We start from the raw sequence: 144,179 nt of genomic DNA on the forward strand, positions 1-144,179 counted from the left end.
ATAAAAAAAATAAAAAAGAAGGGCTCTAGTGAGGATGCATGGATCTCCCTGGGAAGGAGAAATAGAACAGATTTTGTGGGTGGGCTGGCAGCAGGTGGGGATGGGAACGGGGGGAATCAGGTTGGAGAGGGGTGGACAAAGGAAGAGAATATAGGAGAGACTATTAGAATTGGGGGGCACTTGGGGGCAATTTGGAAACCTAGTGCAGTGGAAACTTCCTAGAATCTACAAGGGTGACACCAGTGAGGACTCCTGGTAATGAAAGATACAGAGTCTGAACTGGTCATCTTCTATAACCAGGCAAGGCTTCCAGTGGTAGAACTGCAACCCAGCCACAAATCCTTCAACCTACAACCTGTCATGCCCACAAGATGTGCTGGGCAAGGGTGGCTCAGAACTTGTGGGAGTGGCCGACAACTAACTGGTCTAACTTGAGGCCCAAGCCATGAGAGGGAGACCATGGCTGACACTGTCTGGATGGCCAGAAGCCAGAGGCTGAATAGTCCAGAGACCTAGGATAGAACTTAGAACTAAACACATCTGGCGGAAAAAAAAAAAGTCAATGAAATTATTCCTAATGATATTCTGATATTCTGCTATACTCATAGATTGGTGCCTAGCCCAGTCATCATCAGAGGTATTTCCTCCAGAAGCTGATGGGAACAGATGCAAAGATCCACAGCCAAACATTAGGTAGAGCTCAGGGAACCCCAATGGAGATGAGGGATTGCAGGAGCCAGAGAGGTTGGAGATAACAGAAGAACATGGCCCACAGAATTGACTAAACAGGGTTTATACGTTTATGCCTCACAGAAACTGAGGCAGCAATCACAGAACCTGCATGGGTTTGAGCTAGGCCCTTTGCATATATGCTGTGGTTGTTTAGCTTGGGGTTTCTGTGGGACTCCTAACAGTGAAAGTGGGGGTATCTCTGACTCTTTTGCCTGCTCTTGAGACCCTTTTCCTTCTCCTGGGTTGCCTCATCCAGCCTTGATATGAGGGTTTGTGTCTAGTCTTATTGTATCTTGTTCTGCTGTATTCAGTTGCTATCCCTGGGAGGCCTACTCTTTTTTAAAAGGAAACTGAGGAGGAGTGTATCTGGGGAGAGGGGAGATAGGGAGTAGGGGTACTGGGAGGAGTGGAGGGAGGGAAAACTGTATTGGGATATATTATATGAGAGAAGAATTTAAAAATAAAAAAAAAGAATGTTTGTTGCTCTTCCAGAGGGCCCAAATTCAGTCCCTAGCTCTTATATCAGGCAGCTCACAACTGCTTATAACTCCAGCTCCAGAGGATCCAACACCCTCTTCAGGCATCCAAACATACACATAAAAACAAACCTTAAAAAAATTTCAAAGGGCACACAATATCTCATCAATAAATTTTGTCATGACATGCTCAAAATTCAGGATATAATGACTACAAACACCTGGTGGTCCTCAGTATTTTCAGGGTCTGCTTATGCAAATTCAGTGACCCTCTAAGGAACTTACAGCTCCACTAAAGAGGCAAAGACATTTTCTGGCCACTATCCACTGAACAAGACAGTGGAGCACCTGCTCCCACAGAACTGGCACTTACTGGGTACTGAAAGTGACTTAAAAAGGCCAAGAGGATGTGTAGGTCTCTGAAGATACCATGATATCTTACACAAGAGACCAGAGCACCTAGGGATATAGGTGTGTGCAGGAGGTCTAGTGCTGGTCTGGGTTCAATTCTCCACGGATACTAAAGAGTGGCTGCATTTATGCTCTTAACAGCATGGCAGAAAACAGTTCAGTGGTTCTCAAAAATGCTTGGCAAAAGCTGGCATGGTGGCTTATGCCTGTAATCCCAGCACTTAGAAAATTGAGATAAGAGGATGTTGACTGAGGATCAAGGCCAGCCTGGGCTTCACTGTGATGCTTGATCTCAAGAAGGCAAAAGAGAAAGGTAGGGACATGACTTATTCAGTAAAATGCTTTCTGGGGAAGCAAGAAGATTTGAGTTCAATCTCTAGCATCCAGGTAACAAAGCCAGGCACAGCAATGTGTACCTATAACCCCAACTCTGGGGAGGGGAGGCTAAGACAAACCCAGGGACTTGCTGGCCATCTCGTCTACCTAAATCCATGAACAGCAAGTTCAGCATGAGACCCTATCTCAAAAAATAAGGTGACAATCAATTGAGAAAGATATTTGATGTCAATCTCTAAGGTGCACACACACACACATACGCAGCCAACAAACAGAATTGCTGTATATCCCAGAAATTTCACTCCTATGTATATAATCCAAAGCATTTAAAGCAGGTATTCAAACAAAACTTTGTACACTAACCTACACATGTTGTTCACAATAACCAACAGGCAAACAAACCCCGTTGTCCATCAAGCGATGAACACACAAACAAAACATGATCTAATTGAGTGATGGTTTATCACTCAGTAATGGAAAGGTTCCTGTACATACTACATTGTAGATGGCCCTTTCAAAGGAAATTCTAAGTGACAGAGACAGACACAAGGTCATATTATATATAACCACCCTAAGTAAGACATCGAGAATAGGATCTAACACACAGTTACAGGAAGCAGGTCAGTAGCTGCCTGGGGCTGGAGAGGGGGAGAAATGGAAGAGATGATTATTGGGTGGAGAGTTTCCTTTTGGGGTGCTAAAAATATTCTGAAATTAGACAGAGGTGGAACTTGAACTTCCCTGAAAATGTGATAATTGCTACTGAATTTGTTTACTTTCAAATGGTCAAGACGGTAAATTTATATTACATGTTTTACCCTAATAAAAAATTAAGTAGTTAAGAAGCTAAACTTCACCTGTTTGGGGGATCAATATGATAGCATTTGCCTCCAAGTCTGATGACCTGCGTTTGATTCCTGGGACCCACATGGTAGAAGGAAATTATTCCCATAGGTTGTCTTTTGACTTCCACATATATACAATGGCACATGCACACCCTTGACATACACATACACACACACACACACACAAAATGAATGTGATAAAAACATTAAAAGTTAAATTACACCTGCGACTCACCGTATATGTGTATTGGATGGTTGTGGTTTGGAAGACTCTTCAGGGTTCATCTTCCCAAATTCTTCAACTACTTTTAATGTCGCTTTTTTCCTGTGGCACAGTCACGTCCTTCTTTGTGGTGAGTTGATGGAGTTCTGAGTTCAGTATTGGTTCTGGCTGTGGTTTCTGTGGAAATGAACTTTGATGAATATTCCTTAAGGCAGGCAGCTCAGTCTACCAGTGCAGCCTTGCTTGGTAGTGACTATCTGATAAATGTCATGTCATGGATTGAATTCAAATAGCCATTTTAAAAAACTGAGGTGGGGCACAGAAAAGAGTAATTAGGACCTTGTGGCAAGTTTGTTGAAAGCCTTTGAGACGGTTTTCTGGCTTTGAACCAGATGTTTTTGTCTCTTCAGCCATTGGCTCCTCAGCCCAGGAGGGCAGTGGTTCATTCAAACTGAGGTTATTGATATGGCTGCTGATAGGATGAGGCTAAGCTGAAGGACAAAGACATATTGTGAACACACTACCTTCCTGGAGAATAGCCCACGTTTCTCCTGCCCCTACTCTCCACCCTTAACTTGGAGACTTAAAAGATCAGACTCCCTGGTGGACGCTGGGGAAGAGGCTCCATGTGACTACAACTCCACTATTGAAGGGCATTGAGTCCTAGGGCTAGCTGTGACTCCTTGTCCTATCCCAATCTAGAAATTCCTTACTTCTGAAAGGGCTTAGATGTTTCAAGTCCTTGTAGAGGTTGCTAGAAGACGGGCTGAGAGGCCTGACACCTGTACCTCTCCAGCTTCCCCATACAGGGTCATCTACCAAAGACTCCTCCATCCTGTGGGATGAACTCATGAAAAGAGCTAAATTCCATCAGACAATATTAGCTCTGGGGAAGGAAACTACCAGTTGAGAGTTGCTATTGCCAGTGATTATCGGTGGTGGTACGATTTACAAGCCCAACACAAGAATTGCTTTTCCTTTCACTGTCCTGGGCTCGCCTTTATTCTATTGACCCTGTTCCATCCCTGTATTACCTGAATTTTTCCAGCAACTTAGCTGGTAGCTGTTGTCCCCAGCAAGGACCCAGCTGCCTCACCGTCAGTGTGTCAGAGTACAAACAGCTTCAATGACACAAACACATACAAGAGGAAGTTTGGTAAAAAGGTTTTGGTACTTACAGACCCCAGGGAGACTCCACAAGCCTCCAGCACAGAGGGAAGATATATGGGAAAGAGTGGCAACCAGCAATATATACTGGGGGACTAGGTCGTGGGTTACTTCAAGTTATCAGAGAAATGCCTGGGTGGTGCATTTAAAGGAAACCCAGCCTGTGGAGGGAGAGGAGAGGGGTGCTTTCTAGTTTTTATCTATGTTGCAAGCTGGCACCCTATGGGTGTGGTAAACGACTACCTGGAAACTATCAAAAGGGACCTACCTGGAAATCTTGTTCCTGGTATTAAAGTCGATTATTAAAAACAAGTAGAAGCATAAGCACTCATGCTTGAACTATGTTTTTTTTTTAATGAAGTTTTTATATTCAGTTGCTCAAAGAACATACAGGTTCTCCCACTTCTACCCCTGACTTCTCTGGTTTATCAAAACATTATTGGATTTGTATTCAGGTTTTATTAAAGCTTTCAATTCCCCCACCCAGCTTTTCTGGGACAATAAAAACTTATAAACTTAAGGTGGAAATACGTTATTTTTGTTATAGTTGCCAGCGAAACTGAGATTACACTTTCTATTAATAAACTTTGTTCTTTTAGACATGACAGGGAAACTGCACCCATGAAATCTCGATGAAATGGTTGTCCAAACAAGGCTTGCATAATGAAAACTCTAGTTAACATGTAAATATGGATGGGGGAAATCTCACATGGCCCCATCCCTTGATGAAGTGCTATAGGCAATATTAACAGCTGCTGAGAGAGAGAAGCAGTCTTCTCAAAGGATGCACCAAATAGGTTATCAAACTCCAAGTTGTCAGCCCTAAGCACTTGTATATACAAGCAACATTAAATGGTGTGTGTGTGTGTTTGTGATTTATGTGACAATAATTATTAAAAAAGAGGTCAACCATTTCACAGAAAGATGCAGCAAGAATTAGAGAGAGAAGATGGAGAGGTGGAAATGATGTAAATACATTATTTACATTAAATTCTCATTTTTAAAAAAGTCCCTGATAGGTTGACCATACTCCAGTGGAAGGCTACAAGTCCATGAACATATGAGCAACACAAATGGGACTTGACGTGTGGGTGAAAATTAAAAAGGACACAAAGTTGGGTGGATAGGGAAGGGAGGATGAATCTGGGAGGAGTTGGGGGAAGGGTGAATATGGTCAAAACACACTGTACAAAATTCCCAAACAACAAAGAGGTTTTAAAAAATAAGTTCTGTTTTTTTGACCATTCCATACGTGCATATAATGTGTTCTGGATCCCTCTTCCCCATCCTTTCATTTCCTTCCCACCCATGCCATCTCCCTTCATTCCTTACAAATCTCCTTCCCATCTGTATTAGTTTTTGCTTTTAGTGTCAGCTACAGAGGAGGAAGGGGCTCACCAGGCCCTACCACTACTCCTGATCTCTTGACAACATTCTGGGAGAGAGGGTGTCACAGTACCCATTGCATACACGTTGTTGAGCACACCAGGCTCGGACAGGTCCCAGCTCAGGGCCACATGGACTCTGTGAGACTGTGTCTGATTCGGCCCTTCTGCCCTCTCCTCTCCTCCTCTCTGTTGATGCCCCCACCATTAAACATCACTCATTCCATCTCACTCTCTGGTGCTCTCTCTCCTTCCCCGTCTCTCTCCGTCCTTCCCCTTTTGACCTTGGTAATGCCTTGCTCCTCACAGCCATTCTCTTGGTAGCTCTCTCAGCATCTGCCCTGTTCCTACTTTCTTCCTTCTTTCTCCCATCTCTGTTCCGTATTCAACAGAACCCCGAGAAAAATACAGACCTGAGACCAAATGCTGGCTCCAGTGACCCAGTGATAAACCACAAGTCCCTGCCTCTTACGGTTTCCAGGCGAAATGTCACCACAGGCTCCTGTTTTTCAATATTTGGTTCCCAGCTGATGCCACTGTTTTAAGAGTGTGTGGAACTTATAGGACATGGGACCTAGCTGGAGGATGTAGGACCACCATGGTGGGTCTTCCACACTGCAGGCCAGCATCCCTTCTGGTCTAGCTCTGTGCTTATTGGGAAGATTAACAAGCTGCACAGTGAATTCCAGCCCCCTATGACGAGGTCACAGCATCATGCCTTCCCTACCATGGTGGGTTCATATCCTTAAACAATGGGCCAAAGAAATCCTCTCCTTCTTAATTTGCTTCTGTCACAGCTATGAGAGATACAGTCTTTGAGTTCAGATCCCTCATCTTGACAGTAGGCAAATGACTATGACATTCAAATGACAATGTGGAGCCTGTCCTAGGAGACAGCAGCACGCTAAGAATGGCCCCCACCCCATTGCTCCAATCTCTCCTGTTCACTTACTCTTCTGTTTTATTTCTCTTCCTCTCTCCTCCTTACTCTTGGCCAAACACAGCAACTACAGAGGTGACTTGTAATTGCAGAACAATGTTACTCCCTGTTAATCTCTGCAGAAAATGGTTACTTAACTCACCAGGGTCAGAGGGCCACTGCCTGTAGATAAGGACGTTACTCCATTAATTCTGCAAAAAAAAGGTTACTTAACTTGCCAGGATCTCAAGATCATTGCCTATAGAATGAGGATGTTACTTCATATTAATTTCTCAAAGTCTTGAGGTTATCATCTGTAAATTGCAAACAATGTCATCTGTCTTATGGTGTGTTTACATAAGATATGAGTACAGTCATTTACAACCTACCTTGCATACAATAAGCAACACCTACACGTAAATCATTAATCTTATCAGTTATTACTAGGTGATAGTAAAAGTCAAACATAGAAAATGGATTGTTGTGAAATCTCCCTTCTATTCTCTGCTTACTTGGTTTTTGGGTTTTTGTTTTGTTTTGTTTTGTTTTGTTTTGTTTTGTTTTGTTTTGTTTTGTTTAAGGCAGGGTTTCTCTGTGTAGTCCTAGCTGTTCTAGAACTCCACTCTGTAGACCAGACCAAGCTGGCCTCAAACTCAGAGATCCACCTGCCTCTGCCTCCCAAGTGATGGGATTAAAGGCGTGCGCCACCACTGCCCAGTCTCTCTCTTATTCTTAAGAACCTACATTTTCTTTTCCTACAGGAAATGTATTACTGCTTTTCTCATGTCCTTCCAGAATTAACATGGAAATTAACAAATAGCAAATGTATAACACTATAATATACATACATACACACTATACATACACACTATATGCAAATACACATTACCTATACGCACTATATGCACATGTATTTGCTATGTATACACTATACACATTTACCACACATACTACATATGTATACTATATATACACACATACATACTACACATGTACACATACTATAAATGTAAACTATACATATTATTTACATATATTCTACACATATACATACCATATACACATTTATACACACACATATACAATGATATATACACCTCCTGCATATTTACATCTATATTATATGGACATATACCACATCTACACTATATACTTACATATATACTAAATGTACATACATAGATATACTATACATTTACAGGTATATAACATCCATACACAGCCTCATAGAATATATATCACTACATATTTACAGAAATACACTTATATCTGTATTTATAGTGATATATATACATATATGCAAACATATAAACACAAAACACATACACTATTCATTTACATATATACACTATATATATACATATATATCATATATGTGCATATTGTGTGTCTGGTGGTGTGCTAGTACACATTTAACAACTGTCATTCTATAGCAGGAAGATGTTACCTAACTTGACCTCCTGGGGTAGATTATGACCCCCAGTCTGATAACACAGACACCTCACCTGGCAATTGCAAGATGTCAATAGTCAATAATTGCAGCACCTGGCAATTCCCATGGCGTCAGCAGTCGCACCACAGGTGATTTCAAGCTTCCATCATGAGGACTGTGGAATCAGGAAGAGGGGGCAGTCAGAGAGGAGGAAGGAGACCAGCAGGGGCAGGCAGAGGAATGAGGGAGGGGAGGGGAGGAGAGCAACAAAAATTTTGCATAGAAATGTCACAATGAAACACACTGCTTTGAATGCCAATTTTAAAAACTAATTTTTAAAAACATAAACTGTCCCTGAGGGTCAAAGCGATCAGGCTTCAGCCCAGTACCTATGATAACACACACACATACATACACACACACACACACACACACACACACACACACACACACACACATATGAGGTGGGGTGTGGGGGAGAACATACAGGGAATCCATTAGGGGTTTTAAAGTCCTTTTATCCTTAGGCAAGGGAAAGTACAAGAGCTTAGGTTAGGAAATATGGAGGACTGAAGAACTCTAGACGCTTGTCCAGTGGTCCAGAATAGAGTGTGGGAAAACTTGGTGTCTGGTCATCTACTGATTTGGCACAGTCTCAAAGCCTAAATGGGCCTGACAGCTGCCAGTTACTCTTATTTTGGCACCATCCACCATGAAAGGGAGGAAAGAGATCAAAGGCATCCCAGAAATGCCAGTCTGCATTGATAGTTTCAACCAAGCACTCCTCAAATGATTAACCAGAGCTGCTGGTCAAGGGCGGGGTCAGGATTTCTTAGGAAATATGCTCAGCAGTGTTTCATGGCCAAGATCTGAGACTGACACACCCTGACCTCCAAAACCAGCTTTCTGTATTGTCCATTACATGTAAGGAACAACACAAGTGAAGCAAGGGGCTTGATTCGGGTTCTCCCTCGGTCTCATTAGCACTGACACTCTGTTTTCTCCAGGTAAACTCAAGACGTCAGCAACAATGGGATTCCCACCCTGCATCAATGATAGAATGGGACTAATTCCTCCCTTGTCAATCCCAAGAAGTATGTCTCTAGCTTTACATTAGTTTGACACACCTTTCTACTAAATCATTGGAAATATTTATCACTTTCTATAGCTATGAAACCTGGAATTTCCATTCAAATGATTAATGGTGCATTTCTCCTGCTATTTATATGATTTCTTTAAGCCGATTCCTTTGTGATTTTTTTTTCCCATGGTCTTTGCTAAGACTATTCACCAATGCTGTAAGTCCTATTACAAACTAATTATTCAAGATACAAAGTAGAACTCATTTCATAGGTTTTAATGGTGTCCAGGAGCTAGAGGCAGTGATTCCTATTTCTAGCCCCCTCCTTCCCATCATGTTCCACTGCTGCCAACAAAACCTATTCCAAGTATGGGGCATTGTCCAAAGGCAGTGAATATAGAAAGGGCCCTCCTCCTCGGCTTCTTTGCAATGAAAACCTTGAGGCTACATGTCAGCATAAAAAAATAATCTTTTTTTTTTCTAATGGAGTCTCAGATTTTGACAATTTAAAGAAAATCCTGAACAGGAATTCCCAGACACGTTCATTTTCCTGTGTTCCTGACTGCTACCCCACTACAGTCTGGGTCACCAATGTGTCACCCTGTCCATCTCCTCACCTTAAGTACATTTTTGCATTTACTCATCTAATTCTCAAGACCCTTTGTGGTGACTTTTATAACCACAAAATATGGTGTTTTGTCCCCATTTACAGAGAAAGAAAAGAATCAAAGGGAGTGACTTGTCAATATAGCATATTGCCACCTACTCCACATGATCAACACTGTACACCATTCACCCAACTGAAATTTCATACTCACGTCTACTGCAGGCACAATTATCGACTCATATGTAAGAAAACCAGAGTTTCAGTGAGGTCACAGGATTCACCCAAACCCTCCACAGGCAAGCAGCCAAGCCATGTTTCATGAAAGTCAAGAATTCCTGCTCACCCATCGTAGCAAACAAAAGATGGAACCAGCACAGAACCCCTGCAGTTGCAGACACCTGATTTTTGACAAAGATGCCAAAAATATAGAGAAATGGGCTCTTCAACAAACAGTGCTAGAATAACTGTGCTAGAATCCACATGCAAAATAATGAAGCTAGATCCCTACCTCTCACCTTCTACAAAGGTATGTTCCAAATGGATCAGACATCTTTGTAAGGAAAATGAGGCAGAGAAGAGATAGACTCCATCTCAACAGGTGAGACTGCCTTACTGGAACAGCAAGAGGCCCCAGCTTCTCCTAAGGATGAAGGGTGATTGCCTTCACAGGAGCTGGGGGACATGTAGATATACATAGATGCCCATAGCTCTTTTTGTAGTTTGGGAACAGGGTGAGTTGTTTTCAATACGAAAACTTATTATTTCTGCAGATGGAGCTGAACGGTCAGGCTTGGGCTAAGCAATTCTTTGTGGCTTGGGGCTATTGTCTAATACACCCTGACTCAATTCCTCATAACCTGAGGCTATTATCCAACAATCATAAGACCTGAAACTCATGTTAGAGGGAAAAATTAGGGTAATCATTTCAAGGTACAGGGAATAGGCAAGGACATTCTAAGAATTATTCCAGATACTCAGAAAATAATGCCAAGAATTAAAAAACGGGACTGTAAACTTTTAATGCTGTGCATAGCAAAGAGAGTTGAGTGAAAAGACAGCCTGAAGAATTAGAGGAAATCTTTGCTAACTGCACTTCAGATTGAAGAGAGCATCTAAAATACGTAAAGAACTCAAAGAACAAACACCAAGACATCAAACCCAATCAATAAAATGGGCAAATGATATGAACAGTTTTCAAAAGATTAAGTATAAATAACCAAGTAATTAAAAAAAAAGTTCATCACTTGCTATTGGAAAAATACAAATTAAAACTACATTGAATCTACCTCACTCCAATCAAAACAGCAGTCATTAAAGAAACAAGTTAATGATGAGGACTCAAACCAAAGGGAACGTTATCAAGGTCAATAGGAATGTAAATTTGTCCATTTAAAATAAATCAGTGTGGAATTTGAGGAAATTCAAAAAAATAAAAAAATAAAAAATACAGACAGCTCTACCCTAAGACCCAGCTATAACACTCCTAGGAACTTTACCGAAGGGCTCCACAGACACTTGCACATAGTGTCCACTGTATCACTAGTCATAACAGCTAAGTTATGGAACAAGCCTAGGTATCCATCAACAGAGGAACAGATACAAAAAAAAGTGGTATATGTGCACAAAGAAATTTCATTCAGCCATAAAGAGTATGTCAATTGCAGGAAAATGGCTAAAACTCCAGATTATGAGATAAACTCTCAGGTTCATAAAGGCAGTATCACGTTTGTGCTTCTTAGATTTTATATAGGGGAGGGATAAGGAAAAGAGGGGGGGATGGCAGGGTGGGGTAAGAAGAACAAAGTCAAAGTACATCATATGATAGTATGAAAATGTTTTTATGAGTTTTCAGGACTGTATTCAACGAATATATACCAATTAAATAAAGGGCCAGCAAGATGGCTCTGTTGATAAAGGTGCTTTGTTGCCAAGTCTAATGACCTGGGTTCATCCCCTGGGCCCCAAATGGTAGAAAGAGAGAACTCCCCCAAGTTGTCCTCTGACTTCCCCATGTATGCTATGGCATGCATACAAATAAATGAATATAGTAAAAATAGGTTCTGCTCTCCATGGCGGGGCGGGGCGGGGGAGGGGGGGCACAGAGAGTGAGACTAGACTCAGGCCAGAACATTGAATTATCGTTTTCAAAGAAATGCTTTAAAAGCATTCCCAACTTAAACTAGTGTTGACCCAGCAACTTTCTAAAAGCCAGATAATGGCAGAGTGTAGTGGTGCATTCCTGTCATCCCAGCACTAAGTAAGCAGAAGGGTTATAAGTTAAGAAGCCAGCCTGGGCTACACAGCAAGCCCAACTAAACAAAACAAAACCAGACAATGGGCCACCCTCACTCATGTCAATAAGCACAAACCTGAACGTCTACTAACTCGTCATCCTCCAGGGACCCCGTTTCCACAGCATCCTGTTGATTCCTGAACCTGACTGCCCCTGACCATTGATTCCTAATCTCCTTGCTTCCCTGGACCCAAATGAGGTCAGTGTTTACTAGCCAGCCCGTTCTGTTTTCCTGTGATAGCTCTACAGTCTTCTTTCAGCTTCTGAATGCAAAAGTAAAGCTCCTTCTGTCGTCAGGGAGCTTCTAACTCTGGTGGAAGGAGGGCATAACCTCTGCTATCTTGCTTGGGAGAAAACTGGCCTGAGAACAGTCACCACATACCCCTAACTTGTCACATACTGGGTGTTCCTGGCAGCAACCTGAGCTGTTGCTTTGATTCCATTGCCAAGGTAGCAGGGAACTTGCAGGCAAGCTGTTGGGCAGTATGCCCAGTGCAACCATTTCTTCATGGCAAGCCATGATAAGGGGCAGTGAAGGATAAGCTCCAGATAAAGGAATGGCACTTGGAAACAGATACTGCTCCCAACAACTATCTTTGCTACCCCTTGGACTCTCAGGCAGCTGGCAAGCTCACTTATTTTTTTTTTTATTAAGAGATTTTTCTATTCATTTTACATACCAACCAGATTCCCCTCTCCTCCCTCCTCCCACCCCCCAGCCTTCCCCCTAACCCACCCTCCCAAGGCAAGGTCTCCCATGGGGAGTCAGCAGAGCCTGGTATATTCAGTTGAGGCAGGTCCAGGCCCCTCCTTCCTGCATCAAGGCTGTGTAGTGGTCCAGGAAGCCCATAAAGCATATCTTCAGGTCGGCATTTATATCATAGCACATAGGAAGTCCTCGGGGTTTGAGGGCACCAGCCAAATCTCAATCCACTACTTGCTAACGGAGGTTTATAGCAAGCAACAGTATCCTGATGAGGGTAAGGTTTTCTTTTATTAAAAGACATAGGAAATAATTGTACCAATAGAATAGCTTCATGGGAGGGGGTGGATGAAGTTATGCATGAGACATTTAAGACTAAATCTGACTCATTTCACATCCATATGGAAAAATGTGGTGAGTTCCACTCACAGTTGGGTGATTTAAAAAACTCCTTCCCAGCATAAAACACTTCCTAGCAACCTTAGCAGCAGGTGTAATCACGTGACTGAGATCTGGTCATTCTGAGTCACCTTGAATTAGGAACGCTGCTTCCAGTTCTTCAACCTCCCATGATGCCTTCTGACATAATACCTAAACCACTGTTCTATAATCTTCCCACCTAGATAGGCTGTGACAACTTTTGAGCTGAGCAGGATTTCACTCTCTGGGGAACATTCATGTGCCCACTGCTCACCCAACTCCAGGCTTGTTTCTTCAGTGTCCACATCCTCTAGACATCAGCATGACTCCTTCCTTGTAGACTTGATTGTAGCAGGTTCCATATTCTCATAGGTGCACACAAGGCCCTCCTGGCATACTTACTGTGAATATGTGCCTGAAGCAGATAGCCCAAACAATCCTGTCTCACCCACCCCACCCCCCTGGGCCCCCATCACCCAGACAGTAGAGCCCAGTGCCTCAGAACCTTCACCTGTTAAATGTAGATCATTTACAAACTAGTGGAGCTCACTGGTGAGAATATGCGAGGGAAATCACTAGCAAGGCAGGAAGGCCAAAAGCCCCTTGGTTCAGGCTCAGGCTTGCACAACTGGATCCCACTAGGACTGTGCTGGCCAGGGACCATACTGACACCCGTGCTTCAAGCTCCTCCTTGCCTCACCTAATTCAACTCTTACAACAGCCCAGGCAGGATGTCAACTGCAGCAAACAGAGACCCCCAAAGACATCTGGTTTTGTATGTACGTGCTCCTATCGGTGTATTCACGTGGATGTGCATGTTCACGTGTGTACTTAAGTATGCTCAAAGTGTGTCAGATGTCTTCCTCAATCACTCTCCACATTAGCTTTTGAGGTGGGTCTGGCCTCTCACTTAATCTAGAGCCTGGCAATTCGGCTGGACTGGCTGGCCCAGTGAGCTCCAGGGATCCTGCTGTCTCTATTGCCTCTGTGCTGGGATTACAGGCACTCAGTATGGTGCCTGGCTCTTTTTTTTTTTTCCCTTAATGTGAGTTCTGAGGCAGCCTGGACTAAGGTCGTCATGCTTGCACAGTAAGCCCTTTACTGACTGCGCCATCTCCCTAGGCCAGGACAACCGCTTTTAAAGGGGCTTTGTGAGGGCTCGGTATCGGTGGAAGTATCAAGGCAACTCCATGTAGTTAAAAGGGAGGTTTATTTTGTGGGGTAACTTACAAGTAAAGGGATAGGTTACAGGGTCCGGGAGAGGTGAAGTGCAGTCCAGCGGTGTTCTCTGGAGAACTCTGCTCAGTCTACCTCCAGCGTCCAGGATTCAGGAACCAAGAGAGCTGGTACATCCGGATCTCAGGTCTTAAGGGCTCCTGTCTCAGGCCCGCCTCGTAGGCGTGACAGTTACCGAAGCCTCAATGGGGGTAGTACTTCCAGGTCAAAGCTGGAACAGCTACCCACTACATCTCCCCCTTTTGTCTGAATAAGAAAGTTCTAACCTAATGCAAAACTATATACAATAGGAATGATTATCAAATATTGTCCAGGAGGAATAAGGGATAATGGCCTAGACAAGATGGAACTACAGCCAACACAAATATCAAACAAGAGACACATACAAAATCCAGAGAAGTCTGGAGCATGGGTAAATGGCACATTACAGAGATCATTCCGAAAGGTGTCCTATCCTGAAGAACCTGAATCTAATACTTAATATGTTCTAGCTAAGACAGAAGATTGTAACTTATTTAGATTATAATGGATAATTAAGAAATACAGATTAATAATTAGTCTTCTATGATGGTCAAACTTATAGTGATGTTAAGTTTTCTAGGTATACATAGATATAATTCAATTAGTCAGATAATCTTCAAACACTTTAAAGACCTACAGAATATGGCATTTAAAATGTTTTAAAAATTTAGACTTTCTGGACAGTGAGACATGTCTGCTCCTGGAAGCACGATTTACTTCAAAGAAAAAGATGGGCATCGAAGACACTCCATAAGGAATTTATCATCTTCTTGGCAAAAATAACCATTTGGGCAAGAAACTGTTCTTGCCTGGACTGCTTGACAAAAATGTATCAACTGGACATGCAGGACCCATAGGAAGGTGACCACTGAACTTTACAAGGCAAAATGGTCCTTCAGGCTCCTACTTTACAGAAGAAACTGCCAGACATTCTACAGGACACAGAGAGAAGTGACTGAGAGACTCTAGCTAGGCCTGTGGGCCAAAGACAGATGCCCCAACTTTACAGAGAAACTTTGGATGACTGTCCAGGCAGCCAGCTGTCTGTCATTCTAGATTTTTGAAAGTTGCTTATAATGCACTTCCTGTTTACTTAGGTAATATTATATCCTTCTGAGGTCTTTGATGTAGTTGAAGACTAGATAGTTATAATTTTCTTAGTTATGATAAAAGGTAAGTTAGATATGAAACCTTAGACTCACAAATATAGGATAGGATATCTTCTTTAATTTGCCAAATACAAATAGACTAGATATTATAATGTAATTTTACTATGTCAAAGTTAAAACCTTCCTTTTTGAAAAAAAAGAAAAGGGGAAGTGCTGCGGATATCGCTTGTATGCTGTAAATGTGTTGCTCTAATTGGTTAATAAATAAAGTGCTGATTGGCCAGTAGCCAGGCAGGAAGTATAGGCGAACAAAGCAGAGAAGAGAATTTTGGGAAGTCAGGGGTCACCAGCCAGACACAGAGGAAGCAAGATATGAAGGCAGAACTTCTTGAAAAGGTACCAAGCCATGTGGCTAAACATAAATAAGAATTATGGGTTAATTTACGTGTAAGAGCTAGTCAATAGTTAGCCTGAGCTATTAGGCCATACAGTTTTAATTAATATAAGCCTCTGTGTTTACGTGGGTCCAAGCAGCTGCAGGACTAGTGGGTGAGAGAGATTTATCCTGACCACGGGCCAGGTGGAACACAGGAAAACTTCAGCTACAGCTGGGTTCTGTGTCAACTTGACACAAGGTATGGTCACCTGGGAAGATAGAATCTTGACAAAATGCTTCCACTAAGTTGCCCGTAGGCAAATCTGTAGGGCATTTTCTTGATTGATGATTGATGTGAGAAGATCCTGCTCACTGTGGTCAATGCCACCCTTGGGCTGGTGGTTCTAGGTGCTGTAAGAAAACAGGCCAACCGAGCCAGGGGGAGTGAGCCAGTAAGCAGCACGTCTCTGTGGCCTCTGCATCAGTTCCTGCCTCCAGGTTCCAAACGTGACTTCCCTTGCTGATCATGAAGTGAACCTATAAGCTGAAATAAACCCTTTCCTCCTCTAGCTGCTTTTGGTCACGGTGTTTTACCACAGCAATAGCCAACTAAGATAGGCTTCACTGTGTCCCACAAGAATGGCTCTAGCTGTGCAGACCTGGACTTTGTCTGTTTGTCTACCCTCCTCCTGGTCCATGTCTCCTCCAGCTGGTGGCCAGAAAGCTAGCTGCTACAGGTCCCTAAAACCTGCCAGGGCCCAGTTCTTTCTGGAACCATCTCAGAAAAGCAGGGCTTTCTAGAAGATTCTCCCTCTCATCTTAGGAGCCTTTCTATCACATCTGCCTAAGTTTTGCAACATGTCTGTATCTTCTCCAGCTTCAGGTGACCTTCACGGGACCACAAACTAGCTAGGGCTATCTGCACCTCTGTGAAAACTGCAGTCCCTCCTGAAGCACTGGAGGAAAGGAAAGGGACACTGGGGGAAGACTAACAGTGATGCCTGGTCTCTGGTCATGTGCCAAAGGAGGCTGGCACTCAGCTAGTACTTCTGATCACCTGCCATACACAAGATATTATGTCCAGGGCACAGCCATAAGCAAAGCAGCCACAGTCACTACCTGATCTTGTGGAGTGATGACTGAAATGCTACACTGAGGATTCTGAGGTGATGTCTGGTAATAAGATGGTGGGTGACACAAATGGGAACCACACACCTGGTACTGCACCACTGTCTCCCAAGAGCATGGGCACCTTGTTAGGAAGATGTGGGACTGACTGTCTGTCAGGCCACTGGGTTGGAACCGTAAGTGCTGGTGCTCTTGGCCAGCGCACTTGGTGGCCCCTGGAAGTCTCAGTGTCCTGACCTACATTTGCAAAAGACAGCACAACAGTGTTAACCTGCCAGAGTGCTAGGAGTTCAAAGAAGTTAAAACATGAAGGCTCTCATCTACTGTTATTCAATGACTAGCACTGACCACATGTGGCTATTTAAAGTAAAATAAACTGTTCTAGTCTTAGGACTTAGGTGGCAACGGCTACATGTTGAATGTTCCACAGCACAAATGGCTGGAGGCTGCCAGAATGCGGGGAACATGACACTTGTCCAGCACCTGGCAAGGTCATATACTATACCCTATGTGAGCTCACAGACCAATGCCACCCAGCTCAGTGTGGACCTCCTCACAGAGTAGGCATTTAATAGTCATTTATTGAAGAAAATGAAGCATCCCAGCCCCAGCATCCCACCCCTATGTCCCTACACACACCAGTCAACACCACCAGGTGAACAGTACCCAGGTTCCCTCAACCTCTGCCCCAGGCCCAGGAGGCCAGAGGTTTAATAGCAGTCCTCAAAGTCGGAGTCCATGTCTGAGCTTTGCTGGTTCTGAATTTGACTCTGTTTCCGGTACAAACAGGCCACCTGAGGAGAGGGTGGAGGGTATCAGCAGCTCCTCCCCAGCCACTCCTACCTCTATGGCTCCTGGCCAGAACCAACCCCCTTCCCAGGGCCTCACCTGGTCACTGGTGGTGGCCTGCTCTGGTTGCTTGTCTCCACGGACGCGAACGAACCGAGGGAAACGAAGGGAGATCCCTTTCTCTTTGTCCACCTGTGAGAGAGGACAGTAGTGGGGGCACTCTGCAGGGTTCCAACTGCAGTAAGCTGACAAGTGATTCCCTAGTCTCTTCCTCTTTCCTGACCTGGGCCTTAGCTCAATGGGGCTGAGCAATGGGCTATAAAGGTTAAAGAAGGTGTCAGCATGTTTGAAATCCTGGTACCTGGTGTACTTTAACACTCACGAAATATCAGCTGCTATAGTTATTTATGCAGTTAGCATCCTAATGAGGACGAGTGCTGAAAAGCAGCTGGGGCTTTGATGCCAGCTAGCAGCTCTCAGGAGCCAAGCAGCTATAAGCCAGTTACCTCAGCTCTCTGTGACGCTCATTCTCACCTATGAACACAAGTACACAGACTAACATTTCTATGAGACTTAAATGGGTAATATGCCAGTTACTAACCTATGGCTGCATCATAGTAAATGCAGGACAAAGGCCAGCTACTTGCACTTGGTACCAAGAGCCCTTGCTCTCTTCTGTATAGTAAGGATGAATTTTTTTTTTTTTTAATGAGATAAACTGAGCCTGGAAGAACTTGCTTGCAATCCCAGCTGCTCAGGAAGATGAAGCAGGAGAATTTCAAGTTCAAAGTCTGTGTAGGTTAATGAGAATTTGTCTAAAGTAAACAATAACAAAAACAAAAATACAGGGTAAAAATAGAGAAAAAAGGAAAGGGGTATGATAGAGCATAATACCCCAGTGAGATGCCAGGGATGTGGCTCAGTAGTAAAACACCTGCCTAGAATCCCCCAGTAAGAGCATGATCAGCAGTAGAGAACTTGCCTAGCAAGCACCAGGCTCTGGCTTAAGACCAAAAAACCCTAAAAAACAAAAACCCAGGAGATACACTTTTCAAAATATAAGTCTGTTTATACTCAGAAAGTACATGCCAGCCATGCTTCAGGACAGGAAGAAAGGTGAAAAGAACCTTCAATTTGAGTTGTACTATCTCCTGTGTGCTACCTACTGACTGCTGTAGCCACCGGCTACATCACTGATCTGTAGCATGACAATTAATTCTGGGTGAAGTAGCAACTTCAGTCATGAAGGAAACAATGGGAAGGCAAGCTGAATTTTCACATAAGTCTAGGTTCTCAGGTTACATTGGAAATGAAGGTCAGATGCTCCAAAGGGAGCAATGTCACTGCCTTCTTACTACAGCTGGAATGATACCTGACACCCAAGTATATTCCAGGTTTCTTAATCAATACACAGGAAGAGCACAACCCAAAGTCCCTCCCCAACAGCTCTGTCTTCCCTCCTAGAATCTTTCCCAGACCCCAGCACTCACCAGGCCACGTGCAGCAGGGTAGACAGGGGACAGGGAGAGATCTGCACACTTCACTTCCCACACAACGCTTGGGTCCAGCCAGTGGTCTGGGGCCACTGCCCCATCAATCCTCACATAGGGGCGTGGGGTCGGCAAGACCAGGGCCTGCAATGAGCAGAGGGAAAGGAGATGAGCTTAATTATCAAAGCCTTAGAGGGAGAAGGTTAGAGATGAGAGAAGGGGAAAAGAAAGTGAAGAAGATGCTGTCTAAGCAATCCTTAAGTCAAAAAGCTAGACATGGGGTATCCAAGGGAAATGGTAAAGGGGAGAAAGGAGACACCACTGAGACTGAGAAGGGATACTAAAGATACAGAGAGACATAGACACATACATAGACAACAGTTGAGGGAGGTGAGGGGGAGTTTGAGGTGAGGGACACAAACCTAGGGAACAGCCAAGAGATATCCAAGAATGGGACAGAGATGGGGTCAGACCTGAAGATACCAACACACAGGACAGAGAAAATGCCTGAGACTACTAAGAAAGATCGTCCTTCTCTAGAGGCTCATAGCACTTCTAAGGGACAGCTCCTAGATGTATGCTGTGCTGGGACATGCAGTCCCTTGGCCAGCATTGCCAGGAAGTAGCTGGCAGATCTGGGACTTAAATCTAGATGTTCTCGGAATCCATACTACCAGAGCCCTGGCACAGAGTATGATGAGAGGCGCCGGGCAGTCATGCGGCCCACCTGTAGGCTCTGGTGATGCTCCTCCAGCTCTTCATCGCTGAATCCAGTTCCCAGCTGCAGGAGAATATGGCGAATTAGAATCTCATCTGGCCAGCTGGTCCAGCACCTAATCCTGCTCCCGCCACCTGAGATGAGGTGGAGTGATGCTACTGAGCATTCGGCCAAAGCTCACAGAAGGGGAAAATTTCCTGTCCTGAAAGACTACGCTTGTCATGCACTGCTCTTTGCTTTCTAGAAAAAATTATCTCCTCTGCTGTGTCTCTCCAATGTCCGGGCAAGATCTCTACCACTGAGCCACACCCCCAACCTCTTACTGGGGGATTCTAGGCAGGGGCTCTACCACTGAGCCACACCCCCAACCTCTTACTGGGGGATTCTAGGCAGGGGCTCTACCACTGAGCCACAGCCTCAACCCCTCATTGGGGGATGCTAGGCAACAGCTGTACTGCTGAGCTACACCCCCAGCTTCATATCCAGTATGGCACTGGACTTGTGACTCTCCTACCTCCCAAGGGCTAGGATTACAGGCTTGCACCACCTCTTACCACTCCTACTCTTTTAACACCACCATTAAACTTAGAACCAACATTTAGGAAATGCTAAAAAGTAGTAATACTCTGTGCTGGTAGCTATCTTTAAACTGCTTATGTAAGTTTCTAACTAGACAAGTCCTGTCTGTATTGATAGCCATATTACTGTTTGCCTTCTGTCCTAATAATAGTGCTTTTAAATCCTCATTCTAGATAAATACTGCAAAAATGTAAAAATATTGCAAAAAAAATTTCTGACCACAGACTAGTGCCCAAAAATATGACAAATTACAAGCCACTTGATCACATGGGTAAACACGTGAGACACCACTCATTTATTCAGAGCTGGTGGAGCCTGCACATGCATGATGACACAGGCACATCCCAGAGTATAAATATATCCCTCCCGATTCTGTGACCAGCACCCAGTCCCCAGGACCTTGCATATGGCCTGCAGTTCTTCACTCTCCTCATCATAGGCAGCCAACAGGAAGCCCCCATACCGGCCGGCACGCTTCCCCCGGCCCAGGTAGGCACCAATCACTACAAGGTCCAAAGTGTCGCCCACGCCGTCAAGGTAGTCCTTCTTCAGCTGGAGGAGAGAAGTGAGGGATGAGAGGGGTAGAAGGGCAGGTGGGAACTCACTACTTGAGGCTTGTCCTTGAGTACTTGAGAACTTTGAGGAAGAGAAGCAAGAAAAGCTTGCTGGAGAAGTTGCAGGTAAAAGGGCTTTTCATCTTGAAGCAAAGCAAATGAGTTAGATATATGTGAGGGGAATCACCTTTTATATTTCCAGGCTGAGCTGGAATCTGGATCCTCCTGCCCCAGCCTCCAGAGTGCTAGGGTTACGGTACCAGCTTGGGGGTTACCTTGTTTCTCTTTGCTTCAGTCCCCAAACAGTCACGGTTAACTCACTCAACCCATCCCTTCACACTTACCCATCCATTCAAGAAACACTTATGAAGCACCAGCTGAGTGACAGGCAGGCACTTAAGATTGTGGGTAAAAGAGTGAATTATTGCTAAGGCAGGAAGGTTTGCACACAATGAGCTGCTTCTAGCTAGGAGAAACAGACCAGAGCCAAGAGGAAAAGCACGGCAGGCCTAGCTTGCCCAGTTCCCAAGCGCCTCCATCTGTCATCTTGTGCCAGCAAACACTCTTCCACCCCCTTCTCATTTTTGCCCAATCATACATCACACTGCCTTATTCTCTATAAAGCAGCCAGAGGACATCTGCAAAGTGACAACAGGATCAGACTTTCTCTGAGACTCTGCTTGCTTCCTGAAACCTTTAGAAAAGAACCCAGTTTCATTTCACAGGGCACAAGGTGCTACAGTCTATAGCCTGCTCCCCTGACCTCCCCTGCCCACCCTGTATCCTGTGACACTGAACCTACTCCGCCTCCGGGGCCGATGTACCTGTGGCTCCCCAGCCCAATGCTCTGCCCTCATCTTCACATGGCCCACCCCTCCCTGCTGTCCAGAGCAGTACCAGATGTCGAGCTGGAGGGCTTTTCTGAACTCCCCAAGACCCTCCCTAACCAAGCTGACTCTTTCCTCATGAGCTCATCAGAGGCGGTTTATCTCAGACACAACCCAAGGACTGTCCTTTTAGTGCCTCCTACAACAATGACACCAGCACAGGAGCACAGAGACCTGGCTTGGCTTCCTCACCATGATGGAACCAAGGCGTAGGCTAAGCGGTTCACAGTGAGTTCCTGGAAGAGCCATTAGCCAGGCTTTGCTGAGGCAGGAATCATATAACGGGGACCCGTGCTCAAACAGGGAGTGGCTGGAGACTCCAGTGCATAGTGGGGCAGACATCCACACTGGGAAAGCCAGTCAGAGGCCAGAATCACCTTGAGCCAGTTGTGGGACCTCTTGGCGATCTCATAGGTGGCATCGACATCCAGGGTCTTCACCATCAGCCCTTCACAGGAGTCTGTAGGAAACACGGAAGCCTGATTGGGGAAATAGTGGCTCACAAGGCCTGAGCAGGCAGGATTCCAGGCAAATCTCAGGGGTTGGGAAATGGAAACACGGTCAGCGCAGGCTACAGCAAGGCTTCAGACCCGTAGAGAGAAAGAAGAGTGGTTGCACTCACCCTTCACCGACTGCTCCAAGAACTCAGCGATCTGCTCAATGTCCTTGGTGTCCAGGGAGGTGGCGAAGACAAACTCACCCTCTGTCTCCACAAAGTTTTCCCGGAGCAGCTGCCGGCGTCGAGACAAGGGCTGGCGAGTCAGGGACTGAGGAGAGAAAGTGGACAACACCGAGGAAATAAAAACTGCAGAAGTCTGGACCTTGACAGTGCACACAGCAGGCACACATGTGGTCACAGAAAGCCTTGGGGAAGGAGGAACCAGGGCCAGCAGGACCGTCAGAACTTTAACTATAGATGGAGGGATCAGAGAAAAGCAGACCCCACTAGTGTGCTGAACTCAGGATTACCTAATGGGAAGCCAGCATCCATCATCCACCCGGTGCCAGAATGAACACTTTGTGGAATTATAACTTAGTTTTTATTTATTATTAATTTGTTTATCATAATATGCAGATATGGTGTCCATGGCACACATGTGGAGGTCAGAGGATAATTCTGTGGAGTCAGTTCTCTCATTTCCACATAGGGTTTTGGGGACTGAAGTCATGTTATGAGGCTTGCCAGGCAAGCACTTTTATATGCTGAATGCCATCGCACAGGCCCTACTTCTTGTCATTTTTAATACCACCCAACAAGGGTTAAGACCACAAGGTCAATACACATTTCCAAGGGGATCTTCCCTACACTAACAGAGAACTGAGAATCCCCTCCTAAGTGGGAAAAAGATTAACAATGCAATGGTGCCTCAATATCTATGGAGATGAGTCTGGGAGCCCCCCATCCCAGATACAAAGTTCACACATGCTAAGGTCCTTTATAAACAATAGTGAAGTAAGCTAGGCAGGGGGTGGTACTTGCTAACTAGCTAACTAACTAACAAGCTTAACTGCTTGCTAACTCAGGAGGCTGAGGAAGAATCACACACACACACACACACACACACACACACACACACACACACACACACACACAAGCTTTATACACACAGACAAGACAGATATAACCTGAATAAGATGTCATCTATCCATAAGAAAGCTAGCCTCTGCTCACCTTACTTCCCTAAGACAAACTCATCTATCTGGTGGAAACAATATGTGCTATGTGGCTCAATTAGCCAGAAACGTATAGACCATCAGTTCTCCTGATAGCCCAGTGACAGAATCAGATCTGGACCAGGTACGGAGATTTGACTGGCACTGCCCAGACAGAAGCTATCAAGAGAGAAGCAGTCAGAAGAGGCAAGAAAAGAATGGGAGATCTTGTCACTCGGCCCAACCCCCTAAATACACACGATGAGTTCTCTACTGGCTGGGTGAGAACAATTTCTGTGACAGTAATCATCAGCTTCTTAACTAGTACCCTTAAGTGACCATTTTCAAATTTTCAGTCTTAAAACTTTATAGCCTTTTTTTTTTTAATTTTATGTTTTTAGCAGATACTGGAGACATAACATGAGGTCTCATAAATCCTAGGCAGACACTTTACTTCTGAGCCCCAGCCCTCACTGGGGTATTCTAGGCAGGGGCTCTACCACTGAGCCGTGCCCTCAGCTTGTTAAAAGTACTTGAGGACTCTCTTTAAAGGGCTTCTATTTAGGGGGAGGAGAGAGGTGGCCATACTTCTTGATATTCACAATATCAGAAATTCAAAATTTAAAATATAGTTAATTCATTAAAAAAGGGTGTATCCAATATGGCCAATTAGCATATTTTTTCCTCTTTTTTGTGTTCTGCAAATGGAGCTCAGGGCCTTGAGCAAGCCAGGCAGGTACTCTACTTATAGTACTTATACAAGTCCAAACAGTGTATTTTATAAAACACACATCTATTTAAAAATAAATAGCGAGAAGAGGGGCACTGACTGACTGACAGTGTGCAGACCCTTTTCAACAGAACAGAGGCTGGCTTTTCCACTATTCTGAAATCACAGGGAGAAAAATCTACTTCATACAGATGTAAAACCGCACCAGGAGTCCTCAAAATCACCCTGCACAAAAGGTCTGGGGGCCTCTAGCCTACTGAGCCCACACTCAGTGATGGAGCAGAATCAGAAACAGCAAGCAGAGACAGCCTCCAAGCTCACTCCAACCTGCCACTCTCTGTGTGGCCACCTGTCACAGAGCAGAACTCACCTCTCCGTTGAGGTAGATGAGATCAAAGGCATACAGACACACCTGCACCTGTATCTCCGATGCATCAACTTCCTAGTTGGAACAGAATAAAGACCAGGCATGAGGGGAGGGGAGGTGACCTTCTGTGCCCTATCCCATCATGCTTCGGGCAGACACCTACCATTCCTCACTCCTCCCCCCAGGCAAGGGGATCACACTGCTGAGGAGGCAGCAATGCTGCAGACATAAGCCCTGAATGAGGATGACTCCTGGGAAATCCTGACTTAACCCTCCTTCACTGCAGGGTTTGCTTTCCAGCCTCCCTTGCAGCTAATGATAAAAAAATGCCACAACACCAACAAACTAGATATAAAAGGAAAGGTCCAGCTGAGGTCCAGGGTATGTGACTTCCCCAACAGGCCTTTCATAGTGAAATGATAAAAACAGGAAAAGGACCCTTCAACTCTCCTAACTGAGATCCTGGGGTGAGAATGTGATGGCTGGAACAATGGTAACCACTTTGCCAAAGCTAGATCCACATTCACATTCACTCTGCCCCCTTAGGGGACCAGGCAGGACCCAAAGTCAGCACTGGAAGGAAAGAGACAGAGTGTGCCACTGCAACAGGAAATTGATGGGCTGATGCTACCTTGCGCTTTCGTGTGGTGAGCACTTGGAATGGCTGGATCTGCTTCTTTTCCCGGTCCCAGGCCACAGCCTCAGTGTCCAGGATGAAAGATGTGACTGAGGGAAGTTTAATCTGCAAAGTGAGGGAAGAGGTCAAAGGACAGAAACAAGCCAATGAATTCCTTTTCCCTCCATTGCTCTCATGATCCACAACTGACCTCAGCAAATATAAGAACATAGATCCTCCTGAGTCCTCACCAAGGGGCACTAGTTTTCCTGGTGACTTGCCACTTCGTGCCATGGACCAGACTCAGTGGCTGCACCCAGAGAAACTTCTCTCTTCCTCTCAACCACATTCAACTTTCCCTGAACCCAGTACTTCCCCTCTGAGCTTTCACCTCACCACAGCTTGCCTCAGCCACCCCAATTGCTGCCTACTTGCACTGACCCCTGCAATAGCACCTCTAGCCAACAGCCAAGGTGACTGCCACAAACCCTGATTATTATTGCTGTGCTTGCTGATAAAAATGGTGTGAACTTCCTTGGACTCTGGAGAACTCTTCATCAGGCCCTAGTCTTCTCTTCACTTCAGCACATCAGCTGGTTTGTGTCTCTAAGGGGCAAGCGTCTCACAGCACTGGGCCTTTGCACATGCTGTTCCCTATGCAATGCCTGCCTTCCTCCCTATCGCCTTTCCTGTGGTTTGCCTTCCCTGGGAAGCCTTCTTTTCCCTCACTAAAACACTGGTAGAACATCAGGGGCCGCCTTTCGTGTTGCATCCCAGAGCTAGCTGTATGGTTTAAGACTGCTTTCTTGACAATTCAAGAAAGTCCAATTCAAACCTACTTTTCCCTCACTCAGTGCCAGGAACTGAACAGAGGGCCTTGGGCACTACATGCCAAGCAAGCGTCCTACCACTGAGCCATGCCTTCAGCCCTTCATTGGTGGACTCAAGGCAAGTGCTCTACTGCTAAGCCACACCCCCAGTTTCTCATTAGTAGACTCTAGGCCACTGTTGTAACACTGAGCAATGTTCCAGTCAGTTATGGTTCTTATTCAGGGTCACAGATGCTGGACCTTTCCTTCAGAGTCTACAGTGTCCCCCTCTAATGAAAGCGGCAAGCTCTGGCTGTGCTACCACAGGCTATGGCACACACAGATGCCTAATCCACATTTGCTGAGTGAACGGGTACAGAAAACATGCTGCATAAGGGCACTTCCAGGAAACAGCAAAACCAAGATGTGCTCAGTGCTTAAGAGCACTTGATGTTCTTGCAGAAGACCTGGGTTCAATTCCCAACATCCAGGAAGTGTAGAGAAACCCCTGGCCCAAGGCCCAGCCCTGCTCTGCCTCTGAGCTACTTATAAAGCTCCAGCTGCTCACAGGCCAGTGCCCTTTAGGTCCTCTCTTGGCCTCACTATGGACAGGCTCCAGGCTGATCCAGGATTCTGCTAAGGACGTTCATGGGAACCCGGTTAGACAGTGTCCACAAGTTGGAAGCCAGTGGGGGGACAGGGGAGGGGTCCAGGAAAGCATTAACTTTCCCATGGGCTAGACATAGCCTAGAACCCCCTTTCCCTCTGTTTCTGTCTGGAAGTGTGGCAGCTGCAGGCAGACAAGACTAGGATGACAAGCTAGCCAACCAAGGACAGTGGAATCAGAACAGCCTTGGAGCACCTGCCTCCAGACTGCAGAAATACGCAACATCTGTTCAAACCATACTGAAGCAAGGTTGTTATACACAGCTACACATCTTCCAGTCTCCTAATAAGCCCTGCCCCTACTGCACCAGGTTGGCCAGAAGGGGCTGTAGCACAGCCCAGCAGGCAGCCACTCACCTTGGGGATGCGGCTGATAATGTCAGGGTACTTTCCTGTGTTGTCTTCCTGGTTCCTGCTGAAGATCTTCACCTCTCCACTTTCCAGAACATGGATCTACCATCACAGGGGAAGGGAGAGGAAGTCAGGCAAGCCCTTTCTGTGTGATACTGGCTTCAGACCTCACCTTCACAGGTAAGTTTGGGAAGCTCAACCAGCTGCTACAGAGATCTGAGCAAATCATCTTTAAGTTTCCTGGTACCTGCAACCTGTGTGTACCATACAACATCTTTTTTCCCCTGTTTTTTTTTAACTTTATATAATGTATGTATGTCTACACACACACACACACACACACACACACACACACACACACACACACACACACACACACGATTTATCACACTGTTGAGTGTGGAGGTAAGAGGACAAGCTGAGAAAGTTAGTTCTCTCTCTCCACCACGTGAGTCCTGGGGATCGAATTCAGGTCATCAAGCTTGGCAAAGCATCTTGCCTACTGTCACTTCACCAGCCTGGTGTCTGACTTCATCGCTTCTGTTTCCCATTTCCCTCCCTCCCTGTCTCTCAAAGTTTATCCACCTTGTTGAATGCAACACGGACCACTCTGGAGTCTACTGTTGGCATAGTTGTCTGAATACTGTCTGGTCACAGGGTTTAAGAGGGTTATACATATGCCATCTCATATGTATAGTATCTTTAACACACATATGCACATATGTTTATAATCATGACTACTATTATAAACTGTTTTCTGATTGTCTTCCCAGTATTATTCTGAAGACTCACTGCTGAGGTTGTGCGTGTGGAATCCATGGCTGTGACTGCCTCAAAGCCCCAGGGACCACTCACCTTGTGTGCTATCCCTTCCTCATGTGATAAACACCAAGCTAGTCCCAAATCCCACCAAGACAGAAAAGCCACAGCATACTTCCTCAGCACCAATGCCTTGGTCTCAGGAGGCACACGCCTGTCACTGCACTAAGAGTCACACAAGGGCCTCCCAGAACGGCAACCATAAATCATACTGTATTCACCAAGTACCAGGGGAGTCAGCATCTCCTGGTGACCCTTCTACAGGTCAGAACTTCTAGCAACCCCATTTTGCCATAAGCTGGAGGTGAAGGGTACTGCACTCGCTGAACAGAGGGGAGACTAAAGCCAGAGAGAGGATTGTGCCACTCCGGACCTGTACTGAGTACCCTCCTCATACAGGAAGGGCTGTGCTCGACCCATACCTGTGCCCGCTGCCCATCATATTTGTACTCGCAGGTGAAGTCCACCTCCTCAAAGCGTTTCAGTACCTCACTGACACCCCGAGTGGGATGGGCCAGCATTGGTTTAAGAGGGACCCCTGGGAGGGAAGAAAGCAAATTAGGAGGGCAGAGGAAAGGCAATCCATCAAGAAATTAAGAGGGAGAGACAAAGGCTACCAATGTGCCCAGGACCTACTACTCTCTTCTCCTGCCATAATGTAAAGGAGAGGACCACCCACATTTCAGAAGAGACACGTGGGTCCCCATAACAACCTCCCTGGCCGTTAATAAAAGCCATAAATGGGCTCAGGAGTAACAAGAGTAACAGTATATGGTCACATTTTACAAGCACCATTACCTCCCCTCTTTCCCTAATCGTATAGGCTTTAGAGTGACAGCTTCAAGACAGCAGAGGGACGAGATAAGAGGAATCCAGGTCCTCGGATGACCACTGAAGCACAGCTACATGCTCTATGGCTGCCAGCCGTGCTCTACACATGTAGATACACGACAGACTCTCCTCGGCCACTGCCTTCTGGGGAATCTTTGCTGCTGTAGCCCATGCTCTGTTCAGTTCGTAAGGAGAGCTCAGGGGAAAAGGAAAGGGTCTCAGCAAAGGGAAACAGCACTCAGAAGCCGTCTGGGTGCGACTGCTCACACCAGCTCAATGGAGGGCAGCTGCCCCCACCTCGAGGCCCATGGCGTGGTACCTGGGCTTAGCCTGCAGTGCTCTGGGAGACGTTCCAGGCCATGTTCCAGCAGCACAGGGATGATTCGATCCAGGTCAGGCACCTCACTAGGGAGGGGTTGGAGAGAAGAAAGCAAGATGACAAGGTCTTTTGTTTTCTTCCAAGTGCTGGGAGAAGGGGTAGAACCCAGGATCTTAGGCATATGAAGGCAATGTTCTGCTGCTGGGCCACACCCCAATCCAGATCAGGATGGATCTAGGCAGATACTGCTAGATTCTAGGTGTTAGATTCTAGGCATGTATCACTGAGACACGCTCTTAGCCCCTCATTAGTGGATTCTAGGCAAACACTCAACTGCTAAGCCACATCCCCACTCCATGATTTTACAAGACAGGATCTTCCTACATACCCCAAGTCGGCCTATAACTTGAGATCCCAAGTGTGTACCACCACACCCAGCCCATGGAGGTTCTTTCTAGAACTTGAAAACTCTGTCTATATACAAGTGCAAACACAGAGATCCCTCAGCCCATGCCAGACCTGGGCTCCTGAACACCTCTGCTTAACTCTGTGACCATGTCCTCAACTCCTCATCACTGTGATCTACTGTCAGTCACCACACATCATGTTGATTGTCTCCCTCAGCATGCAACCTCCACCACCCCTCGCTCATGTCCTGAGAGCAATGACTATGTCCCACTCAAGGTCACTGCTAACTTATTCAGCTAGTCTGGGGAAGGGCGGAGTGGGTCAGACAGAACTTGGCAGACAGTGGAGCCTCCAGAGGCTGAACCACGGGGAGATCTGTAAGAAACTCATGACTGCTGTACGCCCAGCACCCAAGGCACTCAGGCCCAGGTCAGGTGCCTTGGGGACATTTATGGAACTGCTCACAGCCCTCTTTCCTCTAGTATGGTCACTCAGTCAAAGGTCTTAGGTCAACTGCTGACCAAAATTCCTCCATATGGCTCACTATAGAGCCCTAATCCTCTCTGTGCCTGTAACATCTATTACAAGTAATCACCAGCCTCTTCTCTGGGTCCCTTAGAGCTTTGGTTGGAACTCGGGGTGTCTTGTGCCTGCTGCCCCACATGCTGTCAGTGTCTGCCTCTCACTGCTCACAACTCAGTATCATCCGTCTTGACTACAGTCCCTTGCTGCTGTTCGACCCATGTCAGTCACTCACGTGTTAGCCATCACTCTGCCCCATCCCTGCGTCTCACCAGAAGGTCTGCTTCAAGATCATGCTTTGTTCTTCCAACCACATCTTTCTGGCCTCTGCTGTCTTGCCCTTCCCAGCATCCACAACAGCTGGGGGAAATTCTATGAAAAGACCCACCAGCAGCTTAGTGATGAACATGACCCTTCAACTATTCAAGGACCCAGGGTCACTGAGGGCAGTGTATGGCATGTGACAGGGAAAGGAATGAGGTGGGCTGCCCAGGAGCATTTTCAGAGGAGAATAGGGCAATAGATGGAGAAGGGAAGCCCTGGGAACACAGTGTTGGCATAAAAATGGGCCAGAGTGACTCACCTTGGCCAGGGGGTGTGAGGCTCACAGCTTGGGCAAGTGCAGCCAAGACTGACTGCTCAGCCAGCCCGAGGCGCAGCCGTCCACTTAGGGACCTGAGGAGAGAGCATCAGGGGTGAGCAAGCTGGCCACTCTCCAGTCTGGCCCTCCACACTTTGCCTGTTCCTGTCTCCCCAATCTCCACCTTTTGTGGAACCTCTTAAATGTCCAGAGAGTCTTCATAGCCTCAAAGGGACCCAAGATATCACATAACCCGTAAATGACAAGGAAACTGAGGCCAGCCAGGAATGGCCATGACCACTGTTTATTCCTGGGAGACAGCAGGACCTTCACAGGTGAGAGGGCAGGGGCTTGTGGAAAGTAAGTCACAGGCAAAAGCTGAATCAGAACAAGAGTCTGCTAGCAGGTGTGACAGTCAAGAACCTGACCCAGCCCAGGCTGTGCTTTAAGCCAGTCACTCACTCTACAGGGAGCTAACCTACCCGCACCTCCACCTCTATCAGCTGCAGTAAGGTGGATAGGCTCTACCTCACAGAGTAGCTGGGAGAACTGATGGCATCAAACAGCAGGAACAGGGCAGAACACCTAAAAAATGGCTTCAAGACACACTTCAAGAGAGGTCAGGGACTTCCCATCCACTGTCATGACAGCTTTATGCTGAACTCAGGCCAAGGCAGACATAAGGAATCAATCACAGAATTTACCCTTGAGCTCCAGAATCCTTCTCTAGGCAGGATCACCAATAGAGGGAAGTTAGCCCATGAAAGGAAGTTATTATGGTTTCATATGAAATATTCCCCACAAGCTCACATTTTAAATGCTTGTCCACAACTAGTGGTACTTTTTGAGAGCCTGTGGAAACTTCAGGAAACAGGGCCTACCCAATGGAAGCAGGTCACTAGGTCACAGGAGATTAATCATGCCTTATTCTAGTCTTACTGTTTTCTTGTCTTCTGTAATATGAGGAGCCTCCTGCACACACTCCTGTTGGCACAAACCCTACCATGCCTTCCCCCCCATAATGGACCCAAACCCTCCAAACCATGAACTAAAATACTCCTTTCCTCCATCAGGTATTCTTGCGGGCCACAAGAATATATTATAGAAATTCAGCTGTGTATTTATTAAAGCTATACTTTGACCGGCCAAGGGTCTATCAAAAGGCAAGTCATTTATTATGAATATTTGGTGTTATCCAGCTTTTAATATTTCAGCTGTCTTCTGCTATGAAATTCTTGCATGCCCAAATATTCCCAGACCACCTGGCAAACAGTTCAGCTCCTCAGACCTGCTGAACTTCTAGGTAACTAACTCCCCCACCCCACCCCACCCCCACACACACACACCCCTCCCCCACCCACCACCCACCCCGTTGAGCCTAGGAAACAAGCTGGCTGGAGATGCATAGCTTTGTTTCTTGTGCAAATGAAGCTCAGACCATCCCCTTCCTCCATGCCTAGGGGCATGGCAGAGAGGTGTTTTACAAAACTAGGTGCAGTAAGGACTGGAGTGGAATTCCAGAGGTGGACACAACTGCATGGCCAGAGAGAGGAGAGGAAGAGTGAAGGGTAAGGCAGGAATAGAGGACAAAGAACCATGTGGCCAGAGAGAAGAGAGAAAGACAGAGGTTCAGTAGAGGATAAAACAGATCCCTTGTAGAGTTTATCAGGGCCAGGGGTAAGGAGTCAGGAAGAATACAGATGGAAGATGAAGGGACAGAGAAGAAAGATCAGGTCAAAAGCATAAGAGCTTAACTAAAACTCTGAGGACAGGATGACTGGGCACAGAGAGGGGCTGAATGTGAGGACTGGGCTGAAACTGTGTAGATAGAATTGGCATAGAAGAATAAAGTGAAAGGACTAAAGAACTCAAGTGTATCTAGATTCATTCCCACGCCGCTGGTAGTGTCCCTTATGGGCCCCCTGGGATAATATAATATTAAAGCTGGTCCTTAATATTATACAAAAAGGTAGTTTTACCACAGTAATGCAAAAGTAACTAACAAGGCTTCCTATGCAAAGTCAGAACTGGGCCATGTTGGTACTTTTCTCATCACGAGGCAGTCAGGTTGTTAACAGGGCTGGAGCTGCCAGGTGCTCACAGCGTAGGCCCATATGCCTCCCCAGTCTCATGAGCCCCATGTTTACCTGGCAATGAACCGGGCTTCCGAGTGGCGGCAGGCGACAAAAAGGCCCTTGATGATGTCCATCTTCTTGGCCATGGACTGAACAAAGTGGAGAACAGAGAAGGCATCATCAGAGGAGGAACTAGACACTTTTCAGCTTTGGAAAAGCTGCCACTGCCACCACCTGTTGTAGCCTCTTGCTCTGAGAGCAACGGATGGCAATGAACTAGCTCTCTTTGCCTTTCTCCCTTTGTCCAACAAGCACTAACAAGGGTTCTGACCCCCAGGAGGCAGAGCATTAGGTGCTAGGGTCGCCAGAGGAGAACAGGATGAGACACTGTGAACATACAAGCAGAAAAGAACACTCAGCCCCCACAGTCAAAGCACACAGTCCCCTCCACATGCTTTGCTTTAGGTCCTGGGACATCTGGGTGTTGGGATGAGCCACACTGATCTACTTACAGCACTGCCAGTGAGCCGGGCAATGTCACAGAACTTGGTAAAGACCCCGGAGGTGGTGAGTGGAGGTGGGGGCAGCATGAGTCTCTGAGTGCTGCGGCTGTTCTCGGCCACCAGCCCCACATCACCCTTCTCAGCTACCTCAGCCCGGACGGACTCCAGCTGACGACCTTGATAGAGGAGACGGTGGGGAAGGAAGAGGGAAGGGGGCATTGAGGCTACCTGTGTCCCTTCCCTGGCTGGATGTTTCTCCAGTTATCTGGGCTTGTGGGCTTTCCCCTTTCCTACAGATTGCTTCATTGGTACAACTAGTAAGTACCTGCTCCCATTAGGTCGTGTAAGAAGCCTAAGCGACAGCCATTCACCCAGACTCAGAGATGTGTGGATGGGACTGAAATCCTCGGGATGGGATGAAGCCAATGGGAGTAGAGAGGGTTTTCTGCTCTATTCTTAGTTGGTCTCTAATGGTCTCCAGCCTCTTGTTTATTGTGCTTCTGTTGTTCTACCTTTCTAAAATAGCCATTACCATATGGGGTGTACCTTGACCTTGTTTATGGTCCAAAGCAGAGTCCCATTACGGTACACTTAGGTAAGAGCAGGGGGCTCACAAGATGGACAGTCAGGCAGTCAAGACAACTCAATGACTGAGTTGTGTCCCGGTGTCACGCCTCTCCATCCCACAGCCCGTCCCAACACAGGCTGTGCTTCCACACCCTGTACTACCCAGATCTTAAAATTCTGGCCTGTCAAGTACTCTTCCCCACTGGCCTCTCCCTCTACCTTGACCCACCCCCAACTCCTTCACAACCTCCAAGTGGCCCCTCCTGTTGGTCCCTCCTACCTGTGGCCTGGGCAACTGCCTTGAGGAGGACACCATCACCAACACCCAGCTCTAGTCCCTGCTGAGGTGGCCCAAGGCGGCTGAGGCTGAGGTAGAGGACAGGGAGCAGGTCTGGAGGTGACAGGGCCACCACGGAGCGCAGCAGGTTGCTCAGTGTCTCCACCATCTTGAGCCTGGAGGAAAGGGCCAGAGTGTGTCCACCTATTTCATGGTCAGTAGGGTGTGGGGGAAAGGAACAAGAGAAAGGAGAGGGAGGGAGAACCAAAGGAGCAATGACAGCTTGCCTGTGGAAGGGTGACTGTGAAAATGACAATGTAGATGGTAGTAATCACTAACAGAGGACAGCAGCCATGCAGACACCTCCTCAAGAAGGCAGTGCTTTTAAATCCTTCCCACCATTTAACTGATGGATCCTCATGTCCCCTCTGAGACAGGTGACATTATTATCTCCAGTTTGCAAGTGAGAAAACAGGCATGGGAAGACCATGACTTGCCCAAGGTCATGAAGCATCAGGTTGAGGTTCAGGCTGAGGTTCAGGCCAAGGCTGTCCATTCTAGGACACTCCAGCCACTGAAAACGATGGCCATGTTGCCTGTGAAATGTTGGTTATGGTGACACAGAAACTGCAGGCTTTCTGTTTGCCCAACTTATGTAGCCGAACTGAAGAGGCTGTGTGGGCTGGGGATGAAGATGGAGGGGATACCTGAGAACAGGCCAGTTAAACACCACAGGTGGGAATCCCAGAAAAGAAACCAGGACAGAAAAGGGCAAGTGTCCCAATGCAAATGAAGGCAGGGATCCCTGTCACTAACAGCTTTGTGCCTATAGTCTGATGATCTTGGTTCTAATGATGGTCCTAAACCACAATAACACATCAACACAAAGGAAGCCAGTCCAGACACATGAGGACACTCCATTGCTTTGGAAGGTTTTCTAGAAAATCTTCCCAAAAAACCTTAGAAAGGAAGGAGGGAGGGAGGGAAGGAAGATAGATAGACAGACAGACAGACAGACAGACAAACTGTATGCCCCCGTCCCCGTGATTTTAGATTATGGGTCAGGACAGCCACTTGCAGTCCCTTCTAAGTAGAATGGATGAGATTCTCCAAAAGCTAATGTCTCCCTATGTCGTGTCGATAAATTCAGTCTCCACAAAAGGCGGACATGTATGGTCTCCCCTTTATTCATGGGGAAACTGAGTCTCAGAGAGGGAGGCTGAGCCACCTGCCACAGACACAAAGCCAGCAGAGCAATGTTAACTGTCCCACTGGCCACCTTACCCAGCTGCTGCTACAAGCCACTTTCTGAGCTACGGCTATCCTGGTACGCAAGGTCCTTCCCACGTCCTCCATCACCTCACTGTTTCCCAAGGAAACATTTCTAAGGACAAAGCATTAAGTCTAAAGATGTATAAAAATGAAGGCATATTATAGAAAAGTTTAAATATGCCAGGAAAGCTTAAGCCAACATGGAGAAGTAAAAATGAGGTTGATTAAACATGCAAAGGCAGAATGAGGTACACTCTCTAATACTTAGAGTACCTACACACACAGAAGAAAGCCCTAAGAGAAAGTCCTAGGAAGGGACAGGATTTGGGAGAGAAGCAAAGGAGCCAACATGGACCACTGATACTGAGCATCACTAAGAGGGAAGGCTCTGCAGGGGAAGTTTGGCAAGCGGGGTCACCCTCTCTGTAACCAAGACTGGACTTCCATTCACTTAAGATGAGGAAGCAAGACTAAAGTCACTTTGTGTGACACATTTCCTGTAATTCCTAGAATCTGTTTCCTAACCCTGCAGATCTGGCCAACCCTTCTGTTTCACGCAGGCACACTCAACCTTTGACACTGACAGGTGAGGTCATCTGCAAGGTTCACGCTCCAGAACCGTGCAATCACGTTACAATCAACGAGAGACAGTTCTCGCGATGCATGTAAGATGTCTGTGTTCAGCCACATCCGTAGCCATCTTGGCTGCATGCAGCCTTTGGACACAGGCTGGACCCACTTAGACTAAGATAATATGCCATCAGAAATAACGTTGTAGCCAGGTGTAGTGGCATGCGCCTTTAATCCCAGCACTCAGAAGACAAAGGTAGGCAAATCTCCATGAGTTACACAGTAACTTCCAAACCATCCAGGGCTACATAGAGAGACCTTGTCTCAAAAACCAGAAGAAAAAGAAATGATGCTGAGGGTCTTCTGAGGCTGGGCCTCAAAATGATGTGAGCCATTTTTAGGAACAGACAGTGACTATGATGGGGAGAAGAGGTGAGGAAAGACCACAGGGTAGGAGGCAGCACACGATGCCATGCTCAGCGCAGAGCCACAGAGCACCTGCCCCCAGACCTGAGTAATTAATTACCGAGCAGAAACCTCCTCTATCTTCTCAAATGTCCGGGCCACAGCAAGAAAGGGAACCCTGGGGAAGGAAAAGAGATGCAAGAACCACTTGAATAGGACATCACATCCTGTATCCATGCTGCTTCCTCACACCCTCCTAGGGGATAGCCTTGCCAACACCAAAATGCAGAGGCAACTATCCACTAACCCTTCCCATGGTGCCGTGTCCCAAAACAGGAATGGGAGAGATGTGACAACTCCTCCCTCAATAGAGGCCAAAGTGACAGCCTCCCACAGTCACAGGGACAGAAGTAGGACAGCATGGGAAGGCTAACTTCTTACTTCTGGCCATGTTTCCAGCAGGCATCTTCAATGGGATGGTAGTTACTCTTGGAAGGATTGTAGTTTGTTGGATCCAGGGTTCTATGAAGACAAAAAAGAAATAAAATTGGGTAACTCTGGGTCTACAAAGTTGCTTCTCAAAGGAATGTTTCTACTATGTTTTGGTTCTGGCTCACAAGGCCAAAGGCCACCACATTTCCATCTCTTCACTGGTAGAATCTAGGTAGGAGGGCTGCCACTGGGCCTCTAGCCCCTCACAGGTTGATTCTAGATACTCTACTAGGTGCTCTACTACTGAGCCACACCCCCAGCTTCTCACTGAGAGGGAATTCTATGCAGAGGTTCTACAACTGAGCCACACCTCTAGCCCCTCACTGGTGGGTTCTAGGCAGGTGCTCTACCACTGAGCCACACTCTCAGCTCCTCACTGGGTAGTGATTCTAAAAAAGTCCTCTACCACTGAGCCACAACCCCAGCCCACATATGGTTTTGAGTAAGGCAAGAATGGGGTCTGATCCCATTAGTTTATAGGATGTTTTTGCCACCATCCACCTGACTGTCCATTCAACAAATCTTCTTGTGTTCATAAACAGTGGTATAAGAGTGGCCCAACACAATAAAACAATCATGTAGCAGCCTATTCAGAGAACCACAACTCTAATCCACAGTCATTATCAGGAAAGAGCAGCAGCTCTACATGATCCGTACCCATTAGCCACCCAGGGCTAGCACAGGGGCCCTCAGGAGATATCAGTGAAGATGTCTGTTGTTTCTAGAACATGTGCTCTACTTGGTAAGCTCAGTATGGTGAAATCCAAGTGCTAAGAACTGAGGACAGAGTGCTGGGTGGGGACTAGTGGACAAAGGGCCTTAAGATTTTGTCCGGGGGATAGTGCAGAACCACTCTAGGCAGGTGGATAGGGGTGAGAGGTAAGAAAACCCATGATTACATTATTGTGTCACATAGGTGCCTTTACTCCTTTGAGGGTCAGACTGGAGGCTGGAGGTCAGGCAAGAGGCCAAGCAATCAATGGGTATGCAAACTCTGTCCCTGAGCAGTTCTTACTCTGCCTGCAACCTAAGGCTTTGCAATAGGGGCCAAAGATGTCCAAAATACTGACCAATGGCCGAGCCCTGCAAGAGGAGGAAGCCCAAGCCTGGGCTGAGTCATGGGATGGAGATGTGCTAGATGGTTGTCAGACCTGGGCACCGACTCACCCCTTGGTCTCTTCCTTCCTTGGAGTGCTAGACTCTTCTTGTTTCACTTCAGCTTTCACTGCTGGCTTCCGGGGGCCTGCAAGGAAAGATGCGGAGTAGAGGGTCCTTACTCCTGATCGTCCCCACCTCCCAAGCCTTGTCCAGCCAGCACAGCCTGAACAGAGCCCACAACCTGCTGCCTGCACAGCCCAGAGGGACAGAGAGGGGAGAGGTGCTCACTGAAGAAGCTGCTGAGTGTCTTGGCACCTCTGGCAGGAGGCTTGCTCTGCTCCTCTTCTTGAGGCTCCTGTTTCACGCCAGCCTTACACACTGGAATGTTCTCTGTCTTTGTCAGGGGTACCGACTCTGAAGTGAGAGAGGACAGATGGTGATACAAACTCTTTCTCCCTCTAGACTTTAAAATTCGAAGGTCACTGTGCCCTAGAAGTGGAAAATCTAACAATTCTGACCTTTCTCCATCTGCTACATAAATGCAGGGCCTCTGGCCTGATGTTTACTCCTCAATGCTAATGAAAGCCCAGCTGGCGCTGGGCCAGAAAGACTTGGGAATGGTGGTGAAAAGAAACCTCAGCACCCAGGTGGATCTGCCTGAAACCCCAGCTACTCAGAACAGAGACAGAAGGACCACAAAATTACAAGGCCACCCTGGACTACACAGGAAAATCCTGTCTCAGACAAACAAACGAACACAAACCTAGAGTTGGGGGTGTGACTCAGTGGTAGAGCCCCTGCCTAGAATCCCCCAGTGAGGGGCTGGGGGTGTGGCTCAGTGGTAGAGCCCCTGCCTAGAATCCCCCAGTGAAGGGCTGGGGGTGTGGCTGAGTGGTAGAGCCCCTGCCTAGAACCCACTAGTGAGAGCACTGAGGTGTAGCTCAGTGTTAAACACTTGCCTGGCATAAGTCAGGCTCTACATTCCACCACCAGCATCACAAAAATAAATAAATAACTAAATTCTTAGCGTGATTTGAACACACAGTCCCACTTTTCTTGCACTTGTAGAAAACCAGATCTCAGTATGTCATAAAAGCATCTCTGCAAATGTCACCTATGACACAGGGTCTCAAGAACACCAGGGCACAGAAGCTGCACCATGGCCTCCAAGGGCATTCCCACTTCTGAATCTCGTAACTAAGTTTAGATGTTGCTCTTAATAAACACCTACTTAGTTCACTGTATTTGACTGGCACCTATGATGTATTTGTTTTTGTTTTGTTTTGTTTCGTTTTTGTTTTTTTGTTTGGTTTTTTCAAGACAGAGCTTCTCTGTGTAAGTCCTGGCTGTCCTGGAACTCGCTTTATAGACCAGGCTGGCCTCAGACTCACTGAGATCCGCCTGCCTCTGTCTCCCAAGTGCTGGGATTAAAGGCGTGCGCCACCACTGCCCAGCTTGGCACCTATGATGTCTAAAAGCACTTTATTTGGGGGCTCTTTCCTCTTTTCCCTCATGCAAACAATAAACCCAGTACTAACAATAAAACCCATTATTATCTTGGGAGTTCACACTGAACCAGCTTGGGCTAGAGAGTCTGTGCCTTGTTTTAAATGACTCACCATCAAAAGACAAGTAACACCCAAATCAGGACATGAAGCTGAGGGAATAAGCAACTCACCAGGGGACTTTGCAGGCTCAGAGGGCACTATGGGCTGGCCCCCCTCCTTTTCTTCCTTCCGTTTTACATCTTCAGCCTCTGTGAGGCTTTCTGTTGTGGTCTGTGCTTCTGGTGACAGACAGAAACGTTAAATGGCAGTGAGGCCTAAAGGCACTCCTGTTAGGGTTCTGCCGCCACTCCAGCTGCATGGCCACACATGTGCAGTTCAGCAGCTAAGTAAGGGAGGGGTCTCATGTCATCAGTGCGCACTGGTGACTGATTACATGCGCACAATGTGGTCACGCAGTCAGCGCATGCATGCGTGGCGTAGCTCCATAAGCCTACCTGAGCATGTTTACAGGAATCCTTGGAATCCTTAAAAAGCCGGACACAGACTCCCTCTCCTCTCTGTTCTGTTCTCTCCTGCCCCCACTCCCTCCCCCACCTCTCTGCATGTGCTTCTTCCCCAAGCCTGGTCCTTTTGTCTCCCCCCACAATAAAGCTCTGATACTAGGTTTTTGTCATGGCTTGTGCCTCATGACATTTCCGCACAGTAACCAGCACCGCCTATCATTTTTAAAAACAACAACTCCCACCCATGAGATAGTCCTAGGCAGGAAGGTCACAAGTTCAAAGCCTGCCTGGACTACAGAGTAAATTTAATTTTTAGTCTGGGCAACTCTGTGAGACCCTGTTTCAAAAACAAGATACTGAACTGTAACTCAGTAATCCAGCACTTGCCTAGCCTAAACTATTTTTTTTTTAACATACTGAAAAGCTATCCCTCTGGTAATGATAACATCACGAACACTAACTTGGGGGAAATTTGCCTTAGGACAAAGATACTCCTTTTACTTCAAGATACTCAGAATGGCTAAAATCTCCAACTTATAGGGAAATTTTTTCCCAACTACAAATTGCCGATAGGAAATCAAGTTTCCACCAAATAATTTAAACCTGCCATAGAAACTGAGCATAATTTTTTCTTATCACATAAACAAGAACCTGGATGTGTCAGAGACTGCAACTGATGGAATCACAGACAGCCCCAATGGAAGCCCACCCCCTGCTTCCCCACCCCCATTTCCCTGCACTGCACCAAGACAAAGGGAACCCTCTCAATAGCCTAACATTCTGCCGTCTCCAAGGGAACACAGCGACACCTGCTGGACATTAAGTGAAAACTAGCTGAGGGAATTTTAACTTTTCAGTTGTCTCAAAACAGGAGGTAGATCTTGTAAAGGCAATGCAGACCCCATCTTAGGGTAGGGCCACCTGCTGTACTCAGTCCCATGAAGGACCTCAGGAACGTGCCATAACAACTCAGACACAGAACAGTATGCTCCTGCAGACATTCTGTCTGTGGTTTATGGCCCTTGAAGATATCCAGATAATCCCGTTCAGCGGGTTGACCAAAAGTCAACCCAATGGTTTCAAATGTGACTTTGTGCCCAAAGTCGAGACCAAGAGTTTCACAAAATCACCTTGCCCCATATCCTTTCTACTCAATCCTAAGCATGTAATTTCCGGCTTGTGGTTTTTCCTATAAAAACTCTTTACACCTGGGTTCGCAGCCACCAACACATTTCCTTCCATCTGCCGTACAGTGGCCCACATTGAACCTGACAATAAAAGGACCCTTATGTGCTTGCATTGGAAACCGGCTCCTTGGTGGTCTCTGGGGGTTTCGTGAAACCGGTACAACACATTTCAAAGAATATCCTTGGATAAACTTACTACCCTGCAATTGAGATGTATTGTATGAGAGAAGAATAAATTTTGAAAAAAAAGAAAAATATGAAAAATAAAACAAAAAAATAAATAAAACGTCAGCAAAGCAATGGTTAAAAAAATAATAATTTCCATTAAATAAAAACAAAATTAGTTATACACAATAATGAATTAAGACAAAAAAATGTTTCAAAAAGTTTTCATGATGAGCTTCTGTGTACTAGAGTATGGAATGTTTATTCATTTAACTATTTGAAGCAGGGTCTTGTAATGTGGAGCAAACAGATCTCAAACTGGCAGGAATCCTCCTGCCTCAGCCTCCTGAGTGCTATGATTACAGACATAGGCCACCAAGTCTGGCTCCAAGTGTGAAATGTTGACTTAAAAGGTTTAGATATCATATCTGGAAGTCCAAACATCTTGTACTGCACACACCTCCCCCCTCCCAGACCTTTGAAGGTCCCCGTTCTATGTGCGTGTACCCCCCACCCCCATCCCCCCACCCCCCCCCCCCACACACACATACACGTTCCTCTCATCCTGGTCCCTCACCTTCTTTCTTCTTCCTTTTCTTGGCTGCTCTGTCTTTGTCCTCATTCTGCTCCTCCACAGTGTCCTCAATTGTCCGTTTCGGGAGCTGCTTCCGAGCTGGGGAGGCAAAGGGAGGACTATGGCTGACCACAGTTTATCTGTGTCTGCCCCAGTGAGATCAGACACTGCCCGGTCAACAGGGCGACTTAGAAGGTTCCAGATCCCCTTCCTCTTCTGTACGTGCCATAGCCACTACCCCAATGAGCATCTCATTCTTCAAGCTCTGAGTCTGTGACCTTGACTGGGTTACTGAACCTCTGACCCTTCCCTTCTTGCGTTCTGAGAAGGAAACAAGTTCTAGTAAACAGTAACAAGCTGGTGTCTGAGAGCCCTGAGGATCCAGCCAGTACTCTGTAGTTCACATCTTACCACACACTATCCTCAAGCTGCCTCCCTGTTCTTCAAACCACAGTGTATTTATTCTCTAGAAACACCAGAGTCAGAATTCCCACACACACTGTGTTATTCCGACCCGGGGCCTTGGCACATGTGGCTCCTATCTGGGATCGTCTCCACTTGCCATTTACGAATCTTCGGAGCTCCCAGAGCAGCCCTGTGACCGGCTCTACTCAGGGAACTGCTTATGTGATATTAAACTTTAGCACTTAAAGAGGGGGGCAAACTGGAGAACCTAGTTTTAAACCATATATTATGATCTGAACACAATTTCAATTCTAAATTATAAGTAGTCTTTTTTCTAATGCTAAGGGTGTGGGTTCCTATCTGAAGGGACTCTAACCAGCCCAAGCTTGGCAAACATGGCTCTGGCAGGCCTTGCCCTTCTCTCCCACTCCCTCTGCCTTGCTAAAAACCATTAGATTACATTCCTAAAGCTAGCCACCAAGGCCTAGTCCCTTATTTGGCCACTTCCTCCTCCTGAGGCTGACTACCAACATCCAGCTATCAAAGTATTAAAGTCCAGCAATCAGAAGTCCCCTTTGGCTGACCTAATTAACATGCCCAATTAAAATTAAACACCTCATTCTAACACAAGGTTTCCTCTTTTACCTTTATAAACCGCCATTTTCCTATGTGCCACATCTGTCTCCTCTCTATCCAGAGGCAGCCCTTTGTCCCCTTCTGGGTCAAATACCTCTTTCCCCAACCCCCATTCCCTTCCCCTTCTCCCTCATCATCTATCTCCTGTCTTTGCCTCTTATTCCCTGCCCTTTGTCCCTCTTTATAAAGCAAATAAATCTCCTTTGTGCTGAGAAGTTGGTCATGGGGTATCCTGAGCCAATACTGATTCCTTCACTATTCATTAAAATTTGACCAAATCTGGAATTCCTAGGAAACACACCCACCTCTGTGCCTGTGAGGGCATTCCTGGTGAGTTTTAACTGTGGGAGACTCACCCTGAATTTAAGAGGCAGCATCCTACCAGCTGGGGACAGGGAATGTATGAAAACAAAGGAGGAGAAAGCGAACTGAGCACCAGTATTGTCTCCTTCTGCTTCCGGACATGGATGCAATGTGGCCAGCTGTCATGCCTTCCCAATCATTATGGACTGCACTCTCAAAGTGTAAACCAAAATAAACTCTCCTAGCTGTAAGATGCTTTGGGCAGGTCTTTTGTCACAGTAATGGGGGGGGGGGGGGAGACACGACGACAAATACACTGTCTTCAAAATCTGACATACTGTATGTATGTGTCAATTCAGACATCAGGTTTTTGTCATGAATATTTAATCTGTGTTTAGGTTTTTAAAAACTGACAGCATTCTACACAAAAAGCAGATTCCTACACCCAAGTTGCTCATCGGACACTGGAAAGTCTTCACTTGCTGAAGTCAACTCTGGTGAAACACCCTGCATGAAATGCTTGGGTCCAGTGGTGTTGCATCATTTGGGGTTTTCAATTTTAAGTCTGCAGACTGCAATGGCTGAACTGGTGAGCATCACAGATCTGAAGATTGGGCATGCTCGTTTGCACCAGCTTCACAATGTCCATTAACCAAAACACCACAAGTTCCCATCTCAAGTCACCACATTATAAGTCATCAGACCAGGCTCAGAGTCTCCAGGTCACATGTGGGTCTCTCACCTGGCCCTTATCCACACCAAGTCTTCTCCTTCCAGCCTGTCTCAGGCTGATTCTCTAGGATATTCTCCAGTCTATTCACTCAATGTTCTCAACTCTGTGTTCCCTGTGCCAGAACTCCAGACCTAAGTGACCAAGATGTTCCCAATTTATTCACACTACCTGGAATCCTCTTCCTTTCTCCTATCCCACCTGGCTCTCTGTGCCTTTCAGGGATCAGCTTAGTTACCCTCTCTTCCAGAAGTCTCCACACATGCACCTCTGTGTTCCTACCAAGAGCCGTGGGTAGCTATCACTCCCCATCACAATTTCCAACATGTACTGACTGAGTGCTGACTGTGGGCCAAGCCCGGCCCATTAACTTTACATGAATCAGCCTTTAATCCTGGCACTTCTGGGCAGCTGGCACTGTATTTCAGACCACCTGGTCCACAGGTAAAGCAGCCACACCTCCACAAAGGTGAAGCTGCTTGCCTCAGGTCACACAGCTGAGGGACAGTTAACCGTGCTCGCTACCACAGTACTACCATCAGGGCCACTCGAAGGAGGACCACCATGGGCAGTACAGACGGAAAGGAAGGAGTTGGCCTGTCCTTACCAGTGCGACGCTTCGGGAATCCTGATGGGGAGATGTCCATGGAGGGGCTGCTTCTTTCTGAGAAGAAAGGACTGTTCTCGGGACATGTGTCAGGGCTGGGAGGAGAGCTCTGTTTGGAGTCTGAAACGGACTTCTGGAAGGAGTCAGGAAAAGAGTTCTAGAATAAAGAGGATGCATGCACCACCTGGCAGTTGCAGCTACCATGCTTCAGAGCAGAATGGACTTAGTCTCATCCCCACTCAAGCCATCTTCTCTCATCTAGGTAATCATCTGACCCACCAAAGCATTTTTAGTGTCCCAGATTCACTCCATTATTGACCCCAATATCAATTCTGCCTCTTTAAGTAACAGAATCTTCCTTTTTCAGCTGTATGTCTGATGGCCTAACCAAAGACTATCTACCAACCTCCTTTGGAGTTAGTACAATCATGGGCCTGAGTACTACATTCCACAGCCGCCTCTGCAGCTAGTGTAGTCATGAGTCTAAAGACTGTATTTTCATACTTCCTTGTATCTCCCACAACATGCAAGGAGAGGACTAACTCTTGCACATTATCCTGTGATACCATACACCATGGCATGTGCATGCACACACACACACACACACAGACACAGACACACAGAACTTATAAAAAAATTTACACAGAAGCAAGAAGAATCACAAGGAAATGTGACCACAGAAACACAGACAGAGACCATAAGGCTGGCTCAGAAGATGGACAAATAGGCTTCTAGAAGCATGGAAGTGGTCTTCTCTACAGGCTCCAGAAAAATGGCCCTGCCCACACCCTAAAGATAACCCACTCCAGGCATGTGACCTACAGAATTATAGGATAACTATGAAATAGGAGGTGCCATAGGTATGTTCTTCATGAGGCACCTGAGGCATGACGATGTCAAGGGGCCGAATGAGCCCCACATGCCAGAGAGGTAGACTGGGACCCTGTACCCCAACCCTCCTGCTTGAAGGCACAACAGTGGATGTTGCTTGTCTCCTGGACAATGTCCCCAGTCTTCCTGTACAGCTACTGCACTCAGCTGTATAGGGGAGTAGGCCAAGGTGCTTGCTGCACGAGCCTAGAGACATGAGTGCAGTTCCTAAAACTCATGTGAAAGTGGAAGAAAGAACACCACAAAGTTGTCCTCTGACGTCCACTCACACAGCCAGGACACACGCGCGCGCGCACACACACACGCGCGCGCACACACACACACACACACACACAAATTAAATTTAGAAAAGAAAAACCAGCAGGCTGCTGGAACCTACCTGGGCTTTGGGGGTGCCAGGAGCTTCATCTTCCTCCTCCCCTTCGCTGCTTAGGACCTGGGCTGCCTTCCTTCCTGGCCTCTTCACTGGAGAACCACTCTCAGGCACCACCCCATTCCTCTCCTTCAGTGCCACCCTAGAAGGTGGGAGGGAGATGTGGAGCACACGGCAGGCAGGTGGGGACACTGCCCAAAAACACTCTGCATTCCCTTCTCTTCCATTTCACTGAGCACTTTTCTAGGCACCTCCATGGCACTCACTATTGTTTTTCTTTTGAGATGGTCTCATGTAGCCAAGGCTGGCTTCAAACTCAGTATGTAGCAGAGACCAACTTTGAACTCTTGATCCTCTTGCCTACACCTCACCAGAACTCAGATTATGGTATATGCCACCATACTTGACTTTGTTGTATGCAATGAAGTATCCTTCCCTCCATCCCTTTCTCCATCCCATGCCCAAGGCATCCTGAGTGCCTGTGTCGTGGTAACATGTCATGAAAAGCAGATGAATTTCTTGGCAGGGATTAGGCACCAGCTTGACACTAAAATCCATATGGAGACCTTCTACCTTGTCACAGGAGTTTCAGCATAGTAGTCAGTCACCCAGGCAACAGCATACCAGCCTGAAGTTTTGCATGAAGAAAGGGAGACTGTTACTCTCCCCTATCCCCTTGATGCCACCTCTGAGCTCCCAGTTTATGGGGACACACGCAAGATGGCATATGTGTTGATGGCAGTCACTCAATTGCTTACTGTCCTCAGAAAACTGAGTCAGAAAGAACAGAGGCCACCTGTAGTGGGCAGCTAGCTGTTCCAGCTTTGACCTGGAAGTACTACCCACAGTGAGGCTTCCAATAACTGTCACGCCTACCTATGACCTGCTCCTGAAGCGGGGCCGAGACAGGAGCCCTTAAGATCCAAGATCCGGATGTGCCGGCTCTCTTGGTTCTGGTGATCCTGGATGCTGGACGGTAGACGGAGCTGAGTTCTACAGAGAACCCAGCTGGACTGCACCTCACCTCTCCCAGATCCTATAACCAACCCCTTTACTAGTAAGTTACCCCCCAAAATAAACCTCCTTTTTAACTACATGGAGTTGCCTTAATAAATCCCCCAATAGCCACCGTGAGTACCAGCTACTCCATACTTCCTGGTGACACGCACTCATACTACAGAACTTCTTTACAAAGAGGGAAGCAGGTCCATGCTCAGAACCACAGAAAGTTCTACAGACTTTTGGAGAGTAGAGGAATGGCCATCTACTTGGTTCACCTCAAAACCGGAGTGTCTAGAGCTGTATCTGACACACAGAAAATACTTGAGAGCTGTTTTATAAGTCACAGTGCTTTCCTCTAGTGGAAAGAGGTCAAAAACTTTTTTTAATTTTTTAAAAATTTTTATTCATTTATTTTTATGTGCATGGGTGCTTTGCTTACACGTATATCTATGTACCCTACACAAGCCTAGTGCCTACAGGAGCCAGAAGAAGGCATCACATCCCTGGGAACTGGAGTTACAGGTGGTTATCAGCAACCACCTGAGTGCTTGGGAACTGAATCTGGGTCCTCTGGAAAAGAAGCAAGTACTCTTAACTCCTGAGCCATCTCAGCAGCCCTTAGATTTATTATTATCATTATGTGTATATCTGTGTGTGGATAGGTGCAAACAGACACAGGTGTTCCAAGAGGCCAGAGAAATTGGATTCTCCTGGAGCTGGAGTTACAGGTAATTGTGACCTGACATGAGTGCTTAGAAGCAAACTGTGGTCCTCTATAAGAACAGTTTGTGCTCTTAACCACTGTATCATCTCTCCAGCCCCAAGGTCAAATTTCTACCTTAGTTCTGAGTTAATGTTTTTACAGTTATCATACATGATTCCTCCAATGTTAGACAAAAATACCTGCACGCATAATTATACACACATATAATTAAAAATAACGAAAGCAAATCTAAATATATTAGCATATAATTGTTACACCCACAAAGAGGAAACAACCTAAAAATTCACCAAAAATGAATTGCTAAATAGTTTATATAGCATATCCACAGAAGAGGATACAACACAGAAGGTAAAAAGAACTGAGCCCCTGTGTTCCTGAACGAAAAAACGTCCTCTAAGCTAAGAAGCAAGCTAACAGACAATACTATATAATATACCTAAGTCAATCACACAAAACAAACGGTCATACGCACTTGCACACAGCAATGCATGTCACAGTGACCAACCTCGACATCATAGCTTGACTCCTACATGTGCAGAGTGCCTTTTCTCCAGTACGCAGTGTGGTAGAAATGGCACATCTGTTTACTCACTGACCCCACGCAGAAGGCCTATTGGATATTAGGCACCTTTTTACTCATGAGGAAGCTAGGACAAAGGAAGTGAGGCCTCCTGCTCAACATATCAATTTGGGGATTATGAACTAAATGTGTTCACATCCATGCTCTGGCCCAAGGGTGACCATGGTACCCAAGCAAGGTTACAGAGTATCTTTCCTAAGACTGTATGAATCAAAATGTGGTCAGCATCTGTACCCCATGGACAGGGTCTGGTCTAGAATGAATGCAAAGCATATGGGAACAGAGCCCTGACAAGAACTCTGAAGTCCCAGGTTCAGTTGTACCTGAAGCTGGCTGTCAAATATCTACATTAAAAATATCATTTTGTGGCCTGACACAACTGAAGTAGGTTTTTAACACCTGCAAAGCAAAGAATCGTGACTGCTAAAGGCATATGTCCTGCCCTGGCCCCCTTACATACTTTGGAGGGGGCTCCTTCTCTCTGATGCTGTTGGCCGTCTCCTTCTCGGGCTTCTTTGCTTTACCCTCTTTTGTGGGTTGGAAAAATGACCTGGAGGAGCACAAGGGGGTGAGAGACATTAATAGCACCGAAGCTCCACGCACCTGGGCCACACCTGCAGCTCCAGACACCATCCCCAGCCATGCAGATTGTTCTACTTTTGTATAGCCTTGGGGGAAGGGAGGGGGCACACACACCAGGGATGTAACTTAGTGGTAGAGGGCTTCCCTAGCATGGGCAAAGACCCTAGGTTTTATTCTATTCTGGACACTGAAAAAATTAAAAAAAAAAAAAAAGTAAAGGGCAAGAAAATAAGAGAACAGAAAGCATCTGAATAAAGAGCTGCCATCCCAGGACAAACCATATCCAGGTTTCCCATCCTGTGAGTAAGCAGGGATTTGTGCCTCCTGGGTTTCTACAGTGAAAGCCCAGGTCTGAGCCTGCTAGTATCCATTCCCTCCTTTCTCTGAGCACCCCTCTCTCTATGGTCTTCTCTCAATACAGAATATGAGTGACCTACACTCACACCTATGGCACATGGACACATGACCCAGGCCTCAGCAACTAGTGCAGTGCACTGCAAGCCAGAATTTGGCTCTAGATATTGCTGGGTCAGAAAGGAGAGAGGTAATCTCTTCCCTGAGATAGCTGATCTTGGGAGAGCCAGCCTGAAGGTACAACATCAAAGGTAACAGAGATGACCACAGAAAGATAGACTATGACAATATTTGGATGCTGGATCTAACTTCAAGCCTGAAGTTGCACACTGTAACTATGGAAACCATGTACCTTCCTCTCTCATGTTCCTAAAGCCACCTTGCATTAGCAGAGGGTTTCTGAACTGGCACTCAGGCTGTCCTATGCACCGAGGTTGGTTTAGTGCAAGCCTAACTTCTGTCCACTAGATATCAAAACCAAATCCCAGACCCCTAAATCACCAGAACCAAACATGTCTCCAGACATTGCCACATGTTCCCAGGGTGCAAAACCGCTAACTGAGAACCTCTGCATTAGGGACCAATACCCTGCAGCTAAAAATTAACTAATGAATTAATTGATTCACTACTTCCTCCCATGTCCCACTTCTCATTTTTCAGACTACTCAATGCTAGGAACTTGAAGTCTCACTCAAGGTCTTCTCAAAAAATGCAGATTTGAAGCAGAAAGCTCAGTTTGGAAGACGTATTATGTAGGCACAACCTCCTACAGGGAGGAGGAAGCTCAAGAATCAGGAAGCTCAAGACACTGGGGAGGCTCAGAAAGTTACAAGACCCACAAGCCCCTCCCCAAGGTTTATATTAGTAGTCAACAACTGCTTTGGATTGAGAGGGACTCTTCAGTGGAGCAGCCTGCTGACTGAGCACGGAACTCCAGGGACACAGCTTTCAGGAGTCATCACCCGTGCTGGGGTAGGCTTTGGAGTGAGGGGCTGCCTTTGTGTCACCAATTAACACCAATAAACCCACTGGTTCACGAAGCTAAATTTGGGTGGCTTGTCATTGGTGCCCTATCTGGGGTAAATAAGTGTTAGTTCGCATTTTCCCAGGAAGAGTCACAACACAAAGTGCCTGGAGCATGGCAGAGGCCTTACATAATACTTCTCTGCATGGTGGCAGCAGAATTCTCCCCTTTCCTCTCTTGCTCTTTCTTTCTCATTAGTTGTACCTGAAAAACAAATTCGAAGACCTGCTAAGGATATTGGCTGTGCAAAGACTAAGACCTTGGAGGGGGGGGGGGGGGGGGGGGGGGGGGGTAGAAGACACACAACCACCCTCCTTAAGGAAATAAAAGAGCAGATGCAATCAGGGGCTGCAGAGATGGCTCAGTGGGTAAGAGTGCTTTCTGTGAAAGCAAGAGAACGCGAGCTTGAATCCCTAGCACCCATGTTTAAAAAATAAAGTTCAGCATGGCTGTACACGGCTGTAAACCAGCACTGTGGGGTACAGACAAGTGGAAAAAGTCCGATCCCAGAAGCTCACTGGCCAGCCTGACAGACTAGCCAGAACCTAGCGAGACCCTGTCTGAAAACAATAAAGCAGATAGTGGTATTTGCACACGTGGGCCTGGATTCCTTCCCACACAATCATGTGCATTACCAAACAGATTCTATACATAATTCCTGGTACACACGTGTACGTACACACACACACTGTGTATACAGTCAGAAATATGTATTTCCTCTTCAGGAAAAACACCCAATTTTATAAACCAGTAAGAAACTTTAATAAAATTTACTATTAAGTCATAAAATTTGCAGATCAGAAAAAGGGAAGTCTCCTTCCCCATACAGTGCCTGCTTTCCATCTAATACAAAAAATTCACAGTACAGATTTTTTTTCAGGTTTTTATGCTTTGAGAGGTAAGTTTCTTTATTCCTTCTCGCCCCACCCCCACCCCCACCCCCACCCCCACCCCCACCCCTTACGGTACTGAGGACAGAATTCAGGCAGGGTCTGATGGCCCTAGGCAAGCCCTCTTGGCTGCCTGCCAGCTTCCCTTTCCAAATGTCCCTCTTCACCTTGACAATTTCCTTCTAGTCTTGCCATCCACGTTTCTCTGCCTCCTCAACTCCACACACACACACTTAAGCAACAAGCCCTGACCCACCCCTAAGTGTTTCCAGGCCTCGCCTCCAGACCTGCAGTCCCGTCTCATCCATGCCCAGGCCTGTGTCCCTTTCTGGCAGCCTACCTCACCTTTTTACCTGGCTCTTGACACTGATCACGCCAAGTTTCTCTCGTCTTCAGAGAGGAACGCTTTCTGGCTACTGACGTCACCCTGCTCTCACTACAAGAGTCCATCCGGCCCCATTACACCCAGCATCTTGTATTGATAGAAAGTTGGCGTCCAGGGTTAACACTGCACACTTAAACCTTCCCTCCCGCCCCAGGCTGCCCCTGCTCACCTGACGCTTCCACTTCCAGTGGCCACGCCCACTGCCGGCCTTTCTCCCGGGCCCCGCCCCCTTCAAGGCCTCCCCGTCCTCTGCAGCCGCCGCACTTCCAACCTGCCGCGGCCCTCGTCCACCAGTCGGCCCGCGGCTCTCCCGCCACCCCGACTCCCTCTTGCCCTCTCCCCACGCCCTCGGCCGCCGCGACGTCCCCACGCTCGTTCGGCGGCTCACACCCGGAACCGGCGAAGTTCACCGGCGGCGACAAGCGCTCGGGACGCTCGCCGCCCCCAGCCCTAGCCCCAGCCACGCTCCCACGGCCCCACTTGCCTCTCGAGTCACCTCGCCGGACGCCGCACTCGCTTGCTCGGCGACGCGCGCCCGAAAGCCCTAAATTCGCGCCACACGGATTTCGCGCGCAGACTGGCGGGCGGGGTTGAGGGTGGGTGGAGACGGCCGAAGGCGGGGCCCGGGCGCCCCGCGCGCCGCCATTATCGCCCGAAGGCTGCTGGGAGTTGTAGTCTCCGCAGCGTGAGGCAGCCTGGAAATGGGACGGAGCGGGGAGGGGAGGGGCGCTGTCCCGCACAGCATGCTGGGAAGCGGCCCGGAGCCTGTCCTCCCCGTGGATGAGCCGGTGAGGCTGCGAGGTCGTAAGGGTGACAGGCGGGGAAAGGAAAAGGGCTGGTGAAAATCCACCTTGCCAGGCACTGCGGGAAGAAAGGCGGGAGACCGCGCGAGGCATCCCGGGAGCAAGGGCCGGGCTGGGCTTGGGCGCGGGGCATTGTGGGAGGTGGACGCTGCTCCGGGTTGGGTAGGTGAGTTGAGGGGGAGGGGGCGGGAAGGGTGCACAGCCTGGGGAGTGGAGAAGCACCGCTGTGTAGGATGGTTAGGCCGGGAGGGGAGGTGGTGAGACGGGCTGGGAGGGTCCGGGCAGGTGGGAACCAGCTAGAAGGGGCTGCACGAGGGAGGGAAGGCTCAGCTGGACGTGGGGGGAGCATCAGGGGTGAAGAAGTCCATCTGAGGACAAGGGGCCAAGTCCAGAAGGAAGACTCACATTGAGAATAGTAGCTGTTGCTGGAAAGAGGGGGCTGCAACTTGGCCCAGGAGGAGAGTTAAGTCTTAGGAGGAGTATGGACCACAGATGACTGTTCGTGACACTTCTGAGTTCAGTTGGCCACAAGTGGGCCACACCCCTGTAGGCTAAGGACCCATGACAGGACGTGGGAAGGACATCTGAAGATAAGAGCATCTCTGGAAAGCATAAGCCACAGATCAATGTAGCAATCCAAGGTGGTCATATGTGAGGGGTAACAGCTGCATATCTGATACATCTAGGGAAGAGGAAGCCAAGGTGTGTGAAGAATACGCCTAGGATTCGAAATTCATGCCTAGCTATGAGGGTAGATATGAGTTACAGTCAAATGTAGAATCATGGGAAAAAGAAGTTCCAGGTCAATGGGGCCACTAGAAGTTATCACCAGGGGTAGGAGACCCATCTGGAAAAAGGAAAAATCTTAACCAGAAACTAGGAATACATCTACAAAGATGTCCACAGCTGGGCTGAAGGCAGATATTTAGAAGAACTGATTCCACTTGTACCTAGAGGTACCTAGAGGCAACTGGGACTAGAATTGAAATTAAGTGCCAACTGAACCTAGGGAAGCAACAGGTGGACCACAGAAATGGGATGGAAACTACTCTCTGGAAAACAAACAGTAAAACCACTGTGATCTTCCCAGAGACATACGTGAGGCATCAGCAGCCGATAAGGCAGTCTGTGAATAGGGAATAATGGGGTAACCCAGGTGGGGATGGGTCTGATGTCCAGTTCTTCTCCCCAGTTCCACACAGGGCCCCAGGATGGAGCTGACAGAACCCCCACCAGGCACTGCAGTGCAGAAGGAGGAACAGGAATTGTTGGATCGAACTTTCTTCTCTTGGGCTGAGTTCAGCCGCTTCTTCGACAAGTGGTGCCAGCAGCGGCTGGTGGTCTTCTCGGTGAAGAGCTCCACACATGTGGCACGCAGCCCCTGGGCCAATGCGCCCCCACTCTACAGGCTCATCCACGTGCTCAAGTACAGCTACGTGCTGCTGGTGTGCAAGGATGTGCGCGTACCCAACCAGTCCACAGCGTGGTGCGTGAGCCTGAGCTGTGACCCTGCAGGGGGAGGGGAACAAGGGGTGAGCCAGACAGGGAGCTTCCTACCCACAGATCCAATATCAGGGAGAGAAGCCCACTGATTGCCAAGTACAGAGAAGCCAAGCAGGACAGATTCAAGGAAGGACATTTACTGAGACAAAGAGAAAGACTGAGCCAGGGGACAAACATACTTACTACAAAACAACCCAGGCTTGATATACAGGGTTTAGTAGAGGCCATCAAAGAGGGTGAAAGACACAGTGAAACAAGCTAAAATGAAATGGGAGAATTGGTTCCCCAAATACCAAAACCAGCCAGGGAAGTAAGAGGGCCAGGGTTTACACTACCCAGGTTTTGCACGGCTATGAAGAGCAACCTGGGAGACTGAACTGCAAGGAAAGCCACAAGACAGGCAAATATCTTTATTCAATGTAGAGCCATGTCCTGTGCTGGGAGCTGGGGGTACTTCAGACTAAAATCGACCATCTGGAACTTTCTGACTGGCCAGGAAGATTGAATAAGAATAAGCATGCAGGTAGTTCCTGGCAAATGTGTAGTGCCGCCAAAGGGTTGGTCGATGGTCCAGGAGAGCCTCTCGGGACTGGGGATTTTCTTACTGATATGTCTCCAGTCTTCCTTGGATGTAGGACAAGACAAAACCATGCTTCTGGATAGGAAATGGTCAGCTGCTGAGATAGGCCATTGGAGTTCCTGTTTGTCACCTGTTCTACTTCTCTTTATTGCCTCAATCAGAGCTGCCACTGCTTTATCCTGCCTATCTGGGGTGTGTGTGTGTGTGTGTGTGTGTGTGTGTGTGTGTGTGTGTATGAGAGAGAGAGAGAGCGCTCATGTATTCATTTCAGACTGTTAGTTTGAAGCTGTGGATGGGTAAGAGCAGAGTGTTTAAGAATACAGGCAGTGCCTTTGGGCTGGCTGCCGGACCCTAGCTCTGTGTGTGTGTGTGTGTTTGTTTAAGACCTTAAGAATACAGGCAGTGCCTTTGGGCTGGCTGCTGGACCCTAGCTCTGTGTGTGTGTGTCTGTGTGTGTGTGTGTTTAAGACCTTAAGAATGCAGGCTGTGCCTTTGGGCTGCTGGACTCCAACTCTACTGCTTACTAACTAGAATGGGGTACCATTAGGTAATGAGTTTCACAGCTCTAAACCTCAGTTTTCACATCCCTGAAGTGGGGCTATCACATGTATACCTGTACTGAGGACCATTGTAAAGATCCATGGTCATGAATAAGAAGGCATTTACCCGATGCCTGGTACCCGAGGCAGCTAATTAATTGATAGCTGTTACCAAAGTTGGGGCATAGACTTGGGACTGGTGTCTACCTGTGATTATAGTCATGGAGGAAATAACTTCACCTTCCTGGGCCTCTGTTTGCTCATTTGGAAAAGAATGAGCACAGAAGTATCTGTGTCATAGGTTTTGAATAAAACTTGTTAATTGTTCGTTAGGGCATCCCACATGGAGTAAGCACTCCACAGCTGTTCTTACCCAAGGTATTTCAACATTTGTTGTGGGGGTGTGTTCTAGTTTGTTCTTTATTCTAGAAGCGGAGATTCAGAGGTCTAATACCAGAGCAGCATCAAGCACATGTCCTCGCACAACTATCTAGAGAGTGAGCACTTGCAAAAGGGACAGGCCTAATCCAGCCTCTGCCTTTGCTGGCAGGACCATATTCAACATTTAACAACCATTTATTGAGGACCTCCTATGTGTGTCTGCTCTTTACTGGGTGTTTTGAGACCAGAGTTGATTATCTTCTCACCTCATGAACTACTCAGAATCTATTGAAGGCGACAAAGACGAAAGGAACAGAAAGGAGGGAGGAGAAAGCACAACCCAAAAACAGATTTCAAATAGCCACGTATAGTAGTGAGCATCCAATTGAGGGTGAGATGAGAGTTAGATAAAAGGAAAGGGAAAGTGGTCCACTCTACTTAAAATCTTTTTTTTTTTTTTACATATATTTATTTTGTGGGGAAGAGGGAGCATGCCACAGTCTAGGTGTAGAGGTCAGAGAAGAACACAGGGGAGTCAGTTCTCTCGTAACTCCATGTAACTCCACTGCGCCATCTTGTACTTGAAATCTTAGGAGAGGTTCTAGGAGGTTTTCTAGAAGAGATGATCAGTAAACAGGTCCTTGGAGAGTTTTATTTATACACTTGTGCATGTATGGTTTTTTAACACATAGTGTTTACTATCTGTAGTTACTGTCCCAGGTGTTCTACAAATGCCAGGAAGAGCCATGGGGCAGGGGGTACATGGCTGTGGAGAGAGAGCATGGCCCTGAGTTTGAGCCTGTTGACCTAGTGGAGAGAAAGATTGGTTCCTGGGTGGAGAGCTCTGTGGTGGGGGTGAGGGTTGGTGGAGCTAGTTCAGGGACACTGACTTGTGCTCATCATTTCTGAGCTCCTGAACCTACGCAGTTGCTCAAAGCAAGCCCTCTCTAGTGCCACAGTCCAGGGACAGGCCAGGCTTTGTAACAGGGATGGTGTCAAAGTTGGGACCTGGATGGGCTGCGTCCAGGGAATGGGGCTTCATCCTTGGGATACTGAGGAATTCCGAAAGGCTGTGAGCAAAGTCAGTGCTGATTTAGTGAAATCTCATCATGTGGGCCGTGGTCTGGAGGACAGGGTTGAGAGGCCAAGGAGGAGGCTGTATATACTAGGGAGTATTTGAGAATCACACTTTCCAGAGATTCAGTGGCCTTGAGTTGCCCTCCAAATACCTCCAGCTCTCCAGCACCAGTGACGTTTCCCCTAACACTTTTCTCTGTAGGACAGTATTCCTCAACCCATCCCAACATATCCCAACCTTCAAAAACACAGAGTCTTTAAAACCTGCAAGATGAAGAGCAATTATGTCAGGCCAATGAGATGGCTCAGTGAGTAAAGGTGCTTGCCACCAAGCCTGACCACCTAAGCTTGGTCCCAGGGATCCAGATAGTAGAAGGAAAGAAATGACTCCCACTAGGTATCCTCGAGCTCCACACCTACCTTGACACTTTCTTTTTAATTTAAGAATAAACAAGACAGGGTTTTCGTTGAAAAAAAAAAAATGTTTTGAGAATAATGACTACAATTTGTTAAATGTTTGCTCACCCCTCTTTCTCTGACCCCTGTGCATCACTTAACTCCTCTCATCAAGCCTGGAGGAATTGGCAGTATTTCAGCCCCAGTTTCCAGATGAGAAAACCAAGGCACAAGTAGTTAAAGGACCCATACACACAGTAGCCCAGCTGCTGTGGGAAAGCCGGGACTTAGATCCCACAGGCTTGGTTACAAGGCTCATGCTTCTAATTTTTATCCTATCTTGCCCCACCCATCTGTATTTCAATCATAAATTGTCAGTATAGGAGTGAAATGTTCCAGTACCCCGATGGGTCTCTTGGTTCTAGGGATCAGCCCATTAGCCCAGTCAAGAAAGTTGTTCTGCACACCTCATGTGCAGTGTATATGTCTTGAGATGTAGTGGGGAGCGTAGGATGCACACAGCCATCCTTCACACCATCACCCTAGTATGTGTTGGTATCTTCCCTAGCCTGGGGTTCACCAGAAAGGACTTCCAGAAGGAGCTGATGCTGGTGGTATGGTCTGAAGGAGTAAAAGTTGAGTGGATGTAAAGGGCAAGAGATGTTTTATGAAGGAGGAAAGAATGTTAGGTTGGTGACTGTAGAGATGGAAAAAAACATGGATGGTCCAGAGATGTTTCGAAAACATCACAGGCAGGGCATAGTGACAGTTGGTTTTGATGAGATGAGAATGGTGGCTGAATGTGTTGCCAGGTGTTTAGGTGGGATTTGGTGATTCACTCAGTGTCCAGTGGTCTTTGGTATCTGTGAATTGATTCCAAACAGAGTCGACAGGTGCTCAAATTGTATAGCACCTGCATATAACCTATGCATATCTTCCTGTGAAACATAAGTACCTATACATGGCTTGTAATACCTACTGCATGTATGTGCTTAAAACTGTTATGCTACTGGGGAAACATAAGGAAAGTGTGTGCATATGCCGTATAGATGGTTTGGTTTTCTTTTTCTTTTTCCAAGTGACTTTGATTTAAGACTGAGAGATCTGCAGGTAAAACCAGGAGGTATGGGGGAACCACTGTATATATTTGTTGAGTTTCTTTGGTGATGGGTAAAATGGGTAATTCCTATACACATTTGCATTTAGAGGCACTGGCATTACCCACCACTATATGCAAGGAAGAATGGCACATTTAGGCATTCATACTTGGTCATGTGAGAAGCCAGGACCCTACAGAGAACATGTGTTTTCTGGCAAGATGGATGGCTTCACAGAAGAGGTGGCATTCCCTAAATGAAGACCTGATCTAGGAACAGAAACCACTCAGGCTCAAAGGGACCAGACCAGACTCCAACAAATGACAATGAACTCTCCTTAGAAAATAGACAAGGTGGAATCTTGGGAATGTACCATTTTTGGTAGATCAAATGTGGTTGCATATTGCTTCCACCTGATACCAGTATGGGGCCTATATGTTTGGGTTTTTTTTTTTATTTATTATAATTTATATACTTAAGAATTTTCTGGTCCCAGCACTGAGATGGGAAGATTGTGAGTTCAAGGGCAGCCTGAGTTGCACAGCATAGCTCTGTCTCAAATGCCAAAATAGATTGCTTTTCTAACTTTATATTTTATTATTTTTAAATAAGAGGGAAAGTCTCATAATTATTTAGATTTTTTTTTTTTAATCTGCCAGGTTCCTTGGTGTGCATAGAGGGAAAAAGATAAGTCTCAAAGAAATTTTTCATTATGTGTTGATCCTTAGGACAAACACTGTCTCAGGAGCGATTTGGAGACACTGGAAGGCCATTTTGGGGGAATTCACTACTGACATCATTTACTAGACTACCAAGGAACCATGACTTCCTTACTACATAGTATGTTACAAGGGTCATAAAGCTCCAAAGCTTTTGGGCTCCTTCCAACCTGAAACTCATTTTTATAAAGTTTTATTGAAACACAGCCATACTCTTGGTTTGTGTATATTTGCATGCATCTGTTTGGAATATATCTACTATCTGACTCTTGGCAGAAAATGTTAGCCAACCACTATTCTATAGGTAAAACCTTTTGGGGGGGAGGGGCAGAAGCTAATAATCACAATACTCCATAGAGAAATACTACTGAACCCTCTTTCAGGAAGATGTCAATTTCAGTACTGTCATTATGAAAATAATTTTTTTAAGATACTGGTATCAAACCCAAATACTGATTTGTATTTCCTATTCTCATTCATTCTTTACGATACTGATTATAACTTCCAAAATTGATTTCATGCAAAGATATTTGCTCCACAGTTTGAGAACCACTCATACAGAGAGGTATCTAAGAGAGTGTCTGTTTGAATGACTGGGAAATCTCTTAATAGTTGTCAAGGTCATGAAGTGGAGCATTAGTCAAAATGTGAAAAGCCCAGGAAAATCTATAATAGTCTTCAAAGGAAGCACAGAAGGTGTCCATTGACTTTGTCTCCTTGTCTCCTATTTTATAACCAACTACCATAAATATAATGGCTTAAACTTTTTTTTTTTAAACAGGGTCACATGTAAACCAGGCTAACTTTGAGCTTGCTGTGTAGCTGAGGGTGACCTTGAATTCCTGATCCTCCTGAACTTCCTTCGTGGAGGTTCGGGGACAAGTATCCTCTACCCTTCCAGCATCTGGAGCCCACACAAGTGCTTTGGTCCTTTCTCTGAATCTTTTACTTTCTTCTTTCCCTCATAAAGATCCTAATGAAGATAGCATGCCCCTCATCACTACTACAGTCCAGAATTGTCCCATCTCAAGATACTTAGTTTAATCACATCTTAAAAGTCCCTTGGACGTTAAGTGACATATGTAGTTCTGATGACTCAGATGTGGACACTCATGGGGATGGTATCAATTTTTCCACTGTACTGCTACAGAACAAAAGGTTTCTTTCAAGAGTGCAACACACATATAGAAATATATACACGATGCATGTTCAACATGATGTCTAAAAATCCTAGAAGTGAACCAGGTCTCAAAAGGCCACTACTATCTAGCCTAGCAGTAGAGATGAACTTAGTCTGCCATTTATTTCGTGTAGATGGGAATCCCACAATGGGTTGCTCTTCTGTTCCTGGCTTTGTTGAGGTACATCCACATTGGAAATGGTCATTGTTAGTTGGTTTTTAGTGTTGTTTGGTGTTCTTTTTTTTTTTTTTTTTTTTTTTTTTTAAGAGTATATCAAAGCCTGTTTTCTTGACCCGTGGCTATTTATCTGGGTTTCAGGTTCTGGCTAGTATACATAGTCCTATTGTATACATGCCAATCAGTGTCTTTTGCTGCCTACATGCAGGCAGTCATGTTAGTTGGTATCATAAGATACAGGGCTCCATAGGTAGGTATTTCGTGGGTTCTTCAAAGTGTCTGACACATCAGTGACAGGTACTGCATGATGGGTACTGTTGTCGGCCTCTCTATTGTTGGCATTTCCTTTTTTCATTTGTTGATTTATTTAAGAAGGGGTCTGGCTGTGCTGCCCAGTCTAGTCTGGAATTCCTGGACGTGGATGGCATTCCTACCTCTAGCAAGAGTAGAGTAGTGGGATATACAAAGTTTGAAAGCAGAACCATACCATCCATTGCTTCATTGTGATTTTGAAAACATAGCAAGGTAAAATATGTAACTTTAGGTAGTGATTGCCTCTGAGAACAGAGGAAAGGGAGAATTCATTAAGGCCTCATCTGGAGATGGTATTGTGAAACCAGAAGCAGATACAAGACAATCTGAAGTGTTTTTATATGATCTTACTACATTTATTTACTTTGTGTGTGTGTGTGTGTGTGTGTGTGTGTGTGTGTGTGTGTGTGTATAGCGGTCAGAGAACAGTTTGCAGGAGAGTGTTCTCTCCTTCAACCATGTGGGTTCTGAGGATACAATTCAGGTCATCAGCCTTGTTGGAAAGTGTGTTTACCCACTGAGCCATCTCACCAGCCCCTGAAGTATTTTATTGCTAAAAATTTCTGGTAATATAACAGGGTATGTGGTCGGTCACAGAGCTGGGTGTATAGGTGTAAGCCTTTCTACCAATATGTAGTGCTTACTATGTTGTAGTTGCTGGTTCAGTATTTTGGGAGTTTTAAGCATGCCAATTCTTTTTCACCGACACAAGGATCCTGTGTGGAAAGTCTGTTATCACTTCCCTATTACCATACAGAAAAAATGAAACACAGAGACTTACACAAATTCACCCAGCCAGTGTACTCTTAAGGCTCTCCACTCTTCTCTATCCTTGAAACTTAATGAGAGAGGAGGGGAAAGGTGGGAGGGAGGGAAAGAAAAAACGGAGAACTGAGACTGCGCAGAGGGTTGTGACGGAGGCGCTGGTGGTTCCCTCTGCAGGCCTCCACAGCCCAGCTGCCCAGCCTTCATCACTGTCAAGCTGAGCCCTTTGCGGGATCGTCTCGTGGTGTCTGAATGCCAGCTGACCCACTCGCACCCGGCCTGCCCACGCGAGTTTGCCTACCACTTCCGCCCGGGCCACTTGCTGGCCAATGCCTGCCTGCCAGTCCGCATCACCAACCAGATCTCCAAGCAGTTTGTGGCCCCTGCTGACGTGCGCCGCCTGCTGTCCCACTGCAAGGGCCCAGACCATGGAGTCCTGGATGCCCTGCAAGTGCTTGAGGGGCTCTTCCGCACAGATCCGGAGGCCAAGGTAGGGTCTCACAGGAGGCAGCATTGGGCAAGGAGAATCACTGACCTACTTCATTGATCGTTCATTCATTCTCTCGCCACACATCAGTCATTCATCCCTTTATTCAGAAAGCACTTGCTAGGGTGCTTAATGTGCAGTCAGAAAACATCCTTTAGTGCAGGCTGCCCAGCAGCAACTTTCTGTCCTGTGCAGACTCTCTGATTCTGTGTCGAATTGTTTGGGAGCCCTAGACATGCATGACTGATGAGCACTTGAAATGCAACCAGTACCATAAGGTCTGAGCTTATTTTAATTGATTGAAACTTTAAAAAGCATGTATGGCTGTTGGCTGCCTTGCAGAAGTTCTAAAGACAGAAACAAAAACACCCAGATAGGATGTCAGTTGAGTATTAAGAAGATCTAAGTGAGGGAAGATGCAATCTAAATTTTTTTCAGTGTGGACTATGCAAACAGAAAGTGCATAAATAAGTGCACTCTTTAATGAGTGTGCCCAAGGATATGCCCCTGAACTCATCATTCAGGAAGCTGTATTATATAATGCAGTAGAGTGAAAACTTGTAAAGCAGAAGCTGGGGATGTGCAGAAAGATTGTAAGGTGCTGTTAACTATCTCTTGTTTGTTTTTGCACTCCTGAGGATAGAACTCAAGGCCTATTACATGTTGGGCAAGCGCTCTACCACTGAACAATACCTCCAGCCTCTCACTGGGAAATTATAGTCAGATGCTCTGCCACTGAGCCACACCCCAAACCCTCACTGAGGAATTACAGTCAGATGCTCTACCACTGAGCCACGCCCCCAAACCCTCACTGAGGAATTATAGTCAGATGCTCTACCACTGAGCCACACCCCAAACCCTCACTGGGGTATTCTTGACAATCATTCTACCTCTGGGCTGCATCTCCAGCCTCAACTTTCTATACTGAGAGTAACTTTATTTCTGCTATCCAGTATAGTAGCCATTGCCCTCATATGCTCTTGATCAGTTGAAACAATTCTAATATGATTGAGGAGCTGGGTTTTTGGTTGGCTGGTTGGTTGGTTATTTTTGGTTTGTTTGTTTTATTTTTTATTGTTGTTGCTTGGGTGGGAGTGCACACATGTGCCTGAGGTTGACCTTGATTAGTTTCCAAATGTTTTTAAATGTATTATATTTCTTTTCTTTGTGGAGGGGATATGCAGGTGTACACATGCCTTAGCTTGCACGCAGAGGTCAAAGGACAACTTGCAGGAATTGGTCCTTTCCTTCTACCATGTGTGTCCTTGGGATCGAACTCTGGTGCTCAGGCTTAGTTGTGAGCACTTTGACCTGCTGAGCCACCTCTGTCTTTTGAGATGGAGACTCTCATTGAACCTGAAGTTCAGTTTGAGTAGAGTGGCTCCCTGGCCAATGAGCTTCAGAGATCTGTCTACCTGTCTCTGCCCTCCACCCCCCACTGTTTTTTATGTGGGTTCTAGGCATCTGAAATTAGGTTCTTGTACTTGAGTGGCAGGCACTTTACCAACTCTGTCATTTCCTCAGCCCAGAACTGGAGTTTTTAAGTAATTGAATTTAAACAGACCTCATCACTAGTGTGGCTTTTCCATCAGGTAATATAGAGCTGTACATGTGCAGGTAAGTTTGCATTTCTGTATTTTTATATATATATATTGGCACTTATCCAGTGTATAAAACTATGAGTTCATGAGATATCCATTCAAGTGTACTATGAACTTGGACTTTAGTCACTAATCCCACATTAGCCTCTCTCTTCCTCCTGTTACATACCCCATCCTCTTTCCTAATAACCCTCCCTGATTTTCATTATGTATATTTTCTGATTGTCCATCTGAGAGAAAAATGCAATATTTTTCTGTTTCAGTCTGACTTGCTTAATATGATCTCCAGGCCCATCCATGTCCCTATAATTGAAAAATGACCTAATATTGTTCTTTTTATGGCTGATTAAAACTCTGTTAACCTAACTCTGTCCACACCCTCCTTGTGCATGAGCACACACGTACACACACACACACACACACACACACACACACACACACACACCACTCAACAATGCTGTCTATTCTATACATCATTTGCATCTTTTTTTTCTGGTTGTTTTTTTGAGGCAAGGGCTCATGGTAGTCCAGGCTGGCCTGAAACTAGCTATGTACCTAAGTATGGCCTTGAACTCCTGCTGGGAGTACAGTAGTACACTACCATGCCTAGCACACAAGTGGTTTGTCTTGCCTTGCATGCTGAAGAATGCCAAATGCCAACATCTTTCCTTCTTTCTCTGGGGCTTGGTCAGGTCCCCTGAGAAAAGTCTTCCCACCTCCTGATTGGAGGTGAAGGCCAGGCTGCCAGAGTCTAGCAGCCATGTAGGGAAGAGACTGGACCTGGCAGTCAGCATGATGCATGCCAACCCTGCATGGAGCTTGGAATCTCCCTCCTTCATCCTCAGGTGGGCCTGCTGTCCCCAAGGCCAGCAACCTTTTCCATTTACCCTATTTGCAGAATAAACCTCTAGTCACTTGGAAGAGTGACAACCTAGAGGGAGAGAAGAAACACAGGGTTTCCAACAGCCCTCACCTGGTCTTATGGGAATGTCCTGTGTTGCCTGGTCCTGATGGGGTACTCTACTATTGGTTTCTAGTACTTACCATCTGCCCACTTAGGGTTCATAGTTTTTGTGGGTGGGATGACAATCCATTTCCTCGCCTGCTTTCCAGCTTCAAAGGTAAGTTTTGCACCTGTCATCTTTTATCTTTACAGGTTGAGGAGAAAGTGGGGTGCTCAGTCCATCACCTTGCATGGTTTCACTCGGTTTCTTTCATTTATAAGTTCCTTTGAGAGAGTTCTATATTATAAAGCATATCAGTATTCTGAAAAGGAGTTCTTTATTATCATCCCAAGACTAGATAAGCAGCGTTCATATATTCCTTTCACTCTGCAGCAGTTTTCTAACAAAGGGTGCATTGGCTTTATATCACTATACTGAACTGCCCAAGGCCATGAACTTACAAAGTAAAGTGGTTCATTTAGTTCACAGTTCTAGAGATTCGGGTCAAAGATTAGGAGTCTCATTGCTTTGGGCCTCTGGCATGGTAGTACATCTTGTGCGGAGCACGTGGCAGAGCAAGCTGCTCCAGGCCCTGGCAAGGCAGGAAGCAGAGAAGCTGCGATGGCAGATGGGACACAGTCCTTCAGATGTACCCCAGTGAACTAAAGACCTTCCATAAGGCTCCAAGGAGCACAAGCTTTTAATACAAACACCATTAGAGGACACTGCTAGGACTGAAAGGCATAGCAGAGATTGTTTTAGAAAGCTCAGCGCCTATTCCTTTTCTCTGTATTTCATTGACCAAAGCAAGTCATGATGCTGCTCACCTGCAAAGCATGTGAAATACCAATCCTAAGTGCCCAGGATAGAGAAAAGTACAGTCACTTGTCCTGGTTTGAGTGTGAAAATAGGCTCATGTGCTTGAACACATAGTCTGGTCTCTGGTCTGTGACACAGTTTTGGAATGTTGTAGAGCCTTAACTAAATGGAGCATTGCTGAAGGAAGTGGAACACTGAAGGACAAGCTCCAGTCTTTATAGCTTGGCCCAACTTCCTGTTTGAGCTCTGCTTCCTGGCTGTAGTCACAGGTGACCAGCCACTTCACACTCCTCCATACCCCCACTCCTACCATTAAGGACTGCAGCCCCACAAACTGTAAGCCAAAATAAACTCTTCCTCAGCTTAGTTGTTTCTTAGCAGGTATTTGGTCATAGTGACAAGAAAAATAACCAGTACATTGTGCAAAGGATGGAGACAAGGGCTGTGTCATCAAGACCTTCCCCAAGTTTTGACAATGTTTATGTCACATCAGTTCATTTTGAGGGGATATAGTCAAAGCTGGCAACATGATTTATTGCTGATGATATGTTCTAGAAGCTTCTCATACATTATGGCTATGCTGTTTACTAGCTGTGGGATAGTGAATGCATTATGAACAGGTAACTTAGGTTCATGAAGCTCCAGTTTGTTCATCTGTAAATGGAGATGATGATGATGATGATGATGATAGACATTATTTTATAGGGTTGTCGGGTGAGGATTATGTGTATGTGTCAGAGAATGTGTGAGCATTTCCTCAGGAGGTGACCAAATGTCTGTTCACCCCAGATAGGACACCAGCAACATACCCAAGAAGCAGTTCCACCTAAATCTACCTTGTAAAACTGGTGAGTTTATTTAGGGTTAGAGAAGCATGGGAAGTTTACAAGGAGCTACACTGCTGAAGAAAAATGTCTGTCTCCTAGCAACCAGTAACAGCCTATACATCTTTGGGGAAGGGCTGGTCCGCTTGAGTCATTCCCCACCATTATGCTGGAACTTTATTGGGCCCAATCTTGTGCAGGTCTCAGACAAAGGTGTGTGTGTGTGTGTGTGTGTGTGTGTGTGTGTGTGTGTGTGTGTGTATGCACAGCTGCTAAAATCTCATGAGAGCAACTGTTATGCCATGCCTAGATGACCTAAATGACAGTGTTCCACAACAGTGACATAGGGACAGAAAAGGAGAGAATCCAGAAAGTAAGAGGCCTTTATATTTTAACTATTTAGCAGTTGTTGTCACTCCCTAATTTTTTCTCTTCAGGACAAACTGGAAAGTAATATCATGTGATTATATGAAATGGGAAGGGTGTACTTGCATATAGGGAGTCATGAGTGAGAGTGGTAAGTGCTGTGGTCTCTCTATTAGCATTTCTAGCCTCTACCCACTACCTGCACACACACCTGAAACAATGCTCCTTTAGCTTTTCCATCTCTGCAGATGTGCACAAAGCCAGATCCTGTGAGTCTGGCCTTATGCCCAAGCCACATGGACTCAAATCCTTACTCTTAATTAACAATTACTATCTGGATGACGCAGGCAAGCAACTGGTCTCTCTGTGTTTCAGTACCCTCCTCTGAAAGAGGGGGTAAGTAATTACAGTGCATGTTTTGTGGGGTTATTAAATGGTTTGGAGGAATGCCTAGTAGAGAAGCTGCTTCATGCATGACTAATGTTCCTAAGCACTTCATTCACCCAGAATCATCAATTTAAGATGTATTTCTCTTTGGTTTGCTGCCTGTCCCACATACACACTCATTGTTGCACCTTATTTACACCCTTCCATGCCTAGAGCAGTACTTTGCATATCATGTTTGCTCCATAAAATGTTTGGAAGAAAACTAAACCTGTTTACAATATAGAGCCCCACCTTCATCAAATGTCAGCATATCCATTAAGTGTCACCCAGCCTCTCCCACACGCACATACACCCAGCCACTTCTAAAGGCCTGAACCTATCTCCTAGACCCACCACTTGCAAGACTTGGGCAAATCACTCCCCTGGTGCTGTTGGAGACCTTTGTGGCCACTCTGGGGTTCAGGGATTCACTGGCAGTCACAGAACCCAGAAAGTATCTTATACTCACAGTTAACAGTTTATTACAACAAAATGACACAGCTTAAATTAAAATGTAAACAGCTCCATGTGTCTGCCCTACTGAATACAGCAGGTATGGGTTGAACATATTTTAAGTAAATTCAAATGACAGTGTAAAATGATGAAGGCTGGAGGGATGGATGGGTCAGTGGTTAAGAGTACTAACTGCTCTTCCAGAGGACCCAGTTCAATTTCCAGCACCCACCTGAAGGCTTACAACTATAACTATAGTTCCTGCAGTTCCCAGGGGATCCAACACCCTTTTCTGGCCTCCAAGGGCGCCAGACATACACATGATTCACAGCCAGACATGCAGAAAAAAAATACACAGAAAATAATTTTCAAAATTAAATAATGTCTGAAAATATTGTTGTAGAACTGTAACTGTGTCAATGATAAACTTATTATACATTTTTTTCTTAAAATATATTGATCTTACCAGGCATGGTGGTACACGCCTTTAATCCCAGCACCTGGAAGGCAGAGGCAGGAGGATCTCTGTGAGTTCAAGGCCAGCCTGGTCTACAGAGCAAGTTCCAGGACAGCTAGGGCTATACAGAGAAACCCTGTCTAAGGAAAAATAAAAACACATATATATATATATATATTGAATTTTAGTACCCTTTGGGGTGCTAAGCATGTGATTTTGGGGTTGGGAGAGTAATATCTTTCTTCTCTTTGAATTCTGCCAAACCTGTTATTTATTAGATCTCTGTCTGTCTTTGTCTCTGTATATATACGTGTGTAGCTAGGCATATGTGTGTATGTGTGTTGCATGTACCTGCACATAAGAGTGTACATGCCCATGCAGAAGCCAGATCAAAGCATCATCTGTCTTCCTCGATCTCTGTCTTATTGCTTTGAGACAGGATGTCATGCTGAAGTGAAAAATTGCTGTTTTCAGCTAGGCTAGTGGTTTCCAAACTCTCAGATCTGCCTGTGTTTGCTTCCCGGGGCTAGGGTTACAGTTAAAGCTGTGCCCAGTTTTTTATGTGGTGCTGTGGATTTGAATCAGGTCCTCATACTCACTCTGCCCATTGAACCATCTGCTCCTTCTGTCCACAAGTTATTTAGTAGATTTTAGGAAGGCTGAACATGATTCAATGTTTTTTTAAATAGTCTTGCAAGACTAAGTTGGATTATGGCAGAGTGGCTGTGGAGGGGTCTCTCATTAAATTGGATTCAAATTCTGTTTCCACGGCTGTGGGTTATTTCTTACAGAAACTGGCCAAAGGAGCCCCAGGATTGTCCCAGTACCTAAAGAGATCTGGGGCTGATGATGTAGCTCAGTTGGTAAAGTGCTTGCTTGCTTGGTTCCCTGAGTTCCATCCCCAGCACCTAATATAAACCAAGTGCCTGTAATCCCACATCTCAGAAGGTAGATCAAAGGATCAGAAGTTCAAGGGCATCCTTAGCTACATAATTTGAGACCAACCTAGGCTACATGAAACCCTGTCTTGGGGGTGTCTGCAAACAGATACTCAATGTGGTCATTATGAACTTGGACTCTTAGAGAGTCCATACTACTTCTTAGTAATGATGTTGCTTGCACCAGGCAATGTAGAAGATACATGAATGTGTTTCATCCCTCTAGTCACAGGACTTACTATTGCCATTTTTAGAGATGAGATGGAGGTGAGGTAAGCTGCCAGAAGCCACTCGGCCACAAAGAAGGGGTTGCAGGACCTCAAGTGCAGCAATCTGGTCTAGAAAGCTTTGTTTCTAACTGCTGCTCCCACATTCAGGGCTGGGAGGAATAAACAGTTCCTAGAAGAGGAAATCCACAGAGACTGAGGTTAAAGAGGAAACTGAGGCAGGGAGGTAAAATCAAGCCATACGGTAGGCTGAGAGGCTCAAATCAACACCATTTTATCTGCCTGCTCACCAGTGGCCCTCAAACCAAAGCCATGGGGACCTCCTGGGAGGCTTATCTAAGGTTCGAAAGTCTCAGCTCCAGCAGGCTGCTTGTCTCTTGCAGCTCCTGTTGCCGGTGGTAGCCCAAAGGCCTTGCAAAGACTGCTCCTGGGTGCAAGAAGGAGTAACATCCGCCTTCCAGAAGCAGCAACTAGGGGCTAATCACATACAAATATCCCAGTATTGTCAGATCAGACCAGGGTGTCATGGTTGCAAACGCAGGAGACCTACTAGTTTACAAGAGCACCAGATTTTGATTTTATTACACTGCCTCTGGCCAATCAAAAGATTCTATGCAAATGTATGAACAAATGGATTTGCATTTCTGCAAAGGAAGCATGTGCCCTGGGAATTGAGCAGGACCAGCGTGCACAGACACAAACACACGCGCGCTCGCGAACACATAGACATACACCGTGTGCCCTGACCTCTTTGCCTCCCTGCCGGTGCCCACAGGTGAAGCTGGTGTTCGTAGAGGACCAAGCGATGGTGGAAACGGTGTTCCTCCTGACATCACGCACCAGGGCGCTGCTGCGGCGCTTCCCTCGTATCCTGTTGGTGGATCGGCTGCCCGGGCTGCAGGGCGCGCTAGACCTGATGGCAGTGCTGTGCGTGGACAGCGCGGGACGTGCACGCCAGACTGCCTGTTGTGTGGCGCGCCCCGGTACACCCAGCCTGCTGAGGTTCATGTTAGTCTCCCTGCTACAAAGTGCTCCAGACGTCAAAGGCCGTGTGCGCTGCCTCACAGCTGGACCCGAGGTGGCAGGACAGCTGCGCGCAGTTCGCCAGCTGTTGCCGTGTGCGCGCGTGCAGATCTGTCGAGCTCAGGGTCTGGAGACGCTCTTCAGTAAGGCACAGGAGTTGGGCGGTGCCAACCAGGAGGATCCAGACCTGTGGCCACTCCTCTGCCGTCTAGCAGATTCAAAATCCTATACAGCTTACAGTGAGGCACTGGCTGAGCTACGTTCCCAGGCTCCAACTGCCTTCATCAGATACTTTGAGCATAACTGGGCACCCCGCCACGACATGTGGGTACGTTTCCGCGCCTACGAAGCAACCCGTGACCTGGATGCCTGTGCTCTAGTGCGTGGCCATCGAAGGCGACTTCTGCGCCGCCTCAGCCCCTCACACAGTGTGGCTCAGTGTCTTCGCGACCTAGTGGCCATGCAGTGGGCTGATGCGACTGGAGAAGCAGCCTCCGAGGGTGCTCATGGTGACAGAGTGTTGCTGGAGAGTGAGCCCAGAAATAGGGCACAGATGGAGAAAGAGAAGGTGAGGAGTTCAGAGACCAGCAACTGGGGAGGGCCTGAGCGAGAAAGTGAGAAGGGGAAGGGATTACAGCTGAGAGATGGTCAAGGAGTCTGGTTGGAGAATCAGAAGGTGAGGGGACCTGAAGGGAGAGGAGCCCAGCTAGAAAAAGAGCACTTGAGAGGGCCAGAGGTCAGAGACTGGAGGGGAACCCAGGTGGAGGATGGAAGGGTTAGGGTGCTGGGGCCCACAGACCAGAGAGGCACCCAGGTTGAGTCTGAGAAGTCCAAAAGTCTTGAAGGAAGTCCCTGGAGGGACGTCAAATTGCAAGAGGAGATGGCACGTCCAACGAAACCTCGAGATTGGAAAGGGCCTCAGTTTGACATGGAAAAGGGACTAAACATTAGGAAGTGGAGGGAGGTCCATGTGGAGAAGCCCTTAGAGTTGGTCCCTGAGAATGGAGATCAGAAGGGATCTGAGTGGGGCGGTGAGGGCCAGAAAGAGTCGGAGATTACAGAGGAGAGAGGTGGGAGGTTTCAAGTCAAAAGGAGACGAGGCCTGGAGGACATCGTTGTTGTTCATTTGGAGGATGCAAGAGCTACAGGCATAGCAAATGGAGACGAAGGGGGGCCCCGGACTGTGGTTTCCAAGAGTGGAGCACAGCAGATGGAATTTGGGGATCCAGAGGGGAGGCTTCCAGGGCTGGGTAATGGTGTACCATGCACCACCCCTGTGCGGACTGTGTTGGAGGGCAATTCAGAATGGGCAGTGGCAAGAATGGAGTCCCTTGCCGCAGGGGAGATGGTGCAAGGGGGAGGCGAAGAAGGCCCAGGGGAACCAAAGAGGCTTTGCCGCCCCTGCAGAGATGAGGGGGTGGACTGCGAGCCACTAGCCAAGTTCCGAGCAGCCTGTGGGCCTGAGCTGGCAGACCTAGTGGCCGAGGAGCTGGCCTTCGCCAGGCAGCACGGGACCCGAGGTTTCCACTGGAACGGAGCTGGCTTTGCCCTTAAGGATGGCACCTCAGACTTCTTCCTGGATGGAGCCCTGACACACTGCAGCTGCTCCATTCATGCTGCCAGACGCCTGCCCTGCAGACACCTCTTTGCTGCACGTCTCCTCACAGGGGCAGCCTTATTCCACATGGACCTGCTCAGAGATTGCTGGGGGAGATCCCAGGAACCCTGACCCTGTGCACCCCTTCCTGCTACCCTCCACATGGAGGGCAGAAACATATTCTTTGATCCCAAAGATAACAGGGCTCATGCCCAAGGGGCCACCCCAGCCCTTGTAATCACCTCCTGAGTCATCTAAGGACCTCTCCTTGGCCAATTTCCTCTACATCCTAGAGGATGCTGGCTATGGTCTCTGAGATCCTGGTGCCACACCTGTGGGAAGTGCAACGGCCAGGGCACATTGAAAGGACATTGCTCTGGAGAAGAAATGCATGAGGAAAGGTGTAAACAGTATCAGCCAAGAAAGAAGACAAGAAAGGGACAGAGCTGGGCCAGGGGGAGGCTCAATGGAGGTCACAAAAAGAAGCCAAGGTGTGGGGACACTGACAGAAGTAGGCTTGAGAGCCCTGGGGACTACAAGATTGGAACGGGAGAAGCTAGGGAGAGTGAGTAAGACTGCGGGCGGAGAAGGGGAGAAAAGATAGGAGGAGGGTGGGCAAGAGAGAGGACTGGGGAAGTGAAGCACCGAAGAAGAGAGGGGGGTAAGGGAGGAGACAGAATTTTAAAAGGGCGTGGCAAAGCACAGGAAGAGAAAAGACGGTGGGATGACCTGGGCACTTGGCCATTTCTCAGGGTGGGGCAGGGGAGATGGCTCAGAAGATCTAGCAGAACAACCTAAAGACTGCCTCGGAGGGAAGGGAACTAATTGAACGACTGTGCTTTGAGATTGGAATAAACAACATTATTTTGGTCTCCAGGCTGAGTTCATGGCTTCTGGGAGAGTGGGGGACACAGATCCAGAGGAAAAATGAAACGGCCCAGCATCCCTTTGTTCTTTCTGTCATTGAATTTCTTCTAGGATGAATGGAGGGTTCACAATTAATCGGTTGCTAGGACAGCTGATGACTCATCCTCCCTCTTCTGAACCACTTCACAACCATAGCAGTTTCCAGACATTTGAGCATGCCAAAGCCTCTCAGTGATTAGTTTGAGAATGGGTTTTTGACTAATGGAGTCTTCTCAAGTGGAGACAGAACTTCTAGGAAAGATTATCTTACTCTTAAAATGTTCCAACATGAAATGATTCTAGGCCTGCTCACCACCAGTGTGGATATGAAGCCCATCCTAAGGAGGAGCAGAGAACTGGGAGATGAAGAACATCTATTGCCAAAGAGATGACTCAGTGGGTTAAAATTAAAAAGAAATAAATAAAAATTTAAAAAGGTTGCCTGGCAAACCTGATGATATGAATTCAATCCCCAAAACCCACAGTGGAAGGAGAGAACTGGTTCCCAAAAGTTGTTCTCTCTCCTCCACATGCATACATTCACAAACAGAAAGACAGAGACAGAGAGAATAAATCAGAAATATCTAGATTCTTGCTGGACTCTAGACCCGGGTCCTAGGGCTTGTTCTAGTGTGGTGCTTCTGAAGTGAAGGATGTTAATGATGAAGAGTGGCTTGACTTTGGGGTTCTGTGTGCACAACTCATACAAGGGACCTAAGTCAATAGTAGGCTACAAAACGCAACTGAAGGTGGATTTTGCTCAGACTTCCATGTAAACATGAAAAGGGAAGCTTGTTGAGGCACAGAGTTAGATTTGGTAGGTCAAGGAGGGTCAAGAACTTTGAGAAAGATGATTCTGTTATTGATGGATCACAAGGCACACTTAGAGTAGCAATAAAAGAATTTTAAGGTAAAAGACAACTCAATGGTTCAGACAAGGCATCAAAGGTTCTAACTGTACCCGAATGTGGGAGTTCCAGTGCCAGGTTTCTCCTCTTTTGTCCTGCCATTTGTGTGATAGAACACATGCACACATACACACACACACACACACACACACACACACACACACACACACGGCCCTTTCATGGCCAAGAAAGATACATGTTTGAAGTCCTAGTATCAGATGCTCATATTTAGATCCCAGAAGACCTTTGTGTTCTCATCCATAAGTCGTAAGTATCAGTTGTCTATGGCTACACTGGTGCTGTGTGCTGTGGGATGGTCTGTATGTCAAATGTGTTGCTGATTAGTCAATAAATAAATCACTGATTGGCCAGTGGCCAGGCAGGAAATATAGGCGGGACTAACAGAGAGGAGAATTGAGAGAACAGGAAGCTGGGTGAGAGAGACACTGCCAGCCACCGCCATGACAAGCTGTATGTGAAGATCCCAGTAAGCCACGAGCCATGTGGCAAGGTATAGATTTATGGAAATGGATTAATTTAAGCTGTAAGAACAGTTACCAAGAAGCCTGCCATGGCCATACAGTTTGTAACCAATATAAGTCTCTGTGTTTACTTGGTCGGGTCTGAGCGCCAAGGGTCTGGCAGGTGACAGAGATTTGTCCTGACTGTGGGCCAGTCAGGAAAACTGAAGCTACAAATGGCGCCCAATGTGTTGGCAAGAGTTTCCACCTAAAACCTGAGTAAAAAGATTCTAAAACGGAGCTAAAAACAGCTCCTAGTTGTCTCTTTCAAGCTAGCGGCAGCCTGCGTGTTTGAGCTACTATGGCGGGTTCCTGGCGTGCATGCTCGACCTGCAGTATGGCAGGAATGAGGCCTCTGCAAGTGGCATTTTAAGCTGTGTGGTGGATTTAGCCTTTGCTAGTACAAAACAAAAAAAAAAAAAAAAAAAAAGAAGTTTCTGGGCTACACGTTGCTTTGATAGAAGCATAGACCCACTATTTCTGAGAGTTGATGGCTCCCAGAGCTGGCAGAAAACATACTACCGCCATGTTGGGAAGCTGAAGTGGGCGGAACCAGCAGCCACAGCGCCAGCGCCATTTTAGGCTTAGAAGGCTGCAGTTTAAAGCAACAGGTTCAAGCTAATATAAAAAAAATAAGCCACGTAAAGATGGCTACCACACAGAGAATCTGGATTATGTTCTCTTTGATATTCGTAACTGAAGAAAAACATTTGATTACAAAAGCTGTTGAGTTATGCCAAAATGTATATTTTAAAGGTACCTTGACTTCAAAATTTGGATGTAAGGATATGTTGCTTTGGAAAGGAGACTCTGCTTTTGTTTCCACAGAAAGCCAGAGGCTATGGATTTGTTCCAAATTAAGATACATCAGGTTTGACCAGCCAAGACCACCTGAAAGGTCTCTGATGACACCATCGCCCAGATGATCCAACATCCAAAACCATTTCAAGGCAACTGGCTCAGACGATACACCCTCATGGACTACTCCATAATCCTAAAATATTCTTTGTGTCCCCATAAGATACAGCGCCCCCCTCCAGCAGGAAGTAGTAAGAGAAGCTATGCCCAAATTCCCAAATATACCAAGCTGACTTTGGAGATGTGTAAAGGTTAAAACCTTCCTTTTTAAGAAAAGAAAAGGGGAAGTGCTGTGGGATGGTCTGTATGTCAAATGTGTTGCTGATTGGTCAATAAATAAATCACTGATTGGCCAGTGGCCAGGCAGGAAGTATAGGCGGGACTAACAGAGAGGAGAATTGAGAGAACAGGAAGCTGGGTGAGAGAGACACTGCCAGCCACTGCCATGACAAGCTGCATGTGAAGATCCCGGTAAGCCACGAGCCATGTGGCAAGGTATAGATTTATGGAAATGGATTAATTTAAGCTGTAAGAACAGTTAGCAAGAAGCCTGCCACGGCCATACAGTTTGTAACCAATATAAGTCTCTGTGTTTACTTGGTTGGGTCTGAGCGGCTGTGGGTCTGGCAGGTGAGAGAGATTTGTCCTGAGGTGGGCCAGGCAGGAAAACTCTAGCTACAGCTGTGCTAACAACCAAAACAAATCCTAGGTATACAACAATACGCATTTATTGCTGATGTGTCTTGTATCACCCAAGAGGATTGTCTATACCCTGGCTTCCCACAATCCACAAAACAGTATTGCTATGGGAGCACATTTGAAATGGGGGCGGGGGGTGCCTTGGGGGTTAGCAGCACTAACTGCTCTTGCAGAGGACCTAAGTACAGTCCCCATTACCACATGGGGTGGCTCACAACCATCTATAACTCTAGCTCCAGGAGATCTGATGCCCTCTTCTGGCCTTCATGGACACACACACACACACGGACACACACACACACACACACACACACACACACACACATACACACACACGAGGCAGAGAGAAATTAAATTTTGAAAACAGAAATAGAGTAGAAGTGATTTAGTGAAATGGGTATGGTTTTTCTCATAAGGAACTTCACCTTGAAAGAATGAAGTATATTTTTGGCCTAAGGACAGTATGTATAAAAAGATTTTGCCCTTAGGGAAGGCAGAAAGAAAAGTCAAGATTAGTTACCCTCCTAGTTTTTGCCAACATGACAAATCTAACTGTATCTGAGAAGAGAGAATCTCAGCTAAGAAATTGCCTCTGTACTGGTTAGGTTTTGATTTGATTTGTCAGTTTGACAGAAGCTAGAGTCAAATGGGAAGAAGAACCTCAGTTGAGACTATGCTTCTATCAGATTGTGTGGGGTTAAGTCTGGGGGGCATTTTCTTGATTGCTAATTGATAGACAAAGGCCCAGTCTTCTGTAGGTGGTGCCACCCCTCGGTAGATGGTCCTGGGTGGTAAAAGGAAACAAGCTGAGCAAGCAAGCCATGGGGAGCAAACCAGTAAGCAACAGTGTTCCTCCATGGCTTCTGCTTCAGTTCCTGTCTCCAGGTTCCTGCTTTGAGTTCCTGTCTTGGCCTCCCTCGATGGACTGTAACCTGGGATGTGTAAACCAAATAAACCCTTTCCTTCCCAATTTGCTTTTGGTCGTGGTGTTTTGTTACAGCCACAGAAAGCAAACTAAGATCTCCTCCATCAGGTTGCCTTGTGGACATGTCTGTGAATCATTTTTCTTAGTTACTAACTGATGTAGAAGGGCCCAGCTCACTGTAGGTGGTGTCATCTTTAGGCGAGTGGGCCTAAGTTGTTTAAGAAAGGTGACTAAGCCTGGCATGGTGGCACATGCCTTTAATCCCACTACTTGGGAGGCAGAGACAGGCAGCTCTGAGTCTACAGATTGAGTTCCAAGACAGCCAGAGCTACCCAGAGAAACCGTGTCTCAGAAAAGAAGAGAGAGGGAGAGAGAGAGAGAGAGAGAGAGAGAGAGAGAGAGAGAGAGAGAGAGAGAGAGAGAGAGAAAGGAAAAGGGAAAAAAAAGTACCAAACAAGCCAGTAAGCAGCACTATTGCACTGGCTTCCCTTGATGAAGAACCAGTTGCCAGAGCCAAATAAACCCCTTTCCTTCCTTCCCCAAGTTGTTTTTGGTCATAGTGTTTATCACAGCAACAAAACAAAGCCAACTAGGACTGTGACTCCTGGGGTATGATCCAGGTGCCCAACTGGTGAAGAAAATCAGTCCCTTTGGGCCAGTGCAAAACTCACCCCCTACTGAAGACCATCCCTGAGTAGTTTCCCTAAAATCACCTCACACCATACTCTGGCTTTCTCTGCCTCATTCCTCATAGACACATACCATCATCTGGTACTTACCAGTGAAAGTGTATTGCCTGGGCTTACATCCTTGGCTTCACATGTGTAGCTTTCAGTTGGTTAATCTCTTTATGTTACATGTTTTAAATTATTTGTTTGCTTACTAATTAACTGTGTGTATGTGTGTGTGTGTGTGTGCCTATGCCACAGCATATGTGTGGAGGACAGAGGATGGCTTGAGGGAGTAGGTTCTTGCTCCCATGATGTCAGGTTGAATGCAAATGCTCTCACCTGCTGTGCCATCTCACCGGCTGGCTTCTTTATGTTGCAGTTCAGGGATAGTAATAGTACTTACTTCATAGGGTTCTGTAGGGATAAATGAGTGTGTGTACAAAGATTCTAACATTGCCTGCAATTCTTTTTACTCGAAGTGTCCTATTCATCCATTAGCATACTATCAGTGACCTTTGACGTTATTATCAGTCTATGACCAACATTCCACCCTCTCAATAAGAAAAAAAAAATCTAATTAGTTCTCCATTGTATCCAGGATTTGTGGTGCAAAGTAAGCTGCGAGTTAGAAAGATGAAAAGGAAATGGCCGACCAGCTGGGAGGGCTGGCGCTGTAGCATTCCTGTGGCAACGATACTGCTTACTCTTTAGATCCCAGCTTTAGAAACCTTGTCCCCATCCAATTCACCCATTGGTCGTCTGCTGTGGAACGTAGGAAACTACAACTTCCATCAGGCTGAGCGTCGCCCCGCCTTCTGAGTGCATGCCCTTTGTGCTAAGCTAGGGCGCATGTGCAGTGTCCAAGCTTTGCTGCTAAACCGAAGTCTCTGGCTCAAGCGTCCGCTCTTAACTGGCAGGATTCGGAGGTTGTGGGCGCTTAGTCCAAGGGAAGGAGAGTAGAGGAATGGGGAAGGTCCTTTACTAGCCGCACAATAAGGGAGCCGCCATTGCTCTCAGGTTCAGAGAGCTACTACGCCCAGCTCCTGGTCTGGTCTGGTCTGGTCTTGATGCGTGATTTGCATGACAACGGGCGCGTCTCATTGTGATGGGGAAATCTAAAGGTTACTGTTACCATAGTGATCCTAGTGCAAAAGGAGATGAGGTGAGGTAAGATGTGGGGGTTAGAACTATCAGCCAATGAATTCAATGACCAAAGCGAGCTGGAATGAACATGAAGGAATGGAGTGTGGCAGAGGGATTGGCTTGAAACAAGAGAAACTGGACTAATAGTAGGGAAGTTGGGATGTTTAAAAGGAATGACAGTGTTGTGAATATGTCTGTAATAAGGAGATTGGAGGGGCCCTGAAGATATGGCTCAGTGGTTAAGAGCACTGTCTGCTCTTGCAGAAGACTAGGGTTCGGTTCCCAGCACGCACATAATGGCTCACAACCATTTGTAACTCCAGTCCCAGGGGATTCAATGCCCTCCGTTAACCTCTAAAGGCACCAGGCATGCATGTGGTGCACAGACATACACACGGGCAATACATGTGCACACATAAAATACATAATATAATTTTAATAAGGAGATGTGGGGAAGTCACTGGGACACCAGTATGTGAGGAGATGGGGGATGCTTGGGGGAAATTGAAAGTGCCCTAAGGGAAATTTCTAGTCATTGCGATGTTGTCTGTAGGATTCCTTATAGCTCAGACATTGACAGCCATGGAGAATACCATAGGTAGCTGGGAAGAACATGACTAGAGGCAGAATTTCAGGTCTCTGGGTGGTACAGAAATAGGCACTCTGGTCCCTGTGGGAATGACGAGGCCAACCGGACTGAATGAATGAGGGCACTTTGAGAAACAGGGACCCAATGCAAGATGATAGGCGTGAATATTACTGGGGAAACTGGGGTTCCCTTTTGTGGTTTAGTCTCATTAATAAAAGCATTTGAGAATAACAATTTTATTAGTTTTTGAAGGAATAAAAAGCACAAAACAGGACAGGCAATCTGTAACCTTTGGCCATTACTGGGACAAGGAATTAGGATAAAAGAGAAACCATGCCTTTTAGGTTAGGGTCCAAGAAAGCCATCATGTTCAGCAACGGAAGTCTGCAAGCATCCGCATGGCAGATAGGGGGCTTCAGAAAAAGACTGAAAATGTCCAGACTATCATGGAAAGAGGCAATTTATTAAAGGGGAAAACAGGGTGGTGCACACCTTTAATACCAGCACTCAGGAGACAGGAGCAAGTGGGTCACTATGAATTCAAGGCCAGCCTGGTGCACATCTTGAGTTCCAGGTCAGTCAGAGCTACATGGTGAGTCCCTGTCTCAAAAGAAAGAAAACAACAAAAAGTGGAAAACACTCCCAAGAATGGGAGTGGGCTAGTGAGCAGAAAGAGAAAAAAAAAAAACCAAATAGCTAGGTCACAGGGCATATGACCCTTTATATGACATTTACACTTGCATAGTACCCCCAACACACACACACACACACACACACACACACACACACACACACACACACACACACATTTGCATAGCCAGAATTCTCTGTTTCTTCGATGCCGCCCAGGTGAGGAAAATTTGTTGAATGATGCCCAGGTTGGGAAAGGCTTCCAGTGTTATGAGAATTCTATCATCAGTTCACTAGCCAATTGAAAGGAGCAGCTTGGTCCAGAGGGCGGAGTTAACTAACCTGAATAAAATGCAGTGGGGCGAGATGCGCGCTGTCTTGGAAGTTGGGCAAACTGACACCCGACCACAGAGCAAGTGACTGTGGCTCGGTTCAGGTTTCCCATCCCCTTTGGAATGAAGATGCAGCGGCATCAGAGGCAGCATAGCAACTGTTGTCCCGGTTTGAATTCTTCGTCCTATTTTGTAATTATTGTGCATGAATTTTGTCTGTGAATAAAAGGTAACACATTCTTCTGACGACTTCCTTCAAGTTTTCTACAGTGAACAATAAACTTTCCTAACAGCCATCTCTGAAGTTTCCAAAAAGATGATGGGGCCCCACAATGACGATTCTACCTGGATTGTAATAATGCCATTAAGCCATTCAACACTACCCAAAGATTGGCTTTGAACTACAAACTGCTCAGGGCAATTCCAAGGGGGTTAGCTGATATGGTCTACTCTCATGCATCACTCCAGTCAGAACTTCGGATAGCTCTACACTTTCCCATTACTCAGAGACTAGCAACAAATGCTGCAGCTAGTTCTCCTGAGACTTAACCATTATTTTGGTTTTTACAGGGTCCCATAAAGATACCATCGCCCCAGACAGCAGGAAGTAATTCTAAGAACACGATGCCCACTTTCCCAATAGGTGGGGTGAATAGGTTTTGGGTTTTCTCAGGGTTATGGATAATTGTCATCATGAAGAGGGTTTTGTTTTAAGTTGTTAGAGTAAGGGGTTGAACAAAAGAGATTAAGACTCAAAGATCTTATTTGAAATAGAGAAAGAGGGGATAGATATGATAGGATAAAAAGGTAGATTATTGAATCTACTCGCAAACTTAAAAAGCAATTATCAGTCTTAAAAAACTTACATGGTATAGCTTCTTAAATATTGATACAAATTCAAGGTTATTTTGGTTATACTGTATATATGTTGCTACTATTGTTTAAGGTATTTTTGTATATTGATACAAATTTAGGTTATTTTTGTTATACTGTATGTATGTGTCTACTCCTATCTAAGATTTTTGTATACTGTTACAAAATTGGAGATTATTGTCCTTATACTGTACATCTGTTTCTAATTTTGCTTAAGGTATTATCTACACAGCTCACACTTATACAGCTTGTTTATTTATATATTGTGAAGTTTTAGTCCTTAAAAGCAATATAGGATAATAAGGAATTACAGGTTATAGTCACCCATATTTATCAAACTTACAGTCATGTTAGTTAGGTTTTCTAGGTATACATAGATATGTTTCAAATAGATAGGTAATCTTTAAACATTTCAAAGATCTACAGAATATGGCATTTAAAATTTTTGTTGTTGTTTTGTTTTTTGTTTTTATTTTTTTCAAGACAGGGTTTCTTTCTGTAGCTTTGGAGACTTTCCTGGAACTTGCTCTGTAGACCAGGCTGGCCTAGAACTCATAGAGATTCACCTGTTTCTGTTTCCCAAGTGCTGGGATTAAAGGCGTGTGCTGCCACTGCCTGGCTAAAATATTTTAATAACTTAGAATTTGTTTCTTGACATGAGACACATCTGCTCTTGGTGGTACCAATGCACTTCTAAAGAGAATGATGAGTGCCAAAGACACTCCATATGGAGTTTGCTTTCTCTGTGGCACAAACTGGCCTATAGGGCAAGAAACTGCCCTTGCCTCAATTGCTGACAGTAAGTATGCTGTCCAATCTGAGCAAGCAGGACACAAAGAAAAGCGACTACAGAACTTTGCCAAGGCAGAGTTGGACAGTCCTTCAAAATTTCCTGCAACTGAAAAAGGTCTGTCAGAGATTCTAGGTCTGTAGACCAAAGATGGATGCCCTTGCATTGTAGAGGAACCTTGGGTGACTGTCCAGGCAGCCAGCTGTTTCTGTCATTTCTTACATTTTTGGAAATTGTTTACTTGCACTTCCTGCTTGCTAAGGTAATATCCTTTTCCTTTTCAGGTCTTTGATGGGGTTGAAGACTAGACAGTTACAGTTACGGTTCTCCCAAATCTTAGCTAAGATAAATTAGGTACAAAACTTAGGATTCTTCAGGAGAGGACAGCTATTGGAGTAATCTCTATAAATTCTTCAATTAATTATGGTCGGGACCTTTAGAATGTATTTCTTACTTAATAATTATTTTTGTTATATGTAGTTTAATTTTTGTTTATGTTATTACCTTTTCTTTCTTCTGGACAATACTTGATAATAGTTCTTATTGTATATAGTTTTTTGGTCTTAGGATTAGAATCTTCCCTTTTTGTTTGTTTGTTTTTTGAAACAGAGTTTCTCTGTGTAGCTTTGGAGCCTTTCCTGGAACTCACTCTGTAGCCCAGGCTGGCCTCAAACTCACAGAGATCCACCTGCCCCTGTCTCCTGAGTGCTGAGATTAAAGGTGTGCACCACCACTGCCTGGCAGAATCTTCCTTCTTAATTAGACCAAAAAAAAAGTGGGGGGGGGGTGTTATATGATTCTGTCATTAGTCCACTAGCCAATTGAAAGGAGCAACTTGGCCCAATGAGCCACTGAGCAAGTGGGTGTGGCTTGGTTCAGCTTCCCCATCCCCCACTGGAACAAAGAAGTGGTGGCATTGGCTGCAACAACTGACGTCCCAGTTTGGATTCTTCATCGTATCTTGTAAGCATTGTGCAGGGATTTTGCCTATTAATAAAAGGTAACGCATTTCCCTGACTTCCTTCTCTACTCCAGTCTTCCTCTACAAACAGGCCTGTGCTTGTTCTTTTTGTTGTATGAAGCCTCAACTGGATGGGCTTTCAGTCTCTCTAGCAACTGGGTTCTTATATTAATCTTGATATGGCTGTCCCCAGCCCCAGATTCCTGCACATTAACTAAATGTCCAAGTAAGAAAGAAGATAACCCACAACCAGACATGCAGAAAATGAGAGACCTTGGAACACTCAGGCTCAAAGGGGATGTCTCCATCAAATCCCTCCCCTTAGGGATCAGAGAACCTTGTGGGAGAAGAGACAGAAAGAGTGTAAGAGCCTGAAGGGATAGAGGAACACCAAGAAAACAAGACCTTCTATACAGCTCTGAGGGGAAAGGCTTCCCCAATGGAGTGTTGCAACTCTGAAGGGGAAAATTTCCCCAATGGTGGTATTGTGGTTCTGAAGGGGAGAGTTTCGCCAATGCAAGTGTTACAGGTCTGCAAGGAAAGGTGTCCTGGCAGTTGGGACCTAAGGAATACCACCAAGTCACACCACAGAACAAACCTCACACAAGAGATTTATTGGGAGAGACACAAGAGGGTGGCTCCCTCTGCTTGGGAAAGAAGCCGCAGGGAACTGAGGAGACAGGCTTATATGGGTTTCTTTGGGGAGGAATTTTCCATGGTGAAGATTTCTAGAGTGGGAATTGGTGGGATTTCAAGCCAAGCCCAGGGATTGGTGGGATTTTGAGCTCAAGGATTGGTGGGTTTTGATAGATTTTCAAACCTGGAAGTGGACTTGGACCTTTTATCCTACACCCTCTAAGTCAACATGATCAAAGCTCATATGCACTCACATATGACTGATGCAGCATGCATAGGGCCTGCTCAGTTCTGCATCAGATCCTTCACATATCTGTTATGACTTCCAGGTTAGTGTTTTTATGGTATTCCTGAGTGTGTGAACAGTGGGTTTCTATTTCTTATTTCCTCTCTTGGGCTCTTTTCCTTCTGTTTGTTATGTCCAATTCCAATGTGTTAGTTTTTGTTTTATCTCATTTTACTTTATTTTTTTTAACATTTATTTATTATGTATACAGTATTCTGCCTACATGCATGCTTGCAGGCCAGAAGAGGGCACCAGATCTCATTACGGATGGTTGTGAGCCACCATATGGTTGCTGGGAATTGAACTCAGGAACTCTGGAAGAACAGCCAGTGCTCTTAACCCCTGAGCCATCTCTCCAGCCCCCCATTTTACTTTGTTTTATTTCATTTTATTATTAGAAAACAACACAGTGAAGTAGTTCAATGCACATGAACCAGATCCCAGTTCTAGTTGTTATTTACTATGTGACCTTGGGCAAATAATTGACTCTTCCTGCCTGTAATGATGATTAGTTTTAATTTACAACATGACAATCTGGAGTCAGTGAGAGATTGTCTAGATCAGGCTGAACTATAAGCATGTCTGTAGGGGCTTTTCTTTATTGTTAACTGGTGTGGGAAGATATAGCCCCACTATGGGTGACACCATTCCCTAGAAAGGGATCTGGACTATATAAGTATAGTGAGAGTGATGAGCCAGGAGTAAGCATGTATGCATTCATTTCTCTCTGCTCTCCACTGTGGAGGTGATGTCTCTATCTGCTTCAAGGTCCAAATGCTGTGATTTCTTCCACAATAATGAGCTACACCCTGGAATTGAGAGCTAAAATAAAACCCATCTCCCTTACGTTGCTTCTTGTCAGATAATTTGTCACAATAACAGAAATGAACCTAAGACACTGTACTTCGGTCTCACTTGTAAAACAGAAATTTTGTAAAATTTGTAAAATGTTTTGGTTACAGTTTTATTGCTGTGATAACACCCCATGACCAACTTATAGAAGAAAGTGATTATTTGGGGCTTACTACCTCAAAGGGTTAAGAGACCATGACCATCATGTTAGAGAGCATAATAGCAGATAGGCAGGTATGGCACTGGATTTTTTCCTGAGAACTTCTTGATCAACAACTATGACACAGAAAGAGACACCTAACACAGAATGGTGTGGGCTTTGAAACCTAAAAGCACATGCATGTAGAGGCTCATGGTTGATGTCGGAAATCATCTTCCATCACTCTTCTACCATATCCACTGAGGAAAGGCCTTCCAATGAAACCTATAACTCACTGATATGGCTAGCCTCACTAGCTAGATTCCTCTGGGGATGCCCTGTCTCTACCTTCTGAGTGTGAAATAATAGGCAGGCTGCCATACCCACTCGGCATTTACACAGGCCGCCATACCCACTCGGCATTTACACAGGCCCTAGGGATGTGAACTTTGGGCCTTATTCTAGCCTGGCAAATGCTTTACCCACAGAACCATCTCCTCAACAAAGATGCACTTTTTCTTTGCCATAAATGTGGTATATAATCATCTTATTCTCATTTTTGCCACTTTGTTTAATTATTTATTTGCTGTCATTAATACAGTGCCAGAACATTCCTGGTATGTTTAACAAATTGATAAGTAAAAATTGCTCAGGGAAGAATGTAGCTGGAGTTTTTTCCAGTCCTGCCCAGCCTCATGGACCCCACAACCGCATATAAAATAATCACTTAGAAACATATTAATTAAACTGCTCAGTCATTAGCTCAGGTCTACTACTGTTTAGCTCTTACACTTAAACTCAGCCCATTTTTTTTTAATCTATATGTCACCATGTGTTCCGTGGCTTTACCTGCTGTCTTTACATGCTGCTCCCTGGATGACAGGCTGGCGTCTCCTCATTCAGCCTTCCACTTCCCAGAATTCTCCTCTCTCTTTGTCTTGCCTATACTTCCTGCCTGGCTACTGGCCAATCAGCTTTTTATTTATCAATCAATCATAACAACATATATTCACAGCACACAGGACATCCCACAGCAGAAGAATAATTTCACAGAAGAAGATCAACCATACATGTAATAGTAAACCTTCTACTCGATGTATTTTTCTTAGGATGATAGTCAGCTTTATTTCACATCACAATAATCCATGATTAGTATGAAGAATCTCAAACAAAAAGTGATGAGGAGGACTGAGATACCACCCTGCCCCAAATTGGTATTGTTGGGAAGTCAAGATGCTGGAAAGTTAGAGCCCATAAAATCCTTGGCAAACCTCATGAGAACAAAAAAAAAAAAAAAAAAAAAATGAAACAATGGCACCAAGCAGGGAAAACCAAAGCGGTTTGGCCAGTCACTTAGAATAAACAATGTGATTTCGAGCCATAAAATGATCCCAGGTTTCATTGCCCTTAAAATTTAGGATCATTATCTAATGGACACTCTCTGTAATTTTAAAAGAGTTCACATGTGAATATGAAGCTAATTATAATACTATTACATCTCAAATTTGTTCAGTATAAAAGTTAAGCACAATGTCATATGAAAATTGTTGATTCATTAATGTATGCTTGTTCCTATAAAGTCTTCAGAGTCTTGTAGCTAGAGTTTTCCTGCCTGGCCCACGGTCAGGGCAAATCTCTCTCACCTACCAGTCCCACAGCCTCTCAGACCCGACCAAGTAAACACAGAGACTTATATTGGTTACAAACTGTATGGCCATGGCAGGCTTCTTGCTAACTGTTCTTACAGCTTAAATTAATCCATTTCTATAAATCTATACCTTGCCACATGGCTCGTGGCTTACCGGCATCTTCACATGCTGTTTGCCATCATGGCGGCTGGCAGTGTCTCTCTGACTCAGCCTTCCACTTCCCAGCTTTATTCTTTTCCTTGTCCCCCCTACACTTCCTGCCTAGCCAATGGCCAATCAGTGTTTTATTTATTGACTAATTAGCAACACATTTTCCATACAGAACATCCCACAGCAGAGTCTCATATTTAAAACATAGCATACGTAAAAAAACAGGTGAGGTGGCTGCATGCCTGTAATCCCAGTAATTAGGAGCAATTGGAAGCAAGAGGAACAGGGGGCCAAGATCATCTGCAGTGCATAACGAGTTTGAGGCCAGCATGACCTATATAAGGCCCTGACTTTAAAAAATGCAGTACCTGTCAGTTCCTACCATCTGAATATTAGGTACCCAGGAATGCCATGATTATTTTGCACAGATATAGTAAAAATCCTCTAAGGCAGAGGAGAGTTTGGGGTATCAGATTAGCCATGACAGCCTCTTGTAGCAAAGGTACATTCAAAGTTTGAAAAGGAAGACATGAATTTGGAAATAATTTTCCTATTGTTCATCAGAACATAAGGGCAGACGATTGGGTAGCCTGAAGATAAAGCTCCACTAATCAGATCCAATACTGGGCTGCTCTTAGGTCTGTGAAGTGAATAGAAGGTGACAAAGGTGTTTGAGAGATAGAAAAACACGAAGAAACCCACAAGCAGAAGGATGCTGTGTGTGGCTTTCTTTTCAGAAGAGGCCTGGGAAGAGACACTGGAACTGTGGACATGCCTTGTTCTCCTATTGTGTCTGAACAGGAGGGTCACCATGTAGAGGCTGGTCCACATCATAAGAAACACAAACAGGATGTCTCTAATCATTAATGCAGTTACAAGTGACATGGTGGTGTGACGGCGAACCTGGTTGCTTCGGCAGTATATCTGGGAATATCTAGAACCCAAAACAGTGAAGTTGATTTCGCCTTTTACATTTTCAAACATGGGGATATAGAGAAATGTATTGATGATCCAGATGAAGAGGAGTGAGGGAAAAATACAGGACTCAAGCTTGGATTTAAGCCATGCCCACTTGGAGTGATTAGAATTGACAGTAATGGCTTGAAATGCACTCAGGAGAGAAGTAGTACAGATGGAAAGGCCCCTGGTAACACTGTATGCATACAAAACTGCCTTACATCCAACATCATGGAAAAGGAGCTTGACTGCAAAGGATGCCATGACATCTGGTATCAGCCTGAACACAATGCTCAAAACATTGACAAGTGTCAGATGTGTGAAAATCATATCTATAGGCTTCTTCAGATGAGGCTGAATTAAGAAGGTGTACATGTATAGGACAAAGAGCAGTGAGTTTCCTATGAATCCAATGAAAACTTCTGACAGGAGGAAGAATCCAGAAATTAGGTCTCTTGGGAACATTATCTTAAGGAAGTCTTCAGTGTTCTGACTGGATAAGGCAGACCAACCAAGTGTAAATGCATGATGTTGGGAGGTTAAAATTAATGGACTAGGTGGATGAATACAGTGATTGATAGATAAGCACAAGAACACCAGATAAACTCAGAGGTGACCCTTCCAGGAACTGGCTTCAATTACTTCTGAGAGCCTGAGAGTGGAAAAGTCAGGGTTAAGGAACTCATAAGGAACCTCATGACACTTTAGTATATGAACCAAGATACATTTGAATCATATGAAAGACAGATGGACATTGTAAAGAACTAAAAAGCTGAACATTAAGAAAACAAATAACCCAATTTTTAAAGAAGATATAGGATTAAATGTAGAATTCTCAAAGATGGAAGACAAATGGCTGAGAAACACTTTTTAAAAATGTCCAGCATCATTAGTCATCAGGGAAACGCAAATTAAAACTACTTTGAGATTTCAGCTTAGCCCAGTCAGGATGATCAAGATGAATAAAACAAATGATGGCACATGCCAGGGAGGATGCAGGGAGAGGGTAGACATGGGAACTAGTAGAGCCGCTATAGAAGTCAGTGTGGCAGTTCCTCGGGGAGCTGGGAATTGATGTACCATAAAATCTAGCTATATCATTCTTGGGCATATACCCAAAGGACTCTAGTTGTACCACAGAGACACTTGCTCATCCATGTTCACTGTTGCTCTATTCATAATAGCCAGAAATTGGAAACAATCTAGATGTCTGTCAATTGATGAATGGGTAATAAAAATGTAACATCTATATGAATATCATTCAGCTGTTTAGAAAAATGGAATCATGACATTTGGTGGTGAATCGATTGAGGTAGAAACAGCCATCCTGAGTGAAGTAACCCTGTTCCAGAAAGATAAACACTGGCCTGGCAATGGTAGCACATGTTTAATCCCAGCACTCAGGAGGCAGAGGCAGGCAGATCTCTGTGAGTTAAAGGACAGCCTGGTGTAGCTAGAGTTTTCCTGCCTGGCCCATAGTCAGGACAAATCTCTGTCACCCACCAGTCCCACAGCTGGGCTCAGACCCAACCAAGTAAACACAGAGACTTATATTGCTTACAAACTGTATGACCATGGCAGGCTTCTTTCTAACTGTTCTTATATCTTAAATTAATCCATTTCTATAAATCTATACCTTGCCACATGGCTCATGGCTTACCGGCATCTTCACATGCTGTTTGTCATGGCGGTGGCTGGCAGTGTCTCCCTGCCTCAGCCTTCCACTTCCCAGAATTCTCCTCTCTCCTTGTCCCACCTATACTTCCTGCCTGTCCACTGGCCAATCAGTGTTTTATCTATACAGAATGATATCCACAGCAGTCTGGTCTACAGAGGGAGATCCAGAACAACCAGGGCTACACAGAGAAACCCTGTCTTGAAAACAAAAACAAACAAACAAAACAACAACAAACGAAAGAAAGAAAGAAAGAAAGAAAGAAAGAAAGAAAGAAAGAAAGAAAGAAAGGAAGGAAGGAAGGAAGGAAGGAAGAAAGAGAGTGAATGTTGTCTCCCTGTGTATACTGGCTTTACTATTGCCCTTGTACCTTCTCTCTAAACCAATATATTCTTAATTATTTGACATTTCTATAGAACATTATAGCTCAGAACAAGAGTGTGGATATTAGTCATTCTAACCTTGGTTTAGACTCTATTACACAAGTCTGTGAGGATAAGGATCAGTTCAACAATTACCTATCAGAGCTATCCAGGTAGAGACATTTAGCTCATTACCTCCAACTTTACTTTCTAAGTCAAAAGTCAGTGTTTGGGACAAATGTGGTTCACACAACTTGTAAAGGTTCCTGAAATGGAATGGGGAGAGATAAAACTATACCTGACTATCCAACTATACAAAACATAAATCTTAACCCAGAATTTTCTGGCCCAAACCAGCATTCGTGCCATGATGGAGATGCCTAATCTGACCAAGAATTGAAGTGTCTTGCCAAGTGAACACCATAAGAAATCCACACATTTGTGTGAATATTTTGTATGCCTTTGTGGAAAGATAATTTTTGCATTCTCAAGCACTGTTACAATGATACTGATACAAGTTGGGGAATTACAAACATGAAAACGTCAATCAAACTATATATCATGAAATCTCCTGAGAGGTGAAAACAAAGAGATATGGTCACTGTGTGACCAAGCATAAAACACACCACTTTTTTTCTAATCCTTTTTTTGTTATTATTCTCTTATATATTACATACTGACCACAATTTACCCTCCCTCCTCTCCTCCCAGTCCCTCTCCCCTCCTTGATATCCACTCCTCCTCCATTTCCCTACAGAAAAGGACAGGCCTCCCAGGGATATCAATCAAACATGACATATCAAGTTAAAATAAGACTAGGCACATACTCTCATATTAAGGCTGAAGGAGGCAACTAATAGGAGGAAAGGGGTCCCAAAAGCAATCAAAAGAGTCAGAGACAGTCACACTCCCACTGTTAAGAGTCCCACAAGAAGACCAAGGTACACAACCATACACATATGCAGAGGACCTAGGTCAGACCTATGAGCCCAGGTTTATTGACTCTGTGAGCTCTCTTGTGGTGTCCTTGACCCCTCTGGCTTCTGCAATCCTTCCTCTCCCTCTTCTGCAAGAGTCCCAAGCTCTGTCTAATGTCTGTCTGTGGGTCCCTGTAGGGAGCACATACCCCAGTTACGGGGGAGGAATAATCACTCTTGATTCAGACTTGGTATAACACTCATTTATTCACACAGTAAGATTACAAGCAATATTCATCCTGTCTTCCAAATGGAAGCAGGAGTACCTCTCCGGGTATACAGGTCCGGACTCGCCACGTCTGTTCCTCTGGATCTTGGGTCAGCCTTCCTCAGGTCAGCCACGTCTGCACTGGGGACAGGATCTCACGTCTCTGGCAGAGGAGAGTCGTCTCGCACGAGGGCCTGACGAGCTCTGTTGGTCGGGTCTGAGGCTTCATCTTTTATATTCTTTCCTGGCTAGGTTTCTAGTCTTATCCCTACTTCCACACATAGTCTATAGCTTATCACTACTCCATTTGTGGTTTACTTACACCATTCTATTGCTTATCACTCCTGACCAGGGTTGTTCACCCTAGGCCTTACATGTGTTCCTTACAGTCCCTGAATCTGTTCCCACCAGTTGCTGGATGGGGCCTCTCTGATGATGATTATGCTAGGCTCTGGTCTACAAGTACAGCAGAGTATTACTAGGAATAATTTCATTGGCTTTCTTTTTTTCTGGTCATATTTGGTTCTATCCTAGGTCTCTGGGCTATCCAGCCTCTGGTTCCTGGCCCTCCAAGCAGTGTCAGATGTGGGCTCCCTCTGTGGCATGGGTCTCAAGCTGGACTAGTCATTAGTTGACCACACCCACAAGTTCTGCACCAGCTTTACCCCAGCACTCCTTGCAGGCAGAGCAAATTGTAGCTCAAAGGTTTTGTGGCTGGATTGGTGTCCCAATCCCTCCATTGAAAGCCTTGTCTGATTACAGAGATGGCTAGTTCAGGCTCGGTATCTCCCTTTACTGGGAGTCTTTAGGGTCACCCTTGTAGATTTCCAGGAGTTTCCATTGCACTAGGTTGCTACCTTGCTGGTGAAATGCCCCCCAATTCCAATTGTCTCTTCCAGTACTCTCTCCCTCCATTCCCCACCCTAAACTGACCTCTCCTGTTCCCATCCACACATACTCTGGTATCTCGTCAGATCATATAGGTCTTTTGCCTTTTACAAACACACCTCTTTGTACACAGGAAGCAGTGTTGCAGACCTCAGACCTGGCTGTGGGCCAAAGAGCAGCCCAATGACTCAACTCCAGTCCAGGTGAGCTGTGTGCTGGAGCTAGTCAGGGCTAGTCAGCATTCCAATGAAACCTGAACCACCCAGGCTCAGTTACAGGGCGAAAGCTATACCCTCAAGGGGATCCTTATTCCAAGGCTGGCTTTTCAGATCAAGATCTTAGATAGGGGCCATGTGATTCACCCAGGAACCGGGGTGGACACAGATACGTTTAAGCCCCTATCCACAAGACAAACAATGGAAGTTCCTTGTACAAATCCTGTAGCAAACCATGAGTCACTTAGCCAGCAAACCAGGGTCACTTAGCCATGATTTGGAGGGAACTAATCCACCGAGATTGCTTCTTCTATGAACAGAGCTGAAATACATGATAAATATTCAAGTATACAGAAGGGATACTGGCCAGGCTGCAGGGATGTGCCCAGGGTCTGAGGATATCATGGGTGGAAGGGCCAAAGCAGCACAGGCTGTGGAGACAAAGCAGAAATGGGACCCCAGAGCCTGAGGCTGAGACTCTGTAAATCTCCTGAGTAAACAGACAGAGAAGGAACCTGTCTTACCTACTCCTTGCCTTGGGCAGCAGATTCAAAGGAAGATGAAATCCTCACTCTTACACTGGATGTGGTCCTGCTGAAAGGCTTGCCTACAAAGAGACCACCTGGAGACAAGGCTCTCTACTGCCACTGTCTCTGGACCTCACTGGGGCCACAGGTGAAGCAGAATTGCTCTTACTGCAGGTCAAGCTGGGCTAGCTGTCAATCATTGTATCTGCTGTTGTTGCTGTCCCCCACCCCACTGCAGTGGGAAACATAAATTCAGCTGAACACAACATGTGGACAGACTCACATAAAATCAAAGAAGCAAAAGGAGTGGGAACAAATGAGAAATAAAAACTAGAGGAGAAAAACATCCACCCTGACAGTGTGCAAAACTCGACACACACACACACACACACACACACACACACACACACACACACACAAATATGAGAAAGCATCTACCATCATCACAACTTCAAACAGAAGAGTCCACCACCAGAATCAAGGAAAAGGAGGGCCGAAATGTCTGAAAACCATTCCAGAGTCCTACTTTACACAGGATCCATGACCACATGCAGAGCCTAAACTGATGAGTGAAGTAAGCAGATCAATTCAGGGCAGAGATGAGAAAATTAGCAGAGTAGATGAAAGGGCCAGCTCTTGGAAAGGATGATTAAAGACACAAAGGAAAAAATTAGCAAAGAATTAGACTCTGAGAACAAACAGAAATGCTTCGAATAGCAGAACCAATCAATCAAATCAGAAGCACAGCTGAAAGCTTCAGCAGCAGATGTGATCAACAGAGAAGGAATTTCCAGGCTGGAGGATGACATCAAGAATACTGTACATTACCAGGAAGTGGTGGTGCATGCCTGAGTGCATCCAGCACTCAGGAAGCCGAGGCAGGCATATTTCTATGATTTCAAGGCTAGCCTGGTCTACAAAATGAAGTTCCAGTACAGCCAGGGCTACACACAGAGAAACTCAGTCTCAAAAAACAGAAACAAACAAACAAACAAAGAATACAATACATTGAGGTGTATATGAAAAAAGGAATGGGCAGGACTAGAGAGATAGCTCAGCTATAAGAGCACTGGCTGCTCTTCCAAGGGACCCGGATTCAATTCCCAGGACCCACTTGGCAGCTCACAGCTGGCTGTAGCTCCAGTACCAGGGGATCTGACACCCTCACATAGACATGAATACAGGCAAAACACCAACGCATGTAAATTTAAATTAAATTAAATTAAAAAAAAAAAGAAAGGAATGAGTGTGTCTAGATCTGTGGAATATACTCAACCAACCTATGATGGAGATAAAATCTACAGGCACTGATGAGTTAAACAATAAAATCAGAGCCAGTGTTTCCCAAACTTATATAAGACATGATCATCCAAACACACTCCAAATAGACACACCAGAGAGAAGCCACACAAAGACATATCATAGCCAAGATATCAAAATTGTGAACCCCAGAATCAGTCTCAGGTGTTATAAGGGGACTGCCAACACACCTACCAAGATAGCCATGTGAAAATAACATCAGCTCTCAAGTCAGCAACCCCAAGAGCCAGGAAAGCACAAAATGAAAGATTCCTAGCTGTGAAAGTAACTGGCTTTTCAAACACAGCTGCTGTGCCCAGCAGAGTTCTCTTCCATTTGGTGGAGATGTAAGTGTGCACTTCAAGACAAGTACAGACTAAGGTAGTCCTCAAAGCTAAGTTGGCAGTGCAGAACTTACTTGTCACATTCCTGACCTTGCTGCAAAGAATACATGTTTTGAGATGGATGATTGGAGAAAGGAGAGCTTGAACATAGCCAGTACCTTGTAAAGAACACATCCCCCAACCCCTACCAACTGTGAAAGTGTGCACTGCCCCAATGAAGGAAACAGCATCAGGATTAAATGTAGACAGCAGTTGGGAAATGCAAATACTTTTTTTTTTTGGAGCTGAGGATCGAACCCAGGGCCTTGCGCTTGCTAGGCAAGTGCTCTACCACTGAGCTAAATCCCCAATCCCCACAAATACATTTTAAAAGATGAGATCATGGGGCTGGAGAGAGAGCTCAGCAGTTAAGAGCACTTGCTGCTCTTCCAGAGGACCCAGGTTTGATTCCCAGCACCCATATGGCAGCTCATACCTGTCTGTAACTCCCTGTCCAGGGAATCTGACACTCTCATACAGACATACATACAGGCAAAACACCAATGCACATAAAATAAAAGTAAATTTTATGTGTATATAAAAGATGAGATCATGGGATCCTGCACCAGGACCTCTGGAAATTTCAGGGACATAGAAAAGGTTCTGGGGTGCAACTTTTCATAAAGGACACTAGAACTGTAAGGAATCATGACTGAATCCTTGGCTAGAACATGTGCTAAGACAGAAAAGGAAAGAAGATGGCAAAACTGTGTATGAAGATAAAGAGATGGAGAGAAAATAAGAGTGAGGAAACAGCCGGGCGGTGGTGGTGCACGCCTTTAATCCCAGCACTTGGGAGGCAGAGCCAGGCGAATCTCTGTGAGTTCAAGGCCAGCCTGGGCTACCAAGTGAGTTCCAGGAGAGGCACAAAGCTACACAGAGAAACCCTGTCTCGAAAAACCAAAAAAAAAAAAAAAAAAAAGAGTGAGGAAACATATATTTGATAGTAAACATGAGAAAAAATACCTGATAAGATCACAATCTACAAAGGGAGGCTGGGAAAGGGACATACCTCCCTCTCATTCTCAGGCCCGAGTGTCTTGCCATCCTCAGTGGAGGTGACTGTATCCCAGACAATTGTGTTAAAAAGGCTTCCTAAACACACTCACAATTAAATTGCACACAGAATGGCAGCATGTTTCCTCCCTATAGGCATGGACCCCAATGGCCCCCCATAGTATCTGAGGCATCGATAGCCTTATTTTAGTGCATCATTTTGGGGCACCCAGAGAACAATAAAACAGTCTCCCACCTCTAAAATGAGTCTCCTGGTGACCTTATTAAGCTAACTAGGCCAGGTGCCTTTGAGAACACACATTTCCCCAAGTTAAGCTACACCAGAGAGTCAACTTTGGGATCTGAAAAGTCATTAAAAGTTAGTTCTCCTGCAGTGGCAGAGATCACCACACCCACTCAAATGGGCTGAGCACGGTGCAGGACCCCAGAGAACATGCTCTCTGTTCCCCAGGAGGCCATTGTGCCTCCTGCTCTTACAGTGTGCTTTGAACTTCTTCATGCTCCATAGAGGGCATGATGCCAGCCTGTGAAGTCTAGCTTTGCCCACTGTACAGGGATCAGTCATGGCTATAACACATTCTGTTTCCCATAGACTCTTACTTTGAAATTCCTTGCTATGATAATAAATAAATTTTTCTTTACTTATTGTGTTAAATATTTCTGATGAACTCATGCTTCAAATCTAAAGAATGTGAAATTATGCACATCCCACATGGCAAATAACTCTGAATACCTCAAATGTGTACTTACAGAGTCAATGTAACCCTTCCTTTCCTCCTGGGACAACCATTGAGAACATTTTATATAGCCTTTACTTTTAGGTTTAATGCCTAAAAAGTAAAAACTAAAAGTAAAAATTGGCCAGTCATGGTGGCACACTAGGGAGGCAGAGACAGCTGGATCTCCATGAGTTCTAGGCCAGCCTGGACTCCATAGTGATTTTCAGGACAGCCAGGGCTACATAGTGAGAGACCCTGTCATAAATAAATAAATAAATAAATAAATAAATAAATAAATAAATAAATAGATAGATAAATAGATAAATAAATAATACGATTCAGGGACTTTAAGGAATTTAGGGACTTAAAGTGGATATACTCAAAGTTCCATCTTCAAAGATAGATGATAGATAGATAGATAGATAGATAGATAGATAGATAGACAGACAAATAGACAGACAGTAGTTTTAAAAACCTATTTTTGAAGCTGTAGTTAATTCACTTCCCCCTACTGTATTGTGTTTCATTTCACGAATGTACCAGAATTTTCCTGCTATTATTCATTTAAAAGATGAGATCATGGGATTCTATGCGAGTAAACCTGGGAAATTCAGTTGACTGAAGATCCCACAGTTTAGCAACCAGATAAATCCAACTCATTTTTAAAATAATTTCTATGATTCTTTAAGAAGTGTCATGCAGCATGGTTTGATTGTATTTACCCTCCCCAGCTCCTCCAGTTTCACCCCTGCCTCACTATCTCACCCACTGTCATGTTTCTCTCTTTCTCTCAACTCATCGAGTCCAACCATTCTTGGGTTTGGTTCTTGTCCTATAGTGTGGTCGATACAACAGAGGCCAGATGCCACACATTAATGAAAACTGATTTAGTCTTCCCAAGCAGCCATCAAATGCCAGTATTCCTCAGTTACGGGTTGGTCTATGTGCCTACTCTCTGCTTCCATGCTGGGATTTTTGTCTGGCTGGAGCTTGCCCTAGTCTTGCATTGCTGTGAATTAATGTGTGCATGAGCTCTGTTGTGTCTAAAAATCAGTTTCCTTAAAATCATCCATCATCTCTAACTGTTACTTTCCTTCTATTCCCACTTCCGTAAAAATCCTTGACACTTGAGAGAATGGGTGTGATACGTACTTCCATTTAGGGATGAGCACTCTAAAGTCTGCTATTCTCTACATGTTGATTATTTGTGGGTCTCTGTGTTCATTGCCATCTACTGAAAGAGCTTCCTTGATAAGAATTGAGAGATACACTAATCTAAAGCATTAAGTATTGGAAGTCATCCAAGGCTACACGCATTTAGTAGGGTAATAGTAATAGGTTTTCTCTCTTAGAGCTTATACACTATCCAGCCACAGGTTCTCAGTGCCAGGTATTATGGGTTCCATCTCATGATCTGAAATCCAGCCAGGAAATGGTTGCTTACCCTTGGAACAACCATGCCACTATTGCATCAGTGGGCATCTCTTGTCAGGCAGGTTGTTACTGTATTTCACTGGTGTCCCACCTGGGTGAGATTGACCATCACTTTTCACCACTAGTAGCATGCACAGCATCTTCTAGCACTGTGAAGGCTAGCTAGTAGGAATGAAGCTTCCAGGTCGATACCCACTTGATTTATTTATGTTCTATGACTCAAGTATGTGTTGTGATCTTGGTTACTTTCCTATTGCTGTGATAAGACAGCATGACCAAGGGAACGTATAAGAATCTTTGGAACTTACGGTTTCAAAGTGTTAGAAACCATGCTCATCTCATACTACCTTGCATCATGGGTGCTGTGGGATGGTCCTCTGCTTTGCAGAGAAAACTGCCAGACATTCTACAAGACACAGAGAAAAGTAAATAAGAGACTCTAGGCCTGTGGGCTGAAGACAGATGCCCCAACTTTACAAGAGAACTTTGAATGACTGTCCAGGCTGCCAGCTGTCTCTGTCTACCCTACAAGACTCCTAAAAGTTGCTTATATCCTTCTCCATTTCGCAGGTAGTAGTATATCCTTCTGAGGTCTTTGATGTGGTTAAAGACTAGATACTTACAATTTTCCTTAGTTATAATAAAAGATAAGTTAGATATAAAACCTTAAACTTACAAATATAAGATAGATAGGATCTCTTCTTTAATATTGTAACTGTAATTCTTGCTTGATAATTGTTTTGTTATATGTAATTTTACTATGTTAAAGTTAAAACCTTCCTTTTTAAGAAAAGAAAAGGGGAAGTGCTGTGGGATGGTCTGTATGTCAAGTGTGTTGCTGATTGGTCCGTAAATAAATCACTGATTGGCCATTGGCTAGGCAGGAAGTATAGGCGGGACAAGAAAAAGAATTCGGGGAAGTGGAAGGCTGAGAGAGAGACACTGCCAGCCGCCATCAGGACAAGGAAGATGTAAAGTACCGGTAAGCCACAAGCCATGTGGCAAAGTAAAGATTAATAGAAATGGGCTAAATATAAGAGTAAGAGCTAGGGCTGGACAGATGGCTCAGTGGTTAAGAGCATTGGCTGTTCTTCCAGAGGTCCTGAGTTCATTTCCCAGCAACCACATGGTGGCTCACAACCATCTGATGCCCTCTTCTGACCTGCAAGCATATATGTAGGCAGAACACTGTACATATAATAAATAAATCTTTAAAAAAAAAAAAAAAAAAAAAAAAAAAAAAAAAAGAGTAAGAGCTAGACAATGACAGGCCTGAGCTAATGGCCAAGCAGTTTAAATAATATAAGAGTTTGTGTGTTTATTTTGTAAGTGGGCTCTGGAACTGGCGGGACTTGGTGGCGGGAGCTGGAGAGAAGTTCTCCAGCAACAATGGGATCTGTGTTCTTTCTGGCAACAGGACACAACAATAAAAGTATGCCTAATTACTTATTGCTACATCCATAGATCACTCAACCCTCACCAGAGAAGGTTCTCCTCGATGTAGGTGAGATTTGACGCAGAGACCCATAACTGGTCAATGAACAGAGACTAAGAGACTTTGGAGTGCTCAGTTTTGTGGGCTATCCACCAAAGAAGAGTACTCAGACACAGGTGTAAGCCAATAGAATGTCTTTATTAGCTGGCTGGTGACAGTACTGGGTGTTAGACATCCCAGTGTAGTCACAAGACTTTCTCAGGCTGAGCTTTTCAGCACAAACAAACCATACCCAGGGTTGACATACTTCAGTTAACAAGAACAGTTAGCTGGAAGTGGAACTACAGAAGGCAAAAATACAAAGTTAGTACATTTAGAGACTTCCCCAGAACTATGGACTTGGATGAATTCGGTCTTTGTTTTCATTTTGGCTGATGGTGCTGTCTATGTGCTGGATTTTACAGCCAGATGGGACTCCCATCATGGAGTCAGTTGTGCTAAGGTCTGGGGGCTTGTTACACTCATCCCTAAAAGAGATGACTTTATCACATCCTTCCCCTAAGAGATATATGAGGAAGAGGAGTTAGAAAGATAGTAAGAGTCAGAGGCGGTGAATGACTTCCAGGACACAGTGTTTTCCAGGCACATCAGGAGAGATGTACATATGAACTCGCAGAGACTGTGACAGTATGCACGAGACCTACACAAGGTCAAGCCAGAGAAAATCCCAGCATAGAGGAGAGGAAGTGGGTGGGACATTCTATTCCTAGCTGAGGAACTACTGACATTTGATTGCTGCTGGGAGAGGAAAAATTAGTTTTCTTTGTTGGAATGACATTTGGCATATCCGCTACACTCAAGGGTAGGCCCCATGCCCAAGGCCAACAGAAACTCGACTTGATCAACGTTTTTTTTAGGACAGGGTTTCTCTGTGTAGCTCTGACTGTTCTGGAACTTGCTCTGTAGATGAGGCTGGCCTCAAATTCACAGAGATGCACCAGCCTCTAGCTCCAAGTGCTGGGATTAAAGGTGCGAGCCACCACACCTGGGTTTTGATCAAATTTTTATGAAATGGAGAGAAAGAGAGTGAGAGTGAGAGTGAGAGAGAGAGAGTTAATTAGGCTGTGTTGTTGGGGAGGTGGGAGGATCTGGGAGGAAGTGGAGAAGGGGGATGAATATGATCAAAATAAATTGTATGAAATTTTCAAAGAATAAATTAAACAATATTGCCAGGTGGTAGTAGCACATGCCTTTAATCCCAGCACTTGGGAGGCAGAGCCAGTGAGTTCGAGGTCAGACTGGTCTACAGAGTGAGATCCAGGGTAAGCACCAAAACTACACAGAAAAACCCTGTCTCAAAAAAACAAAATAAATAAATGAATAAATAAATAAATAAATAACAATATTCTAAAATATGATCCCACAACTGCAAAATCATATTTCCCAAGATAAATCTTACATCCCTTAAGAATTTGTAAAATGCTAACCTGGAGAGATGGCTCAGTGGTTACAGGCAGGGCCTCTTCCAGAGGATTAGCGTCCCAGCATACATGGGACAACTCACAGGCATCTGTAACTTTAGTTAGGGGAATCTGCTTCTCTCTCTTGGCCACTTCAGGAACTGCATGCACATGTTGGACATATGTACATGCACGCAAAACACCCATAGACATAAGATAAAAATAATGAAAGAATTCGTACATATGATTCTTTTCACTTAAAGATTTCTAAATTCTGAATTGTATGCTCCAAAGGCATTAAACCTAAAAGTAAAGGCTATATAAAATGTTCTCAACGGTTGTCCCAGGAGGAAAGGAAGGGTTACAGTGATTCTGTAAGTATACATTTGAGGTATTCAGAGTTATTTGCCGTGTGGGATGTGCATAATTTCACATTCTTTAGATTTGAAGCATGAGTTCATCAGAAATATTTAACACAATAAGTAAAGAAAAACTTATTTATTATCATAGCAAGGAATTTCAAAATAAGAGTCTATGGGAAACAGAATGTGTTATAGCCATGACTAATTCCTGCACAGTGGGCAAAGCTAGACTTCACAGGCTGGCATCATGCCCTCTATGGAGCATGAAGAAGTTCAAAGCACACTGTAAGAGCAGGAGGCACAATGGCCTCCTGGGGAACAGAGAGCATGTTCTCTGGGGTCCTGCTCAGTGCTCAGCCCATTTGAGTGGGTGTGGTGATCTCTGCCACTGCAGGAGAACTAACTTTTAATGACTTTTCAGATCCCAAAGTTGACTCTCTGGTGTAGCTTAACTTGGGGAAATGTGTGTTCTCAAAGGCACCTGGCCTAGTTAGCTTGATAAGGTCACCAAGAGACTCATTTTAGAGGCGGGAGACTGTTTTATTGTTCTCTGGGTGCCCCAAAATGATGCACTAAAACAAGGCCACCAATGCCTCAGATACCATGGGGGGCCATGCCCATAGGGAGGAAACATGCTGCCATTCTGTGTGCAATTTAATTGTGAGTGTGTTTAGGAAGCAATTGTCTGGGATGCAGTCGCCTCCACTGAGGATGGCAAGACACTCGGGCCTGAGAATGAGAAGGAGGTATGTCCCTTTCCCAGCCTCCCTCCATAGATTGTGATCTTATCAGGTATTTTGTCTCATGTTTACCATCAAATACATGTTTCCTCATTCTTATTTTCTCTCCATCTCTTTATCTTCATACACAGTTTTACCATCTTCTTTCCCTTTTCTGTCTTAGCACATGTTCTAGTCAAGGATTCAGTCATGATTCCTTATAGTTCTAGTGTCCTTTATGAAAAGTTGCACCCCAGAACCTTTTCTATGTCCCTGAAACTTCCAGAGGTCCTGGTGCAGGATCCCATGGTCTCATCTTATATATATAATATATATATATAATATATATATAATATATATATATATAATTTACTTTTATTTTATGTGCATTGGTGTTTTGCCTGTATGTACGTCTGTATGAGAGTGTCAGATCCCCTGGACAGGGAGTTACAGACAGGTATGAGCTGCCATATGGGTGCTGGGAATCAAACCTGGGTCCTCTGGAAGAGCAGCCAGTGCTCTTAACCGCTGAGTTCTCTCTCCAGCCCCATGATCTCATCTTTTAACAAGTATTTGCATTTCCCAACTGCTGTCTACATTTAATCCTGATGCTGTTTCCTTTATCTGGGGCAGTGCACACTTTTACAGTGGGGTAGAGGAGGAGATGTGTTCTTTACAAGGTACTGGCTATGTTCAAGCTCTCCTTTCTCCAATCATCCATCTCAAAACATGTATTCTTTGCAGCAAGGTCAGGAATGTGACAAGTAAGTTCAGCACTGCCAACTTAGCTTTGAGGACTGCCTTAGTCTGTACTTGTCTTGAAGTGCACTTACCTCTCCACCAAATGGAAGAGAACTCTGCTGGGCACAGCAGCTGTGTTTGAAAAGCCAGTTACTTTCACAGCTAGGAATCTTTCATTTTGTGCTTTCCTGGCTCTTGGGGTTGCTGACTTGAGAGCTGATGTTATTCTCACGTGGCTCTCTTGATAGGTGGGTTGGCAATCTCCACTTATAACACCTAAGGCTGGTTATGGGGTTCACATTTTTGGTATCTTGGCTTTCATGTGTCTTTGTGTGTCTCCTCTCTGGTGTGTCTATTCGGGGTGTGTTTGGATGATCATTCCTTTAAGTTTAGTAAACACTGGATCTAGTTTTGTTGGTTAACTTACTATAGACTTTATCTCACCATGCTCTACCCCACCTTGTGTTGGTTGAATATATTCCACAGATCTGGACATGCTCATTCTTTTCTTTACATACACCTGGATGTACTGTATTCTTGATGTCATCTTCCAACCTGGAAATCTCTCCTCATCTGCTTGTTATCATCTGCTGCTGAAGCTTTCAGCTGTGCTTCTGATTTGGTTGATTGGTTCTGCTATTCGAAGCATTTCTGTTTGCTCTCAGAGTCTTAATTACTTTGCTAATTTTTTCCCTTTGTGTCTTTAATCATCCTTTACAAGAGCTGGCCCTTTCATCTACTCTGCTAATTTTCTCATCTCTGCCCTGAATTGATCTGGTTACTTCACTCATCAGTTTGGGCCCTGCATGTGGTCATGGATCCTGTGTAAAGTAGGACTCTGGAATGGTTTTCAGACATTTCAGCCCTCCTTTTCCTTGATTCTGGTGGTGGACTCTTCTGTTTGAAGGTGTGATGATGGTAGATGCTTTCTCATATTTGTGTGTGTGTGTGTGTGTGTGTGTGTGTGTCGAGTTTTGCACACTGTCAGGGTGGATGTTTTTCTCCTCTAGTTTTTATTTCTCATTTGTTCCCACTCCTTTTGCTTCTTTGATTTTATGTGAGTCTGTCCACATGTTGTGTTCAGCTGAATTTATGTTTCTCACTGCAGTGGGGTGGGGGACAGCAACAACAGCAGATGCAATGATTGACAGCTAGCCCAGCTTGACCTGCAGTAAGAGCAATTCTGCTTCACTTGTGGCCCCAGTGAGGTCCAGAGACAGTGGCAGTAGAGAGCCTTGTCTCCAGGTGGTCTCTTTGTAGGCAAGCCTTTCAGCAGGACCACATCCAGTGTAAGAGTGAGGATTTCATCTTCCTTTGAATCTGCTGCCCAAGGAAGGGAGTAGGTAAGGCAGGTTCCTTCTCAGTCTCTTTACTCGGGAGATTTACAGAGACTCAGCCTCAGGCTCTGGGGTCCCATTTCTGCTTTGTCTCCACAGCCTGTGCTGCTTTGGCCCTTCCACCCATGATGTCCTCAGACCCTGGGCACATCCCTGCAGCCTGGCCAGTATCCCTTCTGTGTACTTGAATATTTATCATGTATTTCAGCTCTGTTCATAGAAGAAGCCATGTCTTCTCTAGTTTTCCAATATTTCCTTATGAAAGCAATCTCGGTGGATTAGTTCCCTCCAAATCATGGCTAAGTGACCCTGGGCCTGGATCTCATGGTTTGCTACAGGATTTGTACAAGGAACTTCCATTGTTTGTCTTGTGGATAGGGGCTTAAATGTATCTGTGCCCACATGGCCCCTATTTAAGATCTTGATCTGAAAAGCCAGCCTTGGAATAAGGATCCCCTTGAGGGTATAGCTTTCACCCTGCATTGATGAGACTGTAACTGAGCCTGGGTGGTTCAGGTTCCATTGGAATGCTGACTAGCCCTGACTAGCTCCAGCACACAGCTCAGCTGGACTGGAGTTGAGTCACTGGGCTGCTCTTTGGCCCACAGCTGGGTCCAAGGTCTACAGCACTGTAGCTGAAGGTTTTCCTGTGTCCTGCCTGGTCCTGCAGATGCTCAGACCCAAGTAAACACACGGAGGCTTATATCAATTATAACTGCTTGGCCATTAGCTCAGACTTATTACTGACTAGCTCTTACACTTAAACTAACCCATAATTCTTATGTATGTTTAGCCACATGGCTTAGTACCTTTTCTCAGTTTTGCCTTGTCATCTTGCTTCCTTCCTTGTGTGTGGCTGGTGACTCCTGACTCAACCCTTTCTCTTCCCAGAATTCTCCTTGTCTGCTTACCCCTCCTATACTTCCTACCTGGCTACTGGCCAATCAGCATTTTATTTATCAACCAATCAGAGCAATGCATATTCACAGCACACAGAATGACATCCCAAAGCACTTCCCCTTTTCTTTCTAATCAAAAAGAAAGGTTTTAACTTTAACCTAGTAAAATTACATATAATAGAACAGTTATCAAGCAGGAATTACAATTACAAATAGTCCATTTGTATTTGGCAAAATTAAAGAAAATATTCTATCTATCCTATATTTATGAGTCTAAAGTTTCATATCTAATTTAACTTTTATCACAACCAAGGAAAATTATAATTATAACTATTTAGTCTTCAACTACATCAAAGACCTCACAAGGACAAAATATTACCTAAGTAAACAGGAAATGCATTGTAAGCAACTTCCAAAACTCTGGAAATGACAGAGACATCTGGTTGCCTACACATTCACCCAATATTCCTCTGCAATGTTGGGGCATCCATCTTTGGCCTATAGGCCTAGAGTCCCCCAATCACTTATCTCGGTGTCCTGTAGAATGTCTGGCAGCTTCTTCTGTGAAGCAGGAACCTGAAGGGACCATCTTGCCTTGCAAAGTTCAGTGGTCATCTTCCTATGGGTCCTGCATGTCCAGTTTATACAACATTTTGTCAAGCAGTCCAGACAAGAACAGTTTCTTGCTCAAAAGGCTAACTTTTGCCATGAAGAAGATAAACTCCATATGGGGTGTCTTTGGTGCCCATCATCTTCCTTGAAGTAATTGGTGCTGCCAGGAGCAGACATGTCTCATTGTCCAGAAAAGTCTAAGTTTTTAAAACATTGTAAATGCCATATTCTGTAGGTCTTTGAAGTGTTTAAACATTACCTACCTAACTGAATTATATCTATGTATACCTAGAAAACTTAACATGACTATAAGCTTGACTATCATAGAAGACTAATTATTAATCTGTATTTCTTAATTATCCATTACAATTTCAAATGAGCTAAAAAACATAATAACTTAAACAAGAGTAGAAATATATATACAGTATAACAAAATTAACTTTAAATTTGTATCAATAAACTAAAATCTATAGCAATTGAAAACAAGTTGCTGTTTAAAAGTAGGTTCAATAATCTACCCTTTTATCTTATCATATCTATAACCTATCCTCCTTTTTTCTTTAGAAAGACATTGACTATGACCAATAACAATTTGTAACCAATCTCTAAACAAAGACAAATATCCATAATCCAGTTTTGGGGAATGTGGGCCTAGTTTTCTAGGCTACTTCCTGCTGATTGTGGGCACTGGTAGTCTTATGGGGATCCCGAGAAAATTCAAGATAATGGTCAAGTCTTGGGAAGACCAGCTATAACCTTTGTTGATAGGTACCATCTGTTAAAGTTCAGGAGGTCTGGCTTAGTAAAATCTGATCCATCTTAACCTGGAACAAAACCATAGCCTCCTGCTTCCTGTGGAAACAAAACAGAGCCTCTTTCCAAAGCAACATATCCTTAGATCCAAATTTGGAAGTCAAGATATCTTTAAAATACATTTATTAGAAAGAAAAGGGAAAGTGCTGTGGGATGTCTTTCTGTATGCTGTGAATATATGTTGTTCCCATTGTTTGATAAATAAAGCTGTTTGGCCTATGACAAAGCAGCTTAGAGGCAGGTGGGAAAGGAAAGAGAAAGGTGGAGTCTAGAGAGACATCAGCCAGCCACCAAAGGAACAACATGTATGAGACACAGGTAAAGCCACAGAACATGTGGTGATACATAGATTAATAGTTATGGGTTATTTTAAGATATAAGAGCAAGAAGCCTGAGCCATTAGGCCATCCAGTTTGTAAGTAATACAAGCCTCTGTGTGTTTAATTGGGTATGAGCAGCTGTGGGACCAGGCACAACACAGGAAAACTTCGGCTACACAGCACTGCTTCCTGTTTGCAAAAAGGTATGTTTGATGCTTGGTCACTCAGTGACCCTATATCATTACTTTCACCTCTAAGGACACTTCAAGATCTATAGTCTGATCGAAGTTTTCATATCTGTATCTCCCCAACGTGTATCAGTACCATTGTAACTATGCTTGAGAATGCAAAAATTATCTTTCCATAAAGACACACAAAATATTCGCACTAACATGTGGATTTCTCATGGTCTTCAAGACACTTCAATTCTTGGTCAGATTAGGTGTCTCCATCATGGCATGAATGCTGGTTTGAGCCAGAAAAAAAATCTTAGATTAAAAGATGTGTTTTGGGCCATATGATGGTGCTGCACACCCTTAACCCCAGCACTTGGGAGGCAGAGGCAGGTGGATCTCTATTAGTTTGAGGCCAGCCTGGTCTACAAAGTGAGTTCCGGGACAGCCAGGAATACAGAGAAACCCTGTCTTGAAAAACAAAATGAAAAACAACAACAACAACAACAAAGATTCATGTTTTGGAGAATTTGAAATAAAGGAATCTCAAATGGTGAAGAAATACTTAAGGAAATGTTTAACACCCTTAACTATCAGTTTGTAAATCAAAACGACTTTGAGATTCCATCTTACATCTGTCAGAATGGCCAAGATTGAAATCACAAGTGACAGCTCATGCTAGTAAGGATGTGGAGCTAGGGGAACACTCCTCCATTGCTGGTGGGGGTGCAAACTTGTACAGCCACAATGGAATCAATATGGTGGTTTCTCAGAAAATTGGGAATCAATCTATCTCAAGACCCAGCTACTCTAGTATTGGGCATATACCCAAACGACTCTTCATCTTACCACAAGGATACTTGCTCAACTATATTTGTTGCTACTTTATTCATAATAGCCAGAACCTGGAAACAATGTAGATGCCCCTCAACCAAAGAATGGATCAAGAAAATGTGGTACAATTACACAATGGAGTATTATTCAGAAGTTTAAAAAAATGACATCATGAAATTTGCAGGTAATTAGATGGAACTAGAAAAAAAATCATCCTGAATGAGGAAACCCAGACCCAGAAAAAAAAACATGGTATATAGTCACTTATAAGTGGACATTAGCTGTTAAGTAAAGGATAATCATGCTACAATCCACAGGCCCTTAGAGGCTAAATAACAAAGAGGGCTCTAGAAGGGACAATGCAAGGTTCTTCCTGGGAAGAGAAAATAGAATAGACTTTGCAGTTGGATTGGTGCAGTGGGAATGGAGTAGGATGGAACAGGTAGAAGGGAGGGATGGAGGGAAAGAGTATAGGCAGAGAACACTAGAATTGGATGGCATAGGAGCAGGGTGATGTGGAAATCTAGCACAGGGGATTCCCTGGAATCTCTGAGGGTGATCCTAAGAAGGACTCTTAGTAATGGAGGATATGAAGCCTGAACCGGCCAGTGGTGGGACTGGCACACCAACCCACCCACAAAACCTTTGATGTACAATCTGTCCTGCCTCCAAGATATGCTGGGGCAATGGTAGTGGAGAACTTGTAGGAGCAGCCAACCAATGGCTGATCTGATTTGAGGCCCATGCTCATGCCACAAGGCCATGCCTTACCCATGCCATCCCTATTATGATTAGAGTAGAACCAAATACAACAGGCAAAACAAAAAACAAACAAACAAAAAACCACAATGAAATGATTCCTAATGATGTTCTGCTATACTCATAGATCAGTGCCTAGTCCAGTCTTTATCAGAGAGGCTGATGGGAGCAGATGCAGAGACCCAGAGCTAAACATTAGGCAGAGAGAGATCCTAGGTTGGAGGTCTCCAGTGGGTTCCTCCCCTTGGAGCTCCAGAACCCTGAGGAATTGTGGAAGCCAGAGGACACCCAGAGAATCATAGCCTGCGGAATCAACCAAGCAGGGCTCATGGAGGCTCACAAAGACTGAAGCATCAATCGGGGAGCCTGCATGATTCTGTGCTAGATCCTGTGCATATATGTTATAGTTGTTGGTTTGGTGTTTGGGGTAGACTCCTGACAGTGGGAGTGGGGGTGTCTCTGACTCTTTCACCTGCTTTTGGGACCCTTTTCCTCCTACTGCATTGCCTCGTCCAACCTTGATATGAGGGTTTGTTCCTGGTCTTATTTTATCTTGATATGCCAAGTTCAACTGATGTCCTTTGGGAGGCCTACTCTTTTCTAGGGTGGGGTCAGGAGGGACTAGATGTGGGGAAATAGGGAGGTGGAGGGAGAACTCGGAGGAGTGGAGGGAGGGGCAGCTGCAGTCAGAATCTATTGTATGAGAGGAGAATAAATAATTTTAAAAACTTATGTTTTGTACAGTTAGATACTCAGATATAGTTTTACCTCTCCCCACTCCCATTCAGGAACCTTTACAAGTTGTGTGAACCACATTTGTCCCAAACACTGACTTTTGACTTAGAAAGTAAAGTTGGAGGTAATGAGCTAAATGTCTCTACCTGGATAGCTCTGATAGGTAATTGTTGAACTGATCCTTGTCCTCACAGACTTGTGTAATAGAGTCTAAACCAAGGTTAGAATGACTAATACCCACACTCTTGTTCTGAGCTATAATGTTCTATAGAAATGTCAAATAATTAAGAATATATTGGTTTAGAGAGAAGGTACAAGGGCAATAGTAAAGCCAGTATACACAGGGGGACAACATTCACTGTTTTTCTTTCTTCCTTTCTTTCTTTCTTTCTTTCTTTCTTTCTTTCTTTCTTTCTTTCTTTCTTCCTTCCTTCCTTTCTTTCTTTCTTTCTTTCTTCCTTTCTGTTTGTTGTTGTTGTTTTGTTTGTTTGTTTTTGTTTTCAAGACAGGGTTTCTCTGTGTAGCCCTGGTTGTTCTGGATCTCCTTCTGTAGACCAGGCTGTCCTTGAACTCACAGAGATCTGCCTGCCTCTGCCTCCTGAGTGCTGGGATTAAACAGGTGCCACCATCGCCAGGCCAGCGTTTATCTTTCTAGAACAGGGTTACTTCACTCAGGATGGTTGTTTCTACCTCAAACGATTCACCGCCAAATGTCATGATTCCATTTTTCTGAACAGCTGAGTGATATTCATACAGATGTTACATTTTCATTATCCATTCATCAGTTGATAAACATCTAGGTTGTTTCCAATTTCTGGCTATTATGAATAGAGCAACAGTGAACATGGATGAGCAAGTGTCTCCGTGGTACAACTAGAGTCCTTTGGGTATATGCCCAAGAATGATACAGCTAGATTTTATGGTACATCAATTCCCAGCTCCCTGAGGAACTGCCACACTGATCTATAGTGGCTCTACTAGTTCCCATGTCCACCCTCTCCCTGCATCCTCCCTGGCATGTGCCATCATTTGTTTTATTCATCTTGGTCATCCTGACTGGGCTAAGCTGAAATCTCAAAGTAGTTTTAATTTGCGTTTCCCTGATGACTAATGATGCCGGACATTTTAAAAAAGTGTTTCTCAGCCATTTGTCTTCCATCTTTGAGAATTCTCCATTTAATCCTATATCTTCTTTAAAAATTGGGTTATTTGTTTTCTTGATGGTCAGCTTTTTAGTTCTTTACAATGTCCATCTGTCTTTCATATGATTCAAATGTATTTTGGTTCATATACTAAAATGTAATGAGGTTCCTTATGAGTTCCTTAACCCTGACTTTTCCACTCTCAGGCTCTCAGAAATAATGGAATCCAGTTCCTGGAAGGGTCACCTCTGAGTTTATCTGGTGTTCTTGTGCTTATCTATCAATCACTGTATTCATCCACCTAGTCCATTAATTTTAACCTCACAACATCATGCATTTATATTTGGTTGGTTTGCCTTATCCAGTCAGAACACTGAAGACTTCCTTAAGATAATGTTCCCAAGAGACCTAATTTCTGGATTCTTCCTCCTGTCAGAAGTTTTCATTGGATTCATAGGAAACTCACTGCTCTTTGTCTTATACATGTACACCTTCTTAATTCAGCCTCACCTGAAGAAGCCCATAGATATGATTTTCACACATCTGACACTTGTCAATGTTTTAGGAATTGTGTTCAGGCTGATACCAGATGTCATGGCATCCTTTGCAGTCAAGCTCCTTTCCCATAATGTCGGATGTAAGGCGATTTTGTATGCATACAGTGTTACCAGGGGCCTTTCCATTTGTACTATCTTGCTACTGAGTGCATTTCAAGCCATTACTGTCAGTTCTAATCACTCCAAGTGGGCATGGCTTAAATCCAAGCTTGAGTCCTGTATTTTCCCCTCACTCCTCTTCATCTGGATCATCAATACATTTCTCTATATTCCCATAGTTGAAAACGTAAAGGACCAAATCAACTTCACTGTTGTGGGTTCTGGATATTCCCAGACATACTGCCGAAGCAACCAGGTTCGCTATCACACCACCATGCCACTTGTAACTGCATTAATAATTAGAGACATCCTGTTTGTGTTTCTCATGATGTGGGCCAGCCTCTACATGGTGACCCTCCTGTTCAGACACAATAGGAGAACAAGGCATGTCCACAGTTCCAGTGTCTCTTCCCAGGCCTCTTCTGAAAAGAAAGCCACACACAGCATCCTTCTGCTTGTGGGTTTCTTCGTGTTTTTCTATTTCTCAAACACCTTTGTCACCTTCTATTCACTTCACAGACCTAAGAGCAGCCCAGTATTGGATCTGATTAGTGGAGCTTTATCTTCAGGCTACCCAATCGTCTGCCCTTATGTTCTGATGAACAATAGGAAAATTATTTCCAAATTCATGTCTTCCTTTTCAAACTTTGAATGTATCTTTTCTACAAGAGGCTGTCATGGCTAATCTGATACCTCAAACTCCCCTCTGCCTTAGAGGATTCTTTACCACATCTGAGCAAAATAACCATGGCGTTCTTAATATTCAACTAGTAGGAACTGACAGATACTGCACTTTTTTTAATCAGTGAAGAGATTTATTTTTTGGCATAGTAGTCTATTAATAAGGAAGACTTTCTTTTCTGTCTTTGGAATGCTGGTCTTATACTAGAATTTTCTAAGATAGCAATTCAGAAAGACTTTGTTAAGCCATAGTACATAGTTAAACAAGAAGGATTTATAAAACTTTTAAACTCTTATTATTGGTAGATGGAGATTAGACAAATATATAAAGTATAACTAAGACAAATTTTCGAAAAATTCAAAATTATTCAGAGTTGCTTTCATTTTAAAGAAGAAAAATAATAAAATAAGATTTAATAAAGTGGGCTGCCGAAATAGCTCAGAGGTTAAGAGCATTGGCTGTTCTTCCAGAGGTCCTGAGTTCAATTCCTAGCAACCACATGGTGGCTCACAACCATCTATAATGAGATCTGGTGTCCTCTTCTGGCATGCAGGCATACATGCAGGCAGAACACTGTATACGTAATAAATAAATAAATCTTTTCTTAAAAGATTTAATAAAGTATACCATGTTAAATAATTTTCATTATAGAATAAAATAATAATGTATTCAAATGTAATGATTTATAGTTCTTTGAAAACCACTAATGAATTTCATCTATTTTAAGTATATTTTCTGCTTAAACTATTGATTTGTGACTTTGATATAACTGCACTGAGCTATGTCCCTGGCACTTTGAAATAAAACTATAAATGAAAATAAACATAGTAAAGATGTCATAATGAAGTACTTTTATTTGTTTATTTATTTATTTATTTATTTCGTTTCTGATTCTTCTTGATTTTTTTTTCCAACCAGGGAGCCTGCATGGAACTGTCCTAGGTGCTCTGCATATATCTGACAATTGTCTAGCTTGATCTTCTTGTGGGACTTCTAACAGTGGGAGCAGGGGCTGTCTCTAGCTCTTTTACTGGCTTTTGGGATTCTACTCCTCATACTGGGTCACCTTGCCCAGCCTTAATACATGGGGAGGTGCTGAGTCTTCCTGCAACTTGATATGCCATGTTTTGTCAATATCCGTGGGAGGCCTGCCTGCTTTTTTCTGAATAGAAACAGAGGAGAAGTAGATGTGGGGGATGAAGGAGGAGGCAGAGGGGAGGTTGGGGGAGGGACTGGGAGGAGAGGAGGGAGGGAAAACTGTAGTCAGGACATAAAATAAATAAATAGATACAGCATTTCTTAAAACACAGGGCCTCATGCAGGGTTTCTTTAGATTTTTTTTAGTATGAGATTTTGAAGCTTTAACATCAAAAGGACAAAGACTAATAAAAAATTAAAATTTTTCATATAATTATGTTTAAATTTTATGTTGAGTACATATGGTATATAATAGTATTATAAGTAACTTTATCTGCTTGTTTGGACTCTTTCAAATATGGAGAGTACAAAATTTACTTCTACATTTATGATTAATCGTCTATAAAATTGTGCTTCCCTGGGAAATATTTTTGTTGTTGTTGTTTCGAGACAGGATTTCTCTGTGTAACAGCCTTGGCTATCCTGGAACTCTCTCTGAAGACCAGACTGGCCTCGAACTCGCAGAGATCCACCTTCCTCTACTTCCTGAGTTCTAGGATTAAAGACATGTGCTACCAATGTCCAGCTTCCCTGGGAGATTTTTATAAACTTGATAAACATGTCATGAGTGTTCTGGGCACTATATTCATAACAGGAAATTAATAACTGAACAAAAAAAGGAAAAATGAGAACAAAAAGATTCTATATTATACTTATAGTATAGAAAAAGTGTACCTTTGCTGAGGAGATGTTTCTGTGGGCAAAAGCACATACCATGCAAATATGAGAACTGGAATTTGCATCTTCAGGGCCCATGTAAAAACCAAGTGGGCATGGCGGCCTGCCTATTATTTTAGATGCAGAAAGTAGAGACAGGGGATCCACAGAGGAAGCCAAATAGCAAGACTTGCCATTTCAGTGAGCTCTGGGCTTAACTGAAAGACCTTTCCTCAATGGGTAAGGTGGAAGAGCAATGGAAAGTGATTTCTAATATCAACCATGGACCGCTACGTGCATGTGTTCACACTTACATGAGTGCATCCACACACAGGCAAACCTATACACATGCTTTTATAATGATAGCCACACATACATTGTATGGATACTTTGCAATTTAATTCCAGCCTGTGAAATTAATTTCAACTAAATGTGTCCCATAACTCTTCATCAGGTCTGTGTGACTCTCAGTTTTCTGTTGTCATTTGCTTTAAGTATTTAGTTTGAAAAATTCATTGATCATTGGTGTTATGCATTCTGACCCTGAAATGTCTGCCCTGCATTGTCTGTTATTCCACGAAAAGATTCAGGGATATGGTAGAACTGACACGTTATTTGAATCTTTGCCCAGCTGATTTTCCTTAACTGTAGCAAATAGATTCCATGTTGGCCACAACATAATTTTTTTAATATTTGTTTTTATTTTAAATTATGTATATAGTTGTGTGTCTATGAGTGAGTATGTATATGCATGGGTGAGTGAAGGGCCAGCAGAAGCCATATAAGGACATCGGATGCCCTGGAACTGGAGTTACAGCCATTTGTGAGCCTCCAGATGTGAGTGCTGGGAACTGAACTCAGGCCCTCTGGAAGAGCAGTGCATGTTCTTAACTGCTGAGCCATCTCTCCAGCTCCCTATAACATTCTTGGATGAGAATTTGTTTGGTTGTTCTGTTTCCCATTTGTCTTCCATCTTTCTGTGATTTATCAAGACACCGGTGATTTTTTTTCCTCTGAAAATATGAAGTTTTCTTCATGAGTTGTGAAAAATAACACTGTAGTCACCAGGGAATTTTGTATTTTCATACAAATTTTAAGATTTATTTCCTGTTTCTGTGACTATTGTCACTGGTTACTTGTTGGGCATTGTATAGAACCTGTAAATTGCCTTGGATGATATAGGCACTTTCACAATATTCTGCTGACCCATGAAATAGAAGATCTTTCCATCTCCCATTTCTTCCTGATTTTCTTCTATTTATTCTTCTTATGTAGAAGATGTTAAGATCAATATATAGTGTACTACTATGTATTTTATTATGTTATGTATTATTTTTTTAGTTCCCATTTTACTAATTTCTACCCAGAAATTTACTATTTACTTTCACTTTCTAATTTCTAAATTGTCTGATGCTCTGAATAAAGTTGACTATTGCATGAGACTTTAGTCCACCTCATTTATAGGATCCATTCTCCCAGGTCCCATTATCCCAGTTAGGAAAATGGAAAGAATATGATCAAAATATATTGTATGGCAAAAAACTTCAAATAAAAAAGTGTATGTTGTTCAAATTCTATATAGGTGTACATGGTCTATATTAACTCTTCTATTTATTTTCAGATTTATCCTATTATGGACCAATTCATTACAAGGACTAATTTCATTTATTTTGTAATGGAGACTAAAATAATAATACAAAACTCAATAAAACAAAAAGTTGGTTCATTGAAAAATAAGATCTAAAAGCCCTTAGCCAAACTAACCAAGAGAAAAAAAGGAGAAAACATAACTTGACATAATTCTGTGGTTCTCAAACTGTAGATCAAGACCTTTTTGAGGGTTGCATATCAGATATTTACATCACAGTTCATACCAGAAGCAAAATTATGGTTATGAGGTAGCAATGAAATAATTTTATGGTTTGGGACCACAACATGAGGAACTATATTAAAGGGTCACAACATTTGGAAGGTTGAGAACCACTGATATAATTGGAGATGAAAAGGGAGACATTACAATCAACAATAATGACATACAAAGGATCATTAGGGAATACTTTGAAAACCTTCATTCTAAAATGATGGAAAATCTAGAAGAAATAGATAAATTTCTAGACATGTATGGCCTACCAAAATCAAATATATCTCTAAGGCACAATGAAATTGAAGCAATACCAAAAGGTCTCCCAAAAAGAAAAAGATCATGTTGAGCCTTCATCTGAGATCTTCGGCATTAAATTGGGACTACTGACATACCCAGATTACTGTACTGAGCAGGTACCAGGTTCTTCACTTCTCTGGTCTGATGTAAGACAGCCATTATTGGGCTAGCCCAACCATATAGAATAAACCAATTTAATAAATCTCCTTCTAATACGTATTCATTCTATTTGGTCTGTTCCTCTAGTGAAGCCTGACTAATACAGATTATCATCATGTCTAAATTCAGACATTTAAAGATGAACTGACACTAACAGTCTTCACTATTCCAGAACATTAAGAGGGAAAGGAGCATCACCAGTCTGTTTCTGGTATACCACTATTACCTTAACACCAAAATCAAAGGGGAACTCAGCAAAGAACCATAGAGATCACTTTCTCCCATGAAAAAGTTTCTTATTGAAATATGAACCTGAGGGGTGGTGGTGGCACACAGCTTTAATCCCAGAACTTGGGAGGCAGGCAGATCTCTGAGTTCAAGGCCAGCCTAGTCTAGCAAGAGAGTTCCAGGACAGCCAGGGCTATACAAAGAAATCTTGTCTCAAAAAGAAAGAAAGAAAGAAAGAAAGAAAGAAAGAAAGAAAGAAAGAAAGAAAGAAAGAAAGAAAGAAAGAAAGAAAGAAAGGAAAAGGGAGGAAGGAAGGAAGGAAGAAAGAAAGGAAGGAAGGAAGGAAGAAAGAAAAAAGGAAAGAAGGAAGAAAGGAAGGAAGGAAGGAAGGAAGGAAGAAAGGAAGGAAGAACCAAAATCAAAACCACATCTTAAAAGATCATATGTAACATTCAAGTTGGTTTCATTCTGGGGAAAGCAAGAATGGTTCAACATACACAAGTCAATAAATAATACATCACATAAAATGGACTCACAAACAAAAACCATTCGATGATCTTAATAGATGCAAAGAAGGCCTTAAGCAGCGTTCAGCATCCTTTCAATGCCATCAAGAAAATAGGAATCAGAGGAACAAACTTTATTATGTCAATATTATACTAAATAAAGAAAAAAACAGGGCTGAGCAGCGGTGGTGCATGCCTTTAATCCTAGCACTCGGAGGTAGAGCCAGGCAGATCTCTGTAAGTTGGAGGCCAGCTTGGTCTGCAGAGGGAGATCCTAAACAGGTACCAAAACTACGCAGAGAAATTCTGTCTCGAAAAACCAAAAAAGAAAACAGAGAAAAAAAAATCAGAAAAAAAAGCATTCCCTCTAAAATCAGGAATGATGCCAGGCATAGTAGTGTACACTTTTATTCTCAGCACTTGGGAAGCAGAGACAAGTGGGTCTTTGTGAGTTCAAGACCAGCCTGGTCTACATAGTGAGTTCCAGGACAGCCAAAGCTACACAAAAAGAACCTATTTCAAAAATAAATAAATAAATAAATCATGATGATGATGATGATGATGATAACAATAATAGTAATATCAGGAATGAGCCAAGGATGACCACTCAGCTCTTACTGGATATAGTGATTGAAGTCTAAGCCAGGGTAATAAGACATAAGGAAGAAATAAAAAAAGATACAAATAGAAGAGAAGGCAAATTATTCCTATTTACAGATGACATAAATTTATAACTAAAATGTCTTAATAATGTTACCAGAAACCTCTTTGTTTCTAACAACTTTCATCAAAGTAGTAACATACAATATAAAGAAACAAAAGTTAGAAACTTTTATATGTAGGCATAATGAGCATGCTGAAAAACCAAGAGAAAAATCTCAATCACGATAACCCAAAACTAGATTACCTGGCAGACCCAGTTTCGCTCTTTCCCGCCGACCCCCTCAGCCTTTCCTTCTAGCCCATCTGCATTTGTGTCTGCTATGAAAGGAGAAGTAGAATCACTAAAGAAAATTCAAACTGATATAAACCTGGAAATGAAAAAATTTAGGATTTCTAACAAAAATTTCAAAGGTAATCCTCACCAACAGAGTACAAGACAGGAAACAGAGAATCTCGGGTGTTGAAGAGGAGATAGAAGAAATGGATAGTTCAGTCAAAGAAAACGTTAAATCTTCTAAAAATACAGGCATAAAACATCCAGGAAATCTAGAACACTGTGAAAAGACTAAGTCTGTGAATAATAGAGACAGGGAAAGGAGAAGAAACCCAAGTTAAAGGTGTAGAAAATATATTTAACAAAATCATAGAAGAAAATTTCTCCAATCTAAAGAAGGACAAAACACCAAATATACTGAAGCAGAAAAGATATTCCCCACAGCACATAATCAAAACACTAAATGTACAGAACAAATAAAGAATACTAAAAGTTGAAAGGGGAGAAGGCTAACAACATATAAAGGCAACCTATTAGAATAACACCCAACTTCTCAATGGAGATTCTAAAAACCAGAAGGGCTTGGATGGATGGTCTCCAAACACTAAGAGACCACAGATGTCAACCCAGACTACTATACCCAGCAAAGCTATCAATCACAACAGACAGAGAAAGAAAAACATTCCCCAATAAATCAAACAATTTCTTCCTACCAATCAAGCTCTATAGAAGGCAGTAGAAAGAAAACTTACACCTAAAGAGATTCACCCAAGAAGACACAAGGAATAAATAATCCCAGTTCAGTAATCAAAACTGGAGTGGGAGGGCACATCACAACAGCAAAAAAAAAAAAAAAAAAAAAAAAATCGAGAAATCAGTAAACACTGCTCATTGATAACTGTCAACATTAATGGTCTCAATTCCCCAATATAAAGACACAAACTAACAGACTGGATTAGGAAACACAATCCATCTTTCTGCTGCTTTCAAGAAACGAACCTCACCATCAAGGATAGACACTTCAGGGTAAAAAGATGGAAAAGGAATTCTGCTCAGATGGATGCTATCCACCCAAAGGCTGGCTAGGGCCCCAAAGGCCCCAGGTTGGTGGGAAGACATCCACAGGTCCCATGATGAGCTAATATATGGTGGAAAAATGAGAGAGAAAGAGAAGCATAATGGTTCATATGCTGTGGAAGGAGGCAGAAGGGAAGAAATGAAGGTGGTAAGCAGTAGGCCAATGTGGGAGGCCTGCTTGCCACCTGGGTTCATGATGGAGTCAGTGAACACTAGGCTGATGTGGTGTGAAAGCAATATGAAGGCCTAGACTTTACAAACTCCATCTTAGGGAAGGGCCACCATCCTAGACCACTTGGTGAAGTGGGGGCGGGGGGCTGTACTCAGTTCCAGCAAGAATCTCAGGAATGGGCCATGACAACTCGAACAGACACCCTAGAAGCAGTCAATTAAGAAACAGGGAGGTAAAGTTTAACAAGATCTAGATACTCCTGCAGATAGTCTGTCTGCAATTTATGACCCTTGCAGATATCCAGATAAACCAGTCAACAGGTTGTAGTTCCACACCAAAAGTCTAACCCAATAGTTTCAAATGTGGTTTCACATCGAAGGAAAGTCTAAATCAATAGTTTCAAAAAAAATGACTTTGCCCCATATCCCTTTTACCCAGTCCAAAAATACCAACGCATGTAATTCCTGGCTTATGGTTTTTTACTTTAAAAACCCTGCAACCCCTGAGCCGGGCTGCCATATTTCCTTTCTCTGCTAGGCAGCAGCCCAGGTTCGAAACAGACAATAAAAAGACCCTTGTGTGCTTGCATGGGAAACTGACTCCTTGGTCTCTGGGGGTTTCTCCGCACAGGTACAACAGTGGGGGGCCTGCTTGCTGCCAGGGGCCATGATGACATGGTGCCCTAAGGAGGAACCCCCAAGAAGAAAACTTGAGTGAGTGGGTCTCTAGCCAATACGCAGTACTTCCTCTCATAGAAAACGAACGCAATTGAATGTGTTGAAACAGATTCTAGAGTGGGCAGCTTTCTTTCTCTGACAGCTTAATAAATTCTATGACAAGGTGCTAGACCTTTGTCCCTGGATACTTGCTGGACAAGTATGGGACACGAATACTTAGGTTAGGAATGGGTAGCACTGCTCCCCAACAACACGAGGGAGAAGACCCTCCTCCTTATTTCTTGCCCATCATCGCAGCCATCAATTGCCTTAAAGGAACTGGTTTGTTTGGGATTTTTTGTTTGTTTTTTGTTTTTTCCATTCTTAGCTTAGTGGCAGAGGTGGAGAGCCCGGGAGATCTGGCGACACCACCCCATTCTTTGTTCTCTTCTTTGCGGGACTCTGTAAAAAACGCGGGCGAAGTGAAATTGCTGCCCCCTTCTTTGCCCGACTCTGTAAGCAAAAAACGCAGGCGAACTGAAACCACAACCCACCCCTTTGCCCAACTCTATAAAACAAAACGTGGGCAAACCAAGAGTATCTTCTATCTACCCTGCCCTAGAACAGCTGTCTAATTATGGATCAGATACGGAAGAGGACGCACCCCAACCCTTTCCCCCATCCCACTCAAAGTGCTAAAAATCAACTTGCCATGGCTTCTACCCATGCACAATCAAAAACTGAAAGCCCAAATTGACGGCTGTTTTCATCACCCCCAACAGTGACGCTTAATCCTTGGACAAAGAAACTCATTGAGCTCTTGGCACCCTCTGCCCCCTCCCCATGCTTCCTCTTTATAATGCTATGATAAACCCTCCTTCAGAGTTTCCACAATTATTTGCGGTGATTCTCCCCCAAAAAACAAGTGGGACAGCAAAGATGGAAACGACATAATATGGAGACCTTACACAGTCAGTCGTGGAGAAAGGGTTGCGTTCTCCTTTTGTTACTCAGCTGTTCAAATACATGACCACTACACTAAACACCCCTCAGGACTGGAAAACTATAATGAGAGCTGTCCTCTCTGGAAGGAAATTCCTCCAATGGAAAGCCACATTTTATGATGAGAGAGAAGTTCTCGAACACGGAAATGTTGCTAGAAATGTTCCGGTACCACCCACACCCCATGCCTTACAAAGTGAGGGATTATATGCTTCGCCCTCTTCACGGACGCAAGGATCGCCTAACTACTTTGACCAAGTGTGGCTTTGCGCTACCAAAGTAATTAACCACACCACCGAAGGGGCTACTGTTCCTCTTTCGGGACTAAAGCAAAAATCCAGGGAGCATCACGCAGATTTTGTCTAACCCGTGGATGAGGCGGTAAACGGCCACCTGGGGGCGGGTGAAGCTCTAACAAAGAAACTGATTTGGGATGGAGCCACTACTGAGGTAAAAAAAAAAAAAAAAAAAAAAAAAAAAGCTGTTGCCCGACTAAAAATGGTAAGCTCAAGGACTGGATAAATGCTCTGAGGGATTTAGATACTGCTTCTAACCAAGCAGAGGCCCTTGCAGCTGCTTTAGCAACACACCTTAAGACAAATGAGGCTTTGGGTCCCAAAAATAGCTGCTGGGTATGTAGAGGTCAGGGATATTTTGCAAAGCAATGCCCAAATAAAACTCAGAATGCTGTGGGGAAGAGGCCTCCATTGGTTTGCCCTAACTGTAAAAAAGGATTCCACTGGGCTAGAGGTTGTAGACCTAAAAACCACTAAAGATGGACAGCCTTTAAACTTCCAACGGGGTAGCCCCCAGACCCAAAAATAAGGGAAACCCCTTAAATACTTTAGGCCATTCCCATAAGGACCCACCAAGCAAGAATGAGACTTAAAACAAGTGGTGCCATATTTGGAGGCATTATTGACATGGGTGTGGAAAGAACAGGTTTGAAGAAGGAGGAAATACCTGCCTCCTGGAAAGTCCACCCTGGCCCTATAGTGTTGGAGAACAGTGTCTCTACTGGTGATATGGGTAGATAATGAGGGCAATTACCCCCCAAGTTTTGCTAGACCTCCCCCAATAGCCTATGGGGAAGAGATCTTTTAGACAATATGGATGTGGTAGTCACCACTAACAGTAAAGCCTTTTATGATGATTGCATAATACATGATAAGCTTGGAATGAAAGGTTACCCCCAATTCTAATGGCCACTGATACTAAGGAGCTCCTTTTCCTCCTAAAACTTTCCTAGAACTCCAGCAGCCCAATTTGGATAGATTAGTGACCAATTATGGGGGGAAAACACGAAACATTACAAAATCTAGTTAAGGAACAATTAGAAACATCGAACAATCTACTAGCCTCTGGAACTCTCCGGTTTTTGTTATAAAGAAAAAAATCAGGCAAATTCAGTTTTCTCCTTGATTTAAGGGCAATTAATGCATTCATAAAGGCCATGGGGGCTACTCAGCCCAGCCTCCCTGCTCTCAGCCATTCCCAATAATTATTATATAATAACTGCTGACATAAGGACTGCTTTTTCTCCATCCCTCTACATCCTGATGACAAGCAGAGATTCACTTCCTCAATCTCAGCTGAGAACAACAGAGATACCATTGGAGGATGCTCCCACAGAGCACGAAAAGTAGTCCAAGAATTTGTCAACTTTATGTATGGAAGACATTAAAACCAGTAGCTAAAGACTCTTACATTGCCCATTACATGAATGACATTCTAATTGGACAATCCTAATGCAGACCATTTAAAAAAACTTGCTGACAAAGATTACAAAAGTCCTACTTTTAAAAAGGAGCACAGGTAGATGCTGAAAAGGTGCAATGTCAGGAGCCTTATATAATTCTGGGGCATACTATAAATAATAATAAAATAAAGCCACAAAAGCTACAATTCAAATCCCTAACTCCCCCAACTTTATCATCCATGCAGACCTTTTGGGAAACCTTGCCATTTCATGCACCCAGCATAAGTCATGGTCCCACTGCCAGGGGCTCCCCAAACAGATCTAGTCACATAACTCATAACTGTTACCCACAATCAGAGGGCCTAGTTCAGTCCCATGCATGTTTCCCAGCTGACAGGCCAGAGTCCATGAGCTCCCACCAGTGTTTAGTTTGGGTGTCAGCTGTCTCTGTGGTTTTCCCCATCATGATCTTGATCTCACTTACTCCTGCGATCCCTTCTCCTCTTCAACTGAAGTCTAGGAGTTCAGCCTAGTGCTTGGCTGTGGATCACTACATCTGCTTCCATCATTTACTGGATGTAGGTTATATGATGACAATTAAGGTAGTCACTAATCTGATTAAAGGAGAAGGTAAGTTCAGGCACCCTCTTCGTTATTGCTATAAGTCTCAGCTAGTATTATCCTGTGGATTCCTAGGGATTCCCCTAGCATCAGGTTTCTCCCTAAATGCCCTAATGGTTTCCTCTACTAACAGGGACTATTGGGGTTTAACCCCTCAATAGCCTTTCCCAGGGTCTGTGGAAGAATCTACAACAATCTGATAATCTAACCTTAGATGATATGAAATGAATCTGCATATGTGAAATTCTTAGTCCATTCACTTTATTCTTCTGAGTCAGTTCTCTCTCTACACAGCTTCCATTCTGCTCTCATGCCTAGCTCCTTTCTTGCTGGATTTCTCTCTGCATTTATCTGCTGTACCCTCTAAATGCTGTCTTAGTTCCTTCATCTTAGTTCTACCCCATCTTGGTCTTTCTCATCTCATTCTTACCCACCTAGTTCTTTCTCAACTGGCTCTTCCTCATCTTCCATCTCATCCCTCTAGTTCTCCATCTAGTTTTACAGTAAATGTTGTCCTCAAGTCTCTGAGGATTACAGTTACATACCCACGCAATAGCAATGCTCTGGCTAAGGCTAGATCACCATGCTTGAATTCCCTCAGGGTCAAAAGGAGGGGCAATAAATCCACACAAAAGACCAATAATTGTCAGCTATCATCTCCAACCCAAAAGGAAAGTGACTAATGGGGAAATGAATCATCTAAGGGCTAAATTTGGTTAATATTTAACCAAAGGGGGTTTATGTGCTCAAACTATATTCTTAGAAGTGTTTAGTTGAAATGTTAAGAATTTATAGAACCTATAAGTCACTGGGTCACGGGTAAAAATAAAACTGCCTTCTTTTTTTCATGGCTCCTTATCTGTTCAAGCTATCTACCATTTTCTGAGAGGGCAGGAGAAGTGTACTCAGTCACTAGACAACTTGGCTAGGCAACTTCCATCACAGCTAGATGTACCTGGTAATTTTTTTAAAAAGAGATCTAAAACTAGAGATAAGATTTGGAAAAGGAGAAAGTTAAGCTTACTTAGCACATCTGCCAGGACTTCTCAAACAGATAGTCTGGATGCTTAAGTCTGTTCTTAGAGAATCTGTGAGGTATCTCAGATACTTTCCTCTGTCTGAAGATGTTCCTGGCCGAATGCTGCTAATGACAATAATTACAGAAAGGCCTGAAATTAGGGGTCTTGACTGTGTCTGTTGTAGCACAGTTGGAGAAAGTTGTACAAATACTTTAATTGTAGAGGGGAAATTGTGCCCAATGATTGATGGAAAAGCTACAATAGCACATGAGAAATTCATAGCAGAAAACAGCTAATAATCAAAAGCCAATTATCACCAAGACACTTTGAGCCTTGGCCTCATCCTCTGGAAGAGTTCTTAACTCTTCCAGGTATAGCTTTGTCATCATCAGCTGAATTCCTACATCACGTATATTTTGCAGCACTCTACAAAGATATCTCTTTCATTGCTCTGATTCTCCAACCCTCCCTCCACTCAGCCATCACAGTCCCTTCTGTTCCCATCCCCCATACCTTCCCTTCTACCCCCTTCCCAGTTTACCTAGGAGATCTTAAATATTTTTGCTTCCTGGGGAGCTCCAAGTGTGTCCCTCTTAGGGTAATCCTTGAAACCTAGTTTCTCTGGAGCTGTGGATTGTGGTCTGGTTATCCTTTGTTTTACATCTAATATCCACTTATGAGTGAGAACGTAGTGTGCTTGTCTTTCTGGGTCTGGGCTACCTCACTCAGAATGTTTTTTTTTTCTAAATCTATCCATTTGCCTACAAATTTCATGATGTCATTGTTTTTTACAGCTGAGTAATACTCCATTGTGTAAATGGACCACATTTTCTTTATCCATTCTTCAGTTGAGGGGCATCTAGGTTGTTTCCAGGTTCTGGCTATTACAAATAATGCTGCTATAAACATAGTTGAGCAAATGTCCTTGTGGTATGATTGAGCATTCCTTGGGTATATGCCCAAGAGTGGCATCACTGGGTCTTGAGGTAGATTGATTCCCAATGTTCTGAGAAACCACCATACTGATTACGAAAGTGGCTGTAAAAGTTTGCACTCCTACCAGCAGTGGAGAAGAGTTCCCATTACTCCACATCCTCTCCAACATAGGTTGTCCTCAGTGTTTTTAATCTTAGCCATTCTGACAGGTATAAGATGGTATCTCAGAGTCATTTTGATTTGCATTTCCCTGATGGCTAAGGATGTTGAACAATTCCTTAAACATCTTTCAGCCATTTCAGACTCTTCTGTTGAGAATTCTGTTTAGCTCTGTACCCCATTTTTTATTTTCTTTTTTATTATTATTAAGAGATTTTCTATTCATTTTACATATCAACCACAGATTCCCCTCTCCTCCTTCCTCCTGCTCTCCAGCCTTCCCTCCAAACCACCCCCCATTCCCACCTCCTCCAAGGCAAGGTCTCCCATGGGGAGTCAGCAGAGCCTGGTATATTCAGTTGAGGCAGGTCCAAGCCCCTCCTCCCTGCATCAAGGCTGCACAAAGTGTCCCACTATTGGCACTGGGCTCCAAAAAGCCCACTCATGCACCAGGGATGGATGCTGATCCCACTGCCTGGGGAGGGCCCTAAACAGTTCAAGCTAAACAACTGTCTCATCTATCCAGAGGGCCTAGTCCAGTACCATGGGGGCTCCTCAGCTATTGGTCCACAGTTCATGGGTTTCTACTAGTTTGGCTGGTCGTCTCTATACATTTTCCCATCATGATCTCGATGTCCCTTGCTCATAGAATCCTCTGTATCCCATTTTTAAATTGGATTGTTTGGTATTTTGATGTCTAGTTCTTGAGTTCTTTATATATTTTAGAGATCAGCCCTCTGTCAGATGTGGGCATGGTGAAGATCTTTTCCCATTCTGTAGGCTGTCAATTTGTCTTATTTACTGTGTCCTTTGCCTTACAGAAGCTTCTCAGATTCAGGAGGTACCGATTACTTATTGTTGCTCTCAGTGTCTGTGCTACTGATGTTATATTTAGGAAGTGGTCTCCTGTGCCAATGCAATCAAGGCTACTTCCTACATTCTCTTCTATCAAGTTCAGTGCAACTGGAATTATGTTGAGGTCTTTGATCCACTTGGACATGGGTTTTGTGCATGGCAATAAATATGGATCTATTTGCAATCTTCTACATGTTGACATTCAGTTATGCCAGCACCATTTGTTGAAGATGCTTTCTTTTTTCCATTGTACAGTTTTGGCTTCTTTATCAAAAATCAGGTGTTCTTAGGTGTGTGAGTTAAAGTCAGAGTCTTCAATTCAATTCCATTGGTCCACATGTCAGTTTTTATGCCATACCAAGTTGTTTTAATTACTATGGCACTGTAGTAGAGTTTGATGTCAGAGATGGTGACACCTCCAGAAGTTGCTTTATTGTACATGATTGTTTTATGTTTTAAAAAACTATCCTGGGCTTTTTGTTTTTCCCTATAAAGTTGAGTATTGTTCTTATGAGGTCTGTGAAGAATTGTGTTAGGACATTGGTGGAAATTGCATTCAATCTGTAGATTGCTTTTAGTAAGATTGACATTTTTATTATATTGATCTTGTCTATCCAAGAGCATGGGAGATCTTTCCATTTTCTGATATCTTCTTCCATTTCTTTCTTCAAAGACTTAAAGTTCTTGTCATACAGGTCTTTTACTTGTTTGACTAGTTATCTGTGGTGATGTATTGTGTCCTCCAAAATATTGTACACCCTAATAAAGTTTATCTGAAGATCAGAAAAAAAAAGCCAGCCACTATATTAAACATAGAAGTCAGGCAATGGTAGCACACGCCTTTAATCCTGTCACTCAGGAGGCAGGGATCCATCTGGATCTCTGTGAGTTCAAGGCGACACTGGGAACAGAGCCAAGTGTGGTAGCACATGCCTCAAATTCCAACACTAGTTAGCCATAAAGGTCTGGAGGTCTGTACAGACAGACAGGAAGTGACAGAGCTGGGCAGGAAGAGGAAGTGATATAGCTGGGCAGAGAGAGGAAATGAGATGGCAGAACAGAAAGGCATATAGTCATGGTTATACAGAAAGTAGATCTCTTTGGAGATTGAGGCGTTGGTAAGGTGAGGGTGGCTGTGGCTTTTCCTATTCCTCTGATCTTGAAGGTTTTAACCCCAATATCTGGCTCCAGGTCTTTTATTTATAAGACTGTTTAGCAATTTGTCCTATAGTTATCTCAAGGTATTTTATATTATTTATGGATATTGTAAAGGGTGATGGTTCTCTGATTTCTTTCTTGGCCCATTTGTCTTTTGTATATAGGAGGGTTACTTTTTTTAAGTCAATATTGTATCCTACTACATTACTGAAGGTGTTTATCAGCTATAGGAGTTCCCCGGTAGAATTCTTGGGGTAATTTATGTATACTAACATATCATCTGCAAATAGCAAAAGTTTGACTTTTTCCTTTCCAATTTGTATCCACTTGATCTCCTTTTGTTGCCTTATTGCTCTAGCTAGAACTTTGAGTACTATGTTGAATAGATATGGAGAGAGTGGGCAATCTTATCTTGTTCATGATTTTAGTGGAATCACCTTGAGTTTCTCTCCATTTCATTTGATGTTGGTTGTAAATTGCCTTTATTATGTTTAAGTATGTTCCTTGTATCCCTAATCTCTCCAAGACCTTTATCATGAAGGGGTGTTGGATTTTGTAGAAGCATCTTTTTTCATGATCTAATGAGATGATCATGTGGGGTTTTTTTCTTTCAGTTTGTTTATATGGTGGGTTATATTGACAGATTGTTGTATGTTGACCTACTCCTGCATCTCTGGAATGAAGCCTACTTGATCATAGTGGATGATTTTTTTTTATGTGTTCTTGGATTCAGTTTTCAAGTATTTTACTGAGTATTTTTGCATCAGTGTTCATGGGGGAGACATGAACAATGTTCATGTAATTCTCTTTCTTTGCAGCATCTTTGTGTGGTTTGGTTTTCAAGGTAACTGTAGCCTCATAAAAAGAGCTTGACAAAGTTCCTTCTGTTTCTACTGTTTGGAACAATTTGAGGAGTATTGGTATTAGCACTTCTTTGAAATTCTGGTAGAATTCTGCACTGAAATCATATGCTTTTTTTTTTTGCGGGGGGGGGGAGACTTTTAATGACTGCTTCTACTTCCATAGGGGTTATAGGTCTATTTAAATTGTTTATCTGCTCTTGATTTAATTTTGGTATGTGGTACTTATCCAGAAAATTATCCATTTCTTTTCATTTTCCAATTCTGTGGAGTACAGGTTTTTGAAGTATGACCTGATGGTTCTCTGGATTTCCTCAGTGTCTGTTGTTATGTTCCCCATTTCATTTCTAATTTTGTTAATTTGGATATTGTCTCTTTGCCTTTTGGTTAGTTTGGACAGGGGTTTGTCTATCTTGTTGATTTCTCGAGGAACCAAGTCTTTGTTTCATTGATTTTTTTTGTATTGCTCTCTTTGTTTCTATTTTAATGATTTCAGCCCTCACTTTGATTATTACCTGTTATCTACTCCTCCTGACTGAGTTTGCTTCTTTTTGTTCTAGAGCCTTCAGGTGTACTGTTAAGTAGCTAGTGTGAAGAAAGTTCATAGCACTAAGTGCCTGCATAAAGAATTTGGAGAAATCTCAAATTAGATTTTAAATCTTGATACAGGACCCAACATTCTGAAACTATTAGAGGAAAAATAAAAGAAAGCAACAAGAGGTAGACACAAAAAATACTTTCTAAATAGGACTCCAGTCCCACAAGAATCAATGTCAAAAGTTGACAAACATGACCTCAAATAATTAAAAAGTTTCTTTACAGCAAAGGAAAGTAAATCAAGTGAGGAAAAAGCCCCCAGAATGGGACAAAATTGTTGCTACCTATAACAACTGATAGAGGATATATGCTGTGGGATGGTCTGTATGTCAAGTGTGTTGCTGATTGGTCAATAAAAAATCACTGATTGGTCAGTGTCCAGGCAGGAAGTATAGGTGGGACAAGGAGGAGAATAAAGCTGGGAAGTGGAAGTCTGAGTCAGAGACACTGCCAGCCGCCACCAGGACAAGCAGCATGTGAAGATGCCGGTAAGCCACGAGCCATGTGGCAAGGTATAGATTAATGGAAATGGATTAATTTAAGCTGTAAGAACAGTTAGCAAGAAGCCTGCCACAGCCATACAGTTTGTAACCAATAAAAGTCTCTGTGTTTACTTGGTTGGGTCTGAGCGGCTGTGGGACTGGCAGGTGAGAGAGATTTGTCCTGACTGTGGGCCAGGCAGGAAAACTCTAGCTACAGATATATAAGAATATATAAAGTTAAAAAAACTCTAAGAATTAGAGAAAATAAACAACCCAACCAGTGAATGGGTAACTGAAATAAACAGACAGATATCAAATACAAAACAGAAAAGGTCAATGAGAAGCTGGGTAGTGGTGACACACAACTTTAATGCCAGTACTCAGGAAACAGAGGCAGGTGGATCTTTGTGAGTTCAAGTCCAGCCTACTCTACAGAGTGTGTTCTGGGACAGCCAGTACTACACAAAGAAACCTCATCCTAAAAAAAAAAAAAAAAAAAAAAAAAACCTCAATGAGCATATATAACAATAATAACTGAAGAAGATGAGGTCATGAAGATTAGGTCCCTCTAATCTGAGAGGGAGCTGGGGAGGGACATAGGAGGTGTTGGGGGGGAGAGGGAGGGGTAAAAAGGACATAAATAAAGCACTCATGTAAAAAATTCTGGCAGAGAGGTGGGGAGGATCTGAGAGGAGTTGAGGGAAGGGAAAACATGATCAAAATATATTGTATGAAAAACATTTTAACTAAAAAGTCTGTATATTATGTACTTTATAACATGTATATGTATATTTAGATAAACTAGACATCAAATAAGTGTAAATCCAAACCACAGTGAAATTCCATCTTACCCCAGTTAGAATGACATCACTTTCCTCCCAACCTTTCTTACTTTGAGACTCTTCCAGCTGTTCTTCCTAACACCCCTGCCATGACCTCCAACTCTCAAGTTGATAGCTTCTTTTTCTTTGATTATATGTGTGTGTGTGTGTGTGTGTGTGTGTGTGTACAGATACATATATGTGTGTCCTCAGTACTCATATATATGGGGATATATATTGCTGAGAGACCATTCCAAGACAGAAAACTACAGACAATTAATGATGGCTTGGAGAAGGAGAATTAGCTTTTGCCAGGTATGAGCCCCCCGTTATGGATTTTGTCCAATGCAGAATGGTGAGCTCTGAAACCACATACACAATACAACAAAAAATATTTTTAAATAAATAAAAATTAAACTAAGAAAAAGAAATGCCTACTTTGTGACACAGTTGTAACATTCTTTGGCATTGATCCAAAGGGCTCCACATGAACATAGATGGTAAAGTACTTTCTGCAGAAGATTGAGGACCTGAGTGTGATCCCCAGCACCCAGTAAGGACCAAGGCACAGGGGCATGTCATTGTAGCTACAGCAATAGGAATGTGAGGACACCAAGATTTCTGACCCCTCAGGCAAGTCAATATAGCCTAATTGATGATACCCAAGTCCCATGGGAGAGCTTGTCTCAAAGGGAACAGAAGAAGCTCAGAAAGGACATAAGGCTGAAAATAAGGAAGAGCACTGTGAGTGCTGATCAAGAGACCTGATATGGCTGTTGTAAATATGAACTCACACCAGCTGTGGTGACCTTCACAAATTCAAAGCAGCTCAACATTCCAGCATTGGGGTTGATCATGAATCCCCACCCTCTAATGATAAGCTATTGACAGTTGAGGGCTTCTGATGTAGAGACAGAGACAATAGTCTCTAAGGTTGTGGCCCCTAGTAAGTTGACCATTTTCCTATAGATGACCCCACACCCAGGAGTTTATGGATAGCACAAACTGGACCCACTGGATTTTTTTAAGGGAACATGAACATGAAAAGGAGTGAGGGAAAGATCTGGGAGGAATTAGGGGGGAGAGTGAGGAATGATTATGATCAAAACACATTATATGAATTTTTCTAAGTATTAATGAAAAAGTTCTAAGGGGCATGAGAGATGGCTCAGTGGTTAAGAGCACTTATTGCTCTTTTAGAGGACCCAGGTTCAGTTCCCAGCACCTACATGGTGGTTTACAACTGTCTGTAACTCCAGTTCCAGGGGATTTGGAACTCTCTTCTGACCTCCACCAGCACCAGACATGGACGTAGTACACATATGTTCATTCAGGCAAACATTCAAATACATAAAATAAAAAAACATAAGAAAATATTTTTGAGGGGCTCAATAATGACGCATCAGAGCACTTGCTGCCCTTCCAGAGTATTGAGATTCAGTTCCCAGAACCCGAGGTAGAGGCTTACAACAGTCAAAAGTTTGATTTTCATTCATTGTTTTTGTTTTGGAAAGAGGAAGGAGAGAGAGGACATGAGGTTGGTTGGCTAGGGCCATGAAGAGGATCTTGGAGGAGTTGGCAGAGAACAAAAAAAACATAAAATATATTGTGTGAAAAAAGAAATTTTTAAAGATATACTAATTATGCATACCATGTTCTGCCTGCAGGCCAGAAGAGGGCACCAGATCTCATTATGAATGGAGGGAGCCACCATGTGGTTGCTGGCAATTGAACTCAGGACCTCTGGACATCACAACCATCTCTCCAGCCCTGAAAATAAGAATTTTTAAAAACCTAGCAGGGAATGAGAGAGACACTACTAAAGCCCCAATCATACACTTGGGACAATAGGCAGTTGATGGCCACTAAGAGAGGAGAGTCATTTTTCTGTAGGAGGGTAGATACTGGCTGACTGCCCATGCCCCCACTGAACAGTCTCACAGCTGTGAGCACATGGACAGCACTGAGTGGATGAAATGAGTTAATTTTTTTAAAAAGCACATGAAGTTAGGAGAGAGATGTGTCTGGAAGTTGTTATAGGAAGTTGGAGAAAGTTGGAATGGGTAGGGGACAAGATCAAGATACATTGTATGCATTTTTCAAACTCATAAATAAAATGTTATTTTAAAAATCAATAAACATTAAAAACAGGCTTATAAGGAAAGATACCAAAACTGATATCTGGGCCCCACATGCCCAAGCATAAATGTGCACATGAGCATGTAGACCTGTAGGCAAAGTTTTCCTGTGCCTACAGCTGATCCCAAACAACCAATGAGAAACTTAATTATAAATGCTTGGCCGATAGCTCAGGCTTGTTGCTTGCTAACTCTTACATTTAAATTAACCCATAATCTTATCTATGCTTGGCCATGTGGCTTGGTAACTTTTCTCAGTGTGGCATGGCCATCTTGCTTCTCTCTGCATCTCCTCACAACTCTAGACTCCACCCTTCTTCCTCCCAGCATTGTCAGTTTGGCTCTCCCACATGACCTTATCCTGTTCAGCTCCTGGAGCTTGTTTATTAAACCAAACACAGCAGCATACATTCACACAGTGTAAAGGAAAATCCACACAACCCAAAACTAATTCCACTGATGCTGGTCATGGAGAGACCATGCTTATTGTGAATCCAGGAAGTTTGGTTTCACAGCAACCCAGAGTATCACTCATTATTTAGACTTATTTTATGTGTATTGGAGTTTTGCCTCCACCACATGTGTGCTATGCTGGCAGAGGCCGGAAGAGGGCACCAGATACCCTGTAGCTGGAATTACAGATGGCTGTGAGCCACTATGTGGGCACCAGGTATTGAACCACATGGTTCAAAGAGAGAGCAACAAGTGCTCTGAACCTGTGATCCATGGGTCCAGTACCCTGGGATTGTAGCTTAATATACTGATTAGAGGTCTCTTTGTGGCCCCTCCTCCCAGCCTTCTCCTGCACATAAGCCACGCTCAGCACCCTCTTGCTGTGTACTTTCAACAGTTGAACTACTTTGTCACTATTCATTGGTTTTATACACCTGGGAAAAATCCAAGATTAGAGGGAATTAATGTAATGTTAACAACATTCACAAAAACTTTGAAATAGAATCAAACTGGATCTACATCAACTGATAAATGGATAAGGAAAACATAGTACCTTTACACATTGTAACTCAGCTGTAAAAAAAAAATAAATTAATTAAAAAACAGCAGGTAAATGGATGAATAGGGACAACTCTCTTTTGAAGAATTTCTAAAAGTGTTAACATCACTGTGTACAAAGTGGAGTTGCTGATAAAGGCACTCTCGGTGGGTCTGGTGAGGGAAAGACAGATGAGGAGGAGAAGCAGGTTCACATGACCTGAGTGCAGCTTCAAGTGCTGGCGTTGCAGCACATCAAGGGGAAGGAGGACTGTATGGAACTGGGGTGCACCAGGCTCAAGACACCTTCCCCTAGTCCCCCAGGGTTCTGCAACACCTGCCTCATGCAGCAAGGCATTTCTGTGATCCCTGAAACTCAGCAAAGATCTGCATGAATAGGGATGGGGGTTGGGGTCCTGCTGAGAATAAGAACTGCCCTTGACATAAAGGCAAAGGACTGTCCTTGATGGAGTCTGGTTACTTGGAGAAGACCCCTGTTTAGAGGGTACAAAGCTGGCCTAGATGATGACACACGAGAAGATAGTAATGGGGACTGTGTGATCTCCACTCCACCACATCTGCCAGAGTGGGCCTTTTCCAACATGCTTTGAGAATGTTCCCATAATAAATGCCTGTGTTTTCTTCAAGAAACATTTTGAGAGATATCAAATTGATCATTTAATCATGCAGCTAGGCATGGTGGTATACACATTTAATCTCAGCATTTTGGAGGCAGATGCAGGTAGATCTCTGTGAGTTTGAGGCCAGCCTGGGTTCCAGGACATCCAGAACTCTGTACAGAGACCCTGCCAAAAAGAAAAAAAAAAAAAAGACCATCAATTATGCACCTGAAACATGTAAGCTTTTTTTTTCCTTTTTTTGTTTTTTGAGAAAGGGTTTCTCTGTGTAGTTTTGGTGCCTGTTCTGTATTTCGTTCTGTAGACCAGGCTGGCCTCGAACTCACAGAGATCTGCCTGGCTCTGCCTGCCAAGTTCTGGCATTAAAGGGACTCACTACACCCAGCCACCATCCTTTTTTGCTCTTTTTTGTATACAGGTCTTGATGACACTGCTCCTCTGGATCTTGGAACGTTTGCCCCTCTCCTTCCAGTATTTTCTGGGTCTTGCAGAGGATGTAATGGATGTCATATTTAGGTATCCAGACTTAAAACCCACTTATCCTCAGCACTTTGAATGCTTATCTGTATTATCTCTGTATTAACCATCCGCCTCTGATAGGAAGTTTCTCTGATCCAGGTAGAATCAGGACTTGTCTGTGGACATAATCATAAATATTTGGAAGATGATTAACTAGGGTCTGTTTTGCAAAACTATGCACTCTTAGAATAAAACTTTATTTTTCAGCAAAACATGTGATACAACCATGACTAATCCCCATATTACGTGGTCAAAATACATCTCCAAGTGTGGTGTCATGTTCTCTAAGAAACCTTAATATACACCATAAGAGCAGAAGCCCAATGTCTCCAATGAAACAGTGTGATTGTTCTCTGTGGCCCTGCTCAGTGCTCAGCTTGTTCTAACAGCTGGAATAATTCCCACCACTGTCTTTAAACTTTTAATGACTGCTGGAAGCCCCTGGAGCCACCTGAGTGGCCAAGCCACTCCCCCGAGGACCTCTAACTGCCAGGTTCCACCCACAGAACACTCTAACAGCCCTAACTGCTGGACCCTGTCCCCACCCTGCATAGCAAAAACCCAATCTCCGGTCATGAAATCCCACCAATCTCCACTCGGAAAGCTCCACCCTGAAAAATTCCACCCCCTTCCCAAGAAGCTCTATATAAGCCCTCTATCCTGTTTAGTATGCTGCGGTTTATTGCTCCAGCAGAGGCAGCCACACTCCTGTTTGTTTGTTTTTTCCCCTCCCAAAAAATCTCTTGTGTGAGGTTTGTTGTACAGTGTGACTTTGTGGTATTTTTTGCTGCCAGCTGCCAGGATACCTTTCCACGCGAGCTGCAATGCTTACAATTTGGTGCTGTGACTCAGATAGGCTCTCCTAGTGCCTGCGTTTCCCCTCATGGTCTAAGCTGCACTGGGACCCCATCTCTCCTCTCCAGTCCACCCGCAACAGACTCACCTTCTGCCTCACTGACTGATCTGCACCCCATCCTCCAGCGTCAACTAGGTAAGCTTTCCCTTTGGTCAGTGTAATCGTTTCCCTGAGTCTGAGGAAGTGACCGTTGAGTGTCCGGCACCCCTCTAGTACTCTTGGAAGCGGAGGTACCCCCAGCCACCGTCTTCAAGGCTACGGCTGGCCCTCTTCACCTGACCACACTCCCCCAGCCTTGGAATTGCAATCAGACAGTTTTCTTAGGCCCAATTGGGTCACAGCATCACTTCCTGTCTTTTCTCCCTCTCTTCCCCAAAAAAAGAAGCCACAAAAGCCTCCTTTTCCATCCCTTTGCTCTGGATGACACCCTCCCTCCTAGAGCGTGGTTTTCTCTTGCCTTCTTGCTTCTACAGAAGCCCTGGTACCAGGCACCCAAGTCTCCCCAACCAGCTTAGCCATGCTAAACTTGCTACACTTGACCACCCTTGAGTTGGGTGATGACCTTCTGAATGGCTTGGTCCTCCTTCTGTCTTCCCTGAGTTCGGGGGGATGCCGGAGACTACAGGCTGCGGTGACCTTTTCCCTCACCTCTCCCATCCATGGGACTCAGCACTCCATACCCTCCCATTCCCCCTTCAGATGCCTCTTAGAAAACCTCCAGCCTCCACCTGACACCCGACCTAAGGAGCCTAAATTTATCCACTTTTGCAATCATATTTGGCTCCAATACCCCTTAGATAATCAATCCAGAAGGCCACCTAACAGTACCTTAGATCCTAATGTTATTTGGTACCTCTACAAATACTGAGTGATCCGGGAAATTGAAAGAGATTTCCCCATTCCCTATTTCTCTGCTCCAAGCCCTGTTTGTTTTTTTCTAGTCTCCCCACCCCCACACACTGTGTGAACGTCCTGGTTTTTAAGTTACCATAGATGGATCTGTCAGTTTGTTGCAAAGTGGGAGCTAGGAGCGAGACCGGGTGAAAGCACAGGAGTAGGCCAGCTGCGCATGCGCACACCCTGCACACATTCTTCACTGGCTGGTGCGTCTCTCAGCTCCTTCCTCTAGTGTCCTCTGTCTGTGTTCAGGGTTCCAAAAATCCTGTCTTATGCCTTCTCTGCTAGCTTACTGGATTCAGTTTTACAGGGACTAAGGTGTCTTTTAGGTATGAGTGGCACTGGACCGATGTTTTATATTGTCCCACTTCAATTAAAAGCTGGCTCTGGAGTTAGGGTATGAATCCCCCTCCTCTACCCCAAGCATGCTTGTGTAAAAGATTTCCTCCAAAATCTCTGTCCTACAGCAGGCGAGCCACCTGCTGTGTGACAGAAAGGAGAGCAAAACAAAATGAAAGGACAGACTACTCCCAATGAGGACTCTTGTACTCATCCCATACGCTTTTGGTTTTATTCTCTACATCTTTTGGTAAGGTATAAATCTTGCCTCAAAGATCTGTAAGCATATTGGGTAAGGTTAAAATCTAAACAACATGTAAACTGGGGTTCATAGTTAAAATTTATACTTAGGTCATCTTAAAGGAACCATGTGGTATGATGCCATTTTAGGATAAACCAACTAAGGAGGAAACAATTCCTAGCTATGAAGCCCAAATCAAATAATTCCTCCACTATTTTCTATCTCACTAGTAAACCTTCCCCTTATCAGCCTCAATCAGTAGTCCCTTCTCTTTCTATAGTTTTCCTTTCTTCATCCTGAGCAACAGGCTGCCCACCAGTCAGTACTGAGTATGTGGCGTTAGAGCAGAGTACTCCACTATTACATGAGACCTTACTCTATGAAAACCAACTGTATATCCAGTATATTACCCAGTCTTACAACCTGACCTTTCATGATGTTTATATGATTCTCTCCAACAATCTTACCCAGAGGAGCATAGGGTGAGTCTGGGACCATACTAGGGCCCATGCAGATGAAATCCACCAAACTGAATGCACCTACCCAGTTAGGGCTAGGACAGTCCCCCATGAAGACCCTGAATGGGATTACAATACCTCAGGAGGCCTCTTATCTAGGAATTAACTTATAACTTGCCTGGAGGTCAGTATCCACAAGGCTGCCCTTAAGGTGGTAAATTACAAAAAAGTCCAAGGGGTCATCCAAGAAAAGCACAAAAATGCATCTCAATTCCTAGACCACCTTACAAGCCCTCTGCAATATACCATTCTGCATCCAGATACCACAGGTGGGGAGAAATTCCTTATGAACTACTTCTTCTCCCAGAATTTCCCTGATAATAGGGCCAAACTCAAATGTCTAAGCAGAGGATCCCTGACTCTACAGGCAGAAGTCTTAACAGTGGCATTCAAGGTGTACCAATGAGAGAATAAAAAGTCCCAAAACAAAAATACCTGATGATGGCTGAGGCCTTTCAGTTGGCCAAGGCAAAAGCCTAGGTCTCCTAAAGCCTAAGAACCTTGGTGTCCTTGTTTCAAATACAGTCACGAGGGTCAAGGGGCCTGATCCTGGGCCTGTCCAAACCCTCATAAACCACCCAGACTATGTCCAAGGTGCCATTAAGAAGGCCATTGGGGTGTTGATTTGCCCTATGTCCTTTGCAGCATGGGGACCTCAAGCCCAGATTGCCCTTCATCTGGTCTGGCCATGAACACTGAGGAAGACTGGGCTCCCTTAGCCTGACTACCACCATCTCTGACAGGGAGCCTCAGGTAGTTATCACAGTATCAGGGTGATTCATATCCTTTTTTTTTTTGGACACTGGGCCCACTTCTTTGGTCCTGAAGAAGTTCTGGGAACCCATCTCTGGCTCATTCTTCTATTTTTGGAGTAAGGAGGGGGTCTTTCCAGGCTCATCGAACTTCCTTAGCCCATCTGGGCCCCTGCAACCTTGTCCCCCCTGTCTCTCTGCTCCCACTTGGATCTTATAGAAACTCCCTCCAGTGGAGTTCACTTTGGGACCCTTCCCCTCTTCCTCCTCAACCTCAATTTTATTAAAGTTTCTCTCTGGCCTTAGTACAATTCAGAAGGCCAAAATTGGCATCCTCGAGTTTCAATAACGACTTGTGCCAGTGCACAAACACAATATCCAAAATTTTCTTATATCTATGCATGCTCTCTTCTCTATTTCTTCTTACCTGCACCCATCTGCTTAGTTCCTATGTATGAATGTTTATCGTACAAGTGAATCTCCGCTCTAATCAACAGCCCCTCCTAATGGGGTCAGGAAATTATACCAGGCTGTCAAAGGCTGATTCAGTCCCCTATAACTCCCTTATCCATTTCTCCTTTACTGTGACTTATCATCTATGCGTGTTTTCTCTATTCTTGTATAATTCCTCTCCTGGAAATAAAAATCATAAAAACAGGGTTTGGGATAGAATTTTAAAAACAATGCTTGTTTCATAAGATATTAAAGCTGCACCTTTGTGTATACATACAGGAACCTCAAAGTGTTATAAAAGTGTAAGAACGTGAAATCTTAGGAAGCACTGAGGATAACTTAAGTTCTGAGGGTCTAAGAAAATGTTGCCTGAGGATGTGAAAGCTTAAGTAAGTTCCAAGGTGTAAGAAAGTGTTGTGTAATGAAAGTTCTGGAGGAATAAGAAAGTGTTTTAAAGTGTCATGTAAATGAAAGTTCTGGAGGTATAAGAAAGTGATTTAAGGCATGTACATGAAAGTCCTGAAGGTATAAGAAAGTGATTTAGGGTGATGGAAATGTTTCAGATTTCTTTCCCCTCTACGCTATTGTTAAATCTATACTTAATGGTTCAACAAGAGCACTTGCACAGTGGGGTCTGGAGACTGCTCACCAACCAGGTACCAAAAGGAGATACTTATCCCTGTGACACCTAAATCAACTTTTAAAACACCTGTTCCCTATTCCTTCTTTCTCTATGATCAAACTAGAGATCACCATCCACATTGGCCAGATGTAGACTGTCCTTAGCAGTCTATAAAAGATAAGATCCAACAACTTCAGACAGACCTTCAAAAACCTAAGAGACAGATTGATGCCTCTGGCCAGTAGATCATTGATAGTCCGATGTGAAACTGGATGCTACCCTTCTCAAACCCTCTTTCCTTCTTTTCTTAATCCCATTGTTCTACCATGCCTTGGAAATTTCTCCTCTAGATTTCTTCAACAACAGCTCCAAGAAGTTTCTAACCAGACTTTTGACCAGTTCCTATTACAGGATTACCAGCCTCTAGCTACAGAGCCAGAGACCTGCAGCACCCAGTTAAGGCTCCCAGTACTCAGCTCTCACTGCAACAAACAGCTATGATGACCCCACTGCTCCTCTTCCCCAGTCTATCCTTTCTTAGACAGAGGATTTTGCTTTTCAGATTCCTTTTTCTCATGGCTTTCTTTCAAGTTAACTAAATTGTATCTTTTTGGTTTTTCGTGACCATACTTGTCTTTTATCCATATTATTTTCACTATTTTCTTCCATTTATTTATTTATTTATTTATTTGTTTGTTTATCTATTTGCATCTCTTCTAGACAATGTTTCAATTTCCTTAGAAGCATAGGCACTTATTCCTTTCTGTAATTCTAATTCTTCTTGCAATAGAAGTTCCAGCTCAGAGAAATTTGCCTTTTCACTCAAACTTCCAAAAACCATTGCAAAGGTAATTATAGTATAACCTTGTAATAAATATTTGCAGTTATTATCCTCAACATGTTTGTTTCTTTCTTTTGTTTTAAAGACAGGGTTCCTCTGTGTAACAGCTCTGGCTGTCCTGAAAATTTGTAGATCAGGCTAGCCTCAGACTCACAGAAAGCCAACAGCCTCTACCTCCCCAGTTCTGGGATTAAAAGTGTACCCCACCACACCCATTTTAGTCCCAATTCTAATCCTGATGCTATCTCTACATAGGACTGACTCTAAAGTCATGTCTCATCCTCAGTTGTTTCCTGTTAGCTGCTTTCATCTTTCAATTTAATTCCCTGCTTAAGAGTCCATTTTTACTTCCCTTTCAATGTCATTGCACCTTCAAACCTCTCATCTGTTACCCACACATATTCCTGTAACAGACACTCTGTAACATTTTCATCATGGAGTTTTTCATTAGGTGGTTACTAATATGTGACTTTTTTTTTCAATATATTGAGAAATGCTTGTGTAATTTCTCTGGAATTCATAATTGAACCAAAAATGAAACTTTTCTGCAAAACGAGCTAAGGCTTTCAGTGTTGTTGTTTTCCACCTGCTTCCTGTGTGTCTGGTAGAGAAGGATGTGTATTTATACTGATTGTGCTGTCAGATTAAGGATATAAATGGTCTCCAGGCTGGGCGTGATAGAGCATGCCTTTAACCACAGCACTTAGGAGGCAGAAGCAGGCCAGTGTGAGGCCAGTCTGATCTATGTAGTCTAGACAGCCAGGGCTACTTAGGGAGACCCTGTAAAAAAAAGAATATAAATAATCTCACTCAGACCTCTTAAATGCTATTGCTCTTCCATCTGTTAGACTTGTCGAATACTGTAAGACTACTCAAAACACCTCATTGTAACAAATCATTATTTTCTTCCTCTTTGTAATTTTGTAAGTTTGATATGTAGTGTTACATGTCATAATATTTCTGTACACAAATATAAATGTTCTGTAGTTAAAGACATGGAATGCAAGAAATACTGAGAGTGGGAGGAGTAGTCTTCCCCAAGGAAGAGCACGCCAATTCATTATCCAATACCAAAAGTCAGCCCTGAAGACACACATGCAAGTAACATGATACAGACTGAGCAGGTGGTATTTATGTACTTAGGGAATTCACACATATACTATGAATATACGTAACAACAATTAAAGAAAAGAGGCCATGAATTTGAAAGAGAGAAAGAGATGGTACATTGCAGGATTTGTAGGTTGGAAATGGAAAGTGAATTGATGTAATTATCTTATAATCTCAAAAATAAAAGAATATGTATTTAACACTAAAAAGAAGATAAATGATACAACTTAAATGTAAAAAAAGACATGGGATTGCTTATATAAGTAATTCTGTTCCCTTAACAGTTTCCTTGTGGGACATTATTTATTTAAGGTGACATATTTCTGTTGGTTAAGTTGAAAAACATTTTACTACATTTTTAGTCATTATTTGGAATTTTCATACATTTATACAATATTTTGGATCATTGCACTGACCACAACCTCCCACCAACTCCCCTTGTGGCCCCTACCCATCTCCCTCCCAAGTTCATTCCATTTATTTATTTGTTTGTTTATTCGAGACAGGGTTTCTATGTGTAGCCCTAACAGTCAGTCCTAGAACTCACTCTGTAGACCAGTCTAGCCTCAAACGGAGAGATCTGCCTGCCTCTGCCTCCTGAGTACTGAGATTAAAGGCTGCTACTGCTGTTTGGTGTGGGAGCCCATTTTCAGGTTCCTTGTGGCTTTACCCAGCAGGTCCCCATAGAGGATGATTAGGACCACGGGCCTGAGTGCAGGTGTCTGAGATGGTCTGCACTTGGCTGTGCTGGGGGAGGAGGTCTTTTGCCCCACCCCTTGGCATCTCTATAAATACCCTGGGGCAGAGACAGTCGGGGTCCGTTGGAAAAGGTTCCAGGCCCTCTGAGGCTGTCCTGTATTTTCTATCTGTTTATCTCCACAATCTAAATCCTTCTATCTAATATTTCCTGCTGCTCGAACTCAAGAAAACTCTGGGAGCTGTGGGGTTGGTGTGTAAACGACCGGCAGTTTGGCCCTCTCCTTTATTTTATATGTCTGGATAATTTGCTTGCATGTACATCTGTGCACTGTGTGTAGTGCCTCAGAGGCCAAATCCCCTTGAACTGGAGTTACCGATGGCTATTAGCAGCCGTGTGGGTGCTGCACCCTGAGCCCATCAGTGCTCTTAACCACCCAGCCATCATCTCCCCAGCCCTTTGTCATTCCTTTGCCACCTAAACTGCCTGCACTCTCATTAGCATTAAATCTCGTGCAGCATGTGCAGTGTAGTAAAGAGTAAATGTTTAATGTTCCTTTGGGCAGTGCAGCTCTGTGCTCATCAGCATTCACACAGTGTGAATGTGCCCATCAATTACCGCTGACATGTTTCTGTTTTTGTTAAACGATGGAAAGACGAGGTTGAGGATTTAGCTCAGTGGTAAAGCGCTTGCCTATCGAGGGCAAAGCCCTAGGTTCAGTCCTCATCTCTGAAAAAAAAAATTATGGATACACTAAGAGGTAGCTGGAATGTGATGTTTGGGTAATGATATATGACATATTTGAAATATGATTTAAAAAATCATACATTCAGTTAATTTAATCCAATATGGTTTTGTTGTTATTGTTAATTTGTTGAAGATTTATGAGGTCATAATGACAAATAAATACCACATTTATATATTTAATTATGGCATTTGTAAGGATTCTGTCCTTATTACGTCATCAGCCTTAAAGGCGACCCAGCCTAAGAAGCGGTGGTGCCCTCCCACGTGCTCTCTCTGTACTCTCCCTCTGCGCGGTCTCAGTCTCTGTCTCTGTCTCTGCGTCTCTTTGGATCTCTCTCTCTCTCTCTCTCTCTCTCTCTCTCTCTCTCTCTCTCTCTCTCTCTCTCTCTCTCTCCTTCTAATAAAGCTCTAAAAAGGTAACCATGGCTCGTGATTCTTCCCCCACCCCAGTATCTAGTGCTGTATACCCGCAGTAGCTGTGGCCAGCCACCAGCCCGCTCCACCCCTTCAAAATTTACATACATCCATAAATGTGACTCTCATTATATTCTCCCATAGTTCACTTCTGTATCACTCTCCAACCTCCATTTCTCACAACAGCTAAGAGTCTCGTTTGTAAATTTCTCTACCAGATTCCACATGTGAGGACACATATGGTGTTTATCTGTGTGAGACTGCCTTATTTCACATAACACGATGATCTGCAGTTCTGCTTATTTCCCTGAAAATAATAGAAATAGTGACAAAAAAGGTATTTCTCTGCGAATGTGCTCAACACTGGGGCATGTATAGTAAGTAGCTCTGTCTCTTTGTGTTCTGCAGCTCTACACAGGGCCTGAGTCCCCAAGATGCTGCAGAAAATTGCTAGTGACCAAGGGCTGGACTCAGACACAAAACCCATGTGAAAATCTACACTTGTGGACAATTGTTTTTTTTAATTTATTCTGTTAGATGCACAGGCTTTTTGCCTGCACATATGTTATGCAGTCTGTGCATGTCTGGTGCCAACAAAGGCCAGAAGAAGGTACCAGAGTCTCTGGAACTAGAGTTACAAACAGTTGTGAGCCCCCAAGTGAGTGCTAGGAATTGAACCTGCATCCTTTGGAAGAGCAGCTAGAGCTCTTAACCTCTGAGCCATCTCTACATCCCCTTTGTTGAGAATTTAAAGATAACTATGTTGGAAGAGCTTTGCATGCAATTGAATCTCTAAAGGTATTTAAATATTCATGTTACTGTCTGTGTTTTACACAATCTTCTGGGGAAACATCAGAATTTCCAAATTTTGGGATTTTTTTAAATACACAGTTTGATGTACTGAATAAAACTCTATAACATGCACATTTGCCTTTCAGGTTATTAACAGATCCTGCCACTTAATATAACAGCATTCAGAAGACGTTTGCATTGAGCCCACCTGCCCCAACACCTTCTGTCCTCTGAGCTTCTCAAGACTCCCTGGAATGTGGTTCCCAGATGTACCACAGCTGGATCTGAAAAACAACAGAGTTTAACATTTCTCCAACCTTCTCTCCTTCTGAAGCGTCAATCGGTGTATTTTCCCATAAACATCAGTATGTAATTAGTTCTATAATTCAATCCACTTAGCTTTCACTGAAGACCTGACAAGCCTAATAATATCTTAAGCATCACTGAGATGATTTTTCGAAGAAACACCATCTTGGGGGGTTTCTACGTATCCCAGCTCTGTGTGGGTGTCATAGGAAACTCATTGCTCTTCATGATGTATGTGTACAGCTTCTTAGTCAAATCTCGCTTTAGCAGACCTATCTATCCCATTTTCATGCACCTGATGATAGTCAATGTGTTGACGATCATATTTGCTATGATATCACATATCATGTCATCCTTTGGAGTACCCAGGTTTCTAGATGATGTTGGTTGTAAGGCAGTTTTATACATATTCAGAGTCACCCGGGGTATGTCCATCTGCACCACCTCTATTCTAAGCACATTCCAAGCCATTACCATCACGCCCAGTAATTCTAAGTGGGCGTGGCTTAAACCTAAACTCTCAACATGGACTTTTCACTCCTTCCTGTTATCCTGGCTCATCAACCTGTTTATATATGTGCACACCATTGAAACTATGACAGCAAAAATCAATTACACTGATCTTGATTATGGATATTCTCATGCTTACTGTAAAATGAGACCACCTGAGTACCCCAATCCAGGGTTGTTCCTGAGTGTTATCATAATAGGAGACATCATCTTTCTGACCCTCATGATGTGGACCAGCTTCTACATGGTGACTGTCCTTTACAGACACCGCAAGAGAGCCCAGCATCTCCACAGCACAAGCCTCAACTTCCAGCCATCTCCTGAACGCAAAGCCACTCACAGCATCTTGCTGCTGGTGAGCCTTTTTGTGTTCATTTATTTGTTGCATAACTTTATCACCCTTTGTGGTTTTTATGCACAAACAAAAATTCCAAGATTGGAAGTAATTAATGTAATTTTGACAACATGCTACCCAACCATCTCCCCTTTTTTACTAATGAAGAATAATAAACTTATTTTGCAATTCACTTCTCTCTTTTCTGTAGTGAGAATGACCTGTTTTCAAAGTGCACTCCGTGGCTGAACTGAAACACACACTTTCGTATCATTAGAACACTGTCCTAATGATTTCTATGAGATAAAGAATTTGAATGTGGACCTTGAAGGCCTGATAGAACATTAGTTATAATTCAGACATTCTGTACACTATTAAAATTCAGGTAGTTAACATTTTTCTTAAATACAACTCTGTGTACATTATTTTAATAAAATTAACATTTACTACCCACTCAAATTTGAAACTTTGGACAAAATAAGTATATTTTAAGTATTCTGAACAATGTTCTACTTCTTGATTTTTTTTCCCTATTAAAATACTTCTGCCAGGCAGTTGTGGCGCACACTTTTAATCCCAGCACTTGGGAGGCAGAGGCAGGAGGTCTCTGTGAGTTCCAGGCCAGTCTGGGCTACAGAGTGAGTTCCAGGAAAGACCTTCAAAGCTACACAGAGAAACCCTGTCTCAAAAAACCAATACATATATATTTCTAAGCAAAGATTTAAAATAACATTCAGAGAATGTATTGTGTTTTTTGTGGAGTGTTCTGTCCTCAGGAACATCTTTTACCATTGAACAAATAAATTTCCCTGTCTTAACTATTACCGTCCTCAAATAACTCTGTGGGAGGGACTCTTTTGTGGAATAACTGACAGTTACCTAGTGAATGTCCTCGTACCATAGCTGTCTTTGAGTCGCCCATATTTTCTTTACATTTTTAGAATGTTTTTAAATATTTTTTATTTTTGAAATTATAATATAATAATAGAATTTTCCCCTTGCTTTTCCTCCTTTCAAACCCTCCTGTATATATGCCTCTCCTTGCTCCCTATCAAATTCATGGCCTCTCTTTTTATTAATTGTTGTTACATACATGAGTGTGTGTGTGTGTGTGTGTGTGTATGTGTGTGTGTGTGTGTATCCCTAAATACTTAAGTACTACCTGCTCAGACTGTACAATGATACTTGTATATGTGTTTCCAGGACTGACCATTCAGTATTGAATAACCAATTGGTGTGCTCTTTTCTGGGGATGACTTTCTCTCACTCCTGACATTCCTTAGTTGCCTGTAGTTCTTTGTGTAGGGCTGAGGCCTCCTAAGTGCAGTTCTCAGCCTGCATTAAGAGAATTTCTCTTAGCAACAATGGAGACTATTACAGAAAACTGTAGCTTGAGTTTTCCTGCCTGGCCCACAGTCAGGACAAATCTCTCTCACCTGCCAGTCCCACAGCCGCTCAGACCCAACCAAGTAAACACAGAGACTTATATTGCTTACAAACTGTATGGCCGTGGCAGGCTTCTTGTTAACTGTTCTTATGTCTTAAATTAACCCATTTCTATTAATCTATACCCTGCTACGTGGCTCATGGCTTACCGGCATCTTCACATGCTGTTTCTCATTGTTGTGGCTGGCAATGTCTCTCTGACTCAGCCTTCCACTTCCCAGCTTTATTCTCCTCCTTGTC

General features: G+C 44.1%; 5 protein-coding genes across 6 annotated transcripts; 3 read left to right on the plus strand and 2 right to left on the minus strand.

Moving 5' to 3' along the window:
- Positions 1–17,461: 17,461 nt before the first annotated feature.
- On the minus strand, positions 17,462–51,945 carry Lig1 (DNA ligase 1). 2 transcript variants are annotated; one of them, XM_059245078.1, is made up of 28 exons: positions 51,755–51,945; positions 50,126–50,199; positions 48,496–48,585; positions 45,736–45,871; positions 44,466–44,598; positions 41,788–41,883; positions 39,526–39,633; positions 38,136–38,261; positions 37,917–37,992; positions 36,699–36,779; positions 36,379–36,435; positions 34,014–34,186; positions 33,176–33,342; positions 32,736–32,812; positions 30,592–30,683; positions 30,281–30,380; positions 29,079–29,164; positions 28,351–28,466; positions 27,116–27,211; positions 25,299–25,409; positions 24,671–24,742; positions 22,540–22,684; positions 22,295–22,377; positions 20,876–21,028; positions 19,907–19,960; positions 19,180–19,323; positions 17,789–17,881; positions 17,462–17,694 (listed from the first exon to the last, which is right to left on the minus strand). In XM_059245078.1, exons 2-28 carry the CDS (start codon positions 50,188–50,190, stop codon positions 17,611–17,613), a joined length of 2,814 nt encoding a protein of 937 aa, XP_059101061.1. In that variant the 5' UTR covers positions 50,191–50,199; positions 51,755–51,945; the 3' UTR covers positions 17,462–17,610. The 2 variants fall into 2 exon arrangements, with proteins under 2 accessions (XP_059101061.1, XP_059101062.1); XM_059245079.1 differs by lacking the exon at positions 51,755–51,945 and adding an exon at positions 51,239–51,411.
- Positions 51,501–71,834, plus strand: Zswim9 (zinc finger SWIM-type containing 9). Its single transcript, XM_059245080.1, has 4 exons — positions 51,501–52,058; positions 53,266–53,559; positions 60,978–61,290; positions 69,118–71,834. Exons 1-4 carry the CDS (start codon positions 52,051–52,053, stop codon positions 71,092–71,094), a joined length of 2,592 nt encoding a protein of 863 aa, XP_059101063.1. The 5' UTR covers positions 51,501–52,050; the 3' UTR covers positions 71,095–71,834.
- Positions 71,835–85,954: 14,120 nt separating this feature from the next.
- LOC131902715 (vomeronasal type-1 receptor 4-like) lies at positions 85,955–86,902 on the minus strand. The gene has a single exon (XM_059253716.1). The coding sequence runs from the start codon at positions 86,900–86,902 to the stop codon at positions 85,955–85,957; it is 948 nt and encodes a 315-aa protein (XP_059109699.1).
- A 21,973-nt stretch (positions 86,903–108,875) lies between these two features.
- On the plus strand, positions 108,876–109,823 carry LOC131902716 (vomeronasal type-1 receptor 4-like). The gene has a single exon (XM_059253717.1). It carries the CDS (start codon positions 108,876–108,878, stop codon positions 109,821–109,823), a length of 948 nt encoding a protein of 315 aa, XP_059109700.1.
- A 31,674-nt stretch (positions 109,824–141,497) lies between these two features.
- On the plus strand, positions 141,498–142,742 carry LOC131902717 (vomeronasal type-1 receptor 4-like). The gene has a single exon (XM_059253718.1). The coding sequence runs from the start codon at positions 141,792–141,794 to the stop codon at positions 142,740–142,742; it is 951 nt and encodes a 316-aa protein (XP_059109701.1). The 5' UTR covers positions 141,498–141,791.
- Positions 142,743–144,179: the final 1,437 nt, after the last annotated feature.

Source organism: Peromyscus eremicus, chromosome 1, assembly GCF_949786415.1.
Source record: "Peromyscus eremicus chromosome 1, PerEre_H2_v1, whole genome shotgun sequence".
Lineage (NCBI taxonomy): Eukaryota > Metazoa > Chordata > Mammalia > Rodentia > Cricetidae > Peromyscus > Peromyscus eremicus.

Bases quoted from the DNA above. Each gene is read 5' to 3' on its own strand.
- LOC131902716 (XM_059253717.1), top strand. From the start codon at position 108,876: ATGTTCCCAAGAGACCTAATTTCTGGATTCTTCCTCCTGTCAGAAGTT.
- Zswim9 (XM_059245080.1), top strand. The intron at 53,560-60,977 runs GTGCGTGAGCCT...TTCCCTCTGCAG, and splicing joins CCCAACCAGTCCACAGCGTG to GCCTCCACAGCCCAGCTGCC. The intron at 61,291-69,117 runs GTAGGGTCTCAC...CGGTGCCCACAG, and splicing joins GCACAGATCCGGAGGCCAAG to GTGAAGCTGGTGTTCGTAGA.
- Lig1 (XM_059245078.1), bottom strand. From the start codon at position 50,190: ATGAGAAAGAAAGAGCAAGAGAGGAAAGGGGAGAATTCTGCTGCCACC. The intron at 36,436-36,698 runs GTAAGAAGTTAG...TTCCTTCCCCAG, and splicing joins TGCTGGAAACATGGCCAGAA to GGTTCCCTTTCTTGCTGTGG. The intron at 17,695-17,788 runs GTGAGGCCCTGG...CCCTCTCCTCAG, and splicing joins AGGCCACCACCAGTGACCAG to GTGGCCTGTTTGTACCGGAA.
- LOC131902715 (XM_059253716.1), bottom strand. From the start codon at position 86,902: ATGTTCCCAAGAGACCTAATTTCTGGATTCTTCCTCCTGTCAGAAGTT.
- LOC131902717 (XM_059253718.1), top strand. From the start codon at position 141,792: ATGATTTTTCGAAGAAACACCATCTTGGGGGGTTTCTACGTATCCCAG.